This window comes from Oryctolagus cuniculus, chromosome X (genome assembly GCF_964237555.1).
Source record: "Oryctolagus cuniculus chromosome X, mOryCun1.1, whole genome shotgun sequence".
In the NCBI taxonomy this organism is placed as follows: Eukaryota; Metazoa; Chordata; class Mammalia; order Lagomorpha; family Leporidae; genus Oryctolagus; species Oryctolagus cuniculus.
The window spans coordinates 132,576,923-132,684,943 of record NC_091453.1 but is presented as its reverse complement, the minus strand read 5'-3'; the positions used below and the strand labels follow the sequence as shown (position 1 = coordinate 132,684,943).

At 60.0% G+C, this 108,021-nt stretch overlaps 10 protein-coding genes, 1 non-coding gene and 1 pseudogene across 21 annotated transcripts in view; 2 read left to right on the top strand and 10 right to left on the bottom strand.

Annotated features, from left to right (window-relative positions):
- Positions 1–598, bottom strand: part of PLXNA3 (plexin A3) — a 15,195-nt gene extending 14,597 nt beyond the window's left edge. The window contains exon 1 of the mRNA XM_008250284.4: positions 440–598. The gene's annotated coding sequence lies outside the window, so the exon portion shown is untranslated. The remainder of the gene's footprint in view (positions 1–439) is intronic.
- A 4,126-nt stretch (positions 599–4,724) lies between these two features.
- On the bottom strand, positions 4,725–9,846 carry FAM50A (family with sequence similarity 50 member A). The gene is made up of 13 exons (XM_008250296.4): positions 9,550–9,846; positions 8,411–8,495; positions 8,215–8,314; positions 7,922–8,067; positions 6,431–6,507; positions 6,270–6,336; positions 6,050–6,111; positions 5,796–5,872; positions 5,523–5,577; positions 5,380–5,428; positions 5,220–5,290; positions 5,020–5,130; positions 4,725–4,909 (listed from the first exon to the last, which is right to left on the bottom strand). The coding sequence occupies exons 1-13, from the start codon at positions 9,658–9,660 to the stop codon at positions 4,901–4,903; spliced, it is 1,020 nt and encodes a 339-aa protein (XP_008248518.1). The 5' UTR covers positions 9,661–9,846; the 3' UTR covers positions 4,725–4,900.
- A 1,390-nt stretch (positions 9,847–11,236) lies between these two features.
- On the bottom strand, positions 11,237–16,802 carry GDI1 (GDP dissociation inhibitor 1). Its single transcript, NM_001171378.1, has 11 exons — positions 16,758–16,802; positions 15,439–15,546; positions 15,205–15,304; positions 14,924–15,058; positions 14,252–14,450; positions 13,884–14,015; positions 12,991–13,090; positions 12,079–12,250; positions 11,616–11,760; positions 11,479–11,533; positions 11,237–11,389 (listed from the first exon to the last, which is right to left on the bottom strand). Exons 1-11 carry the CDS (start codon positions 16,800–16,802, stop codon positions 11,237–11,239), a joined length of 1,344 nt encoding a protein of 447 aa, NP_001164849.1.
- Positions 16,803–18,131: 1,329 nt separating this feature from the next.
- On the bottom strand, positions 18,132–24,498 carry ATP6AP1 (ATPase H+ transporting accessory protein 1). Its single transcript, NM_001171377.1, is given in 10 exon segments — positions 18,132–18,341; positions 18,560–18,791; positions 18,883–18,930; positions 19,428–19,666; positions 19,815–19,900; positions 20,562–20,602; positions 21,151–21,344; positions 21,562–21,636; positions 23,965–24,091; positions 24,338–24,498. Coding segments are annotated over 10 exon segments (1,413 nt in total).
- A 7,026-nt stretch (positions 24,499–31,524) lies between these two features.
- On the bottom strand, positions 31,525–38,867 carry TAFAZZIN (tafazzin, phospholipid-lysophospholipid transacylase). Of its 5 annotated transcripts, none has more exons than XM_017338561.3 (10): positions 38,408–38,867; positions 38,113–38,241; positions 37,199–37,244; positions 36,888–36,973; positions 33,552–33,632; positions 33,422–33,463; positions 33,122–33,184; positions 32,932–32,984; positions 32,458–32,535; positions 31,525–32,388 (listed from the first exon to the last, which is right to left on the bottom strand). In XM_017338561.3, exons 1-10 carry the CDS (start codon positions 38,469–38,471, stop codon positions 32,053–32,055), a joined length of 978 nt encoding a protein of 325 aa, XP_017194050.1. In that variant the 5' UTR covers positions 38,472–38,867; the 3' UTR covers positions 31,525–32,052.
- Positions 38,868–41,072: 2,205 nt separating this feature from the next.
- DNASE1L1 (deoxyribonuclease 1 like 1) lies at positions 41,073–48,474 on the top strand. Of its 2 annotated transcripts, XM_070066862.1 has the most exons (9): positions 41,073–41,463; positions 41,734–41,810; positions 44,637–44,863; positions 45,207–45,295; positions 45,377–45,463; positions 46,733–46,833; positions 46,973–47,085; positions 47,165–47,413; positions 47,510–48,474. In XM_070066862.1, exons 3-9 carry the CDS (start codon positions 44,729–44,731, stop codon positions 47,648–47,650), a joined length of 915 nt encoding a protein of 304 aa, XP_069922963.1. In that variant the 5' UTR covers positions 41,073–41,463; positions 41,734–41,810; positions 44,637–44,728; the 3' UTR covers positions 47,651–48,474. The 2 variants fall into 2 exon arrangements, with proteins under 2 accessions (XP_069922963.1, XP_069922962.1); XM_070066861.1 differs by lacking the exon at positions 41,073–41,463 and having other exon boundaries at positions 41,569–41,810.
- Positions 48,475–49,436: 962 nt separating this feature from the next.
- Positions 49,437–52,786, bottom strand: RPL10 (ribosomal protein L10). 3 transcript variants are annotated; one of them, XM_070066344.1, is made up of 7 exons: positions 52,003–52,786; positions 51,850–51,895; positions 50,921–50,979; positions 50,739–50,846; positions 50,471–50,609; positions 49,724–49,886; positions 49,437–49,642 (listed from the first exon to the last, which is right to left on the bottom strand). In XM_070066344.1, the coding sequence occupies exons 2-7, from the start codon at positions 51,870–51,872 to the stop codon at positions 49,490–49,492; spliced, it is 645 nt and encodes a 214-aa protein (XP_069922445.1). In that variant the 5' UTR covers positions 51,873–51,895; positions 52,003–52,786; the 3' UTR covers positions 49,437–49,489.
- On the bottom strand, positions 49,936–50,070 carry LOC138847752 (small nucleolar RNA SNORA70). The gene has a single exon (XR_011385712.1). It is a non-coding gene; the product is annotated as a small nucleolar RNA SNORA70 (small nucleolar RNA).
- A 4,198-nt stretch (positions 52,787–56,984) lies between the features above and the next one.
- LOC138847569 (mediator of RNA polymerase II transcription subunit 28 pseudogene) lies at positions 56,985–57,600 on the bottom strand (annotated as a pseudogene).
- A 10,491-nt stretch (positions 57,601–68,091) lies between these two features.
- On the bottom strand, positions 68,092–74,544 carry RA_M006_JSM7BED4F (FLNA protein). 2 transcript variants are annotated; one of them, XM_070066342.1, is made up of 18 exons: positions 74,458–74,544; positions 74,250–74,345; positions 73,988–74,090; positions 73,728–73,868; positions 73,493–73,621; positions 73,124–73,297; positions 72,873–73,034; positions 72,568–72,771; positions 72,334–72,486; positions 72,116–72,238; positions 71,763–72,029; positions 71,478–71,615; positions 71,134–71,249; positions 70,461–70,593; positions 69,507–69,683; positions 69,116–69,334; positions 68,829–69,032; positions 68,092–68,622 (listed from the first exon to the last, which is right to left on the bottom strand). In XM_070066342.1, the coding sequence occupies exons 1-18, from the start codon at positions 74,527–74,529 to the stop codon at positions 68,435–68,437; spliced, it is 2,799 nt and encodes a 932-aa protein (XP_069922443.1). In that variant the 5' UTR covers positions 74,530–74,544; the 3' UTR covers positions 68,092–68,434.
- Positions 74,545–77,166: 2,622 nt separating this feature from the next.
- On the bottom strand, positions 77,167–79,440 carry EMD (emerin). Its single transcript, NM_001171372.1, has 6 exons — positions 79,359–79,440; positions 79,097–79,204; positions 78,876–78,953; positions 78,530–78,663; positions 77,568–77,614; positions 77,167–77,488 (listed from the first exon to the last, which is right to left on the bottom strand). The coding sequence occupies exons 1-6, from the start codon at positions 79,438–79,440 to the stop codon at positions 77,167–77,169; spliced, it is 771 nt and encodes a 256-aa protein (NP_001164843.1).
- A 3,503-nt stretch (positions 79,441–82,943) lies between these two features.
- On the top strand, positions 82,944–107,371 carry FLNA (filamin A). Of its 3 annotated transcripts, XM_070066340.1 has the most exons (48): positions 82,944–83,085; positions 86,072–86,556; positions 89,176–89,424; positions 89,516–89,613; positions 89,706–89,853; positions 90,277–90,395; positions 90,474–90,551; positions 90,643–90,805; positions 90,897–91,097; positions 91,626–91,763; positions 91,847–91,970; positions 92,107–92,243; positions 92,344–92,537; positions 92,640–92,753; positions 92,844–92,987; positions 93,565–93,688; positions 93,774–93,934; positions 94,020–94,110; positions 94,201–94,370; positions 94,568–94,685; positions 94,815–95,077; positions 95,289–95,886; positions 95,986–96,159; positions 96,236–96,398; positions 96,479–96,639; positions 96,727–96,897; positions 97,259–97,382; positions 97,470–97,626; positions 98,219–98,408; positions 98,567–98,590; positions 100,776–101,023; positions 101,136–101,231; positions 101,391–101,493; positions 101,597–101,737; positions 101,844–101,972; positions 102,168–102,341; positions 102,429–102,590; positions 102,692–102,895; positions 102,977–103,129; positions 103,225–103,347; positions 103,434–103,700; positions 103,848–103,985; positions 104,214–104,329; positions 104,870–105,002; positions 105,780–105,956; positions 106,129–106,347; positions 106,431–106,634; positions 106,841–107,371. In XM_070066340.1, the coding sequence occupies exons 2-48, from the start codon at positions 86,187–86,189 to the stop codon at positions 107,026–107,028; spliced, it is 7,941 nt and encodes a 2,646-aa protein (XP_069922441.1). In that variant the 5' UTR covers positions 82,944–83,085; positions 86,072–86,186; the 3' UTR covers positions 107,029–107,371.
- The last annotated feature ends 650 nt before the right edge of the window (positions 107,372–108,021 follow it).

The following is a 108,021-nucleotide window of genomic DNA, read 5'->3' as shown; positions in this document are numbered from 1 at the left end:
ACAACCCCCTGCAACCCCACCCCCCAACCTAGTTAAGTGCTAACCTCGGGCATCACAGGCACACCCAGCCCCTCTGCTACGGGCCCTGCCAGTGGTGAGCTCCAGATGAGGCCAGCCCCTGCACAGCGATGCTCACAGAGAGATGCTGCCGGCCAAGCACCCAAAGCTCCCCACCGTGCTCCCGGCCAGGGTTAACCCTCAGCAGACCGTGGGGACCTCAATGGATTGGGGTGCCACAAAGGGTCCTGTTAGACCAAGAGTGGGCTCTTGCTGGCCATCCCTACCTGCGCAGGACGGCAGAGGGTCAAACAGACCCGCGCCAGAGGGACAAGAACAGGGTCTAACCCCGGCAAGCCCGACCTGAATCCCCGGACTGCCCAAGCCCTGAGACCCCCAGCGGGTTCCCCCCGTACGGGCAGGGGGCACGGAGGCCACTTACCTGTCCCTCCGCCGCCGCTGGCTTCGGGTGGCCGCCCGCTGGCCACGTGGACGCGCCCCTGAGCCCCACACTGGCCCCGCTGGCGCGCCCCCGCTACCTCGCCTCGCGCCCAGCGCCTGGCGCCCTGCGCGCGCCGCCGCCACCGCCCACACACTGGGCCGGCCCGCGCCAGCCGGGGCCTTTTAAGTCCGGACCGTACCACCGCGCTGGGCGGGGGCGCCCGAGTGGCAGCAGGCATGGGCGTTCCTTCCCGGGGCTAAGGGGCCCGGCACGCAGCGCCGGCCCCCAAAAGGCCGCGGGGGATCCCTACCCAAGGACCCGATTCCCTTCGCTTAATTGCCGTGTCCTCGTTACGAGCCTCTCAAGCCCCCCAGCTCCCCGCCCTCTGCCTTGGGCGACCCTGGAACCCGCGCGCGCCCGCGCCACACCCCCCTCGGGCCTGGGGCGCGCGGCCGCCCCGCCCCGTCCAGGCGATCGGAGGTGTGCCTGGGGCCACCTGCTGCCCCTGCGTGGCCTCCTTGTCCTGACCGCCCAGGTGCGTGGCAGCGGAAGCCTCCCTTTCGGTTCCAAGCTCATCCCTTCCCCCAGTTGGCCACCACGACCCGGTATCGCGGGCTTTCATTGCCTTGGTTTCTTTCTCCTCTTCTTTTTAAACAATCTTATGGAGATACAGCTTGGCTATCACATGTCACCCATTGTAAATGTACAATTCAATAGGAGTCATGGGCAACTATGGCCAGTATCTAATACCAGAACATTTCTGTCATCCCCCAAAGAAACCCGGTACCTGTTAACCTCCACTCGCATTGCCCCTTAACCCAGCTCCTGGCAACCACCCATGTACTTTCTGGCTATGTGCTTCTCAGTTCTGGCCATCTGAAATAAATGCAATCATGCAATGTGTTTGTGTCTTCTTTCACTTAGTATAGGTTCACCCATGTTGTACCCATGTTCACCCATGGATCAAGACTTCATTTCTGGAGCCAGTGCTGTAGCACAGCGAGTTAAAGCCCTGGCCTGCAGCGCCAGCATCCTATATGGGCACCGGCTTTGGATCCAGCTCTCTGCTGTGGTCTGGGAAAGCAGTAGAAGATGGCCCAAGTACTTGGGCCCCTGCACTCACGTGGGAGACCCGGAAGAAGCTCCTGGCTCCTGGCTTCAGATCGGCTCAGCTCTGGCCATTGCAGCCATTTGGGGAGTGAACTAGTGGATGGAATTCTCTCTCTCTCTCTCTCTCTCTCTGCCTCTGCCTCTCTGTAGCTCTGCCTTTCAAAAATAAATAAATAAATAAAAATGTTAAAAAAGACTTCATTTCTTTGTTATGCATGGGTTTGGCATGGTGGCACAGTGGGTTAAGCCACCACTTGTGGTGCTTGCGATGCCTGCAATCCACATTGGACCACCGTTTCCAGTCCCAGCTCTCTGCTACCGATTCAACATTCCTGCTAATTCATCTGGATAGGCAGCAAATGACGGCCCAAGTCCCTGGGACCCTGCCACCCACATGTGAGACCCCAGTGGAGTTCCTGGCTCCTGGCTTTGGCTTGGCCCAGCCCTGGCCATTACAACCATCTGTGGAGTGAACCAGTACATGGAAAATCTCTTTGTGTGCCTTTTGAATAATTAAATAATGTCTTTACCAAAAAATTCCATGCATGCATAGACCACATTTTATTTATCCAATGGGCATATATTCTGGTAGTTTACACCTTGTGCCCACCAGTAGTGTATGAGGGTTCTAGTTTCTCCACATACTCTCTAATACTCTTTCAAATAAATAAAAAAGTATTTATTTATTTGAAAGACAGAGTTACAGAGAGAGAGGTCTTCCATCCACTGATTCACTCCCCAGATGGCTGCAATGGCCGGAGCTGTGCCGATCCAAAGCCAGGAGCCAGGAGCCAGGAGCTTCTTCTGGGTCTCCCATGTGGGTGCAGGGGTCCAGGGACTTGGGCCATCTTCTACTGCTTTCCCAGGACATAGCAGAGAGTTGAAGTAGAGCAGCCGGGTCTTGAACCGGTACCCATATGGGATGTAGGCACTGCAGGCGGCAGCTTTACCCACTACATCACAGCACCGACCCCCCCCCCATACTTCTTAATGTTTAGTATTTTTATTATTATTACAATGTTCATACCCCTGGGACAAGGGTTACCTCATTACCTCATTGCAGTTCTGCTTCCCATTTCTTTGTTGACTAATGATGTTGACCACCTTTTCATAGCATTAGCGGCCATTTCTATGTCCTCTTTAGAGAAATGTCTAACTCCTTCGCCTATTTTTCACTGGAATTTTCTGTTGTTGAAATAGAGAAGTCTTACATATTCTGAGTATTCATCCTTTGTTAGGTATGATGTACTTTACTATATATATGATTTTCTCTCATTTTGTGAATTCCCTTTTCACTTTTTTTTAAAGATTTATTTATTTATTTGAAAGTCAGTTACACAGAGGAGAGGCCGAGAGAGGTCCTCCATCCGCTGGTTCACTCCCCAGATGACTGCAATGGCTGGGTCTGAGCCAGGCTGAAGCCAGGAGCCCAGAACTCCATCCAGGTCTCCCACGTGGGTGCAGGGGCCCAAGTACTTGGACCATCCTCCACTGCTTTCCCAGGTGCATTATCAAGGAGCTGGATCAGAAGTGGAGCAGGCGAGACTTGACCCAGCGCTCTAAAAGATGCTGGCAAATCAGGTGGCAGCTTAACCCACTGCACCACGTCCACAATCCCACCTACTTGTGCTTTTGTTGTCTGATAAATCATTGCTTAATCCCAGAGCACAACAATGTACACATGTCTACACCTAAACTCTTTATGGTATTAAGCCTTAAACGTAGGTCTCTGATCCATTTGGACCTATTTTCTACATATGTGAGGCTGTGGTCCAAGCTTATTCTTTTGCATGTGGATCTCTAGTTGTCCTAGAGAGACTGTTGGTTCTCAGTTAAGCGGTCTGGGCTTTCTCCTGGAAAACCATTGACTTCAGACGTCTGCGTTTGTTTCGGAGTTCTCACTTCTGTCCCAGTGATCCTTACACCACACCACACGGTCTTGATCACTGTAGCTTTACCTCAAGTGTTGAAACTAGGAAGTATGAAGCCAGAAGCTTCTTCTGGGTCTCCCACATGGGTCCAAGTATTTGGGCCATCTTTCACTGCCTTCCCAGGCCATAAGCAGGTGGCTGGAATGGAAGTGGAGCAGCCGGGACTCGAACTGCCACTTCACATGAGATGCCACTGTCACACACAGCACCTTAACCCCCTGCACATCAGTCCCAGCTCATTTGCTATGCAAACTTTTGTGGATGAAACATTAAAACTCTACATTAAAGGTTAGTGCCAGAGATACCATGTGCGCCGCCTCAGCTCAGCACCCGTCCCTGGGATTCCAAGCCTGGGCGGGGACTCAGTAGGGAGGCCGGATGCAGCCTGGTCATCAGGGGCTTGTTTCCAGAAGCAGCAGGGCTGACGCTGGCTCCTTCAGAGACCACCCGCCAATGCGCAGGCCGCTGTCGGTGGCTTCTCAAAGGCAGGAAGGCGTTGGCATGAAGGAACGGGGACCCCTACGAGGCTCCTGGGACCCGCTAAAGGCCTGGCCTCCCCTACCTCTTCTCTCTTCCAAGTAACCCCAGACGGCCCCACCTCCAGCACAGGGCCAGGAACCTGAGACAGGGCCCAGCTGCCAGCCAGGCCTCCCCGGCCACGGCTGAATGGGACTCGGGGCTTCTGCCCAAGCAATGTCCACTGCCCACCCCTGCAATTCTGCACACTGGCTAGGGACGTGGGTCCAGACCGAGAGCTGAGGGCTTCCCCGCGGCTCACAGGCTGCCCCTCCTCTCTGCCTGACCACAGATGAGGGGAGGACGGCTTGCAGCAGCGAGCTGTCAGCTCACCTTCCTCAGCCCCCTCAGCCACGCCTCCCTGCCTCAGCTTACTCAAAACTTGGCAGAGGGAGGGGCCACAGCTTCTGGCCCTGGGGTCACAGAACACACCCCTCAAGCTGCTTCCTGCCCCTGGGCCGCACCTGCTCTGGACAGTGTGAGCAGGGCAGGCAGGCACGGCATCCAAGCAGCGGAGACCACCACTCCCCCTCCCGCCCTGCCAAGCACACGGTTTCTCCCTGGACGTGTACAAGCCATCCACCCCGAGAGACCGGAAGCAGGCCAGGGTGGCCGAGGCCCGGGGGAGCGGGGTGGGGGGGAGGTGACACTGCACGGTGCCCGGTGACGAAGTGCTGGGCTTACAGGTAGGTTTCACCGCGGGAGAGGAAGATGCCGCACAAACACACTTTCCCGCAGTGCACCTGCTCCAACTCTGACAAGTGCATTCTTTTTATTGTAAAAGAGAAAGGCAGGGGATGGCGCTGCCAGGGTTGGGGCAGCCAGACGTCCGGAGCCACGACGACACAGCGGCGCGCCCGGGGAGGCCGGAGGGGAGGCGAGACCACGCCGCCTCCCAGGATGCTCAGCGGATCTGGTGTGAGGATGAGGAGGGCACAGGGGCAGAGAAAGAGACGAGATGAGCCGGGCTGCCTGGCAGCTGCCCGCCTGGCAGCAGGGGGCCGTCCCCGCCTCCTCACTCACCGTGTACTTGTCCCACTTCTTCTCGGGGTCGTAGGGTTCCCAGCGGCTGGCGGGGAAGATATGCTTGTTTTTTTCATACCAGCTCCTCAGCACCACCTTGCCAGCATGGGACTGCGGAAGGAGACGGCCCTGCAGCTCTGCCCGGAGCCACGTGACCCGACACCTCCCGCCCTGCCCTCGGCTGCAGGCACCCAGCGCACCTCATCCTTCTCCACGGTGGCGTCACTGAGCAGCCGCACATCATCGTGAACGTCGAAGTTGAAGAGTGGCCCTGCAGGGGGACGACACAGCCCAACATCGCGCTGCCGCCCCGCCACGGCTGGGGCAAGACGCCGGCGGAGGCTGGGCGGGGGCACTCACCACTCTTTCCCCGGGCCTTGGTGACGATGAAGTCATAGAAGCTGTGATGCTAGGAGCCAAGCACAAGGAAGGAAGTGCTGACGGCTGCCTGGCTCAGCCGCACCCACCCCTGTCACAGGCAGGCCGGGGCCGGGGGCACTCACGTGGGGGATGATCAAGTCCTCCTTGATGTACATGAGCTGCTCCACGCCTGCCGACCTGAGGACGAGAGGCAGGAGGGGCTGGGCGCACAGACGGGGAGGGCGGAAGCAGCCAGCGAGGAGAGCTGAGCCCTCCCACCAAGCTCTCTCCGAGGGCAGGAAGGACGGCGGAGCCCGACCCTCGTCTTTGGGGCGCACAGTGCCCTCTGTGCCGCCTTCCTACGCAGGGAGCACTCGTGCGGGGCCTGCTGCCATGGGCATGCGCGCACTCCTCACCTGAGCTCACTGAAGTCTTTGCGAAGGATCTCGAGCGCCTTCTGTAGGAACTGCTGCATCGTGTTGCCCTTCTTCATCTGTGTGAGACGCCAGCAGTGAAACCAACACAGATGCCTACAGAGGGCTCTTGCCGGGGCAGAGGGGCAGAGGCCCAGGGCCCTCATTCCCCACCCCCACCGCTGCCCTCTGAATCCACAGGGGGCCTCCCAAAGCCTTCCCCCAAACCCGAGGGCCGCTGGGCCCACACTGCTCACCTTGACTGTCCGCCGGTGCCCGGAGCCATCCCAGTAACTGAAGGTGATCTCGATCTCCTCGCCTGCAAAGCACAGCTGCCCTTGGCCTCCACATCCGGGTGTCCCCGTGCGCCCGCCCCCGGGCTTCCTCGGGGCTCAGCCTGTGCTCCTGCTCCACCTCTCCGGATCCCAGGGCCCCCCGCCCGCCGGGCTGCACACCTCCAAGTCCGCGAGTGCTTACTTTTGATCTTCTCTTGCTTGGCTTCCCACTCTTGCCGCAACTCCTCCCGAAGCCGGTTCTCTTCCTCCTGAGGGAGCAAACCAGCAGAGCAGTGAGGGCCAGCGCTGGGGTCAGGGTCAGGGCCTGGGCCAACGGCAGAGCCAGGGCTCCGTGGCCTTTACCTCACGGTCTCGGTCAGGCAAGAAGCTTGTGTCAACATCTGGATTCTTCCCTAACTTCCTCTTCTTCGTGGTGACCTCTGGAGCAGAGAATGTCGGCATTGTTATATGAAAACACTGTGAGCTTGGGAGGACTTCCAACTTACAAACCAACAACGGACACTGCCCTCCCATCCCTGGGCCCCTTAAAATGAAACCCCCAGAGGGAGACAGGAGCCCATGAAGCAGTTTCCTAAAAGCTCTGTACAAGTACACGGTGAGGAGGCGGGCACGGTGGGCCTTCCCCTCCCAAGCTGCAGCTCCTGCCACACATGGGGCTGAGCCCCCGGCACCCAGCCAGCGCCGCCTGTTACCATGGCAGCATCTGCAATCCAGCCAGTTAAATACAACTTCTTACTGAAATTACACCTGGTTCTTGTTCTGTTTCATCATGCCTGCTAAAACATGCAAAATCAAAGCCGCAGGTGGCTGGCATGTTCTCCCTCCTGAAAGCCATGCAGTGCCACCCCCTGCCTTGGTTTCCTCTTGCCCCCTTCCCAGGCCTGGGAAGCGTGATCTTTGCCCCCTCTCCGCAATGAGATTTCCCGCATCCTTCAGGCCCACCTCCATCGTTCCCTCATGGGACACTCTGCCTGACCTGTGACTGCCACTAAGACAGGGACAGGGCCTGCAGGGCCCTTGGCCAGGCACCGAGCAGGTGTACAGTACACAGGGCTGCCTCCCTCCCCAGCCTTCCCAATTTGTACCTGATGGCCCCTAATTCTGGGGCCAAACCAGTAGCCACTGAATTTCAGCAGATATGTAAGATCAGGTGGAAACTATTCAACACTGAATTAACTACTAGGGGCCTCAGTCACATGGCAAGCGCTTGGGCCACCCGTGCCAAGCGGCTACCATCTCGGGCCATGCGAACACTTCCAACGTTGCAAGGTTGGACCAGCCAGCCTGGGCTTGAGACCATCCTGCGCAGCACTAGTGAAGAGCAGCTTCTGGAACATTCGGACTGGGTACCAGTCTGCTTCTGACACTGAGCCCACACTGAGCTGTAACAAAAGGTGCGGGGGGGCCAGCATGGTAGAGTAGCAGGTCAAGCCACTGGCCTGAAGTGCCGGCATCCCATATAGGTGCCAGTTCTAGTCCCAGCTGCTCCACTTCCGATCCAGCTCTCTGCTGTGGCCTGGGAAAGCAGTGGAAGATGGCCCAAGGCCTTGGGCCCCTGCAGCGACGTGGGAGACCCGGAAGACGCTCCTGGCTTCCACCTAGCCCAGCCCTGATCATTGAGGCCATCTGGGGAGTGAACTAGCAGATGGGAGACCTCTGTCCTTCCCTCTTTCAACATATATAAATGAATAAAATCTTCTACAAAAATTTTTAAAAATTAAAACCCAGTGCAGCCTGGGACCCGTGCGTTCCTCTCCTATGCCAAGAAGCCAGGAACCCAAGCCACCACTGTGGAAGGACGAGCCCACCCGCCTGCCCCGAGCCCACGCTCACCTTCCCTTTCCAGCTCCTCCTCGTACATGGCTGCCTCCTCTTCCTCCTCAGCCCCCTCCTCCTCTTCTTCCAGGGTGAAAGACAGGCTAGAGATCTTCCGCTTGGCCTCCTTCTTGCGCTCCTTCTCTCGCAGTTTCTCCAGCTTCCTATCAAGGGCACGCAGGCGTCACGTCCCATGTCCTCCCTTCCCTGACCCAGAGCCCCCTGTGCGAGACTGCGAGACGGGACCTCCCCAGCAGCCCAGGGGCCCACGGGCACGAGCTCCATAGCCAGGAGGTGCCGCGAGCACCCACAGCTGCAGCTCCTTCGACTGCTCCTTCTTGGCCAGCTGCTTCTCCCGCTCCTTCACCAGGGCCTCCTGCTTGGCCTTCATGTCATTCAGGGTCACCAGACCTGTGAGGCAAGGGGACATGGGGCGGGTCAGCCACTCGGGCCAGCAAACCAGTGGCCCCTGGGCTCCGGCGACGACGGCACATGCGCCCTGCTCACCCACGGTGCTGGACTTGAGCTCAGCCTCCACCGCATCATAGTGCGCAGAGAACTTCTTGTCGATATTGGATTTCATTATGTTCTCCTGTCCGGGAGTGAGAGTGGCGATGAGCACCCGCGCCCGCGCCCCTGCCCCCGCCCCCCGCCGGCTACTCCAGCTGGAAACAGCACGCTTTCAGGAACTGGGTGCTGGTCCTAGATCTGCCCCTCGAGTCACTACAATGTGACCCTGGAAAAGACATGTCCCCTTTCCTTTGTTGATGGAAGGGTCCATGAGGCTGGGGGTAATGTTCCCTGGGTAGCCTGGGACCACCTCACCTTTGGCTGTTTCTGTCTGTAGCCTTTAAGCTAAAGCTCCTGCAGCCCAGAAGAATGGTCAAGGAAGCCAGCCCCTTTGGGAGCGAGTTTTCTCCCTCCAGATTCCCGATGTTGCCAACAGCTTTACCACAAGGCCTCTTCCGTGCAGCCTCAGCCACTTGGTGCCACTGAGCCACCTCTGGGGTCTCCAAAAGATGTGGCCAGCAGAGAAATCTACTTTTAGCTTGCCAGACTGTCCCTGGGCACGCAGGCCTCTGCGACACTGGTTCCCCTGCTGACAGCCCACTCTCACTGGACACTTGCTGAAGTGTTGCTTGGACCACTAGCACCCGAAGGTTCGCCTTTGGTGAGCGAACAGGGCGCACAGAGGATCTGCAATGTGCCTCAATGGCCGGCGGAGAAGCCAAGCTTTGCGGGGCGCCCCCTGCAGCTCTACTGGGGAGAGGGTCTGCCCTTCCCAGTACCCATTGGGTCAGGGCAGGAACCTCGCCCCGAGAGCGGAGGGAATCGAGCCACAATGCGCTGTGCTTGGGAAGGGCCGTGGAGGCGCCCATCAACACAAACACAGAGGGTGACATCTCTCTGCTAGACTCTAGCTACAATCCAGCTAGCTCAAATCCTGGGCCCATTTTACAGATGAGACCCGCTGGCTCGCTTCCGGCTCCTGCTGGAGGTCGACAAGCAAGGGCCCCGCCCCGGCGCAGGGCCAGCCCTCCAAGAACTCGCAGCACGCCGCCCGGGGTTTCCCAGGGCCCCAGCGTCGCACGCGGCCGCCAGGGGGCCCCGGCGGCGCGCATGCTCCGAGGCGCCCCGGCCCGCACCTCTGCAATCCGCTGCTTCATCTGCTCCATCTGCTCGCGCTGCTTTTCTCGTTTCTTCATAAGGTGCATGGCGCGGCCCGCCTCGCTTGCGGCGCCCTTGTATTGAGCCATGGCGATGGCGGCGGCGACACTGACAACGGCCCGGCTGAGTCTCGGCGGTGGCAGTGGCGGTGGCGGTGGCGGTGGCGGTGGCGGTGGCGGCGGCGGCGGCGGAGGCGGAGGCAGAGGCAGCGGCGGCGCAGTCAGCTGACGCGTGACGTCAGTCACCAGGGACTGCGCGGGCGCCCTGCCCTGCCCCGCCCCGCGCCGCGCCGGCCCTCCAGGCACGTGACCGCCGCCCGCCCCGCCCCGCCCCGCCCCGCCCCGCCCGCTTTCCGGGGCTAGGCCGGTTCCCAGCCTTGACTCCCATGCCTCATTGGCCTGGAGGTTGGGGGCCCCGGCTTCCTGCGCTTGCTTATTAACCCTGACTCCACGTTGGAACCCCCTGGTCACCCTATTTCCTCCACCTGCTTGCTGTGGACCTCTACCCAAGGACATAACCCCTAGTCCTCCTGCCTCCTCCCTGCCTGACGTCAGGCCTTGGTTGTCCACGCTCCCCCTCACCTAATTGGCCATTGATCTGGAGACTGGCATCCCTGCTACCCTACCTGGGACTTTTGATTCCCATCCAAAGCGGGGCCCGAGTTCTCTCCCTCACCAGGCCTGAAGGTGGCAGTCCTGGTGCCAGCACTAACTCCCTGGAGGGCCCTGGGCAGATCAGTTGCATGTCAGCCTCCTCTGAAACGCCCTGATGAAGAATGTCAGCTTCCAGAGTCAGACCCCAACGCAGGGAGCCAAGGCCCTGCCAAGAACTACAGACGCAGGCACAGGTTTCAACACGGTTTTATTGGGAGGCTTTGTTTTCCGTGAAATACACTAGAGGTTGGGGAAGGGGACACATTCACTTCGCAAGGTAAGTAAGGGTTTCCCACCACTAAAGGAAAGGGGTGGGGCAGGGCACATGGGGTCGGGATCCATTTTCCCACCTCCTTCTGCTTTGCTCTCATTTCTTCTCTCTCTCAAGTACCAGAGAATGCAAACACAGACAAGAAACCAAAACAGAAGATCAAACTCCACCAGGGCCACACCTAAGCCTTCCCGGCTGCCCAGGCTAGGCCAGGACTGGGAGGGGCTGGGAGAGTTCACTGGACAGCCCCCAGGTTGCTCTAGGAGGATGCAGGCTCAGGTGGGGTGGGCTGCAGTTAATAAATTAGAATAAATTACGGGGAAAAGGAATGCAATTTTGTGCTGGGAGGGCCCCTTCTTTCCAACACACGAGAGTTGGTGGGGGGAGGCAGGGGGCATCTCCAAAGGCCACTACAGTAGGAGTAAGAGCGGTGGGGGCAGAAGCCAGCTTTTCCTCCATGTTCTTCCCAGACAGAGCAGAAGAATTAGGGGCGAGGGGAAGAGACACGCACGAAGAAAGGAACCGTCTTTTCCTAGGATAAGGAAGGGCCAAGGAAGAGATGCTATCCAACCCCCCATCTCCCAAACCATCGCTAAGGTTAAGGATTTGGTCAGTGAATCAATGAGGTGGGTAGTAGGAATGTGGTGGGGGAAGCAGAGATGCTGGAAACAGGGGTGCTGCCGCACATCTCCCTGGCCCTGCAGGACGCAGGAGGGGCGGCGGGGGCAGCAGGGGCAGCAGTCACTGGTCAGCTTCTCCAAAGACGTCGTTCTGTTTGCGCTTCATGTTCTCAAAGTCAAAGGCTGAGCCAGCCATGCGCTTGTAGATGTCCTTGATGTCATTGCAGGTTGTCTCAAAGTGTGTGGTGGCATCGTAGGAGCAGGAACAGAAAACCTGGCAACAGCCAGAGCCCAGGGCCTCAGGTGAGTTGGGCAGGGCGGCCGGGTGGGCGGCCGGGACTTGGGGCTGGGACAGGCACTTACCTGGCTCTCAGAACCATCATCAATGGGCTCGTACAAGTCACTGATAGCCACAAACCTGAGAGGCAGAGACAAGCCTCGCAACAGGCCCCGCCCTTCCTGGTCCTCCCCACCCCCTCGGGCTCCGTGCAACCCCTTACTTCTGGTCAATAGGCTCCAGCAGCTCCAGAGCTGGCTCAACCTCCTTTTCCGGCTCCGCAGTCTCCACTGTGGTGCTGGCAATGGCGATGTACTTGCCCTGCGCAGCCACGTTGTGTGCATAGGAGATCATGCACACGTAGATGTCTGGCCACGGGAAGTGCTCAGTTAGCACGGGCCAGAGTGAACACCATGCAAAGAGAAGGCGCCTAGGGGCTGCATGGGATCCTGGCCCACCTGATCCAATCACCCCGCCCCACACAATGGGCAGCATCCTGGCTGTCACCCTCCCAAGGAGAAAGAGTCCAAGCCACCCAATCCCTGGGGCCCCAAGTCGTGGGGACTGTCACGCGGCTCTCATTTCTGCTGTGGAGGGATCAGGTGGGGAGCCCCAAGGCTGACAGGGAGAGACGGAGCAAGCCCACAGAGAACACCCAGGAGGACGTCACGTGTGCCCCGGCCTACCTGACTTCCTGTTGACCTGGTTCTGGGGGATGATGATTTGGCAGGAATTGGCATCGTTGGTGTTCTTGATGGGGTGGCTGAGGATACAGATGATGCGGATAACCTGGCCAGCCTTCCGGACGCGGTCTGGGATGTAGCTGGGATCACAGATCAGCTGCTTGCAGCGGGCCACCTGTGAAGGCATCGGAGGGCTTTACCTCTGTCCGATCCCTGCCCTAAAACCTCGTGGGGCTGAGCCCACGCACGAGGCCAGGCAGCAGGCAGAGGCTCCACTCTCCTGGAACGCACAGCCACAGCCGGCAGGGCAGGCAGGTGAGTCCAGAAATGGGGTGAGCCCCGGCTGCAGGCACACTGTGATCAACAGTGCTTTCTGCACTACACACAGCTCGTGATCTTTGTGGCTTTTGTTTTTTTGGTTTTTCTTTTAAAGATTTGTTTATTTGAAAGACATAGTGACAGAAGGAAACACACACACACACACACACACACATCTTCCATCTCCTGGTTCCCTCCCCAAATGACAACAGCCAGGGCTGGGCCAGATCTAAACTAGGAGCCTGCAACTCCATGTAGCTCTCCCACGTGGGAGCAGGAGCCCAAGCACTTGGACCATCTTCCACTGCTTTCCCAAGCTATTAGTATGGAGGTGGCTCGGAAGTGGAGCAGCTGGGACTGGAACCAGTGCTCATAGGGGATGCCGACGTTGCAGCCAGTGGTTTAACCTGCTGCGCCACAGCACTGGCCCCAGTACACCACCTCTGAAGGGGACCTCCCGCCAACAGGAATGGCTTCTGGACCCCCAGTTCTCAGCTCTAAAGCCCTGGGGCTGAGGTGTGCAGCAGACCTGGCAGCAGAGGAGGTAGGCGAGCCCCGCCCTAACCACGATGGCCCCATGGCCTGGGGAAGGCTTACCTCTCCCTCAGACTTCACACCCACAACCTTGCCATTCTCCATGATGATGTCGTCCACAGGTTTGTTCAGCATGTATGTGCCCCCGTAGATGGCGCTCAATCTGTGGGAAGGGGAGAGAAGCTCAAGTGCCCCTCCCAGGAGAAATGGGGACCAAGTCTCCTGCACCGTGCCCTGCCACCACTGAGGTATAGAGGAGGCTTCCCCAGGCAGGCGGTGTCAGGACCCTCGGCAGTTTATCCCGGCCAGCACTGTGGGGTAGCGGGTAAAGCCACCACCTGTGACACCAGCACCCCATATGGGTGCCAGTTCAAGTCCTGGCTGCTCCACCTCTGATCCCTGCTAATGGCCTGAGAAAGCAGCAGGAGATGGCTCAAGTGCTTGGGCCCTTGAACCTTCATGGGAGACCTGGAACAAAGTCCTGGCTACTGGCTTTGGCCTGGCCCAGCCTTGGGCATGTGACCATCTGGGGAGTGAACCAGAGGATGGAAGATATCTATCTATCTCTCTCTCTCTCTCTCTCTCTCTCTATATATATATATATATATATATATATGCCTTTGGAATAAATAAATCTTTTAAAAACGTCACATCCCATCTTACTGTGGTCTTTGGAACTCCATGCCTAGAATATCCTGCAAAGGGCTAGTGTGAGGGTGGCCTGAAGGACCAGCGCCACACAGAAAGAGGAGCCTGAGGGACCAGAACAAAGTCCAGCTCCCCACTAAGCGCAGACTCAAGGTTCCTGAGTCTGCCTCCCAGGGCTTTGTGCTGGGGCTGTGTCCCCATCTCAGATGTCAGAGTAGGAAATGCTGTGGAAATCCCCAAGGGAGGCATTGCTATTGTTGCTCTCAGTCCCACTTAGTCATCCCAACTACACAAAGCCACGTTCTCACCTTGCAAAGCCCTGGGGCAGCTCGCCCAGGCCGTAGAGTGGGTATAAGTATGGGCTCTTGCCATACCGGGCCAGGGACTCACTGTACAACTTGATACGGTTAATGGTCTCCAGACAGGGCTGGTCCAGGTAGCTGGGGGGACAGAGGTCAGGGAAGATGCTCCAACAGGCTCCCTGGCTCACCCCACCACCCCGAATGGCCCAGGGGAGCCGGGGGGTCAAGTGCAGGGGAGGGGCGGACAGGCAACAGGGGAGCCTATGGCTGAGTACGAGAAATGTGCAGGGTAGGCAGAGGGAGCAGTGGGCAGGTGTTGGGGAGGCAGGGTAAAGGCCAGGCAAGGGGACCGCGCCACACCAGCTTCCCCTCACTCATCAGTGCGGTAGAGTGCCAGCGCGTGGCCAGTGAAATCAATGACATCCTGGCCCAGGTCAAACTTCCGGTATACGTCACGCATGCTGGTAGTCTGGGGATCGACGCCCTCAAAGGTCTTGGGGTCATTCTCATCAAAGTTTGCCACAAACACCAGGAACTTGCGGAAGCGCCGTTTCTCAAACATGCCCATCAGATCTGAAGAAGGCGGCAAGGGGGGACCCTTTGCACTAGAATACAAAATTCTCCTTCCCGCCCCCCCCCAACCCCACCCCCGTGGGCTGGCCGAGAAAGCTGGCATCCCGGCTCCCAGTGAGGTCTGTCACATGACCTTAGCGTAATCTACCTGTCTCGGCCTCGGTTTCCCCACCCATGTGAAGAGGGGGTTGGGCCGGGCACACTCTGAAGGCCCTCTTGGCTCCGACACTTAGAGATGTTCCAGGGCTCAAGCGGAGCCCCTGTCACAGGCTTCCGAAAAGGAGCACCCTCCACTCCTCTCTGCACGCGGATCGCCCTGCTAGCAAGCCGCTGTGAGGTGAGGCACATGGCAGCAGCAGGAACAGAGCAAGGGCCATCTGCTACCTCACAGGGGATGCAGCCTCGGGCGTACAGTGGCCGGCTCCCGGTGTCTACCTTGCCACCCGCCCTGAGGTCGGGAGACCCACACTCACTGGAAGCCAAGGCCTCGGTCTCAGTGGATGGCACTTTGTAGATCTTGCCGCCTTTGTAGACAAAGCTGCCCTCCACCACCTTGAAGTCCAGGTAGCGAGTCACCTCCGTATACAGGAGCATCTTTACCAGCTGCCCTGTGGTGGGGACAACATCAGCACAGCTCCCTGCAGGAGCTCTGGCCAGCCTGGCGGGCCCTTGTCTGGAGCCCAACCCCCTCCGGTCCTTCCCAGTCACCACCGCGCCCCTAGGAAAACCGCAGCAGCTCCTCCATCTCCCTCACCATTGGCCATGAGGAATTTGGGGATCAGGTCAACGTTCCAGTCTCGGCCCCGGCCCATCGACTCAGGGGGCCCCTCCAGCAGCTGAAAACGCTTATATAACTGTAAGCAGGAGGGGGAGAGAGAGAGACACCTCAAGGACTGGCCCTCCCTCTCCCTGCCACCCGCTGCTGCTACACTATGGCTCCAGTGAGAGGTTTCCAAGGGCCCGGCCTGGGCCAGGCTGGCAGCCTTACCTCTTCCAGGGGAGTGATGGAGGAGCTCTCGCCCCCATAGTAGGGGTTCCGGTCCATGTGCAGCACCTTCTTCCCGTTCACAGACATGATACCAGACAGGATGCACTCCTAGGGGTGTGAGGACAGCCGGTGCGCTCCCACCTGCCCACTTCGCACCAGCAGCCCTGATCTGTTCTCCTCCCCAAGCCTGCCACAATGGACAGCTCCTTCCACGCCCCCAGCCTCCGCCGCCGCCGCCTTGCCTAACACTGGTGGCGATGGCTACATCCGCCCGTCTCCTTTTTTACCCTGCTAAGCAGAGGTGAACCAGAGAGAAATAATGAAGGAGTCGGGGGAGACAGAGTGTCCAGCAGACACAAGGACAGTCTCATGGCACCGACTGCCAAGAAAGTCCTCTATCAGTGCAGAGCCGCACAATCCGGCAGATAAGACACAATGAGGCACACAGCGGACCTGGCCAGGCCGCAGAGGGCGCCCAAAAGGGAAGTGAAGAAAGGCACTTGGACTCTCAGGCCCCACCCTCGGCTGCTCCGTCGTCAAAGGCCAGGAGCCCCTGACCCTAAGCCTTCCCCACCTGGGCTCAGGAGGGGCATCTGGGCCTGGCCTGAGGGAAATGTGTCTCTCAGGGGAGCGGGTGAACACGCTGTGGGGGAAGGGGGACGATGAACATTCTCCCTAGTCACTGTCACCAGCCCAAGGACAAAGGCTGCAGATATTGCTCAGCCTCAGGTCTCCATGGGAAACCAGGGTGGGGGAGCGGGAATGTGGTCACTGCCCTCGCTGTTAGTTATTCTGGAACATTCCCTGGCTCTTCTGATCCCAGAAGCAGCCAGGAACACAGGACGAGGCCCCAACCTGGCAAGGCCCCCTAACCCCAGGTCCTCGTACTTCACCCCTACTAAGATTAGTATAAGTTGGGGGGGCACAATACTAGGAAGGTGATGGGTGGGGGCGATGGGTGGGGACTGGATGGGAGGGACTGGGGGGCATCAGGCCGAGTGGGGGATACGTTTTCCGGCCCAGCAGGGCAGGGTAGGGAAGATGGGAGAGGCCGGGAGTCGGCACCAGGGAGTCAAGGGAGCAGCCAGGAGACCCCGCTTCGAGGTCATGGCAGCGAGCAGAGAAGACGTCGCGAGGCCAAGGGGGCTGGGGAGTGGGGAAAGAGAAGGCAGTGGGGTGGGTACGGGGCTGGCGTTTCGGGGACCCAAGGGCAGAGGATAGGAATGATGGGAGGATGGGTTTGGCGGCCAGCGGCTGCATCATCGCAGGGATTCGGGAAGGCACGAAGCGGAGGCGCAGGCGCCCGAGGCCACACTTACGGTGAGGCCGGTCCCCAGCACGATCACATCGTATTCCTCGTCCATGGTCAGGCCTTGGTACCAGCGCCCGCTCGGCTCCTCCTCCCGTTTCACCACAGCAGCAGCCGCCGCCGCCGCCGCCGCCGCACTGGACCAAAGATGGCGGCACTTCGAACGCCGCCTGACCCCTCCGCCGCGTCAAAAAGTCCCAACACTTCCCCAGGCCCCACCACGCCTAGCAGTGATCACCGCTTCCCTGGCTTGCCTCCTAAGAGGGTTGCCGGTACTCGGGCCCTAGCACCAGTGCGGCTCTGCCGGCGTCGCCGTTTGCCAAGGACCCAGAGGAAGCTAGGCGGGGCGGTCCGATGACCGGTACTGCGGTCCGAGAGGGATCCGTGCGCGGGAGCCGCGCGCGCCCCGCCCCGCCCCGCCCCCCGGGAGGCTCCGCGCGGCCCCGCGGGCCGGGCACGCGCTGCTGCAGCAGCCGGGGGCGGCCCCCTCACGACGCTGAAGCTGCCATTGTCGCGGCGACCGCTGTCCCGACCACTCCTTCCCTACCTTAACCGGTTAGGGGCCCAGTTTGCTAAAAGAGTCCCTGGCGGGCCCTGGCTCCTGGATTTTGGCCTGGCTGGGATACATCTAGGGCCACCTCCCCCCCTCCCCGCACCCGCCCGCCCTCCTGCCCTCCTCCCATCCCTCAGTCCAACGCTTTCCTCATTTCTAGTCCAGAAACGAATGACAAGAGGCCCAACGTGTGGCGACCCATCTTTATTTTATTAGGAAGGAGACAATGGAGCATGCCAGGCTCCTGCCAGGCGCTCCTGAAACACAGTGGTCACGCCCAGCCCACCTGTCATGGAGGTTCCTTCCTCCTGAAGTCACAGAAATAAACCCCAGCACAGTGTTGATTGTTAACACAACATCACCAGGATACAACAACGACAGCCAAGCGGGACACAGAAGTGGTCACTTCCACATTCTGCCAACCTCGGGCAACCTGAAGCTCTTGGCTGCTGTAGGGAGCCCCATAAAGCTGGGGGAGGGAGAACTTGCTACACAAAAGCGCTATGTACAGCCAGAGCTTATGGTAGATAGAGAAGAATAAATAAGGGGAGGAGAAAGGGGACCCTAGAACTAATGCCCCTGTGCTTTCCCATGGCTGACCCGGGAGACAGGCCTAAAATCTATGCAGAATATCTACACCTTGTCAGGAGGGCTGGGAGAAGCCTCGGGGAAGCCCCTCCGCAGGCTGATGAGGGAGTGAGACAGGCTGAGGGGAGCTGGGGGTTCATGCTATGGTAGCAAGAGGGGGTCCTTGGGTGCCATGTACCATAAGGTGGGAAAATGACAACCTGGACACCATCACAACCACAACCCCTCCCCCCTGGCACGGGGTCACACGATCTGGGTCAGAGAGATGGCAGGGCCCTTGTGGTCATCAAAGCGATCCATGGTCTTGAGGCTGAGGATCATGTGCAGGCCGTAGGTGAAGATGAAGAGCATGAAAAGGGAGGTGAGCAGCCCCATCCAGATGCCCGGAGAGAAGAAGCCGGCACAGTCGCTGGCGTAGGAGAACTGCTCACCGCTCACGTTGAAAGCCTGAATCTGGAGGACACACAGACACAGGTCATCAGGGATGAGGTGGCTACACACGGATGGGGGACTCAACAAGAGCTGGGCTCCGGGACACAGCAGACAGCCCATATCCCACGGCCAGGGCGGCGCAGGAAACGGAACCCCAACCACGTGCCCGAGCCCCAGTGAAGCTAAGGCTTTCTGTAGGCCCCCCAGGCCGGCAGCCTGGGCCCCTCCCTGCTGCAAACCTGGAAGTCGTGCAGAGTCATCTGCCACAGGGAGGGCTGCGTGCGGGCCACCAGGAGGCTGCCGTCCTGGGCCAGACTGCTGACATACTCGCAGTGGAAGGAGTAGATGCTGGGCCCCGTGACCTGGGAGGCGTTGAAGTAGACGACGGAGCCGTTGCCGTGGATTTCCAGGCGCTCCATGGTAAACCAGTGCCGGGCAGACACTGGGTAGAAGCGGTTAGCCAGAACGAACCTGGCAGAGGCGGCAGCGGTGTGAGGCGAGCAGGGAGGCCTGCGTGCACAACAGCCCCCCACCCCGTACCTCAGCTGTCCCCAGGACTCACTTGAATGTCACCGTGGTCCCAAAGAGATGGTCGTAGGTCAATGAGAGCCTGTGGGGCCAGAGTCAGAGAGGTAGGCTCCTCAGGTCTGCCCCAGGGCCTCACAAGGCTACCTCCCCACCCGACAGCTGAGGAAACGGAGACTCCAGTCCTATTCCGAGTCAGGAAGCCCCCCACCTCCTTCCTCTGGCTCCCCTGAGCCTACCAGCCTTCCTTTCAGCCCCCTCTTAGGGTCACTGAGGTGCTTGGGTTGGGCTGTGGGCACGACAGGAAATGGGAGGATCTGGGAGCCCACTTGCAGTCCTAGGGGTGGTGCCAAGGGGCGCAGCCAGGATCGACTGTGAGGTGTTAACAACTGGGGCCCAACCAAGGAGCATGGGGAGGCAGAACCCTGAGGCACCCCCCTCCTGGGCAACCCCTCACGAGACCAGCTGCAGCTGCACGGTGCCCACACCCACCAAGACCCCGCCTCCCCACCCTCATCTTCTGACCCTCAGTAGCAGGAAGCACATCTGGTGGCATGGTCCTCCCCAGCCCGGTGCCCTTACCAGGCAATGGAGTCACTCCAGAAGGAACCAGTCAGGTTGAGCTCCTGTACCCCGAAGGTGAGGGGTGTCAGGTCTTCCCACTGGTCCTTGTAGGCCACAGAGAAGTTCTGAGCCCAGAACAGGATCCGGGGGACAGTGGTATTGTAACTTACAGGGGGGTGGATCACAGTGGACACTGGCTGTTTTTGTAGCAGCTGGCGACCTAGTCCCCCAGCCACCATGGCTACATCACGGGCCACCTGCAGAAACACCCAACAAGCTCCTCAACGGCCCAGGACAAGCCCCAACCCACCATCACATCCTCCCTCCTCTCCCCACCCGGCATCCCTGTGCACCGTGGGCAAGTCCCAGGGCTCAGAGGCGGCCTCCTGCCAGAGGGCCACGTACCCTGGAAGGGCGGACAGCCGTGAGGGCTGCCGTATACGGGACATCCTCAGACTGGAGGGTGCTTAGCACCTGCCCGATGACCTCATCTGAAGGGTGACGGGAAAGCAGAAAACAGGGTCACATTTAGAGATACAGCCCCACTGTCTGCTTTGCAAACCTCCTAGACCGCTTGGAAGCATGGCTTCCATCTCTACTGAGGATCCCGAAGATCAGCCATTTCTCATCCCACCCCTCTCCCCGGCTCCCCCAGAACAACAGTGGCCTCTGTCCTCAACTCCCTAATGCCAAGCCCTACCTGAGTGAAAGGAGAAAATACAGACATACACAAAAGTCCTCCTCAGTCCCTGCAACCCATGTGGGAGACCCACCTCGAATTCTGGACTCCTGGCTTCAGCCTGGCCCAGCCCCTGCTGTTTTGGGCATTTGAAGAGTGAGCTGGTGGATGGGAGACCTCTCTCTCTGTCTACCTCTGTCTCACCCTGTGTCTCTCTTCCTTTCAAACACAAGTAGACATTCTTTCACAACAGGAGAAGCTGGCTTTCTGGGCTCTAGCACGGGGGGTCCCTAAGCATTCTGCCAGCTCTGCCAGGTCTGGGAGCCAGTGTGTCCCTGCTCAGTTGTCAGCTGCTCCAGGAAGCAGGTGGGCCACTCCGGGCATCAGCAGGGGCCAAGGAGCCGCGACTCAGCGCTTTGCCGTGCTGGCCCAAGGGCGGGATGAGGCTGTGCATCCTCCCTGCCCCCACTCACCATTGCCTGTGAGGACTTCCCTGGGTGCCATCAGACCAGAGCTATGGGAGGGAGAGAGAGAGGGGGAGAGGGAGAGAGAGAGAGAGAGAGAGAGAGAGAGAGTCAGAGCCCTGCAGGGGGCCTCCCTCAAGTCCTACCTGCGGCCCTCCCACTTCCCCTCCAGCTTCTCCCTGCAGCTGGCCCTGCTCATAGCCTGCGCACTGCAGCAGGGGCCCTGGAACCCATGCCGTGGACTGGCGCAGTTCCACACCTTTGCTTTACCTCAGCTCCCCTACCTGGGATCCAGTCCCCCTTCTTCCCATGTCTCACAGTCACGTTCAAGCTCCTGCCACCTGCTCTGAAAACAGGCCTTGGCTAGGCCAGGAGGGGCTCCTCAAGTAGGGCCCATGTCTGTCTCATCTCCAGAGGCCCCACGGGCTTAGCTCAGGGCCTCGTGTGTCACAGCCTGGCAGGAGGCACTTGCCACCACTGCTTGTTACACAGGGCACCTTCTGGGAGGGTTTGGTTGACCTGTGCCACCAGACCCAGAGCCCAGGGTCTCATCCCTCTCTGGGCCCCAAGGCTGGGGGCTGGGCCTCCCAGGCCATACCTGGTCGTGTAGGGTAGGCGGATGAGCAGCAGGGCGGGGAGGCTGGCATTGAGCTTCAGCTCCCGCAGGGTGGCCAGGTCCACGTGCAGGGGGCTGGCCCCAAGCTTCTCCTGAAGGTAGGTGGTCAGAGTGCTGACTGCGTACCAGTCCACGGCGGGGAGCACCAGTGAGGAAGGGGCCAGGTCCAGGGCATTCTGGAGGCAGGGGAGAGGCCGAAGTCTGAGGCGTCAGGGGGCTGGGGGCCAAGCCACGCTCTCTGGTTCCAGGTCAGAAAGCTTCTGCACACCCTGTGCCCTTGATGCTCAGCCCCCAGGCCTTCTGCCCCTGAAGTCAATCTGAATCTCGGTTTCCATGTGCTGGGGCGGGGGCGCAGGAGAGCCCCAAGGCCGGGGGCTGGGAAGAGGAGCTCACCTCCAGGTTAGAGAAGGCGCTGTCCTGCTTGTTTCCAAACACACCGCCATGTGCCGTGAAGTCCTCGACGCTCAGCTGACAGGGAAGCAGGAGGCACGTGTCAGGGCTGTGCGACAAGGGCTCGGGGCTGTGCACTCTCAGGGCCGGCCGAGTCTCCCAGGCACAACTGCACCTGCGGCCTATGGCACTGGGTGGGGGCGGGGGTGGGGCCGAAGGCTTGCTCTCGTCCCTCCAGCACCCTTGGCCAGGCGAGAAGATGCGGAAGGCAGTCACAGGGCTGGGAGGTCAGCGGTCAGGTGACTTGTGCTAACCTCGGGAGTAGCAGTCAGCCACCTCGACTGCAGACAAGAGGAACTGGGGAGGGGAAGGGGAAGCTGGGGGCAGGGAGGCGCAGCCAAGCACACTCATCACATGCCTCCCCCAAGATGGAAGCCAGGGGAAAGGAGAGCGGTTTTAGCTCGGAGTCAAGGATCCTGGAACCTGCTGGACGAAGCACCGAAGCCTCAAGTGCATCTGTCCTTCCAGCCCTGCCCTCCAGTCCAGTCCCCAGCTCCCCCTGGCTGTTTGCAGTCAGGCCCAGGGCTGGTGATCGTAATCAGTCTCACTGTTTAGTATACACACTGCCCAGCCTCCAGTCTACAAGGACCTTCCCCGAGCTAGCCACCTAGAACCCTGGCTGCGGCCAGTGCGCTTTCTCCAATCCAGAGATCGGACCGCTACCTATTCTACATGGCCCACTGCTTTGTGCCCCATTTACAACGGTGGGCACCGCCCCTCCCCATGCAATACACCGTGCCACCTCACAGCCTGGCTACACTCTGGCACCTACAGTTTCCCTGTCAGGAATATCTTTCCCCCGCAGACACATGGCTTCCTCCTTCCTTCCACTGAGGACTCTACTCAGATATCACCTACTCTTTGAGGCCATGCCTGATCATGGATTTTGAAAACATGCCCCCAGGGGCCAGCGTTGTGGTGTAGTGGGTAAAGCCACCGCCTGTGACACCAGCATCCCATGGGCACCAGTTCAAGTCCCAGTTGCTCTATTTCTGATCCAGCTCCCTGTTAATGTGCCTGGGAAAAGCAGCAGAGGATGACCCAAGTCCTTGGGTCCCTGCACCCACGTGGGAGACCTGGACGAAAGCTCTTGACTCCTGGCTTCAGCCTGGCCCAGCTCCAGTCATTGCAGTCATTTAGGGAGTGAACCAAAATATGGAAGACTTCTCTCTCGAAATAAGTCTTTTTTAAAATTTTGCCTTCAAAATTAACTACTATAGTAGCCATCTGGGGATTGAACCAGTGGATGGAAGACCTGTGTGTGTGTGTGTGTGTGTGTGTCCTTCTCACTCTGTAACTCTGTCTTTGAAATAAATAAGCTAATTGGAAAAAAGGACTGTAGCCGTGACATATTATATACCAACTTGGGACTTACTAGTTGCCCCGACGAGGATGTCAGCTTCATGAGGGGAGGGACTTGGATTAGTCTGCCTACTGCAACACCCCCAACACCTGACGATACTTGGCACACAGCAAGACATTCCGCATTTGGCAACTGAGTGAGTGGACAAATGCCCCACGGCTCCGCAGATGTAGAACTCTCATTTACAAAGATCATTTCATGTGTCCAAAGGCTGGCGAGTGGTAAAACTAGGACTGCATTTTAGTCTGACTACGTTATTTACCACCTCCTGGCAGGCACACAGGCCAGCATGACCACCACCACTCGCCCACACAGCAATGGGGTGAGGCTGCAAGGTGAATGAGCCATACAGGGCCCCGACAAGGAAGGGACAAGTTGAGGCTTGACAGTTGTCCAAATGCCACTGCTGTGCTGCCCTAAAATCTTCTCCTGCTTGGAAAAGAGGCAAACCAGCTGCTTACGTTCGGAAACTGGGGAGAAGTCTAACAGCCTCACGCTGGGACCAGTGTGTTCTCTGTAAAGCAGGGAGCTTCAGCAAATCACTGAACCTCGACAAACCTTAGTTTCCTTGGCTTAGCACGGTGCCTATGAAACACTAAATGAGTGATGGCTTTCCTGTTACTTTATCACCATCATTACAGTTAGAATGAGGAACCTACCCTCCCTTAGCCATGTGACCTTGGGCTTCTCGCAGCACCAGTGCTCTCATCCATTACCAGGGATGGTAATCCCCACCACCTAGAGCATGGCAGATAACATCTAAAGTGCTTGCTACTTGGTAAGTATCTGGCCTCTGACCCCTTGCTGCCTCCATTCAAGTCGGTGCTGTTTCTCTGGCTCCAGCCATTCCCATACAAGCCTCTCCTACAGGCCTTCCGAGGAGACCAGCCACGCCTCCCTCCAGTTGGGACAAGGTCACCCAAGCGTTCCTTTGGGAAATGGGCATCATTGTCTTGGGGCAGAGCAGACTGCAGCCAGCACACCTTGTCCTGCAGGAACAACAGCACATTCCGGGGGCCCAGTTCCAGGGCGGGGTCTAAGTAGGTAGACAGCTGCATGTCGCTGGTGATGTGGCCCTCGTGAGTGTCGGCCGCGGGAGCCCACAAGTCCCTGGTAGGGGACACAAAAGGTGCTGTCATGCGGGGGCGCATGGCTTGAGATTACCAAGCCCACGGGCGCCCTGTTTGATGCGCAGGGCGCAGACTGTGTCGCCGAACGACATGCTGCGAGCCCTTGAGCGAAGGACAGTCCCCCTCTGGACCTCGCCGCCCCTCGCAGATGACAGCCCCGAATTCAGCCGAGGGCGCCTCAACCGCCGCGGCGCGCAGCGAAGCCCACCCGGCCCGGCCTGCTCACCGGTCACTCGACCACAGCACCAGCGGCACCTGCTGCTCTGCCGCCGTCACCACCGCCACCAGCAACAGTAACAGCGGCAGCCATGGCACCCGCCACGGCGCCGGGACTCGCAGCGTCTCCGTCCGCATTCGGGCCGCCGCCGTAGCCGCTGCCGCCATCATAGCCTCAGCCTCCAGTGCCTGGAAGACTGCGGCCACCGCGGATCAGGTGACTGGTGCTCCCGCCGGAGCTCCGCCCCGTGCCGCCATTGGCCTGGGCCTACGCCTTCTCGCCACAGCCGCACGTGATTGGGCCAAGCACATGCCACTCGCAGCCACTCCTTTTCACTGGTTGGCTGTACGTGTCTCCAGGCGCGTAAGCCCTGAGTGGGAAAGGAGGCGGGACAAGCTCGACCCGCTCTGGCCCGGGCGGGGCAGAATGGCTGTAAAGACTCTCACTTGTACAGGTTTACCCATCCCTATCTTAATCTTTGCCTTAAAAATTGCAAGAGTGCTTTCTGTTTAATTATAGGTGTGCCCTGCGTGATCCAGGTGGGAGGAGAATGCGATCCCTTAGACTGAAGAAAGAAGAGGGCACAGGATAGTACCCGGAGGAGGAACACCAGCACCTACAGTAGGCAGGGAGATAGAAATGGATAGAGGGTCCAGAAAAGAGATCACAAAAAATGAAGAGGAGGGGAAAGTCCACGGAGAAGCGAAGTGGCAAAGACATCTTGACGAACATTGTCAGTGTCGGCTGCCACTGAAAATCAGGCAAGATGAACGCTGGTGACTTTGCCAAGAGCTAGCCCCGTGTGGCTTTAGTGGAGACACGTTATGACCCTGCCCTTTCTCCAAGTTTGCCTTAAAGGAAGGAGGCATAATGTCACACTCAGAAAACGGGAGATACCACCTCTAAGGAATGGAGACACGTTTATCTTTTTCTGTGCCGTTGTTCGATTTCTTGGACTGGTGACCATTACAAACCAACTAAAGGATAACTGTAACCAGATCTTGAACTCTCCTGAAGAATATGTACGCTGATTAATTCAGAAAGACGTGAGCTGGTGTCTGCCACTTACCTTGAAACATGCCTAAAATAAAAAAGATGGAGGAGGCGAATGGCCTAATGCTTAAAAAGCCACTTGTGGGGCAGGGCATCCAAGTGCCTGGGTTGGAGTCCTGGCCACTCCATTTGCAATGCAACTTTCTGCTAGTGCACTCTTTGAGGCAGCAGATGGTGGTTCACGTACATGTGTCCTGGCCACCCACGGGAGAGCCTTAGGTGTAATTCCAGGCTCTTGGCTTTGGCCTGGCCCAGTCCCAGCCATTGCAGCCCTTTGGGAGTGAGCCAGCAGATGGAAAATCTCTCTGTCTCTTCCTCCCTCTCTGTCACTCTTTCAAATAAATATAATAGAAATTTAGAAACATTTTTTTAAAACAAAAATAAAATGGAAAGTGGGTACAGAGATAGATGTATGGATACTAAAATGTTAATGGCAGAATCACAAGCCTTTTTTTCTTTTCTTTCTTTTCTTTTCTTTTTTTTTTTTTTCTGGACAGGCAGAGAAACAGAAACACACAGAGTTCCCATCTGCTGGTTCACTCCACAAATGCCCACAACAGCCAGGGCTGGGCTACGCCAAAGCCAGAAGCCAGGGGCTTAGCACTGTGGCATAGCAGGTTAAAGCCCTGGCCTGAAGCGCCAGCATCCCATATGGGCGCTGGTTCTAGTCCTGGCTGCTCCACTTCCGATCCAGCTCTCTGCCATGGCCTGGGAAAGCAGTGGAAGATGGCCCAAGTCCTTGGGCCCCTGCACCCGCATGGGAGACCCAGAAGAAGCTCCTGGCTCCTGGCTTCGGATTGGCGCAGCTCTGGCCATTGCAGCCATCTGGGGAGTGAGCCAGGGGATGGAAGACCTCTCTCTCTGTCTCTACCTCTCTATGTAACTCTGTCTTTCCAATAAATAAAACAAATCTTTAAAAAAAAAAAAGCCAGAAGCCACAAAGGAGCCAGAAGTTCCATCCAGGTTTCCCATGTGGGTGTCAGGAAGCCAGTTACTGCGCCTGCCGTCATCTGCTACCTCACCGGAAAGCAGAGCAGCCACGACTTGAATTGGCACTCTAATATGGGACACAGGCATACCCAGCAGAAGTGCCACAATGCCAGCCCCTCTCTGTATGTTTTTCTCTCTTTCTATCTCTTTGATTCACTGTCTTTGTCTCTCTGTCTTGCAAATAAATAAATAAATAAGAATTTAAAGAAATCTCTTTTGAGGGAAGAGGAAAATATCTATTGTAAAAACATGGGAAATAATGGCAGTGAAATTGCAGACAACAAACCTTGGTCCTCAATGACAATAAGGCTTGGGCAGCACTGTGCTAAGCCTCCACCTGCGGTGCTGGCATCCATATAGGCGCCAGTTCCTGTCCTGGGTGCTCCACTTCTCATCCAGCTTTCTGCTTATGGCCTGAGAAGCCAGCATAAGGTGGCCCAAGTGCTTGGGCCCCTGAATCCACGTGGGAGACCCGGAAGAAGCTCCTGGCTCCTGGTTTCGGATCAGCCCAGCTCCAGCCATTGCGGCCATTTGGGGAGTGAGCCAGCAGATGGAAGACCTCTCTCTCTCTCTGCCTCTCCTCTCTCTGTGTAACTCTGACTTTCAAACAAATAAATAAATCTTTAAAAAAAAAAAAGACACCACTTGGGGGACCAGTGCCTTGGCACAGTAGGTTAATCCTGCGCTGGCATCCCTTATGAGCACCAATTTGAGTCCCGGCTGCTCCACTTCTTTTTTTTTTTTTTTTTTTTTTTTTTTTTTTTTTTTTTTTACAGGCAGAGTGGACAGTGAGAGAGAGAGACAGAGAGAGAAAGGTCTTCCTTTTGCCGTTGGTTCACCCTCCAATGGCCGCCGCTGCACCGGCTGCTCCACTTCTGTTTCAGCTCTCTGCTATGGCCTGGGAAAGCAGTGGAAGATGGCCCAAGTCCTTGGGCCCCTGCACCTGCGTGGGAGACTAGGAAGAAGCTCCTGGTTCCTGGCATTGGATCGGCACAGCTCTATCCATTGTTACCATGTGGGGAGTGAACCTACAGACAGAAGACCTCTCTCTCTGTCTCTCCCTCTCACTGTCTGTAACTCTACCTCTCAAATAAATAAATAAAATATTTTAAACAAAGACACCCACATCCCGTATCTGAGTGCCTGCTTCAAGTCCGGCTATTCCTCTTCCAATGCAGCTTCCTGCTAATGCGTACCTTGGGTCCAATCCCTGCTACCCATGCGGGAGACCGCGATGGAGCTGCAAGCTCTGGCTTTAGCCTGTCCTAGCCCCGGCCATTTTGGGCATTTGAGGAGTGAAGCAGCAGATGGAGAATCTCTGTTTCTCCGCTTTTCAAATAAAAAAATTCACATTAATGTTTATAATAGGGACAGACTGTGAATGGCTGTCAGTTTGGCCTTTACACTTTTTTAAAATCTATTTTATTTGAAAGACAGAGAAACAGACAGGGAGAGATCTCCCCTCTCCTGGTTCACTTCCCAAATGCCTGCAACAGCTGGAACTGGGCCTCACCGAAGCCAGGAGCTGGGAAATCCTTCAGGCTTCCCAGGTGAGTAGCAGATACGCAGCTCCTTGAGCCATCACCTGCGGCCTCCCAGGGTGCACATTAGCAGGAAGTTGCAATCAGGAAACCTGGAACTCAAACCTAGGCACTCCCATATGAGATGCAGGCATCCCAAGCAGCATCAACCAGTGTGCCAAACACCCACCGCAGCTTGAACTTTTTAAGGTCTATGGAATCCTATGGTCTTTTTTTTTTTTTTTAATTTTTTGACAGGCAGAGTGGATAGTGAGAGAGAGAGACAGAAAGGTCTTCCTTTGCCGTTGGATCACCCTCCAATGGCTGCCGCGGCTGGCGCGCTGCGGCCGGCGCATCGCGCTGATCCGAAGCCAGGAGCCAAGTGCTTCTCCTGGTCTCCCATGGGGTGCAGGGCCCAAGCACTTGGGCCATCCTCCACTGCACTCCCTGGCCACAGCAGAGAGCTGGCCTGGAAGAGGGGCAACCAGGACAGAATCCGGCACCCCGACCGGGACTAGAACCCGGTGTGCTGGTGCTGCAGGCGGAGGATTAGCATAGTGAGCCATGGCGCCAGCCCCTATGGTCTTAAATTATATTTAGAATCAAATATTTTTACATAATCACCAAAGCAATTTAAAAACAATACCACCTTCAACTTTTCCTGACCTTCTGTAGTCTAGGGCAGGGAACTTGTTTTCTGCCAAAGGCCATTTGGATAGAACTTCCTTCGTGGGCCATATAAAATGATCAACTTATAAATTAGCCTGCTAGAGACTTAGTGAATTTTTTTAACTGGAAGAAAACATAGGGATAGATCTTCCTGACTTTAGTATTAGACAATGGATTCTTTTTTTAATACTTGTTTATTTATTTGAAAGGTAGAGTTACACAGAGAGGAGAGGCAGAGAGAGAGAGAGAAAGGTCTTCCATCTGTTGTTTCACTCCCCAATTAGCCACAACAGCCGGAGCTGCACCAATCCGATGCCAGGAGCCAGGAGCTTCTTCCGGGTCTCCCATGTGGGTGCAGGGGCCCAAGCACTTGGGCCATTTTCTACTGCTTTCCCAGGCCATAGCAGAGAGCTGGATTGGAAGTGGAGCAGCCAGAACTCGAGCTGGCGCCCATATAGGACGCCGGCACTACAGCCAGTGGCTTTACCCTTTACACCACAGCGCCGGCCCCGGGACTTAGTGAATTTCAACTCCTGCCTGTGGTTGCCTTGGCAGGGCCAGACCCAGTGATTTCACAGGCCTTACACGGCCCATGATGTTCCCCACCCCTGCCTCCCTCCCTCCCTTCCTGCTTAATTTTTCTTCATGGTCTATATTGAAATGTAAACTGCGCAATATTTTATGCACTTACTTTATTGTTTATATCTTGTCCTTCAGCCCCTACTAGACTGTGAGCGCCAGTGAGGGCAGGTAGTTTGTTTACTGCTGTGTCTCTAGTGTCTGGCACATTGTCAACAAATATTTGTTAAATGACGGAGGGACTTGTTGGAAAGTAGTTTCAATTTTTTGCCATTGTAAATTATGTGTATGTACCCTTGAAGAGTTTTGTTTGTATCTCTAGTCATTTTCTTTGGATTAATGTCTTACAAATCGCCATTAATAAATCAAAAGTTTCATTTAAAAAAAACCATCAAATTGTGGAATCACCTATACAATACTTATCTAAAGTTTAAAAACCTGCAAAACAATATTTATACAATATTTCTGGGTAGTCAGGCATTTGGGGCAACACTTACGTTCCCGCTCAGGACACCTACATCCCATATGGGAGTGCCAGGGTCCATCCTGCGAATGTGCACTCTGGGAGGCAACAAGTGGGGGCTCAACTACTTGGGTCCCTGCCACCCATGTGGGATATCTGGATTGAGTTCCTGGCTCCGGGCTTTGGCCCTGGCTGTTACGGGCATTTGGAGTAGGTACCAGTGGATGAGAGACCTCTCTCCTTATTGTTCCGCATTTCAAATACATAAAAATCCTAAAAATATTTATGGACACTAGTAAGAAAAGTACAAGAACATGAAAGAATGGAACAGAGTGTAAAATTAAAACTTCATGAAACATAGTCGATGTTTGTTCATGTTCATAGATACACGATGGGTTGATACACTTGGACTTACAGTGTATTACATAGAGTGTGTTTTTTTCCCCAAGTGATTTTTTTCTGTTTTGGTCATTTTTATAAAACCTTTATTTTGAAGTGGATGGACCTGCAGTCCTGGCTGACTATTCCATTGTTGCTGGCTCATTTCCACGATCCCACCTCTTATTTCTTCCCAAGTTTCTGCTACAGTATTAATAATGTGTGTGACCCTGTCAGTGTTGGAGGTACCCATGCTGTCCTTGTTTCTGCTGACAGAAATACAGTGATTCACTTTTCTGTATGTTTAATGATCTCATGAGTTCTTTTTGGTCGATCTGAACCTATGGACAAACTGAGGATCTGATCCAAGCATGCTTTTCTCTAGAAAGGGTTCCCTTTCACTTCTGGAATTCCAAGACATGGCCACCTGTTGCGGTGGATTCATTCTGAGAGGAGGAGTGCAGTGGGGGCAAGAGGCACGGAGTCACCACACAGACACTGGGAGTCGGGTGAAAGCAGGCCAGAGGCGAGCAGCCCGCAGTCGCTACAGCAGCTTAAATAGCCAAGGCAGCCAATCTGGTCAAGGGGTGGTCTATGCCATAACCAATCACAGCCTGTAGCCCAGCACTTTCCAAAGCCATCCAATCACAGCCTGTTGCCAGTCAGGCTCCGTTGTCATGTGGTTTCCAAAGCCATCCAATCACAACCTGTTGCCACGCGGTTTCTGTTGCCAGCAGCCATCTTGGCATGGCCTTCTCATTCCACCTCAGCTACCCTGGATCCATCTGCTCCCATCCGGGGTCCCCAGCTCAACCTGCGTGTCCCCTTGCCACCTCCTAATCACAGCTCATGGCCAGCAGTTCCCTGGACCTTTCAGGAGGTCCCACCCTGTGAACCAGCACAGGATTGAATTGATTCATCACACTGAGGGCTCTCTGGACTATGGCCCCAACCTATCTGGTTAGCTTTGCTTGTTTTTGTTTTAATTCTTTGGAAAGCGAGGGAGGGTGGGCAGGGCAGGAGCGGGGGCTGGGGGGAGGAGACTGACTGTTTCCCATCTGCTGATTCACTCCCCAAATACCCACAACAGCCAGGGCTGAGCCAGGAGCTGGGAACTCCATCCAGGTGTTCCACATGGAGGATGGAGACCCAAGTACTTGAGTCATCACCACTGCCTCACAGGGTGCACATCAGCCAAAGCCACATCAGAATCCAGGGCCAGAACTCAAGCCCAGGCCCTGTACCATGGCATGTGGGCAGCCCAAGCAGCGTGCTGACCACTCTGTCACACACCTACCCCTAACTATCTTTGGGTTTTGAAGCAAGTTTCTTACCCTTGCTTGTCCCCTTCTCGAAATGAGATTAATGCCTACTTAGGGAAGGTTGTGATGGGGACTACAGACAACAAGTGACACTGTAAGAAACCAGCACACCGTGAGAGTTCAATGGCCATCTGCTCAAGAGCTCTCGCCATGTCCAGGGCGCTAAGGCCTAGCTGGTCACCTCCCTCCCCTGTCCCTTACAGAGAGGCTATAGGCACAACAGCACAATACAGTTGCTTTATTGTCTTACAAATGTGGAAACCCAGGCCCCAGGACACAAGTGATGCCAGGGGGCAGAAAGGATGGAGAAGCCATGGGTCCTGGCATGGAGACGAGCGGACAGATGTCAGGCCCTCGCTGCAGGCTCCCTTTGGCAAAGGGTTGTTCTTTCTGCCTGCAGCCCACCTGAGGCCGGGCCCTGTCCAGGGCCAGGCCCTGCAGGTGGGGGGAAGCCTGGGCAGGAAGAAGACATGTCTGACAACCATCCCTGAAGAGGTAGTGAGCAGCTCCCAGATCAGTTCAGGGCGGGCGGACAGGAGCTAGGCCGAGGGGCCTTATGGGCCACCCACTCCCCACACAACTGCTTGTCCACTGGCATGCTGCGCTCCCTCCTGATGCAAGCACCGGAAGAGAGCATCTGAACGCGAGAAGGAAGGAGGCCTCTTCCTCCCTTCTCAGCCACGTGGGAGGAGCAGCTGAGGCCCTTCCTTTAACCAGAGGGGCACCCGGTAGGGTTACAAACCAATCTGCCTAAAAGCCACATTGAGCTAAAAGCATCAACCCATTCATCCGCTCCAGCCGCGGGGGGAAAATCCAAAAGGCAGCACTGAGAGCCAAGTGGACTGGGGCAGGGGTCCCCCTACTGCCTCTTCCCGAGACGTGGGAGACCCAGCTGCTCCTCAGGCCTGAGAGGAATCCAGGACCAGGGCCCGGACAGGCAGGGCCTATCTTCCAGGCTGGAGGTGGTTGTGGAGCTGCTCCGCCTGGGTCTTCAGGCGCTGGAATTCCTCCTGAATGAAGTCGGTGAGGGCTTTGCGCATCTCCACCTGATGACAAGGACACGGTCGGCCCGCACCCCTGAGGGAGCTTGGCCAAGGCGCCGTGTGAGACCAAGGGGCTTGGGAGGGCTGAGGACAGCTACGGGAGGAAACTCACTGCTGACTTGTTCTCTGCCCTGAGCCGCTCAAGCACAGGCAGTGCGCTGAAGGGCTTCCCAATCAGCACGGTGATTTTCTGTGGATGACAAGGAGCAGGCCGAGTGTCTGCAGCCCCAGCCCAAACGATCTGGGGACCCAGAAGCAAGACCTGGCCTCGACATGCTGCATCTCCTTCGCAGCCACACTTCCTCTTTCCAGGGCGCTGCTGGGCTCAATGGCATCCAGGCCAGCCTACTCCGGGGATCCATCCTGCAGTTAACCTCTCCTATCTGGGCCCCAGAGCCCACACCTGCCCCAGCCTCATTTCCTCTGCCCTCTGCCAGGAAGTCCCTGTCTATGGCCCACTCGGTAACCTTGCTGAAGCCTAAGTTCAGCTCCTCCCGACGCGAGCTGTGTGGTGCTGAGTGGGGGCCCAGGGCAGATGGCGGATAGGCAGACAAAGACACACAGAAGGTCAGCAGTCCCTACTTACCTGTCCGAAGCGGGGGAAGTAGGGTGGGCTGTTAGGGAGGACGTCGTTCATTCCTGCAGCACAGTGGATAGAGGCCAGACATGGGGTGCAGCAGGGTGCCCTGGGACCAGAGGGAGCCCTCCCCGCCATACACTGGCACCCTCCCAAACACCGCTGAGGGCAGTCCCTCTCCTGCCCGCTCCCGGCTCACCAACATGCCACAGCGGCAGGATGATGGGGTTCAGATGACACTCGGCAATCAGCCGCCCGATTCCTGACCGGGGGAGGGGCAGACACATTAGCATGAGTGGGGACAAGCTTCCACGGCAGTCTCCAGCCACTGCCATCCTGCTGGCCCCCAGTTAAAACCACTTCCCGTGGGCTGGTCCTTGTCTTGGCACCTGTCCCCTTCTTGCTGGCCCCAACACATCCAGCCAGAGGCTAGGAACCAGGAGCCTCAAGGCCATCTCGGGCCAGAAGGATGGCCACGGCCAGGGCCCACAGCCCTTACCCCACTTGAAACGCAGGAACTCGGAGCTCATGTTCACTTTCCCTGGTGAGAGAGTGCAGAGACAAGTCCTGGTGGCTGGTCCTGCCCACACTGAGGAGGGGCGGGCCTCAACCCAGCCAGCCCTGCTGACCTTCCGGGAAGATGTGCACCCAGTCCCCGTGGTTGAGCTTCTCCAAAATAAAGTCCATCCCCTTCTGGTAGACGCCATCTCCTGCGGAGAAGAGGCCTGTCACCATCAGTCCCATTCTCGGCCCCCTCACTGTGCCGTGCACGTCGGCGTCTGCCAGTGGCTGCCTCCAGGGCTGGCTCTGTGTCCCACCCACTGTGACCCTTGACGTCCTTGGCTCAACAACATGCTCTGAACCTCCAAGTGAGGGCGGGCGTTTGGCCTAGCAGCTAACACACAGGCTAAGTCGCCGTGTCCCGTATCAGACTGCCTCGCTGTGAGACTGACAGAGTCTGGCCCCTCACTCTAGCTTCCTGCCACTGCAGATTCTGGGGGGCAGCAGCGACGACTCAAGTGACTGAGTTCCTGGACTGAGTCCCCAGCTCCCAGCTCCACCCTGGCTGGGCCACCGCAGGCATGTGGGGAGTGAACCAGCAAATGGGAGCTCTCTGTCTCTCTGCTTCTCAAATGCCTTTTTTTTTTAATTTGAAAAACCTTGAAGTACCCGTCACACACAAGGTACCGTCATCTCTAACCATCTCCTACTGAAGTTCTTCTCCCTGCGTCTGACTGTCTCACCGGCTCACCCACATACACCCACGTATCATCCATCCTGTCACATACCCCCAGATTCCCAGGTCCTCTCTCCCCAGCCAGGCCCACAGTTGCCACTCTACTGCTCTCAGAGTCCTCCTTCCTCTCGGATGCACCACCCCGAGGGTGACCCTCCTGTGCATGATCCCTGCCCTTGACAGCACTGCTAGATCAAACCAAGTGCATTCACTCAGGCCCCAGAACCTAGGCAGCAACCCTTGCCTGGGGTCTCGGCCACTTCCCCAAGCCACTCTTCACAGGCACCCCTGAAAACCAGATCCTCCTCTGGGGAGGTCTCTTGGGAAAGGGAGGACAGACAGCGAAACACATGGCATCATCAAGAGCTTGGGAAAAACCGAAACTGGCTAGACTGAAGAAAGGGGAGTTGAGCTGCCCTTGGAGCCAGCAACCTCCCACCCTGGGGAACCCTGTGACCATGGCACTGGCCCCAAGAGAAGGAAATGCCTCACACGCGGCGTTCGCTCACAGTAAGTGCACAATCATGACCTCACAGATGGAAAGGTACCCACACATGGACAGAAACAGAAGAGAGGCCGAGGGAGAGGCTGAAGAAACGGGGCAGAGTAGGTATCCTCATAAGGTGACAAGTGAAGAAGCCCCGTCTCACACAGACATTGCAACTAATGCACTAAGAAAGGGACTTTTAACCTGTTCTCTGCCATGCTGATTCTTTGTAAAGTCCTAGTTAGGGATCCAGGAGTCCCAAGCCAACCCAAACAGGGACCTGATCTGACAACTCACTCAGGGAAAATGGTGGGGAGCCAGAGCCTTCTCGGGACACGGTAAGAGCAGCGGCTTCCTCATTTGGGATCACAGCATATAGTAGGTGTGGCCCTCATAGGTATTGATCCTTCTCTGCGAAACCCACTTGAAATGAGGGTTTAAAAGAATTGGAGATATGGGGGCTAATACTGTGGCGTGATAAGTTAAGCCTCCGCCTGTGGAGTCTGCATCTCATATAGGTGCCAGTTCTAGTCCTGGCTGCTCCTCTTCTGATCCAGCTCTCTGTTGTGGCCTGGGAAAGCAGAGGATGATGGCCCAAGTCCTTGGGCCCCTGCACCCACGTGGGAGATTTGCAGGAGGCTCCTGGCTCCTGGCTTCACATAGGCCCAGATTCAGCCATCCCGGCCATGTGAGGAATGAACCAGTGGATGGAAGATAGATCTGTCTCGCCTCTCTCTCTGAATCTCTGCCTCTGAAATAGATAAATAATCCTTAAAAACTTGGAGACATACTTCATAATTTCTACGTTTTGTGAATGTTCTTCCTTCCTTTCTTTCTATTTGTTTGAAAGGCAGAGTTAGAGAATGAGGGAGAGATAGAAAGATCTTCCAGTCATTGCTTCACTCCCTAGATGGCTGCAACGGCCAGGGCTAGGCCACACCGAAACCAGAAGCCTGGAACTCCATCCCGGTCTCCCACGTGGGTGGCACAGTCCCAAGTACTGGAGCCATCATCCACTGCCTTCCCAGACACACTAGCAAGGAGCTGGATCAGAAGCAGAGCAACCAAGACTTGAACCGGCACTCATGTGGGATGCCAGTGCTGCAGGCAGTGGCTTAACCCATGGCTTAAAGTGCTGTGCCACAATACAGGGCCCTTGCGAATGCTATTCTTCTCTCTTGTGTAAAATCACTAATACTTAACAATCACATAATGTCTATGCTTGGGGAGAAAGGGAAATTGGGGGGGGGGGAGGGACACAGAAGCCAAGTGTGCCACACACTGCCTTTGCTTGAAACCTGTGTAACCAGATCTTCGCTACACAGCAAATGAGTCAGAAATAACTGCTCCCTGCCCCTTCTCTGACTGCAGGTGCTGGAATGAAGAGCCCACTTCTGTCTTTAATTAGACAATAAAGCCTAGATACAGAGCAAAGAGAAAAACAAGATACAAACAGAAGTAGCCAGGGGAGGTCTGTGAGGGTGCTGCCCGGAGGAAGGGAGACTTAGGGATGGGGGGGGTGGTCAATGTCCAAGTCCCCCCTCTCAGAGCAGGACAGGGCAAACGGGCCACAGCCTTCCACACGGTGGCAGGAAGAGAAACCGTGTCTGCGAGGAGAGGCCGCCCTGCCCTCCAAGGCGACGACAGCTCACTCTTGCGACTCTCACCGCATGGGAAGGCTCCTGGGGGCTCAGCAGCAGCTTCCGTGCTGCCACACATCCGAGTTTGCTCCTTTCCTCTGCGACAACTGCCTCCTGCCAACTCGGTGGCGTCCCCCTCCCACGGTGCCTGGAAATGCCACCGTGGACTCCTCCCTCCCTCCCTCCCTCTCTCTCGGAGCGGTCAGTCTCAGACCCACTCACTCCACAAGCCTGTCTGTTTCCCCAGAAAGCCAACTCTGTGACACATGCTACCACTGTCACTGATGACAACTGGGCACCACAAGTCTCTCAGCTACTTTCCTGGGAGAAGGGCTGTGCCTAAGGCTTCCTGGAATTCCCGTGCCAGAGCTCTGGGTCCGGACCACCCTTGAACTGGGGCAGAGAACCGAGGGCTCACCAGGAAGCCATCTGTCTGCCAGCAGCCTGCACTACCTCTGGCGGTCACCCAGTGGTTCTCCTGCCTCCCAGGCCGCCTCTCACATACGGGGCTCTCTACAACAAAGGCCTGGGCCTCTGGCCTCCCTGCCCCCAGGGAGGCCTGGACAGCTCGGCAGAAGCGCCTCCAGGAGGGGCAGCTCACCTCGGCACACAGGCACACACTTGCCCAGGCTGAAGAAGCGGGAGTGCAGCTCCTTAGTGAAGCAGATGTCTGCAGCCGCAGGGGTCCTGCAGCGGGGACAGATGCAGTCACCCCTGCCTCCCAGCACCTGCCCACCCCACCAGCCCCAGCACATGGGCATGCTGAACAAAGACCCCGGAGGAGAGCCTGCAGGGCCCCACCCCAGGCCCCGCCTGACTGCTCACGCTGCCTCCTGGGCAGAGCAAGAGGGCAGCCGTGGGCAGACGAGTGGGGCCTGCTGGGCTCGGCGCAAGGGGCCCCTTCCTCCTCACCAACGCATCAGCTTCAGGTTCCAGATGTGCTGGAGTTTCAGGATCCCTGGAGAAGGAGAGGAAAGCCTTCGCACTCGCACGTCCCTTTTCCCCAGGGAGTGCCTATCTGTGTCAGGTCATTGCAGGGAGAGAGGACAAATGCCGCAGCACGACCACTTCCCTACAGCCCAAAGTGACGCTCTCCAATCCTTGGGTTGGACCCCCAAAGGCCCCCCAGCTCCTTCCTCTTCGGCCACTCCGCACATCTCACTAATGCTTGTGTCTAGTCTGCATTCGGACAATACCCACTCTGCGCCTCCCGCTTCACCACCACAGCCACCAGCCCAGCCCAGGCTGCAGGGCAGCAGCAAGGCCTCCTCCGGGGCCGCCTATGATCCCCCTGTGGCATCCCACACGCCATTCTCCACCTGGAGGCCGGAGTGAGCTCTAACCCGACCAGGGGGCTCCACATGGACTCCACTTCAGCCATGCAGGTCCTGGGCAACCTCGCCCTCCCTCCCCCGCCACCCCACTTCTGGAGATGAGCAACCTCCCGTGAAGTCAGCAAAGCAGGTGCTTCTAGGTGCGGCAAGTGGAATCCCAAATGGGGGCTGGCTGAAGGGTACAAACTCAGCCAGGGGCAACCTGGAACCAGGACAAAGGGCCTACAGCCCCTAGGCTGCAGCTTCCCTGACAGGATTCCCTGAGGTGAGTACTCCCAAGAACCTGCCGGACTTTCACCAGCAGAGAGAACAGACGGCTCCAAAGGCCATGACGTCAGAGTAAAGAAACCGCTGGACCTTGCTCTGTGGCTGTTTCCTCATTCCTTCGAAATCTCTGAAGCCCTCGCTAAATCATGCTCCCTGGGAGGTCCTGACGGGACCATGGTGCCAGTCAGTCCCAGCCTCTCCACGCCCAGCCCACTGGTCGGGTACCCCAGAGATGAGGGTCATCCATGCAGGACTGGTGATTGGAGACGGTGATGAGGGGCGTGGCAGGCCCTCTGTTCTCGATGAGCTCGTACAGCACCTCCTTGTTGTGCACGGTGAGGTGGTTCATGTACTCTGGGGGGACAGGACGATGTCAGCCCCCCTCTTCCCACTAGGCCCAAGGCTAGCACCCTGCCAGCGCCCCCACACCCCCAACTCTGGCCGGGCATGGGAACCCGAGACAGACCCGGCCGCAGCCTCGGGCCCACTCACTAGTCCAGAAGCAGCTGTAGGTGCCCACCAGGCCCATGACGACACTGCTGGCCAGGGTCCAGGTGAGCCGCGGCACTGCTGGGAACGGCCATTTCACGTGCAAGGGCATCTCCCTCGGCCGGCCCGCCCCCGCCGCCCCCAGCGGCCCGACGCTCCCCCGGCCACGGTGCAAGCCCGTGGGGCCGCTCTGGGGGGGAGGGGGTCTGGGTCCTCAATTGCTTCAGAGAAGGGGCTCTGATTGGCTCGCGCACAGGTGGTTCGACCAAGGTCACTTCGTGGTCAGGCCAGTGCAGCGCCCGCCCCCGCTCTCTCGCTAAGGAGGAGACGCAAGCGAGCTCCGAAGCCGGGGCCGCAGTGAGGGGCAGGGCAGGGGTCGCCGACCGCCTGCAGCGGCAGCGCGCGGCCCGCGCACCCGCCGGAAAGCGGGCCCGCTACAACACCCGGCTCCCTGCCGACTGTCGCAAAACGCGCCGGAGCCGCTTGACGGCAGCGGGGGCGGGCCCACAGCCCCTGACCCCGCCCCCGTCCCGCCCCTCCTTCCCGGAGTACTGGTTCGAGACCGCCAGCGGCCGAACTTCCGTTTTCTCTTCAATTCCTCATGAGCTGTGCAGCACGAGTGTTTGAAGTCACTCAAAGCCTAGGCTGTCGGAGCACTTTTACCTTATTTGAGCTTCTCCCCTTTATTTTTATTGCGTTAAATTCTCATGATATAGACTCTCATGGCTGTTGCAGGCTTTTGGGGAATGAACCAGCAGATGGAAGATTGCTCTCTCTGTCTCTGTCGCTCTGTCTGTCCCTCTCTCTTTCACTTTGACTTTCAAATAAGTAAATCTTTTAAAAAAGAAGTAACCATTTTATAGTATTTTATATCATATTAATGTAATTTGTATTTTAAAAAAATGTATTTATTTGAAAGGCAGAGTTACAGATAGAGAGAGAGGTCTTCCATCCACTGGTTCATTCCCCAGTTGGCCACAACAGCTGGAGCTGCGCCGATCCAAAGCCAGGAGCCGGGAGCTTCTTCCGGGTCTCCCACGTGGGTGCTGGAGCCCAAGGACTTGGGTCATCTTCCACTGCTTTCCCAGGCCACAGCAGAGAGCTGGATCGGGAGTGGAGCAGCCAGGTCTCGAACCTGCACCCAAATGGGATGCCGGCACTGCAAGCAGCGACTTTACCCACTATGCCGTGTTACGTCACCTCCTTAATGTAATTTTTAAAAAAGATCTATTTATTTGGAAGGCAGAGTGACACACAGAGAGATTTTTTTTTTTTTTTTTTGACAGGCAGAGTGGACAGTGAGAGAGAGAGACAGAGAGAAAGGTCTTCCTTTGCCGTTGGTTCACCCTCCAATGGCCGCCGCGGCCGGCGCGTTGCGACCGGCGCACCGCGCTGATCCGATGGCAGGAGCCAGGAGCCAGGTGCTTTTCCTGGTCTCCCATGGGGTGCAGGGCCCAAGCACCTGGGCCATCCTCCACTGCACTCCCTGGCCACAGCAGAGGGCTGGCCTGGAAGAGGGGCAACCGGGACAGAATCCGGCGCCCCGACCGGGACTAGAACCCGGTGTGCCGGCGCCGCTAGGCGGAGGATTAGCCTAGTGAGCCGCGGCGCCGGCCCGAGAGATTTTTTTAAAGATGTATTTATTTTTATTTGAAAGAGTTACACAGAGAGAGGAAAGGCAGAGAGAGAAAGGTTCTTCCATCCGCTGGTTTACTCCTGAATTGCCCACAACAGCCGGAGCTGCACCGATCCGAAGCCAGGAGCCAGGAGCTTCTTCCGGGTCTCCCACTTGGGTGCAGGGGCCCAAGTACTTGGGCCATCCTCCACTGCTATCCCAGGCCATAGCAGAGAGCTGGATCAGAAATGGAGCAGCTGGGACTAGAACTGGCACCCATATGGGATGCTGGTGCTTCAGGCCAGGGTGTTAACCTGCTGCGCCACAGCGCTGGCCCCAAGAGAGAGATATTTTCCATTTGCTGGCGCACTCCCCAAATGGCTACAACAGCTAGGTCTGCACCAGTCTGAAGCTAGGAACTCCGTCCAGGTCTCCCATGTGGGTGCAGAGGCCCAAAGACCTGGGCCATCCCCCACTGCCTTCACATGCGCATTAGCATGGAGCTGGATTGGAAGTGGAGCAGCTGCTACTTGAACCGACACCTATATGGGATGTTGGTGTTGCAGGTGGGGCTCACAAAAGCAGCTGTTATTTTTTTCATTTTTAAAGCATTATTTTATTGATTTAAAAACAAATTTCCAATCCAAGCATTTGGTACAATGGTTTAAGCTGCCTCTTGAGATACCTGCTTCCCATATGCCTGATTGAGTTCCAGCTTCCAATTCCAGCTCCCTGCTAATACGCCTGTGAAGGCAGTAGGTGATGGCTCACGTACGTGGGACCCTGCCACCTGTGTGGGAGACCTGGATGAAGCTCCTGGTTTGTGGCTTCAGCCTGGCCTTGACCCGGCTGTTGCAACCTCTTGGGGAATGAACCAGTGGATGAAAGATCTCTGTCTCTCCTCTTGCTCTCACTCTGCCTTTCAAGTAAATACAATAAATATTTTAAAAAATAAGAAAATACACTGCACATTTTTAAAACAGTAAGTAAATAAATACACTGCACATTTTTTTAAAATAATAAGTAAGTAAATACCTGGCAAATTTCCAACTTCCTGCCCATCGCCACACCCATAGGTCCTAGGAACAGGGCATTGAGGGTGCCGCCTGCCTGGAGGCCCCCTGTGAGTTCCAACAGTGTGACAGCCTGTGCACTCAACCGGCAGCTCTCTCGTTCTCTTGTTGCTAGGACAGTCCCTGCACAGACTCTTCCTGATTTCATGTTTCTAGAGCACTCGTATCAACACGCCTAACTCAAGTGTGGGCAGCCACTCGCAGGCTCAGGACCCGAGCCTGGGGAGACAAGGCTGCTGTCCTCTGGGGCACCCGCTCACGCTGTGGGCACCTCTATCAAGCACAAGTTCCGCCGGCTCCTGTGCTTTCCCTAGCTGCTGTCTGGAGGCCTCCAGGGAGAGCAGAGCTCAGGGTTATGCTGAGCCACCCGCTCCTGCTTGTCCTTGGCCCTCGGCACAGGTAAGTGTTCATTGACTGTGAGTGCTGGTGCTGGGTGGGCGCAGCTGCTCGGTCACAGCAGCGGCTGTCCTGCCAAGTTCTACAGGGCTGCTCTCCCATTGGCCCGGGGAAGGCTGGGATCTGGCAGTGCCGGGGCTGAGCGCCTGCCCTTCCCGCCTGTGGGAGTGCAGAGCCAGCAAGGGTGGGGCAAGAGCGGGCCGGCTAGTAGCTGCGGCTGCGTGAGTCACAGAACAGGCTTCTTCCTCTTTTTCCTCTCGGATCCCCACCCAGCCAGATGCTGTGCTTCCGCTGGCTGTCTCGCTCCGATTGAGGCTGAGGCAGGCCCCATGACAAGCTGGTGTGTGCAGGTACGAGAGCCCCTGGGCTGAGGAAGAAGGGGATGAAGTTACCCTCTGTGTGCGGTGGGAGCTGGGAGCAGAAGGGAACCCCAGGGCTGGGCTTTGAGGGCAGGGTGCAAACAGTGGCTCTCTGGTTCTTCCTGCCCGTGGCGCTTGTAGGGGGTCTCTGTGCCAAGAGCCTGCGGGCGTGCCCCTGCCAGCCCAGGGCCACCCAATATGCACATGGATCCCAAAATAGGGACAGGGCAGGAGACCCAAAGCAGCCTGACTGACAGAACAGGTGTTCAGAGAGCAAAGGCGAGAGTGGCCAGGGAGACACTGTGACACAGGGACATGGGAGAACACAGGACGGGAGTGGGGGTGGGGCAGGGGGAAGGAAGTGAGCCGAAGGGGAAGGCGAGAGGGAGACAGAAGCAAAGGGGTCCTGCCTGGGACTGAGCCGCAGACAGGGCAACATTCGGGTGACGCTGAGACAAAGACAAGCTGAGAGAGAGAGAGAGAGAGAGAGGTTCAGACAGCAGGGTCTCCCGCATAGAGCTGGGCTCAGCAGAGGTGGCAGGGCACGAGAAAGAGAACCCATCACACACTGCAAGTTGGTGGGTGGCCCATGTCGTAGCTGGGACTTTGGCTCACTCCCAGTGAGGGGAGTGAGCCTATGAAGATACTCCTAATTGCTAATGGGGAAAAGGTGGAGGCACTGGGGCCTCCCTGACTCGGGGGTGAGGAGGCCTGGGCGGTGTGGGGGTGATAGCAGCACTTTCAAAGAATGAGGTTGGGGCCGGCATTTGGCACCTCAGGTAAAGCTGCTGCCTGTGACACCGGCATCCCACATGAGCACTGGTTCAAGTCCCAGCTGCTCCACTTCTGACCCAGCTCCCTGTTAATGTACCTGGGAAAAGCAAAGGAGGTTGGCCTGGGTGTTTAGGTTCCTACTATCCACATGGGAGACCCAGATGGAGCTCTAGGCTCCTAGCTTACGCCTGGCCCAGCCCTGGCCATTGCTGCCACTTTGGGAGTGAACTAGTGGATGGAAGATTCTCTCTCTCCCTCCCTTTCTCTCTCTCTGTCTCTCACTCTCTCTCTCTCTCTCTCTAACTCTGTCTTCCAAATAAATGTATATATTTTTTAAAAAAGTGAAACAATGAGGTTGAATTTAGCCTAATGTTTGTTTAACATACGCACATCCCATATTGACGGCCTGCGTTGGATCCCCTGGAAGCAACCAATTACTAAGACCTCAATCCTGACTTCAGCCTGGCCCAGCCCCAGGAACTCAACCCAGGTCTCCCATGTGGGTGGCAGGGACCCAACCACTTGGGCCATCACTGCTGCCTCCCAGAGTGTGCATTAGCAAGAGCTGGAGTCAGGGGCAGTGCCTGGACTCAACCCAGGCACCCCAGTACAGGATCTGAGCGTCCCAAGCAGGGTCCTCACTGCTGTGCCAAATGCTTGCCTCAGTCAAATTTTTAAAATGTTTTAAAAATGTTGCATTTATTTATTTGAAAGTTGGAGTTACAGAGAGACAGAGGGAGAGACCAAGTGACAGGGGTCTTCCATCTGCTGGGTCACTCCCCAAATGCCACAACGGTCAGGGGTGGGTCAGGCCAAAACCAGGGGTCAGGAGCTTCTTCCAGGTCTCCTACACGGTGTAGGGGCCCAAGCACTTGAGCCATCTTCTGCTGCTTTCCCAGGCATATTAGCAGGGAGCTGGATCAGAAGTAGAGAAGTTAGGACTTGAACCGGTGTCCCTGTGAGATGCCGCTGTCTCAGGCAGCATCGTAACCCACTGTGCCACAATGCCAGCTCTTAGTTTTTAAAGGATAGGAACTCAGGGCCGGCGCTGTGGCATAGTAGGTAAAGCTGCCGCCTGCGGTGCCAGCATCTCTATGGGTTCCAGTTCGAGTCCCAGTTACTCCACTTCCGATCCAGCTCTCTGCTATGCCCTGGGAAAGCTGCAGAAGATGGTCCAAGTGCTTGGGCCCCTGCACCCACGTGGGAGACCCAGAAGAAGCTCCTGGCTCCTGGCTTCAGATCGGCCCATCTGCCGGCTCATTCCCCACATACCTGCAACAGCTGGGACTGAGCCAGGCTGAGGCTGGGAAGCAGAAACTTAATCTGGGTGTCCTACACGTACATGAGTGTCAGGCACCCAAGCCCATGAGCCACTCCAGGGTCTACATTAATGCAGGAGCAGATCTGGGGTTGAAACCCAGGCACTCTGACATGGGACATGGTGCTTCACTGCTGAGCCACAAGCCTGCCTCAGTGCGCCCACGCTCGTAGCAGCACTACTCACAATAGCCAAAAGGTGGCTGCAACCCAGTGTGCATCGGCAGAGGAACAGATCAGTCAAACATGGGCTGTCCACACTCTGGCAATGGGATAGTAGGGAGGAAACTCTGACACTTCCATGACATGGATGCATCGATGGGCCCGCACTGTGTGATTCCAGTTATTTGAGGTCCCTGGAGCAGCCCACCTCCTGGAGACAGACCGCAGCACGGTGGCGGCCAGGGGGTGGGGTTGAGGGAGTAGCGGAGAGCTGGTGTTTCCCAGGGACGGCATTCCCGCTCCGGCCCACAGGCGAGTTCTGGAGAAGCATGGAGACAGGACAGCAGGGTGACCGTGCTCAGTGCCATGGACTGTATGTGCACCTGGGAGACAGTAACATTGTATGCAATTTGTATCTGATCACAGTTTAACAAAGGAAAAGCGTGAGGTTGGGTTGGGCCCAGTGTACAGGCGGCAGCGCAGCGTGGGACCCCAGAGCAAGAGGCAGGCAAGGTGCAGGGCAGCTGCAGGGTGAGTGCAGCTCTCTTCGTGCTGTGTTCCCAGGTCTCCGGAGGAAGAGAAGCGCCCGCGTCTGGGCGCACACCCTGGGCGAGCTACCTGTGTTCCCCGAGAGGGGCCTGCAGCTGCCTGCGGCCATGACCTGCCTAGCTGTGCTGCTCTTGGTCCTCCTGGCAAGTGGGGCCGAAGCCTTTCGAATCTGCGCCTTCAACACTCAGCGGCTGACATTGGCCAAGGTGGCCAAGGAGGAAGTAATGGATACTTTAGTTCGAGTACGTTCACTGCTACAGGGAAGCTGGGCCCCTGAGGACCATGACCCGAAGCCAGCAGCCCTGCGTGACCAGGGGCATATCCCAGAGAAGGGGGGACACAAGAGATATGGGTGCAGAGTCGCAGATCACATTCCTTACCTGTCATTGGCCTCAGTCTCCTCCTCTGTGAAATGGGTGGGATGGGAGCAGGGATGGGACTCAATCTATCCCTAGGTCCTTTCTAGTCCCACTGCTCTCTGGGGGCTGCAGCCAGTGAGCCAGGCCAGTCTTGGCCACAGCACTGCCAGGTTCGCCCCACCCCGCCCCGCAGCAACTGGCACCGAGTCGGGTTGGTGTTTTGCAGATTGTGGCCCGCTGTGACATCATGGTGCTGCAGGAGGTGGTCGATTCTTCTGATGCTGCCATCTCCCTCCTGCTGCGAGAACTCAACCGGTGAGGAGGGCTCTGAGGGTCTCAGCTGGGCCTACGCAGAGTCTCAGAGGCCCTGATCCTGGCTTCCTCTTTTCCTGGCAGATTTGATGGCTCGGGGCCGTATAGGTCCCTGAAGAGTGACATGCTGGGGCGCAGCACATACATGGAGAAGTATGTGTACATCTACAGGTAAGCAGAGGCCTGGCCGTCCTGTGAGATGGCTCACGAGTTCCCTGGGGCAGCCTCCCCTCCTCACTGTGCTTGTCCTCCTCAATGCTTTCCTTCGGGGATCGTTCCTCCCTCCATCCCAGCCAGTGTGCTCACGTAGCAGAAAGTTTCTCCATGCACAAACATGGGGCCCCTCTTCCTGTCTCCTGACCACTCCAAGGGAGCGACGGGCACTGGGTTCTAGGGAGAGACTCAGTGGGAGCCACTCATGGGCCTTGGCTGCACCTGACTTCCAGAAACAGCTCTAAGGCCCTGGGAAGACAGGCTGTGTGAGGGGGCAGAGGGCTCTGGAGTCAGGATTGAGATGGGGCAGGACTGTCAGGGAAGGGGACCTGCTTTTCCTAGCTCGGTGAAATTATATGAAGCTGGAATTTGCTCCAAAATGAGTGGAGAACTCCTAGGTATCTGCAGGAGGAGAAATGGAGACGGCCCCACGGTGAAAATGTCCAGCTGTGTTCAGTGGGTGAACGGGGTCTGACACGCGGTCTACCCATATGCTGTGATTTATTTAGCAATGAGAGGGAGTGAAGAACGGCCACATGCTGTAGCATGGGTGGACTCAGAGAGAGAGAGAATCTTCCATCTACTGGCTCACTCTCCAAATGGCCATGATGACTGGGCTGGGCCAGGCCAAACAGAAGCCAGGAGCTTCCTCTGGGTGTCCGACATGGGTACAGGGGCCCAGGTACTTGGGCCATCTTCTGCTGCACCTCCCACATTAGCAGGGAGCTGGATCAGAAGAGGAGCATCCAGAACTTGAACTGACGCCCAAATGGGATACTGGCACTGCAGACAGCGGCTTAACTCACTGTGCCATAGCGCCAGCCCCGCCGCATAGCATTCCATTCATATGAGAACTTCAGAATGGGCAAGTCCACAAGGCATAAAAGAGACCAGCAGTTGGGAGGGGCTGCGGAGAGGAGGGAATAGAGTTAACTGCTAATGGCTACAGTGTGAGGTTTCTTTCTGGGGGGAGTAGGTCCTAAAATTGACTGTGGTGATAGTAGCACGCCCTTGTGACTGGACTACAAACCCACGTACACTTTAAACTAGCAAAACTTGTTGGCATATTAACAAACATCTAAACAAAAAGTTCTAGAAAAGACTGTGCCCTCATGCAACTGGGCCGCCGGTAAGAGGTCCCTCCCTGAGCACCAGCTCAGCTGTTGGCACTTGCAAAGCCAAATCGGTGACTTGGGGTCACTGCGTCCCATCCTTTGCTCCTGCCAGGTCCCACAAGACACAGGTCCTGGACTCCTACGTGTACGAAGACCAGGATGACCTCTTCGCACGGGAGCCCTTCGTGGCCCACTTCACCTTGCCCAGCAAGGGTAGGAAGGGAAAGAGGGTGGCCTGGTACGCGGGGGCAGGACAGGGAGTGCAGTTGGCCCCTCCGGGGGGCTTGCTCGCCTAGAGGAGGCTGTAGGGGAAAGGGAGCAGGTGGCAGCCCTGGCCCCCTGGACTTTGCAGTCCTTCCCAGCCTGGTGCTGGTCCCACTGCACACCACTCCTAAGGACGTGGAGAAAGAGCTGAACGCCCTCTACGATGTGTTTCTGGACGTCTCGCAGCACTGGCAGAACCAGGTAAGGCTGGGGCGTTGGTGCGGAAGGCATGGGGAGCGGGTGGCCCAGCGGCCAGGCCCGTCACTGCTGCCGTCTCCAGGACGTGATCCTGCTCGGAGACTTCAACGCTGACTGTGCGTCCCTGACCAAGAAGCGCCTCAGTGAGCTGCTCCTGCGGACAGACGCAGGCTTCCGCTGGGCGATCGCCGACGGGGACGACACCACGGTGCGGGCCAGCACACACTGCGCCTACGACCGCATCGTCCTGCACGGGGAGCGCTGCCAGAGCCTGCTGCAGGCTGCTGCTGCCTTCGACTTCCCCAGGAGCTTCCAGCTCACCGAGGAGGAGGTGGAGGATTGGGCCACGCTAGGAGGGGAGATGGGAACAGGGCCCCAGGGCAGCCCCTTACCCTGGGCACTCATGCTTCTCACCTGCCATCCCCAGGCCCTGAAAATCAGCGACCACTACCCTGTGGAAGTGGAGCTGAGCCGGGCGGTGCACAATGCGCAGCCCCTCCACCTGGCTGCTCTGCTGCTGCTGTCACTGCTGTCACTGCTGCCTCCTGAGCTGGGCCCACAGATGTGACGACACCACCCGCAGGACGCAAACCCTGGCCTTCCCGCCCAGCCCACCCGAGGCTGGAGGCACCGCAGCCCACCTGCCCACCTGCTTTTAGTTTGGCTATACCTGGTATGAGGAGAGGAAGCCAGGGACCCTGAGGCCACCCCATGCTACCAGGTAGTGTCTGGAGTGAAGACAAAGCAGGGCTGCGGGGGTGGGGTGTGTTTGTGTGTGTGTGTGCGGCTCAGCAGGCGTCCCAACAGATCCAAAGATTTTATTATGACAAAAAGGAAACCTCTACACCGGAAAAAAAGCCAGTTGTGGAATATTGCACACGTGTAGCAGATGCCAATGGCTTTGAATACAGAGTGCATATAAATCAACAGGGAAGCATTAAGACCCCAGGTGGTACCAGGATGGAACCAGGCAGTTACAGCAAAAACAATAGTTTCTGTGAACAACGGGAAACGTTCCTGCTCCTTGTAATCCAGGGAGTGAATGGCCGAGAAACAGCCCAAGGTTTGCTGTCAGACTTGCCCTTAACCTACAAGCAGCCTGGCTCCCACCCTCCATGGTGCTGTCAGTCCACACTGTACAGAGAGCAAGCCAGCCAAGGCTGGTTACCAAGGCAACAGACCCACACCAAAAATACAGTAGCCCCTTCTCATGACATCAGAACAGCTACTACATGAATACACAGTTGCCCAAGGACCGGACACACAGCAGAGGAGTATCCTACCTAGGAACCTACTGATCCTATCCAGGGTGTCAGTGTCCTGGGACACCCTCCCTCCCCACCCTCCATTTTCCAAAGAAAGTAACAATAAAAAACACTTACTGGAACTGTATCAGACTTGCCTTTTTAAACGTTTATTTGAAAGACAGATCTCCCACCTGCTGGTTCACTTGCCAAATGGCTGCATCAGCAAGGGCTGGGCTAGGCCAAGCTGAGGGCCTGAACTCCATCCAGGTCTCCCACAGTAACAGGGGCACAAGTGGAGCAGCCAGGACAGGAACCCATACTGATAATGGATGCCAGCTGTGCAGTGTCATAACCCACAACACAACTGTCCCAGAGTTGTGTCTACAACTATGTTTATGGTTTAGAACTATTTCCACAGGTTAAAAGTTAACTTTTACATGGCAAGAAATGAAGATTACAGGGGGCCAGTGCTGTGGCTTAATGTGTAGAGGTGCGCCTGCAGTGCTGGCATCCACATGGGCGACAGTTCCAGTCCCAGCCACTCCACTTCCCACCCAGCTCTGCTATCCAGGAGGGCAGTGGAAGATGGCCCCTGCACCCACATGGGAGACCTGCATGAAACCCTGACCCTTGTGTCCATCTAGGGAGTGAATCTGGAAAACCTTTGAAATGCATAAGTATCAAAACACAAAGCAGCAGAGATGAATAGGAAGGGCCCTTGGCTTAGACCAAGGAGGTGTGGGGCCCCAAATGACTCAAGCAGTGCCTGAAAGACTAGTTGAACCAGGTGGCTGGGCCCCACCCAGCTGACTTACTCCTATGCATTTCCCGTGTGATGTTGCTGACACAAGACACTGGGAGAAATACTCCATTTGGGCAGTATATGGACCCACGCAACCTGGGCTTGTTTAGTACTTTTCTACCTTCTGCCTGGATGTGGGAGGCCCAAACCAAGCTGCTGGTGGGCAGCTAATGGTCCCAGGCACCCCTCCCCAGGGTTTGTTCCCAGTAGCTCTGCCTAGTGCCCTATCAGTAGGCTGATGGCCCACTGAACTAGGTGGAGATTTTGTGCCACAAGCCTGCTGAAGGAAGATGCGGACACATCTGTGATAGGAACCAGGCTTTATTATCAATGATTACAGAGCACAGGAGAGTGAGGCTCATGAGTGGAGGGCCCGCCACTTGTCCAGGGGGCCACGATTGGGGATGTACTTGACCCCGCAGCCGTCCGGGATGAGCCGCTTCTCCGCCACCATGTCTTCAAATTCATCCGCGTTAAACTTGGTAAAGCCCCACTTCTTTGAGATGTGGATCTGAGAACATGGACAGAACAGAGTTGAGTCTTGAGGCCAGGGGTTAGAATAGGGGAACAGAGAGGCTGCAGCAGTGCTTACCTTCTGGCGGCCAGGGAACTTGAACTTGGCCCTGCGTAGGGCCTCAACCACATGTTCCTTATTCTGCAGCTTGGTGCGGATGGACATGATGACTTGGCCAATGTGAACTCTGGCTACTGTGCCTTGGGGCTTTCCAAAAGCACCCCGCATACCTGTCTGCAGCCTAGATTAAGAACAGCATGAGGTCAGAGGCACGAATGTCCACTGCGCAGGGCTGTCTCCAAGGTCCCTTAGGGCAACCCATACAAACAATAGGTTGCATACACTACCAAGGAGGCTGCTGTTTGCAGCCATTGCACACCAGGCCCCCATGAAGAAAGGGAGCTGGTCGGCTTAATTAGCTGCAGGGCATACAGGGTCCCAAAGAACTAGTGTCAAACTCTGCAAAGAACCATGGGCCCACCTGATGGCTCCCCAGCTACCTCCCTGACAGCAGAGGTCATTTCCAAGAGGATGGAGAAGGAGCTATGGCCATCAGAAGTGGCTCCCAGCACATGCAGCCCAGACACAAAGACTAAAGTCATAACATGGCTTTGTGGCTGGCTTGACCAACTGTAGGCCCAGCTACAACCCCAGGGAGGGAATGTCCCTGGGGGCCCATTTGCCAGCCCTGTGCGGACTTCTCCCACAGCCACTTCAGTGCCTAAATGTACATGGACTCCCCTTTATGCCCTGATGACAGACCAAGCCCCAAACAGAAGTCCTAAACTAGGGCAAGATGCCGGGAAACGCAGAGCCCCAGCTCACCTGTCAGCACCAGCACAGGACAACATCTTGTTGATTCGGATGACATGGAAGGGGTGGAGCCGCACTCGGATATGAAAGCCATCTTTGCCACAGCTTTTTACCATGTATTTGTTGGCACAAATACGGGCAGCCTCCAGGGCTATAAAGGGGAAGGAACCAATAGGCTGAGGTAAGATTACCATCCCCACCTCAAGGGTTGGGGGTTAGTGTCTTGGCAAACAAAGGAGCCTTCTATGTAATCAACTGTTAACACTGAACCATGCCTCACCTTCAGAAGAGAGCTGCTCATATTCGTCTGACACCATGTGGCCACACAGTGGAAACTCATCCACTTTTGCCTTCTTCCGGCCCAGATCAAAGATACGGATCTTGGCATCTGAAAAAGGCTCATGGGTAAGTGTGTGGGCAACTGAGCACTGCCAACCTAGGCAGAAAGAGTCTACTACTTACCAGGGACACCTCGGCAGAAGCGAGACTTAGGGTACGGCTTGTTCTTACAATACCGGTAACTGCAGGAGGAAAAAGAACCCCAGATTTGGTGGGCTTCGTGCGTGAGCTCACCAGGCACTCTTCAGTGCTGCCTCAAGGCCAAAGAACGACAGAGGAGTTTGTGGCAAATACATGGCAACCTCTGAACTGTGTCCACTGGAACAAGCTGACGCGAAACACATGGCCACAGCACCAGACGTGCGGTCAGGCCCAAAGCCCAAGCACCTTCTTTCCTGCAGTGTTCAACTTCCCATAAAGCCAATGTAAGAAACTCCCCCAAGGCTTAGAGAAGTAACTCCCCACGAATGCACTGTGTGCTAGACACTGGTCACACACAACCCTCCCCCAAGGACACTCGGCTAAAGTCCCTCTGGCACGTGGCAGTTAATCCGCCTTCAGGCCACGTTAAGGGCACTCGGCGCCCCCTGTAGGGGGACAAGCGGCTACTGCGCCGCTTTTACCGGGCGGTCCCTGGTGTCCAATAAGACCCACCGCTCGTCCGGAAAAAACACGGGGATCGCACACAAAGGCACTGACAGGGCATGGAGCCCCAAAACGCGGCAAAATTGCAGGACAGATGGTGGGAGGCAAGACCGACGTCGTTCCCAGTACGACAGTGGAGCAGTCCTGGGTCAATCCCCAAACAAGAAAGCGAGGGACGGGCCTTAAAAGTAGCACGAACACTCGAGTTCAAAAAAAAAAAAAAAAAGAGAGAGAGAGAGAACAGAGTATAAACAAAAGCTAAAAGCATCCCGAAAAACTGTAGGGAAGACATGGGATGAGCTCCCAGGATCGCCACACGTCTGAGACTCCACCCAATGGTTAAAACCGCCAAAAGTAATTCGCCCTCCCTTTTCCCAGAAGTGAAATTACATAGATTCGGAACTCACCACCGGGCGGGGCGGCGGCCCATGGCGACACCAGGGTCTTCGGTGGCTGCAACGAAACAGGTAAAGTCGGAAAATAAATCTAGGATAGGCCCCTACCCAGACAAGAGAAAAAAAGCAAGGGCACCTTATGAGAACACACTCGCGCACACTCACCGTGCCGAAGGAAAAAGAGGCGCTCCCACGCCTGCGCAGGCTTTTTATAGTCGGCCTATCTTTACGCGAAGGGACCATAGAGTCTAGACTGAGGCCGGTGGACGCTCTATCAGACGTTCCGACCATAGACGCAATAGCGTTTTGCGCCTGCGTAGGGGAGCGAACAGGCGCATGCGCAGAGTGGAGAAGCAGCTGGCCTTCAGAATCCCCGGCGGCCAGCTGGCGAATGGGGCTTGGCCACATCGGCAGCGTTAGACGCTCGCTTCCGGTTGGCCATTTTGGGGATGGAATTCTCGCCCTAGGCTTCACCGTAGCGGTGACAGAAGTATATTCCGAGCGTTGAAAGAAGGAAAGTATTCTCGGATGGGATTTACGGCGGCCCAGCAGGCAGTTCCTGAGATGGAGGGGCCCTGGTCAGACGCTCTGAGCCTCCCTCTGGGAGCCTTCCCAGCAGGAACCGCCATGCTGGGGCCCTTGGGCTGCGTGCCTTTGTACAGAGCAGGAGACTGTGCCCGAACCCCTCAGTAACCAAACAGTCTGAAACAGGCCTTGCTACGACTGGAGTGCCGTGTACCCTTTTCCTAGAGACGCAGTGGTCTTCGTTATTCCCGCGGGGAAGAAGCCAAAGAGACGCCTTCGCGTAGATCCACGTACTGGGGGAGCCCGTGGACAGTGTAGGGTCAGCCCCGCCCACTGTAACCTGAATAGGACGCGGTGTCCCCAACCCTGGGTGACGGGAAGGCAGAAGGCGCCCGCCGCGGGCCGCCGTGGCGCTGGCGAGTCTGTCAGCCCCCGGCCCTGGCGCGGCCCGGTCCTCCCCGCCTCCTCCCGGGGGCTTGGCCACCTCCCAGCGCCCCCTCCCTCCCGGGCAGTGAGTGCACACAGTAGGGCTGGGCGTGGCCCGCGGCCGATTCTCAGGGAGGCCCGCAGCCCACCCCCCACCCCACCCCTGCTGCCAGGCGGATTCCAGGGACGTGGGTGGTGGGCGCACAGCTGGCACCAAGCCCGGGGGACCCCGGGGACCTGGGGTCTGTCAGGGGGTCTGGCTGCTTCCGGAGGCGGGGACGTGGAAGTAACCGAGGCTTCCCCGCGTCCCTTGACAGGTGTGGCCCTCCGGGAGGAAATTGTGTTAGCATGCACTTATTCTCCAGGATCAGCTATCATTTTAGTAACCGGCTGCAGATTCAAGAAAGCTTGGCAGGGGATGAGGGTAGGGGTGGGATTTGTGTGTGCATTTGCAGCAATAATGCAGGGAAACACAGTTGTGGGGTAAGGTGTGCAGGTCACATGTAATGAATCCACGCGAAACTTGCTGTTTCCCTAAGAGCGTACCTTTCTCCCTATACCTCATAACAAGGTGTCCGAAACTATACACTGCAAGCCACCACTGAATTCAAGGTTCATGCAATTAAGAGAATGACCTGGCAGTTACCACGACCTGCGCACTGCAACACAGTCAATCTCGATTGTCTACTAATTATATCCCTATCAATGAATCCAGCTCTAGCTAGTTATGTTTCATCCTCCTTACTCTGATGATCTGAGGATCCACTCCCCATGGTGTTCCTCAAGGTTCTGCAGGTACATAACACTCGTTCTTTTAAAATTTTATTGAAGTGGGTAAAGCCACCGCCTGCAGTGCCAGCATCCCACATGGGCACCGGTTCTAGTCCTGGCTGCTCCACTTCTGATCGAGCTCTCTGCTATGGCCTGGGAAAGCACTGGAAAATGGGCCAAGTGCTAGCGCCCCTGCACCCACGTGGGAGACCTGGAAGACAATCCTGGCTTTGGGTTGGCGTACCTCCGGCCTTCAAGGCCATCTGGGGAGTGAACCAGCACATGGAAGACTCTCTCTCTCTCTCTCTCTCTCTCTGCCTCTGCCTCTCTGTAACTCTACTTTCAAATAAATAAATGAATCTTTAAAAAATAAAAAAAATCTTTTTTAGATTTTTATTTATTTATTTGAGAGGTAAAGTTACAGACAGTGAGAGGGAGAGACGGAAAGGTCTTCTGTCTGTTGGTTCACTCCTCAATTGGCCGCAAGGGCTGGAGCTGAACCAATCTGAAGCCAGGAGCCAGGTGCATCTTCCGAGTCTCCCATGCGGATGCAGGAGCCCAAGGACTTGGGCCATCTTCCAGTGCTTTCCAAGGCCATAGCAGAGAGCTGGATCAGAAGTGGAGCAGCCAGGACTAGAACCGGTGCCCATATGGGATGCCGGTGCCACAGGCAGAGGATTAGCCTAATGTGCCATGGCGCTGCCCCCACCCCCAATTAAAACTTATGGAGATGTCAGCTCTGCCACCTGGGACACACCTTCTGTCTGTCCTCCAAGAACATATGACTGCACACAAGCTATGGGTGTCAGGTGACAGGAGGTAGTTGCAGAGGGTGTCGCAGATGGCAAGCATCTCCCTGCAAGGTGCTACCCAGGACAGCCCAGGACAGACATTGCACAAAGGAACCCCGGTCCCCCGGCCACAGGAGGTCAGGCCATTCCACTAGCAGGGGAGGCTCTCAAGGACTGCAGGACAGTGGCCCCCATCATGGACAAATCAGTAGGTGGCTCAGAGAGCAGGACAGGCCCCGTCAACGCTCCCGACCTCGGGAATGTGAGCATGGGGCACCCCAGACTCGGCTGCTACTGAGACTAACCAGAGGCCCCAATTCCAGGTTGAAGGGGGCCACCCCTCCCCAACCACTGCCTATGTTTTCCATGACACACCTGGCAAGGCTGGGAATCCCACACGTTGGGGATTCCCTTTTTTTTTTTTTTTTTTTTTTTTTTAGTTTCCACTTGCTGTATATTTCACTTCTCTCCTAAATGAGAGTTTTGCATCATAGAAACTTCCGTGTGTCCTTTTAAAAAAGATTTTATTTATTTACTTGTGAGGTAGAGATACAGAGAGGAAGGTCTTCCATCCAGTGCTTCACTCCCCAAATGGCAGCAACGGCCAAAGGGGGAGGGCCAATCCAAAGCCAGGAGCCAGGAGCCTCTTCCTGGTCTCCCATGTGGGTGCAGGGGCCCAAGCACTTGGGCCATCTTCCACCGCGCTCCCAGGCTATAGCAGAGAGCTTGATCTGAAGTGGAGCAGCCGGGACTAGGACCAGCGCCTATATGGGATGCCGGCATCACAGGCGGAGGCTCAGCTCACTACGCCACAGTGCCCACCCCACACTGGGGACTCTGTAACCTCTACCAATAAACTTTTTAAAAAAGATTTATTTATTTATTTGAAAGTCAGAGTTACACAGAGAGAGGAGAGGCAGAGAGAGAGAGAGGGGGGGGGGGTATTCCATTGGCTGGTTCACTCCCCAGTTGGCTGCAACGGCTGGATCTGTGCCAATCCGAAGCCAGGAGCCAGGACATTCTTCTTGGTCTCCCACTCAGGTGCAGGGGCCCAAGGACATGGGCATTCTTTTTTTTTTTTACACTGAAAAATTGCTATTTATTTAATAGAAAACTTTTCAATATAATACAGAAATGGCAATAACTGATACATACATTAATTCAAAATATTTTCACTAAGCACCAACTAGCATCATTCTCATTCTTTTCATCAGGAGCCCCTTTATAATTAAAGGACTAATACTTTAAGTTTTTAATCAAGAAATTTAAAGCTGCCAATCAGAGTTCCTAATTACCTTGAGATGACCAGGTTAACCCTCTTAGAGTGTAAGCAAAAATGACTTGTAAAAACGTTGTTTAACTCTAACTGAAGGGATTCACTGGCTTCTGCTGGGTATCAGGACCAGACGCTAAACATCGCACCAGAAAAATAAGTAGTAGTATCCTGTGTCAGTGATAAATGATACACAGTCTCTGCCTACCCAAGGGACTAATACCTAACTCCCACAGGTCTTCAAGGATCGACCCAGAGACTGACTGATTGAAGTCCCTAACCTTCCAGGGTGAACCAGGCAAGGGCAAGGGAAGAGGTCAAAGTCCTGCGGCCTGGGATGAGAAGAGGGTGCCGAGGCCAGGTGGGAAACATTAATGAGGGTTCAATGCCAGGGAGAACAAAACAGCCAAGACTCGGGGCCACACCAGTACCGACTGCCCAGAAGACAATGCAGTACATGTTTTGGGGGGCGGGACACAGCCACTGAGAGATTGTAGATATCAGGGAAAGGAAAAGCCCATTCAACAAGAGAGGAAAATGTCTCCCCTAGCACAGAGGCTCCGCAGCTCTTTGGGGAGGCTCGAAGGCCGAGGATCACCCTGGGGCCCAGCCCCTTACAATTCAATTCACAAGCCAAAAGCTTTCTTGAAGCTGTCTCTGCTCCAAAAAAGCAAAAACACAAACACCGCAAACAAACTCAAACTCAAAGACTGTGAGAGTAAGCTTTAACCCCTGCCACCTCCCCTGCAAGAGCAGGATCCGCCCTGTCACTTCCAGAGTGACTTCTGCAGAGCTTGTCAAAACCCAGCATCTCACTGCTCCTCTCCTGCTACGTCCTCTCCCGATGAAGTAAACACCACACAGAACACAAACACACCCCGAATAAAAGCCACACTGAACGTAAGGACCCCTGGAATATTACAACCCTAACCTAGGGTACTTAATCCTCTTCTGACCTATTTACAGAACACCAACTTCTGTAACCTGGAAGCACTGCAGACTTGGCTGCGTTAGATTCCTCTTCTTGAGGTAGTTCAAAGTCTGAACACCATTTAGACATCTTTCTAAATTGCCCGAGGGGAAATTACCCTAAAAGCCCTAAGCAAAATCCCTTTCCCCGGATGCTCAGAATGCGGTCATTCTTTTTCTCAGATCACATAAACTAACCTAACAGTTGTAAAGACAATGAAGTCACACAGAAAACTCATCGTAAGAGTCTGCCAGTGTCATCACACTGTCTCAACTTTGCAGAAAAGTGCTTTGCTAAGCAAAGCTGTAGCCTTTTTATAAAGTATGCAAGAAATTAACAATTTATAAAAATAGGGGGAAGCCTTAACTGGGAGCATAAGACTAGAATCAGCTCATCCTCCAGCAAAGAGTGCTTCCCAATGCCAGGTCCAGAGGCGGACTGTGCGGCAGAACTGCCGGCCCAAGGCTGCCTCAGGTCTGCTTCGAGGGGCAGGGATAGCAGACACCTGCTCCAGGGAGGCCAACGAGCCCTGGGGGTTCTCGGCTGGCTTTCTGTGCTGCACACGGATGTCCTCCAGCACCTGCTGCCCATGCGTCAGCGTGGTCCAGCGCTTCTGCACCAGTGCGTCCTCCCGCTGCAGTTCACTCCTCAGCTCTGAGACCTCCTCTCGGATAACTCACTCTGGCTTCCGAGCAGACAACTGCAATCTTTTCTGCAGGAAAAAAACCATTCTGTCTCTCAATATCTAGAAATTCCTACATTCCTACATACACTGATCAACACCACTTCAAATTTCTTCCCGGTGGGTGCCATTGAAAAAGTCCAGACTCACCAGAGAAGCAAAGCAAGCCACGAATGATGATTCCAGCTCAACCACCAAGGTACTGTCAGCACTTCTCAGAGCTCCTGCCAATGCCTAAAGAAGCAAAGCCTAGACCGGGAGTCCAGACCCTGGTGGCAGGGGCCCCGGTTGCTGCCCGGAGATGTCCGCCCAATGGAGTCCCCATGTCGGGAATGGCAAGGAAAAGCCCCATGGGCCATCTTCCGTTGCTTTCCCAAGCTATAGCAGAGAGCTTGATCTGAAGTGGAGCAGCCGGGACTTGTACCGGCACCCAATGGGATGCCAGCACTGAAGGTGGCGGCTTAGGCTGCTATGCCACAGCGCCCACCCCACACTGGGGATTCTGTAACCTGCACCAGTAAACTTTGTGTCTAAGGGTCAGAACAGTCAGTCCTGTGCGTACAAGCGGAAGGATTGTGGAGAGTCCTGGGAGCCCTCTGGGCCGCTCACCGTGCCAGAGCGGAGAGCCCAGGACTCTGAGCTCCTCATTCCTCCCCCAGACGAGGCTGGAGCGCTCAGCCCACACCGCGATCCTCGTGGCCATCATGACCACCGTGGCTGCATGGCGCAGCACGGACCTGAGCCGCCCGGGCCCGCGCTCAGATGGCCATCCTAGCAGCCAGCAGAGGTGGTAGCTAGGTGAACAGTGAGGCAGCGCAGGTCACGCAGTCTCGCACCCCAGTTCCCCGCTGGCAACATGCTCAGACCTCCCTGCCTGCAGCCCGCAGGCCCAGCCACCTCGGGGCCCCCAGGGCCAGGTCACAGGCCTGTGTTCCGGGCCTCCCCCTCCCCCAGGGCCGATTCTGTATGAGTCTGGGACCGGCCAGGAGCCCAGAGAAAACCCGCAGAGTAGCTCTGGAGAGGGAATTGAATAACAGCAGGCGGCACTCGGGGTTGGCTCCAGGACTGAAGGGTCAGAGAGGGACAGGGCAGTGTGAGAGCTGACACAGGAAGGGGCGACTGCCCCCAGAGCGGTGGGGGTGGGCACAGACAGAGCTGGGGTTGCCAGAGCCCACAGGCCAGCATGAGGGGCGCTGCAGACGGACCTAGGGCTCAGATCTCCGAGGAGGGGCTAGAGGTCGCAGGGAAGGAGGAGGCAGCGGAGTCGGCAGCTCACGGGGAGGACAGGGCAGGGGGAGGTGTCCCGGGCGTCATCTCCCAGTGCCCGGCTCCCTGCAGCCGCATCGAGGTGGTGTTTCCTCCATCGGCCAAGAGGCTTACTCCGGGGACTCTGCTGCTGCACTTCTCGAAGTTCTGTCTGCTTCTTGTTCAGGGCTTGCGAAAGCTGCTGCAGTTTCTGAATTCCTTCCTTCCTATCTCGAGTCTCAGAGACTGGAAGGAGAGAGGAGGCGGAGCACCTGCACAGCAGTGCCGGGGTGGGAGAAAGGATGCCCAGGAACGGCTCTCTGGCCTCGTGGGAATGGGAAGGGGACGGAAGTTCTCCCTGATGAGCACGCAGGAGACCGCTGGATCTCTGTTCACCCCGCTCCCCTTCTGCGAGGGCCTGGGGCTAGAGACTCTCCAGCCACAACTGATCTTTAGCATTCTAGGGCTGGGAGCCCCCTACTGATGACCTATGACCCAGGTGAGAATGTTGGCCCATCATGCCCCGCCCCTCTGGGAGTCCCCAGGGACAGAGTGTCATCTCCCAAGGGGGCGCAGCTTGTACCAGGACCCCAGCAGTGCAGCCTCGGCAGAAAGGCGACTTGCTCCCTCACCAAGGGGTGCACAGAGACCTCCGCGTGCGGCCGAGGAAGGAGCCCCTGCGCGCAGGAGCAGCAATGACCCAGGTCGGGACGACCCTGCCTCCCCTATGTCCCTGCCACCCCGACCCTGCTTTTGTCCCCAGAGAGCCCTGCAAGAGCTCCCGATATAGGGAGGGATCTCACGCACACCCACTCACTGCTGAGGTCACAAGGCCGCGAGAGCCAGGAGCCCTGACTCTCAGGCACCGCGCCCTGCTGTGCCAGCCCCGGCCTCAGGCCTGCTGGCCCCGCTGGCTCTGCAGCTGCCCTGGGCTCGCCTAGAGCGAGCGTGCCCGGGGATGACGAGTGTGCACCAACATGATGCAGGACAGGCCCGTGCTTGCTTCTTTTCCAAGGAAAGCCCCTGCACTGCACCCAGATACAGGCGCTGGGGGTCTGAGAGCTGCCACCCTGAATCCCTGCCCCCACAGCCCTGGCTCACGCAGCCCTGGCTGCAGCTGACTGAGCTGGCGGGGTCACCCGGGAATTGGCAACAGCACTCAGCAGTTCTGCCGGGAGCCCTGGCACTGTCCACTGGGTGTTGATCTGAACTCTCTGTAGCCACTTGGGACACAGGGAGGTGGTGCGGGCTGCCCGCCACAAAACCATGCCTTCCCGGGAGGGTTGGGGCTGAAATCCCTCCTGTGTGCCTGCCTCCAGCCTCGCACTGCCCAGAGGCCACAGGGAAGGGGCCCAGAGGCCACAGGGAAGGAGAGGCAGAACGAGACTACAGCAGTAGGACCTCCACAGTGGGCCAATGCACGTGCATCGACAAGAACCACCCCCCCACGGCAATTCCAAGCAACGTGCCCCCTTGACCCAGGGACCTAGGGACTGAAGGCCAAAGCCAGCAGCACCAAGGCAGGCACCAGTGCCTTTGGGCAGATACAGGCGACGTGCTCCCAGCCCACTTCCAGACGCATAGCAAGCTGTCAGCCCTGGGTGTTGGTGACACGTAGCAAACTGTCGGCCCTGGTCCTGGGGAGGCTGTGGGGACGGAGGATGGAAAGTGGCAGGGTCTTTGGGGACGCAGGCTCTCTGAGGGAACTAGAAAGGCCTGTGAACTTCCCCCTGCAGTTCCACTCAGACGTAATTATCCCGGAGCAGACACGCGTTCAAGGCTGTTAGCTGCACCAGTCGTGCGACAGCTGCTAATGACAAAAACAACAAAGTGTGAACGTACAGCAGTGGGGGCTCGAGATGGCACCCATGGTGCAGGTATGCTCTGCAAACCCCACAGAGAAAAGGGGGCTGCACGTTGGTGCAGGCACACGGGGGACGCTGGAATGTAGCATGTGACAAAGGAAGCCACAACAAAGATGGATGCCAGAGTCCCCTGACCACTGAGTGACCACGTTGGTGATTGCTCAGAAAGTTAGCAGGCAGCAACGAAATGCACAGCATTGCTGCGGATCACCTTGTCTTGAAAATGCCTCGCTGAGGGGCCGGTGCTGTGGCACACCGGGTTAACACCCTGGCCTCAAGTGCCGGCATCCCATATGGGCACCGCTCTGACACCCGGCTGATCCACTTCCGGTCCAGTTCTCTGCCATGGCCTGGGAAAGCAGTGGAAAATGCCCCAGGTCCTTGGGCCCCTGCACCCACGTGGGAGACCCAGAAGAAGCTCCTGGCTCCTGGCTTCGGACTGGTGCAGCTCTGGCCGTTGAGGTCATATGCGGAGTGAACCAGCGGATGGAAGACCTCTCTCTCTCTCTCTCAACCTCTCCCTGTGTAACTCTATCTTTCAAATAAATAAAATAAGTCTTTTTAAAAAAAAGGTAGAGTGGAGAAAGAGAATGCTTCCATCTGCTGGCTCACTTCCCAAAAGTCACAAGAGCCAGGGCTGGGCCAGGCTGAAGCCCAGATCCCAGAACTCCAGCCGCTATCTCACACGGGTCGCAGGGACCCAAGCCGCTGGGCCACCATTTGCTGCCTTTCCAAGGGCGTTAACAGGAGGCTGGGTCACAAGCAGACAGGCATTCTGTGTTGGGATCAGGGGGAGCCAACTGAGTGATTGGGTCCAACTTCCAGCCTCAACTCCTGCCAGTGACCTGCTTCAGAACTATGGAAGTCCACACAGCACTCAGAATGACAAGTGCTTTAAGTAGCACTCTCACCTCAGAATCAGTCCTTAAGGCATCCTGGTCTGGCTGGAAAGCTCACGGGAGCATTTCAGGCACGGAAAGCCAAGACAATGTAGTAAAACATGTTGTACATGAAGGATCTCTGTGAATGAGACCCAGTGGAAAGAAGGCGCCATCTAAGAAGGAGGTACCTTTCTCTGAAGGGAGGAGACAACTTGCACTTTGCTTATGGCCTTGTCCAAATACTGACAGTTTGTGGATTCAAAAGGCTTTTTAAGATTTTATTTATTGATTAGACAAGTAGTTACAGACAGTGAGAGAGAGAAACGTCTTCCTTCCATTGGTTCACTCCCCAAATGGCCGCAAAGGGACCACAGAACACATTCAGCTCCTCTTAGTAAAAAACAAAAACGAAAAACCACCCGAGGGGGGGGGGCCGTGTTGGCGGGCTCAGTTACTCTGCAAGGTGGCTGGGCGGCTGGCCTTCCAACTAGGCAGCCACTTCCCTTTGACCCTCCTGCTCGCCTGGGCATTTACGCCAGCAATGGACACTTGACCACGGCAGCCCGCAGGGCACAGCTGCAGCCGGTGTATTGTAAGGCGGAAAACTAGGAGCCACCACGTCCCCTCTGACAGCTGGGTTCTCCCGAGCCTGGTCCGTGAAGCAGGGGCAGCAGCAGCCGGGCAGAGCCCTGGTCCAGGAGGCGGGCGTGTGTGTGTGTGTGTGTGTGTGTGTGTGTGTCACCAGGGCGTGAGGCTGCGCGGACCGACGCCCCCGCAGCGGGGTGGGCGGCCAGGTTCCATGCTCTGCGACGCGTCCTGACGACAGAATCACAGGCACGGACACGCGCGCAGGCAGCTGCCTCGGGCCGGGCGCGCGCAGCAGCGGGGAGGCCGCGTCTCCTGAGGTCAGCGGCGGCGGCTCCTGTGACGCAGGAGGGCTGCCCCGGTAGCTGTGGGGAGGCGCTGCGGTGCGGGCGTCTGGGAGCCGCGCTCCAGAGTCCGCCCGACGGCGGCACCCGCAGCGCAGGTCGATGGCACCGCGGCCGCGCCGGCCTCGAGGGTCTCGCAGTCACTGGGCCAGACCCCGCCGCCAGAGACGCAGCCTCCTGAACCCGCTCGCCGACTCCCTGCGACTCTCGGGCGGGACCAACGACCAGGCCACGCCCGACACACCGCGCAGCGCTCAGCGCGGACCCCGCAACCTCTCGCGCGACCGTGGCGGCGGGCCCGCTCTCTCCCCTGGCACCTTCTGACGAGCACGCGACCGAGAAAGCTTCATTGGGTAACAGAAGCGTCCGTCAGGAGGGACGAGCGGAACTCCGCCCTCTCCCACCCCATTTCCTCCGGCAGAGCGTCATCATTGGCCAGGATCGCCGGAAGGGGTGGGCGCGAGGGCGGGACTTGGTTTCCGGCGGGCGCGCTGAGGCGACGGGAGGCGGTGGCCGCTGAGGCTGAGGCGGGGTCGAGGGGCTGCGCCGGCCCCTCGGCCCCGCCCAGCCGGAGAAGCGTCGGGTCCCCCTTCCCCAACACTCTGTGCTCCCCTGGGTCAGAGGCCGCGTGGAAGCCTCCGGGGAAGTCGGGGCGCGGATCCGGGCCGCGTGGGACCCGCCCCGCCGCGGGCGTCCCTTTCTCTCCCCTCCCGTGCTCAGGCCTGTCCAGGCTGGATTTGCGGCAGAGACGCGGTGTCCTCATCCCTGGGTGTCGGGAAGGCAGAAGGCGCCCGCCGCGGGCCGCCGTGGCGCTGGCGAGTCTGTCAGCCCCCGGCCCTGGCGCGGCCCGGTCCTCCCCGCCTCCTCCCGGGGGCTTGGCCACCTCCCAGCGCCCCCTCCCTCCCGGGCAGTGAGTGCACACAGTAGGGCTGGGCGTGGCCCGCGGCCGATTCTCAGGGAGGCCCGCAGCCCACCCCCCACCCCACCCCTGCTGCCAGGCGGATTCCAGGGACGTGGGTGGTGGGCGCACAGCTGGCACCAAGCGCGGGGGACCCCGGGGACCTGGGGTCTGTCAGGGGGTCTGGCTGCTTCCGGAGGCGGGGACGTGGAAGTAACCGAGGCTTCCCCGCGTCCCTTGACAGGTGTGGCCCTGCACCCACTGGCATCCGGTTCTCCAGGAGGACGGGAGCGGGGCCTCGGCGGGGGCTTTCGGGTCGGGCCGAGCTGTCTCCTCCTCGGGGAGGTAGGTCTTGGCGAGCCCGCTGCCCCCGCAGCCTGACCGCAGGTGGCGTCCCTGGACGTGGATGCCGCTGGACGTTGGCACGCTGCAAGGTGCGTCTCGGCACGTGCCAGGCTGCTTCACCCGCATGGGTGCTCTGGGCCCCGCCCAGACGATCTGGGGAAGCTGCAGGCCTGCCTGTCCGCCCGGGAGGGCCTCCCAGGCCCTGGAGGCTGCCGCACGGGGGCAGAGCCGGGGAGGGGCTGCGTGGGGCCAGTGTTTGTCCCCTGGGTCTCTGCTGGGCCCCAGGGTGGCCTGTTCCAGCTGGGGCCGCAGCCTGGGCACCCAGCGTCCTTCCCAGAGGGTGGGGACGCCTCCCAACAGTGCCGTCCGCCCGCGGCTCCAGGTGCGCAAGGCTTGGCCTTGGGTTTCCCTGGCTCCCCTGGGCCCCTGGTGCTGCCCTCCGCCCTCCGCCCCGGCCTTCTCCTTGGAGGTTTGTCCCTGCCCCCTGTGAGTTAAGGCGCTGAGCCCTGAGTCACATCCTGCTGCTAATTTCTCCCCACGGTGTCACTTGCCTCTCAGAGTTGCGGTTTGGGGCTTGTGTTTGGTCAGGCAGAAGGTCTGCTTTTCGTGTCATCGCAACTTCCAGACGTTTCCCGAGGCTTTCTGCAGTCTCTGGGGATTGGTTTGCTCCGGGCTTGTGTAGAGTGACCTTCCCCGTCCACAGGGGTGCCCTGGCGCCCAAGGCAGCATCACAGGTCCCGCCCAGCGGCCCCCTTTCACGCAAGCTCCGCTCTGTGTCTGCCGACTTGCCCAGCCTTGGCTCCCGAGGGGTTCTCTGGGCAGCGGGCGTCCTGCTCGGGGTCCTCCTCTCTCTTCCCGCCTAGGTCAAGGCCACAGCCCTGTGATCGGACACAGGTGGTGCTGCTCGCTTCCAAGCTGGGCTCCGGGGCTGTTGGCAGGAGTGCCAGCTCCTCTCCACGGGGCGCTCAGGAGACGGGGCTTCGCCAGCGCCCATGGAAGCCTGGGAGCAGGAGGGAGCCCCAGGGCCAAGCTCGTCTCCCTGTGTCCTCATCTCCCAGGGCTCGCGCCGTCCGCCGCGTGACCCACCTTGGTCTCTGGGGTCAGCCCTGAAGAGTGCAGGGGAGGATGAGGCGCAGACCTCTGGGAGAGGGGTGGGGGTGGGGTGCCACCCATCGGAAGAAGGCCAGAGGGGTTCCTCTGCCCGCTGCCTACGTGTCCACTCCTGGTCCTGAGCAGCAGGCCTTAGGAATGGGCCCGGGGTGCAAGCGAGGCTGCCCGGCCGGGTACTCTGGGACCCTGGTGGCCCGGCCTGGGCGGCGGAGTGGCTTTCCGACCTCGGGGTGTTGCACGGTGAAATGCAGAGAACGCACACACAGAAAGGAGAGCGGGCCCAGAGACACCATGTGGACGTGGGGCCGGCCTGGCGTGCTCTCCGGCATTTGACGGAAGCTGGGCCGTGCCCGGGGAGTCCTGCTCAGAACAGGGCCCTGGGCCCTCCTCTCCGGGCAGCCTGTGCAGCCTGCCCACCTCTGGGGCCCCCACCCCGTGGCTCACACCTTCCCCACAGCCCGGCCCCTGGGTGCGGGCGCCCCTCTGCACCCACGGGAGCTCCCCCACCCCACGCAGTCGGGAGGGGCAGGGCGGGGCTGGGAGAGGTGGGGGCCTCGTGCTCAGGGTGCAGCTGACAGGCCCCTGTTCTACGGGGACCCTGCGAGGTGAGCAGGGCCTGGGCTCGGGCGGTGGGGGGCACCCCAGGGAGGAGGCGGTGGGGTGGGGAAGGAGCTTCTCACTTCCTGCAGGGGAGCACATTGGATGTCCTCTCTGGGACATGTGCCTCAGCCTTCCTGGGCGGGTCCCGCAGCTCCCTTCCCAGCGAGGATCTTGCCCTCTCTTCTACGTCGGCCTCAAGCTGCTGTGGTGGCAAGCGCAGTTGCTCTTGGCTCTGGACACCGGGGAATGCCAGGGGCCTTGGGGGTAGCTGCCGGCCCCTCCAAGGCCGTCTCCCAGCTCTGGAGCCGCAGGAGAGCAGGTGGCTGGGCCTCCCCTCCAGCAGTGTGTTGGCACCTAGGGGTGGATGGCCAGCACCCGTGTGTCTGACCCAGGGGCCCTAGGAATCCTGTGCCTTCGCTCAGGCCTGGTGGACTCGCTGTGCATTCTCTGCCTCTCCCTCTGAGCACAGCTCAGATCCAGTGGGGGAGCGGGGGAGCCCAAGAAGGGCAGGGTAGCCCTGTCCCTGAGGGCCCAGGCCAGGCCTCCACAGCCCTGTGCTGCTTTGCCCCCAGGGCCTCCCCAGCTGTGCCCAGTCGGGGCCTCCACTCTAAGGATGCTGGCCCTGCCCTCGGGAATACCTGGTGACCTGAGGGCTCGGTGCCCCACGGACTCTCTTCAGCTTTGACAGTGCTGCCTGGGGGCCTGCGCACACCTCTGGCTGCAGTCACCTAGGGCTGGGGGCCCTGGCTGGTGAGCGCTCTGCCCTGGGTGTAAGTGGGTGGCAGGCCGTGTCTGGGGAGCAGGTACCCTGAGCCCCATGTCTCCTGTGCTGGGCGCCCGGTACCACTGATTGCAGTGGCTGAGGCTCCTACCCTGCAGGATGTGTGGGACCTCTCTCTAGGGGCCTCTGGCCCCTCTCCTCACCTGGGTCTCCTTCCAGCACCGTGGGGTCAGGGGAACGGGGCTATGGGGAGGTTGGGGTGTAGGCAGTAGGGTGGCAGTGCAGAGGGAGGGCAGTGGGGCCCTACTGCCTGCCCATGGTCCCGGGACTCGGTGCAGGCTGAATTTCCAGTTTGGGAGCAGTGCTCCCCACTGGGACGACCGGCCCATCCTCTCCCTGGTCTCAGTGGGCGAGGTGTGGCCAGACCAGGGAGGTGGGGTGCGGGGACCTCCCTTTGGTCTGGCCACCTGGTGGTCCTTGAGGGGCCAGGTGGGACTGAGCCCGCACCCCGCAGCTCTGGGTGGGAGACACTGCAGTGCTCCTCGCCTGGGTCCCAGCCTCGCCTGCAGGCCCCTGGCCAGGGCGAGGTCCCAGTGTCACCCCGTCCTGGCCCACTCCCTGGTAGCCTCCAGCTCCTCACTTGGTCTGTCCTGCAGCCTCTGCCAGGGTACCCCTTGGGCCTGGCTCCTACCACCCCCTCACTCCCACCACGTTGGCATCCTCTTCCCTCAAAGCCCCATGGTCTCCTGGGTACCTGGGTGTTATGGGCAGGGAGGGGACGGGGGCAGGTGCTTGGCTGGACTCAGCTCTGAGGCTGTTCCCCCCTCCCCGGGGCAGTGTGAGGTGAGGGGTCCTGCCAGGGAAGATGTGGGGCAGGATGTCCCCTTTAGGTGAGGGCAGGGGGCTCAGGTGAGACAGGACAGGACATGGGTGCCCCAGGGTGCAGAGTCCTGGGTGCATCATGAGGAGAGGGCAAAGCCTCAGGAGCCCTCAGGACCTGGCCCTGCGCCCCCACCCTGTACCAGCTGGGAAGCTTCAGGGGCTTCCGGAATGTGCCCCCCTTCTCGGCAGCCTAGCAACGGCTGGGTGCCTGGTGAGGCGGAGGGAGCCTGGATCCAGCTGTGTCTGCCTGCAGCTCGGGCTGGGACCAACCGGGTCTTCCTGGGACAGGCCGGCCCAGCCTAAGGCAACAGTTCAGCCCAGGACGGACAGATGGACAGGTGAGGGCAGGCTGTGTGGCTCCTCCCTGGCAACACGGGGACAGCGAGGTGAGGTGGGAGCCCTCGCTGAGGCCCGGGGTTGGCCCGTGTGTCCAGAGCCTGGTCCTCTCTGTCCCCTGCTCTGTGCAGCTCCTGACCACCCAAGGCTGCAAGGGGCATGACGAGGGGGCCGGCTGCGGGGGAGGAGGAGGAGGAGCTGACCCCAGAGCCGACCTTGGAGCCCGGAACCCTGATTCCTGGCTCCTGCCTGCAGGAGGACTTGGCCATTGTGCATCTGGGGTGCATTCTCAGGGCAGGAGGTGGCCTGAGCGGGAGTGGGAGCCCGTGGCAGGGCAAGCAGAGGCGGCTGTTGAGCCAGGGGCTGAGGGCCCCCGTGCACTGAAGGCAAGAGGGGGTTGGGCCGAGGGCCTCCTGCTGTGTGCGTGTGCGTGCGTGTGTGTGTGTGTGTGCGTGTGTGTGTCTGTGAGAGAGAGACAGAGAGAGAGAGAGAGAGTGTGTGGAGGGGGAGGGATGAGGCTGCTTCCCCAGAGTGGGTCCTTTGTCACTGGTTCACTGGGGCCATGAGCCCCACAGCCAGCCCCTTGGGGCAGGGGCCTCACGACTGCCCCTTCTGAGCGTCTGGGACAGGCCCACAGCCTGCTATGAGTCCAGGGACTGCTCAGGGGGCCCCACAGGTCTTCAACTCCAGCAGGGAGCCTTCCCCGTCCCCACCCTGCCCAGCACCCAGCCCCCGGCCCCCAGCAGCCTGTTCTCTCCCTAGGCCTCTCTCTGGGGGTGCTCCAGCTCTGCCCTCTACCTGGGTCTCCATGCAGGCAGACAGGGCTTCCTGGAGTCAGGGGCTGTGCAGGAGCAGGAGGTCCTGGGCACCAGGAGGGGCCACACAGAGACCCAGCAGCCTGGGCCGGGCCACACGCCTGCCCTGCTGGCGCGCTCGGCAGGTTGGCCTTGGCCCAAGCCCCTTCCCAGCCGCCGGCTCCAAGAAAGCCACAGCCACGCATGGGAGAATGGAAGCAAAACTTTATTCCTCTTGGCTGGGGAAGAAGACTAGTGGGCGGTCGTGGCCAGGACCCCTACGCCCTCCCCTCCCGGAACCCAAGAAGACAGGCGGCGCCACCGATCGGCTCCCTCTGCCCAAGTGAAAGCCAAGAGGCCAGCCGGGGAGGCAGGTGAGCGCAGCGCGGGGCAGGGGCCACTGCAGTGACAGGGTGGCCGGGGCAGGCCGGAGGGCTGGGCGGGGGGACGGGGAGAGCCTGGGGGAGGGGCCGGGGGGCTGCTCGGGCAGGAGAGCAGGCGTGGGTGGGGGCACTTCTCGTCCTGGCGGCGCTGGCCGGCGGGGGCACCGGGCTCAGGGCACCAGGACGCGGTAGGGGCTGCCCGGGATGTGCTCGTCGCCCCACTTGACCACCAGCGTGTACTCCCCCTTGTCCTTGAGCAGGTAGGAGACGCTGTAGAGCCGGCTGCCCACGTGCTTCACCAGGATCTCCTCGCAGGGCGTCCTCGGGCCGTGAACCCCGACCAGCAGCATGTTGTTGCCTGAGGTAGGGACGGGCCTCGGTCACGGGCCCCGCTGCTGACCGCGCCCAGCCCTCCTCCCCGTCTCCCTCCCTGCCTGAGTGGCAGGGGCCGCTCCAGCCGCTGCTCCCGGCCAGCCCTTTCCTCTCCTGAGGGTAGAGAAGGCGGGGGCCCGGGGCTGGCCGTCCCGTGTCCTCGGGGAGGCCGGGGCGGCCCCAGCTGCCCACCTGCTTTGCTGCAGTCCACCGTGAAGCTGCTCTTCTGGCCTGCGTAGGCCTTGCTCAGCCCCAGGCCCTTGGCCACCACTTTGCTGGCATCGGCAAGGCCTGGGCCCGCGGCGGCGTGCTGGGGGGCGCCCGTGGCCTTGGTCAGGGAGTCCACAAACACTGAGGACGTCTCGTGGAGGCTGTGGTTGCTGACGAGACGGGGGCCTGCAGGGCACAGCGGGTGGGGCTGAGAGGGGGTGCGAGCGCCTGGCGTCGGGTGGCCACCAGCAGCCTGGCCGTAGGCTCACCTGTGACTTTGGCCTTGAAGGGGCTGCCCCCAATGTGGTAGGGCCCGCCGTACTTGATGGAGATGAGGTAGCTGCCGGGCGCCATGGGAGTGTAGGTGACGCGGTAGCCCTCGGGGCACTCCTGGCAATCCATCTTCACCTTGGAGGGCCCGTCGATGGTCACCGAGAGGGCACCGGCTCCCGCGTTGGTCGTGTTCACAATAAACTCAGCCGGGCTCCCTGTGAGCACGGGAGGTCAGGCAGAGCCGGCCCGGCCTGGTGACCCCGTCCTGTCCCGCCCCCAGCTGCCGGGCCTGTGCTGTCCCCCCACCCCGGCCGTCCACCCCAGACGTCGCCGGGAGCTCGGCCCTGGCAGCCTCAGCCACGCCCAGAGCTGCAGCCGAGGACCCACCTGTGACGCCGCCTTCCAGGCCCGCTCCGTAGGCGGACACCATGCCTGGGTCCCCTCCGTGCCCAGGCTCCCCCACTCGGATCTTGAAGGGGCTTCCAGGGATGTGGGTGCCGTTGAACTTGACGTCAATCAGGTAGATCCCATTCTCCCGTGGGATGAAGCGCACGGCATACTTATCTGAGGAGCAGAAGGGCACGCTGCGGGCCTGGGGGTTCTGTCACCAGCATGTAGCCTCCGAGAGGACAGCCTCGGTCCTGGCCTGCCCCGTCCTCCCCCCACACCCTTAGCCCGCGTCCCCTCCGCTTCCTCTGGGGCCCTGCTGGGCGCCCACACCCGGCAGCACACACCTGCAGAAGGCTGAGGGCGGAGGCTCTAGACACCCAAGCAGCCTGCCATCGAGGCTCAGAGGCACGGAAATCGTCCACCGGCCAAACAGCCGCCTCATCTCACGGCCGGCCTCCCCTGAACGGCTACCGTGAGTGCCACACTCCCCGCCCGTGAACCGGGGCTCATGGACGGGCCGGAACTTGCTTCGGGTCAGGCAGCCGGCAAGGGGCAGGACTGCGCGGTGACACTGGTGTGCTTGAGCCTACTGCAGGTGCCATGCGCCTGGCGAAGGGCCCGGCAGCCCTGTGGCTACACTGGGGGCCGTCCCTCTGCAGACACACCGCGTCGCGCTGCCCCACGAAAGGCCTTCTTCCCAGTGGCCGTGGCTGGCGAGCTCATGGCCGAGGCCTTGGGCCACCGGTCGGGGAGGGCTCCCCTGTCCCCTGATCGAGGGGGCCCTGCAGCCGTCGGGGGGCCCCGTGCTGGGCGCCAACAGAAAGTCTGTACCTTCCTCACGTACTCTCAGCCTGCTTCCAGCCGGCTGGCCGGGCTTTGGGGAGGCCCGCTGCCCCCGCTGGGGCCCGTGCAGGTAGGTGGCCGGGTGGCCGGACAGGGACAGGGCCTCACCTTGGTCAATCTCTGTGACATAGCACTCCTCCAGGGCTCCCGAGGGGCTGTGCACCTTGGCATCAATCGCCCCCTTGGCCCCGTTCAGGCTGACTGCAAAAGAGGCTGGCTGGTTGACCTTTAGCCCTGACTCCTGGAAGCACAGCAGACGAGGTTAGATGGGGTGGCGGGGACCGGGCACGGGGCCGGTACATGGCCCCAGAGTTGGGAGGCCCCAGGGCTCACACTTACCCATCTGGCGTCCAACTTGGTTTAAAGAGGGAGAGCCACTGATATGCTAGGGGCAGCAAGCTTCAGACATAGGTTCCCCCACCACGCTACCCCACCCCTCCCCCACCGCCCAGACCCCTGAAGTCACAGGGCCCCCACAGCTGGAAGGACAGTGGCCCCACCCTGGCAGGCTTTCCCTCTTTAAACCTCAGCCCTGGTGCTCAAGGGGCACAGGCTCCTGTTCAAAGCCTTTAGACCTGAGACACGAGAAAAACTCCACGCGGTGGGCAGGGTGCTTCCTGCCAACCCCAAGTGCGGGTTGGACCCGGCCAGAGCAGGGGCCCGAGGCCCAGAGCTGGGCCGGCTGGGTTACTGGGCACAGAACCCTGGCCTGTGCTTCGCGGTGCCTCTGGTCTGGCCGGGCCCAGGAGCCCCAGGTGGCCAGTTTCTCTCAGTGCCTCACCTGAAGACTAGAAACAGTAAGGCGGCGGGCATCGCCGGACGGAGAAGCCACAGGCACCACGAAAGGACTGTCAGGGATGTGCTCCTCGTTGAACTTGACCGACACCTCGTAGTCACCTGGCAGGGAGAGGACACGAGGCTATCCTGGGCCAGCCCAGGCCAGGCACGATGGGAGGTCTGGCTCCTCGGAGGCTGGGCCTCCTGCCTGCCCCACCAACAGCCCGGGGCGGGGCGTTCTGAGGCTTCGAGGCAGGTGGTGGGTGGTGGGGGCCCCAGGGTGGTGGGGAAGACAACCCCGGCTCCCTCCCTGAGGACCTGCTCCAGCCCCGGCCAGGCCCCCGGTACCTGGCTCCTGGACCACGTAGGCCACACCACATGAGCCGTCCTTGCGGTCCTCAAAGGAGATCTCGGCCTTGCTGGGGCCCTCGACGGCGATGGCCAGGCCCCCGGCGCCAGCTTCCCTGGTCCAGATGCTGAATTCGGCTGTGGAGAGCGGTATTTCCTCCTGGAGGGTTGCGCCTCTGCCCTCAGCCCCTCGCCATGGCCCCGATGGCGTGGCTGCCGGCAGCCTCCCCCCCACTGCCCCCGGGCACCCAGAAGAGCAAGAGCTGGGTGGGCAAGCGGGCCTACCTGGCACTCCGGCTTCAGCCCTCTCCAGGCCAGGGCCCCCAGCACGAACCTTGTGGGCTCCTCCTTCCCCCAGGGGCCCCACGGTGAACTGGAAGGGGCTTCCAGGCACGTGCTGGCCCTTGTACTTGACACTGACTGTGTGCGTGCCCATCTCAGCAGGCACAAAGCGGATACAGTAGGTGTGGTTCTCGCCTTCCACGATCTCGGCCTCGTGGCTCTTGCCCGAGGGGCTGGTCACCTGTGCGGTCATGTCCTGGATGCTGATTTCTGCAGGGAGGAGGTGGCCCGGTGGGTAGGAGGTCTGTGCCCCCACCTGCTCCCAGCAGCCCTCCCTGGCTCCCCACAGCCCCTACCAGGGATCTTGAGGCTGAGGTCGCAGTGACTGCCAACGTTGGCCACCGAGGGGGCCCGCCGCCTGCGTGTGATGCTCTCTTTCACCCGGCCCTCGCCTGTCACTTTCACGGAGAAGGGGCTGCCTGCAGGGAGAGAGTGCGGCCCATGCCCCGCGCGGGTTACACCCGGGTGCGGTAGGGCTGGGGGGAGGGCGGGGCTGCACTGTCACCACACCTACCAGGCACATGCTGGTCAGCGAACTTGATGTTGATGATGTAATTGCCGGGTTCCGTGGGGCAGTAGGTGACCCTACACGTGCCGTCTTCCAGGTCTTCCGTGTTGATGTCCACCTTGCTGGGACCCTCGATGGACAGGCTGAGCCCCCCGTAGCCTGGGCGATGGACAGCCCTGAGCCAGGCTGCCCAGCGCCACCCACGTCCCCCGCCCCCGCGGGCCCGCCTCCGCCACCTACCTGCGTCTCGAGTGTCGATGATAAACTCCGCGGGCTCAAAGGTGCGGCCCTCGTGGAGGCCCTGGCCGGACACGCGCACGCGGCTGGCATCCCCGATCTCCGACTGGCTGATCACCACCGGGATGGGGCTGCTTGCCACGTGCTGCCCGTTCTTCTTCACGTGCACCAGGTGCTCCCCTGTCTCCTTGGGCACGAATGAGATCCCTGGGCACGGGGCGGGGCTGTCAGCGGGGGCGGGCGCGGACACCCCCACCCACGCCCGCCCACACAGCCGCTCTTCCTCCGCAGTCCCCTCAGCCTCTCACCCACGTGGCCGTTCCGCAGCCGCTTCAGCAGGCAGGGCTCCTCCCTGCCCGAGGGCGGCACCACGGTGGCCGTCAACAGGCTGAGGTCCGTCTCCGAGATGTTGATGGGGATGTCGGCCGCAGAGCCCACCTTCAGGTGGGACATCCGCATGGAGTCGTCACCTGCGGGGGCGGCGGGGGGCGGCCATCCGTCACCGCGCGTCGGGCCGCAAGGGGAGAGCACGCCCACCCCCGCTCCCAGTGCCACCCACCTGTGACCCTGGCGGTGAAGGGGCTGCCTGGGATGTGCTGCTCGTTGTACTTGACCAGGATGCTGTAGTCGCCGGGCAGCACGGGCAGGTAGGAGACGCTGCACGTCCCGTCCTGGTTGTCCGTACAGCTGATTTCCGCTTTGGAAGGCCCCTCGATGGCCAGCGACAAGCCCCCTGGCCAGAGGTGCGGGTGAGGGTGGGCACCGTGCCCGGGGACACGCCGCCACGCCTGCTGAGGAGGAGCCCCGCTGGTGGGGCGGGGCGGGGCGGGGGCCGGCAGGCGGGGCTACCCCGTTAGGGACCCCGCCCACGTTCAGCCCTCAGCCGCCCCAGTGGGGAGGTCCCGGATGCCCAGCACGCGCCGCTCACCTTCTCCCGCGTCTTTGGTGTTGACGGTGAACGTGGCGGGCTTGTTGACCACTCCGTGACTGAGGCCGGGCCCGTAGGCAGTGACGTGGCCGCAGTTGACGTAATCCACGTAGAACTGCAGGGGGCTCCCTGAGGCGGGAAGGGGGCCGTGTCAAACGGCAGCCTCATGTGCCTCCACCCCCACCTCTCTGCGAGATGGCGGTGGCAGCGGCCGGCCAGAGGCAGGGTGGCCCACCTGGGATGTGCATGTTGTCGTAGCGGATGTCCATCTCGTGCAGGCCAGCCTCGCTGGGCGCATAGCGCACGGTCACGGTGCCGTCCTTGTTGTCAGTGATGGAGGGCTGTGCCACCTTGCCTGAGGGCATGCGGACCTCCCCTGCGGGGCAGCGGGGCAGCGGGGCAGCGGGGCAGCGGGGCAGCGGAGCTGGGTCAGGGCCGCCCAGTGGCTCGCCCCGGCCGCCCGGGCTCCCGCGCTCCTTCCCGCCTCACGCTCACCGGTGATCTCGCCCTTCTTGATGGTGAAGGGGATGACGAGGTCAAAGGGCCTCAGGCTGGTCACGTCCAGCCCGTTGACACCCACCAGGGGCCTCTCTGGGGCCTGCATGGAGACACGGGGCCCAGGTAAGTGGCTGTGGGGGCACGTGGGGGTCCCTCCTCGCAGGTGGCAGAGCGGCCGGGGCCCATGGGACTCCCTGCCCACCAGCCCTGAGCATCTCCTTGGGCCGGGCGATCCGCGAGGTGGTGAGCCCTGCCGTACCCAGGTCTGCTGGCCACCCTGGGCATAGGTGTACTGTGGGGCCAGCTGCTGAGGCCGTAACGGGGGCTGTGCCGCGGGCTGTTCCCCAGCCAGAGCCTGTGGAGCAGAGCAGGAGCTGGAGAGTCTGTTGTCGCAGCGGGGCCCTGGGGGACGGGCCAGGCTGGACCTGTCAAGAGCCCCCTGCATCCTGCCCCCGGGCCCTCCTTACCGTCACTTGGAAGGGGCTGTTACATGTGGGTACACCATTCCAAGATCCAGTCAGTTGAGGTTTTGGGCTCATCTCGTGATTTAGGACCTTCCTCCCTCAGGTGTCACCTGATGTCCTGCCTCTGCTGTCTGATTTCCTCCCCATCTTGGGGGTGCTGTAGTGCATGTGGCCAGTGGTGTGGTGGCTCCTGGGTGCCAGCCGTGGAGGGAGAGAACTGGTACTGGAGACAGTGCCTGAAGCGGCTGCTGCCCCTCTGCACCCCCCTGCAACACTGGAGCCCTGTAGAATGTGGGTAGGGTTGTAGCTGCGCCCTTGGGAGCGGGGGTCCTGGAGGCTTCAGCAGCTGAAAGAGGCGAGCCCCGAGTCCTTTGGAGCGTTGAGAGGTCACTGTAGCTCTTTAGAGCCTCAGAGAACATTTACCTGGAGGCCTGGAGACCTTGATTTCCCCATGAGAACCACAGAGCTTCCCTCAGCCTTATGCTTGGGGTACCCAGAGTGCTTGGGTGATTTCTCAGTCAGGTGTCTCTGTGTGGCCCAGAGCCTTGAGGATTGGGTAGAGCACAGGGTCGAGGATTGCAGAGCCCTTAGGGACATAGATAGGGCAGAAGTGCCCCAAGGCTCATAGAGCCCTGGACAGTGGCAGCCAAGCCCAAGTGGCAGGTCTCAGGAGGGTAAGGGGTGCTCACAGGATGTCTGGAGTGGAGCCCTAGGGAGCCAGAACCAGGAATTTTATCTTGTCCTAGGCTATGAATGGGGAGACCTGGGGGCACTTGCAAAATGAAGGAAAAGAGCAGACTCTCACATGCCTGGCAGCTCTTTCCTTCCTTCCCTCATGCCAGACAGCATAGTGATTGCCAGGCACACCCAACAAGTTGCGGCCATCCTCCGCACTTTCACTGGGGCCTAGATGGCTGTTTTGTCCCAAACGTTCTTCCGTCTCCTTCCTCTCATGCTGTCTCTTGTCTCTTCCACACCATATGCTACTCAGAACTTTCTGGTATCGTGCTCGCCAGCACAAGCCCCATGTGCTTTCCTGCTAGGCTCTGCTTACCTCTCTGCCCCAGGCCCTGGCAGGCTCCCACGCAGTGCATGCTGACTGGTGGAACAAGCCCTCTCGTGTGACTTCCGACTGGCTGTTCAGGCAGGAGCTTGCTACTGCATCCTTCTCAAGTCCTGGTGTGGGCCTGTTTGTTCTGCTACCCCATGATGAGGCTTACTGATATCATTAGGTGCCTACTGTCCACCTACCCAAGCCCACCACCCACGGTGGACCATCTGTCTGGGTTTCTGCCCTCCTGCAGAGCCTGAGGAGTCCATACAACAAGGGGCTGGGGGGTGAGGGACAAGCCAGATGCTGGGGACTTGGGAGTCAGACCAGGGAGGCTGAGGCTGTGTGGTTAAGAAAATTAGAAGTGACTCATTCTTTTCTGCCTATCTTCAGTGTAGAAAAACCATGTGTTACTTTTTAGGATCACCAACCATGTGGGGAGAAGCTGAGTTGCAGCACAGAAATGGTCAGGAGCGTGTGGGAGGTGTCCAAAGCCCAGCCACGCCACACAGTCACAATGTGGCCATAGCCAAGCAAGAGTCCCTGGGGCTCGGGAGCCCAAGGTGCATGTACGGGCACCACACAGGCACTGCACAAAATGAGACCAGGTTGAGTCCCACAGCCTGCAGTGGGGGGTAGATGGGACGCAAAAGGGACCAATGCCAAGGCCCTAGCCCTTACTGGGCCTCTGCCTCCTACCTGGGGTAGGATGCCCGCCCTGCCCTGTGCTTTTCCACCCTTTGCAGGCAGCAGAAAGCCAGGTGTGCCAGGTATTGCCAGTCATTCTATCCTGAGTCTCTTTAGCACCCCCTTTTAAAAAATACATGTAAAGATTATGAAATATATAACAAGAGCTGAAAGGTTGGAAGGTGAGCTGAGGAACGACCTTCCAGACCCACCACCAAGATGGCTTGTTTACGTTCTATCCTAATGCCCTTGGAAGCTGAAGTTCGTTTCAACCTTTCCTGATGGGAGCGCTTGCAAACCACACTGTGCCTGCAGCCTCACCTGCATTTCCAGGTGGGTTCTCCAGACCCCTTGCTGTTATCACAGTTCTTTTCTTAAGTAGTTACCAGTGCTTTGGGGAGTCAGGGAATAAACCCCCAAACAACACATGAACCTAGTCAGCGGTAGCATTTGATTCCTATGCCAAGACCAAAGCAAAACCACAGAATCAATAAAGCCAGGTGACAATCCTTAAAAAACCTTAAGACCCAGAGACCCCAAAGCATGGCAGCCAGCCTCTCCCCCAGCAGGAAGAGCCAACACATTAAAAATAAACGGTCTTTATTGCGTCCACGAAAACAAAGTCGAGGTGGCCCTTGGTTAACCTCAAAAAGGTGACAACGAACAGGAGGCATGCATGAGCACATGACAACATCTCTGAAGGAGTGAAGTCTTGCCCTCCCAGGCCCTAAGGGTCAGAGGCAAGCAGGGCCAGGAGGCTCCAGAGGAAGGCACGCCCAGGCCTACCAGAACGTGAAGGGCCCGAGTCTGCTGCCTCCCTGGTGGGAGCAGGCAGGGGGAGCAAGCACTGCTCAGGGCTAGGCCCAGCCCCCAAAGCTAGAACACACAGAAAAGCCCCCACCCCCACCCCCAGCACACACTGCACTAAGGCAGACAGCCAGGACTTCAAAGAGCTGGCTCTGAAATCAAGACCCTCAGGGATCCATCCAGAAGGGGTTGCCTTCCTCTGCCTGCAAGGAATAGTAAACAAAGAGCAGGAAGGCAGCAAAGACCAGGAAAAGCAGCAGCTGGCCCCAGAGTGGGACCTGGCGGTCCTGACCCAGACCAGCTGCAGGGGCCTGCTTTTCTGGTCGGATGGCACGGCGGGCGAGCCATGATGGAGAAGGCGAAGAGGCCACAGAAGAGGAGGATGCAGGGTAATAGGACAGGCCCAAGGAACTCCTGGAGACGTTGGAAACAGGGCGGTAGTGTGCGATGCTCTGGTAGGCACTGTCACGGCCATATGTGGAGCGTTCCCTAATGCAAAAGAGGGGAGCAGGTGAGCCAGGAGAGCTAGGCCCAGAATCACTGCTCCCAGGGCCTTCCCACTACTCACCTGTCCTTGTCCTCCTCTTCAGAAGAGAAAAGATGGTCACTGCGCACCTGCAGACCAGAATCGAGGTGACGGGACTGGCCAGCAGGGTCAGCACAGCCTGTCGTATTACTCAGCCCACTCTAACCATTGCTTAAAGGCCAGACAGGGCAGGCATTGTGGCGTGGCAGGTTTGGTTGCCAGTTAGGGTGCCCATATCCCATACGGAGTGCCAGTTCAAGTTTTGGCTGGTTTGCTTCTGGTCCCCTGCTACCCCTGTGGAAAACCTAGATGGAGTTCTGGGCTCCTGGCTTTGCCATGGCCCCCATCCTGGGCATTTAGGACATTAACCAGGGGATGGAAGACCTCACTTTCTCTTTTTGTCTTCCTGTTGCTCTGGTTTCAAGCAGATGAAAATAAACATTTTTTTTTTTAAGATTCTACTTATTTATTTGAAAGGCAGAGTTAGAGAGGGAGAGATCTTCCACCTGTTGGTTAACTCCCCAAATGGCCACAATGGCCAGGGCTGAGCCAGGCTGAAGCCAGGAGCCTGGAATTCCATCCAGGTCTCCCATGGGAGTGGCAGGAGCCCAAGTACTCACACCATCCCCCACTGCTTTCCCAGGCACAGTAGCAGGGAGCTGGATCAGAAGTGGAGCAGCCAGGACTCCAACCTGGATGCACATGGGATGCTGGCACTGCAGGCGGTAGCTTAACCTGCTGTGCCACAGCACTGACCCCAGAACCCTCTTTTCTCCCCCTGGATTCTGAGTTGGAACTTCAGATCCTGACCAGGGTGCAGGCCACATCCTGTGTGCTCTAGTCAAATACTCTTGACACGCCCCGTAGCAAAGTCCTAACTCATCCTAACTCTCTCTGGAAACCTAGGAGCTAGCATTTGTACCCAGTGATGCTGGGATTTACCCAAACCCAGCTGTCATCCCTTCAAGCTGCCCCCGGATATGAGGTGCCCGACGGCAGCTCACCTGGTGGTGGGAGGTGTCAGCATCAGAAAGCGAAGTCCCGGGTTGCCGGAAGCCTTTGGATGTGCCCACAGACTCGGGCTCCCCGTAAGTCCTGGTGCTCAAGTAACTCTCCTCGTAGTAGTCATCATTATAGCCTTGAAAAAGGGAGCACTGGTAGCAGAGGGCAGACCCGTGTTCCCCAGCTGCTCCAGGGACCCTTATTTAAACAGCGTTTTTGGGGCCCCTCTCAGGTCGCTGAGGCTGGTGGGGAGTCGAGGCCTCAGGTTTTCCCTACGCCCACGGTCCGGGACAGGGTGGGTGAAGGTGTTGGGGTGATGGTGTTAAGGGTGTCAATTCCTTGCCTTACCCTTGCTCTGGTAAAGTAAGGCGTCCTCTTTCTTGGGCAGGTCGTACTTATCCGAGTCCACAGATGCCGAATCCAAGTCTGAATTGAGGGGGGGGACGAGACCATTTTCCCCCAGGCTTCCCTCCCTTCTTCGCAGTGCCTCTCTCGGCTAGCAACCCACCCCCCACGCCACACCCTCGAAATCCCACCCTCCCTGTCACCACCGGCAGCCAGCTGCTCACCCGAGAACCGATAGGAGAACGAGGAAGCAGACGAGTTGGGTGGGGAGAGCCTCCGCCTCTGGGTCTCGTACTCGAAGATTTTCTTTTCGTAGAGCTTGCGAGTGGAGCCTGACCAGACAGCGGGCGCGGGGCGGTCAGGGTCGTGGGCTGCGAGCCCAGGGAGGGAATCTGGGTAGGGGACGCAGGCGGGGGGTACCGGGGGGCTGCGAGACGGCGCGCGGGAGAGCGAGTCCCGGGAGGCGTCCCGCCCGCTCCCGCGTACCCACGACTGGCCCGTGCGGAATGTTGTACTGGCGCAGCACGGCGGCCAGCTCGGTGTCCGACAGGACCGCGTAGTCGTCCATCGCGGGCGCGGCCGGCAGGTGGCGAAGGGCTGGGGGCAGCCCGGGCCTGGCGACACAGGCCAAGCAACACCACTGCCTCGCAGGGCTCGGGAGCGGCCGCGCTTGCGTCACGTCTGCGTCACGCTCCCGTCATGGCCGCGGGCTCCGCAGGCTGCGCGCGCTGCGCGGGGCGGAGCCAAACCACAAGGAGGAGCCGGCACGGACCGGTCTAGCTGTGGGAGCGGGCGGGGCGGGCCTGGCGAGCTCGTATTTCAAAAACGTGCGAGATTGGTTTGTGGCGGAAGAGGGGCGGGGCCTGTGTGGGAGCCAAAGTGGCTCAGACTACTCAGGCCGTGGGAGTGGGCGGGGCTGCACGCTCGAGAAAAGGGGCTGGACGGGCACGCCAAGACGTCACACGCAGGCGCTTCTGAGCTAGACTCGCGGGAGGGGCGGAGCCTATGCGACCCGAACCGGTAGAAACCGGCCAGAACGTGGGAGCTAGGGAGCCGGCGGCGTGGGTGTCTTTGCGGTGGTTCGGGCCGGTTGACTCTTGCCACATCCCTGCGCCTGCACTCGTCGTCCCCCTTTTCCCGGGATCCCAGGCCGAGGGTTCTCCCGCAGCAGCGGGAAGGAGCCACCCTTTGCACAGCGCCGCTCTCGGGCCAGCCACTGCTGTCTACGCTTTGGGTGCGCTACGCGGACCCCCTGGCCCAGGCCGGCCTCGCTGACCTGCACCGGCCCTCGCCTGCGCACCTGCGCCCATCGGTTCCCATCGCCTCCCTCCCTCCTTCCCTTGCTCCTCCCGCCCTCCACCCGGGAGGAAATGGGGCACTGGGCCAGGAGGACGCGGGCACTCCTGGAGCAAACAGCCTTCGAAGGGGCCCGGCGGGCCGTTCCAGCGGGCACGGGCAGAGCGCGCTTCGGAGAGGGAGTGTGCCCTCCCAGCCCACCCTACTGTCAACCCGGGGTACTGGGTGGAAGGGAAGGGGGCTCCAGTCGGAATGGCCCTGAGCCCAGTGACCAGGAGGGGGCCGGGCAGGGGCAGAGGAGCCTGGTGAGCCGTGAGAGACTGCCAAGGCTTGCTCAGGTTCCTGTACTGTGGCTGGGTTGGCAAGGGTCTTAATCAGAAGAGGGCTGTCCCCTTGGGGAGTCGAAAGGAAGTGACAGAAGTGGGTGCATGAAGAGATGAGGTGCCGTCCTGGCCTCACAGATGTTAGCTGGTGACAAGAAAGTGCGAGGGCTCTGATCAGCTCCAGGCTGAAGGGCCCAAACTGGTGATGGTCACAGGCCAGTTCTCTGAGGAAGATTGCTCACACAGAATGGGGACAGACAGACCAGGGAAGAATGTGGAAGAGACGAGGCCCTTTGACCGTAGACAAAAACCCTAAGGAAGAGGGGTTTCCGTTTGCCAGATTCTAGAATAAAGACCTGGCCCAGTCTGTTCCTAGCAATGTGGGAGAAGTTGTGTGCATTCCCAAAGACAGTGTGCATGGCAGGAAAAGGCAGGAGAGATGACAGTTTGAACTATTTGCAGCTATGAAGCTGCCTCCTGGAGTTTTTAGTTTTGGCCAAGGCCCGCTTGCCCAGCACCTCTCCAAGCCTTCTTCTGCAGTGCTGGCCCCTCTCCCGGAGGCCTGTGTGTACAGAGTGCTTGCTCAGTTCCCCCCCTTCCGCCACCACCCCTCCCCATTGGGATCCCAGCTCTTTCCTTATGAGGTCAAGGAATTCTAGGTTTGCCTTCTCCCTAAGTAACACCCCCCCTCCCCAGGGCACCTGCCTTATTGCCCCACTCGGAGGCCTCGCCACAAGTAGCACCAGGAAGCTGAACGTGGTGGTCCCCTGTACCCACCCCATGTGTACCTAAAGCCTCATCCAGTGCCATGGTAGCGCAGCTCTGTCCCAGGCCACTAGAAGTTAGGTAAACCATTACCCAACAGTGTGGAGAGGCTCGGCACCAGCCACCTGGTCCTTGAGTTGATGACCTGGACGGCCATGACCCAGCTTCAGAGTTCCCAGAGGGACTGGGAAGCGCATATACAGGGGTCCCTAAGGGCAGGCGAGGAGACAGTAGGGTGTAGCCAGTGTGGAAGGAGCTTGGAAGTGGCTGATTCTAAATCAAGACTAAGAAAGCGTCAAGCACAGGGAATGGCTTCTAAGCAGAATTGAAAGCTATAAGGCAAACACTGTCAGCATGAAAACATTTCCTCAACAGGAGAAAAAATACCTTGAATTTACTATGATCTTCACCAGGAAGCAGCTGGTACGATACACACCTTCATTCCCCCGGATTGGAAGAAGCAGGGCCCAGAACTTGTGTTTGCAGTGTGTGTGTGTGCTGCGGGGTGGGTCGGGGCTAGTGGTCGTAGTGCAGAGAGGGATCAAATGCAATGGACATCCTGAGACGCGGCCAAGCTGCTGCCCCATCTTTCAGGCTCCCTCCACCTTTGGACCCCTTGCTCAGGTTGTGCTGCCTTTTCCCTCCAATCACTTGAGCCACCACCACCTCCTGGGGTCTGCACCAAGCACTCCAGTATAGCACAGAGGTGCCCACTCAGAGTCCCAACCAGTAGGTCAGACGCCCACGCCTCCGCTTTTCTGATGGAGTCAATAGAGAGAATTAGAATACTCCCCAATGTGTAGTCAGGGAAAGTCTCACTGCGGGAAACCTTTCTTTCAGCTACTTGGGTCTGGGAAGTCTGTGTTTACTGCCTCAGGGTGTAAAGTGTGGTCATTGGGAGTTGTGATCAAAATATTAACATGACACTACTTTATGCGGCCTCCCTCTAGGAAGTGACATTTCAACTAAATCTGAAGCTACCAGGAAATGGACATGCAGAAGAGGAAGACCGAGTCTGGCAGCGCCAGGGTGTGGCTGTGCCCACTAGGCTCGCAGACACTTGGCTGTTTGGCTGCACCCCAGTGCACACCCCCAGGCTTTGGGACTGTGCCTATGTGTGCTCCTGGACTGCACTACCTCCCTGCTGCCCGTCACGCCTGGCCTCTGCTACGGGCCAAAGCAGTGGCAGCCAGGATGCTTGGTCACCACAGGACTCAGGTGTTGGCAGTGCAGCCCATGTAGGGCTATTGGTGCCTTAGGGTTGGCCTGTAGCCCCTCACCGCCAGACTGGGGACTGTGATTTGGTGGCACCCTGGTAGAAGGTGGCCTTGGAGCTGGGCCTTTGCAGCTGGGGGAGCACCTGGCTCCCCTAAACTCGGCCATCCTGGGTGGTTGTGCTTGAGCCTAGACGTGGGTGCAGCAGACCCCCTGTCCCCAGCCCTGGCCCCGCCCGGCTCTGGCGGCCCTGACTCGGCGGTGAGCTCATCGGGGGTGGGGGTGGGGGTGGGGGTGGGGATGGGGGCGGCGTCGCCAAGCTGCCGGGGAGATCGTGCTCGTGGCGCGCCCCCGCACACTTCCCCCTCCCCTCCGCCCCCTGGCTCCTGGGCGATTTTACCAATTAAGGCTTTCTCGGCCGGGCCGGGCCGGGCCGGGCGCGGGGCGGGCGCGGGGCGGGGGTGAGGCCAACAAGAAGGCGGGCAGCGACGGCCCATTCGCGTGGAGGCGCGCGGCGCACAGCGGACGCCAGCTGAGCCCAGAGGCACCCGGCGTGGGCGCGAAGGTGAGCCGGGCGCCACCCGGCGGTCGCCGCCCGCCCGCAGAGAGAGCAGGTGAGGACTTCGCGGACCGGCTTCGCGCGCGAGAAGGTCACTGCTCTGCTCGCGGGCTGGGGGCCCGGGTGGTCAAGGCAGGCGGAGAAGCTCGAGAACGCTGGCGCCGGCGCGCACCCAGATCCGGGCCAAGTAGAGCTGGGGCGCGTGAGCGCGGTAGCGGCGCCCCTGGTGTCTGGGAGTGGGTGTCCTGTCCTGTGGTTGCCTTTCCTAGATTACCCATGAGCCTGCGTTTGTGCCCGAGAAATCTGGGAGTTCAAGGCCATGGGAGTCTCTAAGAGCGAGAGCGTTAGAGAGCGAGAGCGAGCTTTTGTCAGGAGCTGGGTTCACACACAAGTACCCATGAGCCTACCACTGCACGCCTGTCTGGGAAAGAAGAGCCAGAGACCAGGAACTTGTGTGGGCTGCGGGTGACTGGCCAGTAGGAAGGGCGCTTGGAAGCCAGTGTGCGTGTGTGCTGGGATGGAGATGGTGCAAGTCCACAGCGCACCAGCTGCTTTGGGCACAAAGGGAGCTGGCTCCCCACCCCTTTCTTGTACTGCTTGGGGGTGGGGGCATTGGGTGTGGCCAGAGCAGGCTCCCTCCCAGGTTGACTGTGAGTGGGAGGTTCAGCGCCGCCTCGTCCCCAGGTCCCCGGGAAGAGTAGGTGAGAGCGGCTGGCAGGCCGGTTTCTGCGTGCTCCAGGACGCAGTCGGGGTGCGAGCTCAGGATGCAGCCAGGGTGGGAGCTCAGGAAGCGAGCGCATCAACCTAGCGCCTGCGCTCGGCCTGCCAGCACAGGTCTCTTCTCACCTCACCGGTCTGCAGGTTCCTTCCCTCCTAGCGCCCCCTGGCTTCGCAGGCCTACAGAGGGCTCGTTAAGGATCCCAGCGGAACAGCCCCCGGGCTTTGGGCTTTAGCTCCTTGTGGGAGGGCCTGGCCTGGGGTCTGAGGGCTGGGGGTGGGGTGGTGGGCGGAGTATGACTAACATCCAAGAATCGACTCCAAATAAGGGAAAATATGAAAGAGCTGGATTTTGGCTTCCTGAAACGGACTGATCAGGGGGCTTTGGGATGGGGCGACATCTGGTGGTGATACTGTGTGCCCTCCTAGGGACAAGAACCCTTTGCACTCATTCCTTATTTGCCTGAAATGGGGAGAACGCAAGGCTAGAAGCTGGGACACCTAACTTCTGTCTTCCTTTCTACTGGAGCTGACTACTGGTTACTTACTCTGACTCAGTTTCCCTGATCTTTAGATTAAAGAATGAACCTAGATGGCCCGGCCCAATGGCACTCGGTGGAGAGAGACTCGATTCTGGATGTATTTCCACCCCTGGGTACTTGGTTTCTAGGGGCACCGGGACAACTCTAAGCATGAGTTGAGTGGGGCCTGGCAGGGCAGGATCTGTGAGTTCTCCTTCACAGCTCTGCCTCCCACCTCCTCCCCGGCTTCCAGGCACCCTGGTTCTGTACTGGTGTGTCTGAAAGCAGCCAGGAGAGGAGTGGGCCTCGGCACTGGGAAAATAGTGCCATTTGGCCCCTACCACCCCACTGGAGGGGAAAGCTAGTGGGGTTACAAGCAGCTCAATGCGAGTGTGCTGGGGGCAACCCCACTGCTGGCAGTGTACACAGCCAAAGGCCACAGGAGAGTCAGCCATATTTGGGCATGACATGCTGGCCAACCCAGGGCCTCCTTTTCCCACTGGTCTTTAGCAGATACATGAATCCTTGCTAGAATTGAACAGCAGGGACAGAGACCTCCCGTTCTGGAAAAAGACATCAGGCAACATTCTGGAGAGAAGTACACATGACTGAGGGCAGGAGTCCGTTCTGGGGAAGAAACCGTCAGTGCAGAAGGTGACAGTGCACCGTCTCCAGCAAATTCATTATGAGTGAATTCCTACCCACTGCTCTGGGACTCAGCCCAGGCTCCTAAGCAACCCTTGAAGCCTTTTGTGTTTCACCCCCTTCAGTCCTGTAGTCCCCATGTCCTGGGGTCCACTCTACACCTGCCGTTGCACCTGAAGCCCGCCAAGACCCGGGTGCTCACAGCCTGCCAAGGCTTAAGGAAACTCCTGAGTAGGCCCCTCTAGATCTGAAAGGCGACTTCCCTCTGCCCCCTGCCTGGTCACTGGGCTCAGGGCCATTCCGACTGGAGCCCCCTTCCCTTCCACCCAGTACCCCGGGTTGACAGTAGGGTGGGCTGGGAGGGCACACTCCCTCTCCGAAGCGCGCTCTGCCCGTGCCCGCTGGAACGGCCCGCCGGGCCCCTTCGAAGGCTGTTTGCTCCAGGAGTGCCCGCGTCCTCCTGGCCCAGTGCCCCATTTCCTCCCGGGTGGAGGGCGGGAGGAGCAAGGGAAGGAGGGAGGGAGGCGATGGGAACCGATGGGCGCAGGTGCGCAGGCGAGGGCCGGTGCAGGTCAGCGAGGCCGGCCTGGGCCAGGGGGTCCGCGTAGCGCACCCAAAGCGTAGACAGCAGTGGCTGGCCCGAGAGCGGCGCTGTGCAAAGGGTGGCTCCTTCCCGCTGCTGCGGGAGAACCCTCGGCCTGGGATCCCGGGAAAAGGGGGACGACGAGTGCAGGCGCAGGGATGGGGCGGGACCCCACTGACTTAGGGAGTCGAGCCGCCTCACCCCACCCCCCTCCCCCCGTGGGAGCTTCGGAGGAAGGAAAGTCCCTCGTAAAGGCGTGCCTGCTAGAGGCGAAGCGGTCCTAGACCAGATACGGCTTAGCCTATCCTCCCTCTGGGGCGCGTTTTCTGCAGCGTTGGCGAGAGGCTGCGGGCCCCGGGTCCATCCTTGCCCCCTTAGGGGCCCAAAGACCTTTCCTAGAGCCCAGGGGTCGGGTTGCCGCAGCGGGAGCTGGGGGCCCAGTCGGGGCATTCCAACGGGCGGGGCGGGGCGGAGCGGGCGCTACCCAAGGCTCCACCCCACGGCCCCGCCCCACAGGAGCCCCGCCCCGTGGCTCCACCCTCCGCCCGCATTTAAAGGGCTCGCTCTCTCCACAGCGCAACCTCTGCTCTCTGCCTCCCCTCGCACGCGTCGAGGTGCCTGCAACTTTAATTAAAGGGCCGTCCCCTCGCCGAGGCTGCAGCACCGCCCCTCGGCTCCTCGCGCCTCAAAATGAGTAGCTCCCACTCCCGGTCCGGCCAGAGCGCGGCGGGCGCGGCTCCGGGCGGCGCCGACACGCGGGACGCTGAGATGCCGGCCACCGAGAAGGACCTGGCGGAGGACGCGCCGTGGAAGAAGATCCAACAGAACACATTCACGCGCTGGTGCAACGAGCACCTCAAGTGCGTGAGCAAGCGCATCGCCAACCTGCAGACGGACCTGAGCGACGGGCTGCGGCTCATCGCGCTGCTGGAGGTACTTAGCCAGAAAAAGATGCACCGCAAGCACAACCAGCGGCCCACCTTCCGCCAGATGCAGCTGGAAAACGTGTCGGTGGCGCTCGAGTTCTTGGACCGCGAGAGCATCAAGCTCGTGTCCATCGGTGAGGGCGCGGGTCGCCCCCGGGAGCCGCGCGGGCAGGGGCGGGGGTTCCGTACGTCTTCCCATTCCCCCCCCCCGGAGAACCCCTCCCAGTCCCCCCTCCCAGGCTCCGCGCAGCCCCCCGGGCCTCCCAGCTCCCGCGCGGGCCTCGAGAACAAAGGCGCGCGGGCTGGCCGGCGGGGCGTGCGAACCGCTACGCGCCCCCGCCCGCTGCGTCCCGGCTGGCCCGCGCCCAGGCTGAGCTCACATCCTCCGCAGGCCGCGCCCCCACCGCTGCGCCCACGGTGCGAGAGAGCCCGGCGGCGGGGGGCGGGGGGAGGGCCGGCACTGGCCTAGCTCCGAGGAGGGGGAGGCCCGGCCCTCTCCCCCACAGCGGTTTATAGATAGGGCCCTCTGTGTTCCAAAATGGGAGTCCCATTGTCTAGGACTCTCTGCTACTTCTGTCCCTGCAAGACTGACTCTCCCCCGCCATGGGAGATGGCCCCAGCCCCCGGGTTAGGTCTTCCCTGGAATTGGGGGCCCAGAGAGCAGCACAGCTAGCGGAGCCGTTGCTGAAGTGAGCCAGGCACGGCTGAGTGAAGGACCTGGCTTGTACAAGTGCGCACACCCGCTGTGCTGTTCCTCTCGGGCCAGCTTCTCACTTCCACTTAGGCCTTGGTTTTCTGCACTGGGCTCACTGCCAGCCTACTAGCAGTGTCACTGGACTAGCGAAGCTGCCGCTGCCCAGGCCTGCCGCAGCATCCCAGCCTTTCTGAAATGGGCAGCCTGGGGGCGCGCACCAGAACTGGTGGCTTGGGTGGGATGGGGACCAAGAAGAGCAGAAAGGGGATGGCCCTGGAATTGGTCCTTGCTGAGCCCAAGAAAGTGAGGGACCAAGACCACTGAGAGGCAACTCAGCGCGCAGGCCCTAGAGCGCCGCTTCCCTCTGGAATGCCAGTCAAGGCGGAGGGCCCCACCCCCCCACCCCCCAGCCTCAGTCTAGCCAAGCTGAGTCATTTCTGAGTCCTGGGTGGGGGGCAACCGGATGTGGGGAGGCGGGCCACACCCCAGCTCTTTGGGGGGGATCTCCTCCCTCCTCCAGTCTCCCCTCCTTCTTGTGAGCTGGCTGGAGCAGGCCTAGTTCCCAGAGCTTTGCCATATAAGGCAAAAAAATGTTGGAAAGCAGCAGTGATTAGGGGAGGGAGGGGGCCAGCTGGCCCTGGGGCTAGGGAAAGGGGGTGGGATGGGGCGGGACCATCTAACCAGGCAGTCTCCCAGCCCTGGGCCCTGGTCCTTCCCTCCCTCTTTTGGGAGGGGGTTGGGGCCGGCACAGGCTGGCCTAATATGGACCAGGGGGAGGGCCTGGCCCCACCTACCGGGGCTGGTGGGTCCAGCCTGGCTCTGGTCCCGGAAAGCCCTCGTGCCTGGTGGGAAGCCGTGGCTGGCCTTGCTCCTTGGTCCTCACTGATTCGCCCTCCACGCCCTCCCAGCATTTGGGGACGGTGAAAGGTGGTAGCTTGCGGTGCCGGGGTGGGAGGGCCACTGTGCTCTGAGGGGCTCAGCTGGTCTTCCAGGCACTGCTGGCAGGAGTAGGAGACCACCTGCCACGGACGGCCCTGTCGATGTGTCCTCTCCTCACCCACAGCCCCCTCTGTTGACTCATCAGACAAGCATTTTCTCTGATTACAGGGGAGGCTTGCATGGTTTCCAAAGATGAGCTCTTAGAAAGCCTGCCCCACCCTAAGCCACCCACCCTTGAAGCTGACACCTGGAGGTGGCCTTGGGTGGGGCCCAGAAGCTATAGGGGTTGCCATGGTGATGGGGGGTACAGGGTACCTCCCCTAACCACTTCCTTTGTGGTGAGCATGGTGGTTGCCCAAGGCCTAGGGGGCCCGTTAGGTGACGAGTTGGGTGGCTGGTGAGTGGCCCAGTGAGAGGCCCCACCCAAGGCTTCAGCTACCTGAACTGAACTCCCAAGCAGGTCCCAGGTTGCCCTCCCAGGCTCACTCAACAGCTTCCTCTGTCTGGGCAAGGGGTCCTCTCACAATGTCTCCTGCCCGTCACCCCGGCAGTCTCTGATGGTCTGAGTGAGTCAGGGCCGTGGAGCCCAACCGCTGGATTCCCTGGGCTCTCAGCTCCTCCCCTGAGCCGGGCCTGAGTCCTGGTGGGCAAGAAAGTGAGGAGGGTGGGGCTCGCACCCCGCCGCCCAGAGTCCTTGCCCAATGCCTCCACTTCCCCTGCCTCATGCTCCACCCACCCCTCCTTGGAGCAGCAGTTGGATTTCCCAATCTTCTGTGCCAACCTGGCCTTCCTCTTGCTCAGCCCTGACCCACACAGGGCTGGGCCGGGCTGCTCTTCCCGGGTCCTGGAAGCCCCTGGAGATGGCCCCGTCGCAGCGGTTGTGAGGCATCCGGGGCTGCCATTCTCCAGGCTCCCCCAGGCCCTGTGTGCAGGCTGGGTCTGTCTGCTGCTCTTCTGGCCCCCTGGGCTTCTGGCGCGGTGCTGCCATCCATCCTGTGCCCGTGGGTGTCTCCCCTTCCCCCAGCCAGTCTCCTCCAGCTCAGCACTCCCTCCTGCCCCCCACCCGTGCTGCTGACTGGGGCCCCTGCCTGCCCAGTGCCACCGTGGCTTTGCCTTACAGACAGCAAGGCCATCGTGGATGGGAACCTGAAGCTGATCTTGGGTCTCATCTGGACCCTCATCCTGCACTATTCCATCTCCATGCCCATGTGGGACGAGGAGGAGGACGAGGAGGCCAAGAAGCAGACCCCCAAGCAGAGGCTGCTGGGCTGGATCCAGAACAAGCTGCCCCAGCTGCCCATCACCAACTTCAGTCGGGACTGGCAGAGCGGCCGGGCCCTGGGCGCCCTTGTAGACAGCTGTGCCCCAGGTGACGGGGGTGGCAGTGGGGGGGGGGGGGGCTTGGGCCAGGGCTGTCTGTGCGTGCAGCTCCCAGCCTCACCGTCTTCCTCGTGCCACAGGCCTGTGTCCTGACTGGGACTCGTGGGATGCCAGCAAGCCTGTGAACAATGCGCGCGAGGCCATGCAGCAGGCCGACGACTGGCTGGGCATCCCGCAGGTACGCCCCCGCCAGGCCCGACGCTGCTGGGACCACGTTCCTGGTGGCGAGAGGCTCGGAAGGCCGATGGCTCCTGTGTTCTGCCGCGACAGGTGATCACCCCGGAGGAGATCGTGGACCCCAATGTGGATGAGCACTCTGTCATGACCTACCTGTCCCAGTTCCCCAAGGCCAAGCTGAAGCCAGGGGCTCCTCTGCGGCCCAAACTGAACCCCAAGAAAGCCCGAGCCTATGGACCAGGTGAGGGAGCCGACGTCCTCCCCATGGGACAGTGTGCTCTTGGGACCTGGAGGCCCCAGGGCACTTGGGGTCACACCATAGCTGGGTGATTGAATGCCACCCAAGCCTCAGACGGGAGTGGGTCAGGGCCGCTCAGCTCCGGTCACTTGATGAGAGCGCACAAGCCTGCAGGGGGGGAGGGCTCGGCACCAGCTGTCCTGTAACTGGAGACAAAGCAGGGACCTGAAAGCCAGCACACATGAGCGCGCCACCCTGCGCAGTCTCGCCAACAGGCACAGGCCTGTCCCAGTGCAGGCACACAGTGGGCTGGGTCTCCAGCAGGCGGGGGCGCATCCTGAGGGGCCGGGGGCTGGGCCACCTGCCTTCGAGTCCAGGGCTGGGCCCTTATAGCTAGACTGCGACTTGCTTACGTTCCCCGGGCAGGCATCGAGCCCACAGGCAATATGGTCAAGAAGCGTGCCGAGTTCACTGTGGAGACCAGAAGTGCTGGCCAGGGCGAGGTGTTGGTGTACGTCGAGGACCCAGCTGGACACCAGGAGGAGGTGGGGAAGTGGCTGGCAGAGGAGGGCTCTGTGGGACGCCGCTCTTAGCAAAGGCTTACGGGCTCCTTCCTGCCGCAGGCCAAGGTGACTGCGAACAATGACAAGAACCGTACCTTTTCTGTCTGGTATGTCCCCGAGGTGACGGGGACTCATAAGGTGAGCCCTTGGCTGCCGGGGAGGCTGGTGGCATGGGCAGCAGCTGCAGGGACCGGACCCCGACCTCATGGCCAACTCCTCCTGGGAACAGGTCACTGTGCTCTTTGCGGGCCAGCATATCGCCAAGAGCCCCTTTGAGGTGTATGTGGACAAATCGCAGGGTGATGCCAGCAAAGTGACTGCCCAGGGCCCTGGCCTGGAGCCCACGGGCAACATTGCCAACAAGACCACCTACTTTGAGATCTTCACGGCAGGTGAGGGCAGCTGCGGGAGGCCTGGCCCGTCTAGGGCAGGAGGGGAGGGCTGTGCTGGAGCCCAGGAGCTGAACCTGTGCCTTTGTGGCAGGCGCTGGCACGGGGGAGGTAGAGGTGGTGATCCAGGACCCTGCAGGACACAAGGGCACGGTGGAGCCGCAGCTGGAGGCCCGGGGCGACAGCACATACCGCTGCAGCTACCAACCCACGATGGAGGGCGTGCACACAGTGCACGTCACTTTTGCTGGGGTGCCCATCCCTCGCAGCCCTTACACTGTCACAGTTGGCCAAGGTAGGCCTGCGCCTGACTGCCCCCGCGCTTGCTGTTGCAGCCTGGGCCCACGTGGGAGGAGAGGGAGCCGCCTGGGGCTGGCGCCACGCCCAGCTCCTGCCCAGACACTCTGGTCTCTGAGCTTCCGCTGTCTGGGACGCGCTGTCTTTCCTCATCCGCTGGGGCCTTCTTCCTCCTCCTCCTCTTCTCGCCTCTCTCCTCTCCATGCTCTCACCTTCGGAAGAGCTCGCTCCAGCTGTCTAGAAACCTGCTGCTCTCTGCTCTGCCCACAGGGTCAACGGTACTTGCATCCCTCTTCCTCTTGGAGGGGAGGGCCGGGTGGGCTGTGGGCTGGTGAAGCAGGTTTGGGGGGAGGCCACTGCCTGGCCTTGGTCACGGGCCCTGGGGTCCTGGTCCATCCTAGTTCTTTCTTGCATGTCCCTTGCCAGCATATCGGGCCTCCAGTCTCGATGGCCTGGCCCTGTGGGAGGAAGGGAGGGGGCACCCAGCCCCAGCTCACAGCAGCTCAGCCAGCTCCTCTGCCCTCAGCCTGTAACCCAGGAGCCTGCCGGGCCGTTGGCCGAGGCCTTCAGCCCAAGGGTGTGCGGGTGAAGGAGACTGCTGACTTCAAGGTCTACACGAAGGGTGCTGGCAGTGGGGAGCTGAAAGTCACCGTGAAGGGCCCCAGTAAGTTGCCTTGGGGCTGCTGTGGGTGGTGGCAGCCCCTGGGGTTGCCACCGGGCAGGCCTCAGGCCCTTCTGTCTCGGCAGAGGGTGAGGAGCGGGTGAAGCAGAAGGACCTGGGCGACGGTGTGTACGGCTTCGAGTACTACCCCACTGTCCCCGGCACATACACGGTCACCATCACATGGGGCGGCCAGAACATCGGGCGCAGGTGAGGCTCCGGGCATGTCCTTCTCTCTCTGTTTGCACCCTCCCTCTCCTGTCTTCCCAGTTCATGAGAGGGGCCGACGTGTCCCTCTGTAGGCCAGCTGCCCTCAGCACTGCCCTGTGTGCTTTCCTATTCGCAGTCCCTTCGAGGTGAAGGTGGGCACCGAGTGTGGCAATCAGAAGGTGCGGGCCTGGGGCCCCGGGCTGGAGGGCGGTGTCGTTGGCAAGTCCGCAGACTTCGTGGTGGAGGCCATTGGGGACGATGTGGGCACCCTGGGTAAGTTGGAAGCTGTGGTACAGGCCCCTGGGGGCAGAGGGTGGCAAGGCAGCCCACCGCAAGGTGCCAAGGTGCTGATGGGACTGGTGGCTGTTGTCAGGCTTCTCGGTGGAAGGTCCATCGCAGGCCAAGATCGAATGTGATGACAAGGGCGACGGCTCCTGTGACGTGCGCTACTGGCCGCAGGAGGCCGGCGAGTACGCTGTTCACGTGCTGTGCAACAGTGAGGACATCCGCCTCAGCCCCTTCATGGCTGACATCCGCGACGCGCCCCAGGACTTCCACCCAGACAGGGTAAAGGGCACGCCTGTGGCCTGACTCATGGCCTCCTTCCGCTTTGGCTTGGGGATCGAGTGAGGGTGACTTGGTCCCCTGAGATCTGGGCTGTCTCACCAGGTGAAGGCACGTGGGCCTGGACTAGAGAAGACGGGAGTGGCTGTCAACAAGCCAGCAGAGTTCACGGTGGATGCCAAGCTCGGTGGGAAGGCCCCGCTCCGGGTCCAAGTGCAGGTGGGGTGCCCCCTCTGTTGGGGACAGGGCAAACAGGCCCCCAGATCTGGGCGCTGACCAGCAGGCTGCCTGCCTCTGCCTGCCTTGCAGGACAACGAGGGCTGCCCTGTGGAAGCAACAGTCAAGGACAATGGCAACGGCACTTACAGCTGCTCCTACACACCCAGGAAGCCGGTGAAGCACACGGCCATGGTGTCCTGGGGAGGTGTCAGCATCCCCAACAGCCCCTTCCGGGTGAGCTGGCCCTCCGTGGGCCCTTTGCCCATTTCCCCAGAGCCCTCACCTTGCTTCTCTGACAACAGTAGTGACAGAAAGTTCAGACAGCATAGTTGAGCCACTTGAAGTGGCCTTCACCACACTCAGAGTGTACACCATTGCTGCAACCCAAGGCGAGGATCCTTGCACCATCCCTGGAAGAAACTCTCCACCCTGCTGACTCCCCTCTCGCTCAGCCCCTCACAGCTGCTACCCTGTGTGTCATGTTGATGCATATTGGTTGTAGCTGGATAAGTGTTTCATCCCTTCCTATGGCTGGCCAGTAGGGTGGCACTGTATTTTGTTTGCCCATTGATCTGCTGATAAACTTCCGAGGTGTTTTTTGCCTTTGGGCTCAGTAGTGTGTGTGGAGCGAGTGTTTAGTGGGCCTGGGTCTTGGTTCTCTTGGGTAGTTGCTTAAGGAGGGTGGGGTCACAGGGCCAGGCTCCAGGCAAGACAGCCGCACCACTCTGTCTGCCAGCAGTGGCTGAGGAAGCTAGCCTCTGTTTCTTCTGCAAGCCGCTCAGGCCCTTGTACTCGCCCCTGTGCCCTGCAGGTGAATGTGGGAGCTGGCAGCCACCCAAACAAGGTCAAGGTGTATGGCCCAGGAGTGGCCAAGACAGGGCTCAAGGCCCACGAGCCCACCTACTTTACTGTGGACTGCACAGAGGCAGGCCAGGGTAAGGCCTGGCTGGCCCTGGGTGGCAGGGCAGGTGGGTGGGTTGCTCCCACAAGGTACCAGTCTCTGTTGTGCACCTGTCACAGGAGATGTCAGCATTGGCATCAAGTGTGCCCCTGGAGTGGTGGGCCCTGCAGAGGCCGACATTGACTTTGACATCATCCGCAATGACAATGACACCTTCACAGTCAAGTACACGCCCCGTGGGGCTGGCAGTTACACCATCATGGTCCTTTTTGCTGACCAGGTGGGTACTGTTGTTCCTAGCCCCAAGACTCCTGGGTGTTGGGGTGCTGCTCTCTTCTCAGCCCTTCTCTTCCTGCCATCTGCAGGCCACACCCACCAGCCCCATCCGAGTCAAAGTGGAACCCTCCCACGATGCCAGCAAGGTGAAGGCTGAGGGCCCTGGCCTTAGTCGCACCGGTGAGGATAAGTACCCTGTGGGAGGTCAGGAGGCATCAAGTTGGGGAGCTCGGAGCAGGGTTCCCTTACATGATCACTGCGTCTCCTCAGGTATTGAGCTTGGCAAGCCCACTCATTTCACGGTCAATGCCAAAGCTGCTGGCAAAGGCAAACTAGATGTGCAGTTCTCAGGGCTGGCCAAGGGGGATGCAGTGCGAGATGTGGACATCATCGACCATCACGACAACACCTACACAGTCAAGTACACGCCTGTGCAGCAGGTAGCCACCTTGACCCCCTGCGGCCATAGCTCTGCACTACACTCATGCGTCTGTGGGCCTCCTTGCACAGTGGGCTAAGCAGGCTGCTCCAGGGGAGGCTTCCTGCCTGCTCTCGTTTCTCCCCTGAGAGTGGGCAAGAGGCCTGGGGTGGGCGGTGGGAGTGGTGAGCAAAATCTGCATCTCTGCCTCCCTCCCAGGGCCCAGTCGGTGTCAATGTCACTTATGGAGGGGATCCCATCCCAAAGAGCCCCTTTTCGGTGGGAGTGTCTCCAAGCCTGGACCTCAGCAAGATCAAGGTGTCTGGCCTGGGAGAGAGTAAGTGCCTGGGACCCTTGTGGAAGTCACCCAAGATCCCTTTCCCCCACCCCACCTGGGGCTCATCCACAGGGCTGCTGGAGCTGGGTATCAGAGCTCTCTCCTTCCCTCCTTTCATCATTTTGCCAGAGGTGGACGTGGGCAAAGACCAGGAGTTCACAGTCAAGTCGAAGGGGGCCGGTGGCCAAGGCAAGGTGGCATCCAAGATCGTGGGCCCCTCGGGCACTGCAGTGCCCTGCAAGGTGGAGCCAGGCCTGGGGGCGGACAACAGCGTGGTGCGCTTTGTTCCCCGTGAGGAGGGGCCCTACGAAGTGGAGGTGACCTATGACGGTGTGCCTGTGCCTGGCAGCCCCTTTCCTCTGGAAGCCGTGGCCCCTACCAAACCCAGCAAGGTAAATAGGGTGTGACGGGTGCTAAGGGTAGAGCTGCTGTGCTCTCTGAGGGCCCAGGAGGGCGTCCTGCTGCTCCAGATTTGTCTTCACCCCTTCTCCTTTTTGTACTCATGACTGATGCGTGGGCTGGCTAATGGGGGCAAAAGGAGGGAGATGGAGGGGTCAGGCTGGAGGTAGCATGGCCTCAGCTCCTGACCCCCTCTTTCCTCAGGTGAAGGCTTTTGGGCCAGGGCTACAGGGGGGCAGTGCTGGCTCCCCAGCCCGCTTCACCATCGATACCAAGGGTGCCGGCACAGGGGGCCTGGGCCTGACGGTGGAGGGCCCCTGCGAGGCACAGCTCGAGTGCCTGGACAATGGGGACGGCACATGCTCCGTGTCCTATGTGCCCACCGAGCCTGGTGACTACAACATCAACATCCTCTTCGCCGACACCCACATCCCTGGCTCCCCATTCAAGGCCCATGTGGTTCCCTGCTTCGATGCATCCAAGGTCAAGTGCTCGGGCCCTGGGCTGGAGCGAGCCACTGCTGGTGAGGTGGGACAGTTCCACGTGGACTGTTCGAGTGCAGGCAGTGCGGAGCTGACCATTGAGATCTGCTCTGAGGCAGGGCTGCCGGCCGAGGTATACATCCAAGACCACGGCGACGGCACGCACACCATCACCTACATTCCTCTCTGCCCGGGGGCCTACACTGTCACCATCAAGTACGGCGGCCAGCCTGTGCCCAACTTTCCCAGCAAGCTGCAGGTGGAGCCTGCAGTGGACACCTCAGGTGTCCAGTGCTATGGGCCTGGCATTGAGGGCCAAGGTGAGGACCCTGCCCTGTGACACACGGTGGGGGTAGAGGGTAGGGGCCAGGGGTCAGGGCCCCTAAAGCCCCATGTCTCCTGCCTGTGTGCCACTGTAGGTGTCTTCCGGGAGGCCACCACCGAGTTCAGTGTGGATGCCCGGGCTCTGACCCAGACTGGAGGGCCACACGTCAAGGCCCGTGTGGCCAACCCCTCAGGCAACCTGACGGAGACCTACGTGCAGGACTGTGGAGACGGCACATACAAAGTGGAGTACACACCTTATGAGGAGGGTACGCACAGGCTGCCTCGGATGGGTGTGGGGGGAGCCAGCGCAGGCTCCTCCTGACCTGGCCTGCCCTCCCCCAGGACTGCACTCTGTAGATGTGACCTATGCTGGCAGCCCTGTGCCCAGCAGCCCCTTCCAGGTGCCTGTGACCGAGGGCTGTGACCCGTCCCGGGTGCGTGTCCACGGGCCGGGCATCCAAAGTGGAACCACCAACAAGCCCAACAAGTTCACCGTGGAAACCAGGTAAGCCAACCACCAGGGACGCAGAGGAGAGCCATGGGCTCAAGACCCTCAGAGAGTGACGGGCTGTCTGTTGGGACCAGGGGAGCTGGCACAGGTGGCCTGGGCCTGGCTGTCGAAGGGCCCTCTGAGGCCAAGATGTCCTGCATGGACAACAAGGACGGCAGCTGCTCAGTGGAGTACATCCCCTATGAGGCCGGCACCTACAGCCTTAATGTCACCTATGGTGGCCACCAAGTGCCAGGTGAGAAGGCAGTGGTCAAGATGGCGGGGACTGCCCGATTTCCCCACGCTGTCTTACGCAGCTGCTGTCCCTTTGCCCAACCCCCAGGAAGTCCCTTCAAGGTCCCTGTGCATGACGTGACAGATGCATCCAAGGTGAAGTGCTCTGGGCCTGGCCTGAGCCCAGGCATGGTCCGTGCCAACCTTCCTCAGTCCTTCCAGGTGGACACAAGCAAGGCTGGGGTGGCGCCACTGCAGGTCAAAGTGCAGGGGCCCAAAGGTGAGTGCTCACCTACCCGGCAGCCAGGGACTCAGCAGGGGGAAGGAACATGGAGGCCCAGCATATGCAGAGTGGAGTCAGGTGTGTGGGCAGGTGGAGTGGGAGACCCTCGGGTTGACAGAGGAGAGCTGGTGGGGAGAGCAGGAGGAGGCAGGACAGATGGGGTAGGAGGGAGGGACAGCAAGGGTCCAAAGTGGCAACCAGAGTGGTGTCTCATGCCACAGGGGTTTGGGGCCGTCCTTGTGGATGGGCAGCGACAAGAGGAGGTCTAGGCCTGGTGCCCTGACCGGGTCAGTGTGGTGGGGGTGGGGGTAGGGGCCCAGGGGGCTGGCTGAGGTTGTGTCCCTTGGACTGGGGTCAGGCCTGGTGGAGCCAGTGGATGTGGTGGACAACGCCGATGGCACCCAGACTGTCAACTACGTGCCCAGCCGAGAAGGGCCCTACAGCATCTCAGTGCTGTATGGGGAAGAGGAGGTGCCCCGGAGGTGAGTCAGGGCCCACCACCCATGGGGAGGGGTCCAGGCTGGATGTCCAGAGCCTGTCTGACCTCTCGCAACACCCTGGCTCCACAGCCCCTTCAAGGTCAAGGTGCTGCCTACACATGATGCCAGCAAGGTGAAGGCCAGTGGCCCTGGACTCAACACCACTGGTGTACCCGCCAGCCTACCTGTGGAGTTCACCATTGATGCAAAGGATGCTGGGGAGGGCCTGCTGGCTGTCCAGATCACGGTGAGCTCACTGGCCTCACAAGCTGGACTGTAGCATGGTGCAGGCAGAGGAGAGGCCAGGCTGGGTCTCCCTAGGGAGTCATCCCAGGGAAGGCAGGGCCGGCCAGCTTCTGCTTTGCCACCATCATGACTACCTGAGGCTGATGCTGGCGGGCACAGGCCTCGTGGAGCACACACCCTCTGCTAACACTGAGGACCTTCCCAAGGCCTCTGGTGCTGCACTTCCCCTCCTGTGCCATTCTCACTGGGAAGATACGAGGAGATCTCCCAGCTGAGCTCCCCTGAGTGCTGGGGCAGACCCTGGTCTCAGGGTGGGAGCCCACAGGGGTCGTGGCAGGGGATTTGGGTAAGGGAGCATGGGCCCAGGGGCCCTGGCCCTGTCTGTCGGCACATGGAGCAGTGTTGAATACTTCTGCAGTTCCATCTAGACTGCCCATGGGGAAGTAAGGATGATGCTGGGTGCAAACAGCCTTTTGGGGCCATAGCTGCTGAGAGGCCTGGAGGCTGTCCCTGTAGCAGTGGTACTTGGCATCCATTCAGGAGGGTGGCTTACCTGGGCCCGGGCCAACACTTCCACGTGCTCTGCCGTGCAGGACCCTGAAGGCAAGCCCAAGAAGACACACATCCAAGACAACCACGATGGAACGTACACAGTGGCCTATGTGCCAGATGTGACGGGCCGCTACACCATCCTCATCAAGTATGGTGGTGATGAGATCCCCTTCTCCCCATACCGTGTCCGGGCCGTGCCCACCGGGGATGCCAGCAAGTGCACGGTCACAGGTGAGCCAGCCCGCCAGCGGCCGCTGTGGCGCTCGGCACGGGGCTTGGGTGTGCCTGTGTGCAAGGGCTCGCTGCTTGGGGCGGCGTGTGGGAGTGGGGGCCGCCCCCTTGAGTGACTCACCTGACCTTTCTCCTTGCTCTCTGCCCTCTCACCTCAGTGTCAATCGGAGGTCACGGGCTAGGTAAGCTGCTTGCTGGGGCCACTCCCAACGCCCCTCCTGCCCAGAGGGCAGCTTCCTTTCCTCTTCCGGTGCTGATTCCCAGGAGAGTTCCAGCTGCAGCTCCAAGCAGGGACAGAGTGGGTGGGGGGGCTGTGCAAGACAAGGCCATGGGCTGGAGGGTTAGGGCCCAGGGAGGCTTCCGGAGCTAAGCATGAACACTCCGGCCCTTCCCCTCTCTGGGCCTCCGTTTCCCCACTGGAGAACTCGGGTTGCAGCTGAGAGCTTTGGGGTGAGGTGCATCCTGAGAGGCACCCCACTTGGGGACTTTGGGGTCTGGGGATCTTGGCACTCTGGGCAAGTACCCAGGGATAGGCAGTGGGCCCTTCCTTCTCACAAGGGCTCCTGCTTGGATTAAGGGGACAAGGGGAGTCCCTAGCTCCGGCCAGATCCGCAGACTCCCATCCCTACCTCCCAGGGGCCTGAGTCCCGGGCCGGGGGAGGTGCATGAGCGGGTGGGGCTGGCTGGTAGTGCAGTAGCACCAGCGTCGACTGCTTGGGTGGCCAGCATGGCGGGGCCCAGCCCAGCCTAGAGCCCCAAAGTGCACTGTGTTGCCCGTCTCCCTCCTTCCCTTCCTCTCCTGTCCCCCTAGCAGTGACGTTATTCAGGCCATCCCCTGGCAGGCACAGAAGTTTGCCTGCCCCAGCCAGGGGCACCTCTAAGAGGGGAGAATGACTTGAGGGCCTCTAGAGGCTGTAGGCCGGCCACTCAGGCAGGGTGGCCAGGGAGCAGGTTAGAGGGAGGCTAGGGTTTTGGAGCGGGGCTAGACAGCCTTGTAGAGTAGACTTTGGGATCGGGGGAGACCTGGTGCATGTGCAGGACTCAGACTAGGGGGTAGGGGAGAGGTTTGCATTAGCCTTAGTTTACGTGGCCCATGTGTGCAGTGTGGAGGCAGGGAGCCCAGCTCAGGGGCTGAAGTCACTTTTGGGTAAGCTGGACGGGTGGCTTGGGCCAGGCCAGTGGCCATGGGATTTCAGGTGGGAGCCCAGCCAGGACAGGGTACTTGGAGAATAGAGTAGCTAAGACCTGCTGATGGGCTGGGAAAGGTGGGAATCGGGGGTAGTTGTGAGGCTGGAGCCCTAGCCATGAGCTGGGTGGTGTGGGGTGCAGGTGAGTGAGGCCTCCCAGGGCAGCAGATAGCCAGCTGTAGAGCCCAGGAGACCCACCTGGGCTGTGGTCAGTCAGCATAGTGCCTAAGCAGGGGGAAGAACCCTTGGCCAGTAGGGGGACTTGGTGGCAGACTGGCCAGGGGTGCCCCCTGAACTTGACCCTCAAGCAAGTTTGGTGCTCCTGGCTGCTTCCTTGGCAGGAGGCCAGGCTACAGGGGTGCTCTCGCTGCCAGGCCTCACAGCCCACAGCTCCCCAAGCCTCCACAGCTGAGCCCCAGATCATAACGTCACTGTACCTCCCCTTTCCTCGGGCACTCTGGGGCCCTAGAGGCTATTCAGCTTCTCTGCCCTTGCAACCCAGTGGTGGTGGCTGTGGCTTGGGCCTCCTGTCCCTGTCCCCCTGGGTGCTGCCACTGCTCTGCCAAACCTGCTGTGCTGCACTGCCTGGGTGCTAACCTGGCTGCCTCCCGCCTCCCTGCTCCCGCCTGCGCCGGGCTGCCTCTCACAGTGAGCCGCTGGTTGAGCGAGCATTCTCAGTTGTCAGGAGACTCCAGTTTCACCTCCAGGCCTGGAGGGGGGTAGGAAGGCAAGTGTCACGTCCCCCCACGCTGCAGCAGGACTCTGCCTCACCGCGTCCACACAGCACTGGGGGCCAGGGCTGGGCCACAGGGGGTCCAGGCAGCCGTGGGCCTGGCTAGAGCGCTGCTGTTTGTCAGCACGGGCCACGATGCCAGTGAGGCCAAGTGGGGCAAGGGAGGGAGGTGGCGGTAGATGCTCATGCCGAGATGGGCCCTTCCTTCTCTTCCTGGGCACCCGAGTGCCCCCGGTCAGGCCTCTCAGGTGTCAGGGCTTGAGGTGGTCAGGAGAAGCCTTCCTGTCTTCTGAGAAAGCACTCGCCATCCCAGCTGAGGGTGGGGCGGGAGGCCTGGCTGTGCTTGGTGGTGGCGTTGAGGCCTGGGGGGCAGCCGGAAGACAGGAGCAGCCCAAGCGCAGAGCTCACGTGCTGGCCTCCCTTCGGGGACCTGCCCTGCCCTATCAGGTGCTGGCATCGGCCCCACCATCCAGATCGGGGAGGAGACGGTGATCACCGTGGACACAAAAGCGGCAGGCAAAGGCAAAGTGACCTGCACGGTGTGCACCCCTGATGGCTCAGAGGTGGACGTGGATGTGGTTGAGAACGAGGACGGCACCTTTGACATCTTCTACACAGCCCCGCAGCCAGGCAAATATGTAATCTGTGTGCGCTTTGGTGGCGAACATGTGCCCAACAGCCCCTTCCAAGTGACGGTAAGGAGGGCCCGGGGGCAGGATGCAGGGGGCTCTTGACAGGTCCAGCCTGGCCCGTCCCCCAGGGCCCCGCTGCGACAACAGACTCTCCAGCTCCCGCTCTGCTCCACAGGCTCTGGCTGGGGAACAGCCCGCGGCACAGCCCCCGTTACGGCCTCAGCAGCTGGCCCCACAGTACACCTATGCCCAGGGTGGCCAGCAGACCTGGGTACGGCAGGGCTCACCACCTCGCGGATCGCCCGGCCCAAAGAGATGTTCAGGGCTGGTGGGCAGGGAGTCCCATGGGCCCCGGCCGCTCTGCCACCTGCGAGGAGGGACCCCCACGTGCCCCCACAGCCACTTACCTGGGCCCCGTGTCTCCATGCAGGCCCCAGAGAGGCCCCTGGTGGGTGTCAACGGGCTGGACGTGACCAGCCTGAGGCCCTTTGACCTCGTCATCCCCTTCACCATCAAGAAGGGCGAGATCACCGGTGAGCATGAGGCGGGAAGGAGCGCGGGAGCCCGGGCGGCCGGGGCGAGCCACTGGGCGGCCCTGACCCAGCTCCGCTGCCCCACTGCCCTGCTGCCCCGCAGGGGAGGTCCGCATGCCCTCAGGCAAGGTGGCACAGCCCTCCATCACTGACAACAAGGACGGCACCGTGACCGTGCGCTATGCGCCCAGCGAGGCTGGCCTGCACGAGATGGACATCCGCTACGACAACATGCACATCCCAGGTGGGCCACCCTGCCTCTGGCCGGCCGCTGCCACCGCCATCTCGCAGAGAGGTGGGGGTGGAGGCACATGAGGCTGCCGTTTGACACGGCCCCCTTCCCGCCTCAGGGAGCCCCCTGCAGTTCTACGTGGATTACGTCAACTGCGGCCACGTCACTGCCTACGGGCCCGGCCTCAGTCACGGAGTGGTCAACAAGCCCGCCACGTTCACCGTCAACACCAAAGACGCGGGAGAAGGTGAGCGGCGCGTGCTGGGCATCCGGGACCTCCCCACTGGGGCGGCTGAGGGCTGAACGTGGGCGGGGTCCCTAACGGGGTAGCCCCGCCTGCCGGCCCCCGCCCCGCCCCGCCCCACCAGCGGGGCTCCTCCTCAGCAGGCGTGGCGGCGTGTCCCCGGGCACGGTGCCCACCCTCACCCGCACCTCTGGCCAGGGGGCTTGTCGCTGGCCATCGAGGGGCCTTCCAAAGCGGAAATCAGCTGTACGGACAACCAGGACGGGACGTGCAGCGTCTCCTACCTGCCCGTGCTGCCCGGCGACTACAGCATCCTGGTCAAGTACAACGAGCAGCACATCCCAGGCAGCCCCTTCACCGCCAGGGTCACAGGTGGGTGGCACTGGGAGCGGGGGTGGGCGTGCTCTCCCCTTGCAGCCCGACGCAGTGACGGATGGCCGCCCCCCGCCGCCCCCGCAGGTGACGACTCCATGCGGATGTCCCACCTGAAGGTGGGCTCTGCGGCCGACATCCCCATCAACATCTCGGAGACGGACCTCAGCCTGTTGACGGCCACCGTGGTGCCGCCCTCGGGCAGGGAGGAGCCCTGCCTGCTGAAGCGGCTGCGGAACGGCCACGTGGGTGAGAGGCTGAGGGGACTGCGGAGGAAGAGCGGCTGTGTGGGCGGGCGTGGGTGGGGGTGTCCGCGCCCGCCCCCGCTGACAGCCCCGCCCCGTGCCCAGGGATCTCATTCGTGCCCAAGGAGACAGGGGAGCACCTGGTGCACGTGAAGAAGAACGGGCAGCACGTGGCAAGCAGCCCCATCCCGGTGGTGATCAGCCAGTCGGAGATCGGGGATGCCAGCCGCGTGCGCGTGTCCGGCCAGGGCCTCCACGAGGGCCGCACCTTTGAGCCCGCGGAGTTTATCATCGACACTCGAGACGCAGGTAGGTGGCGGAGGCGGGCCCGCGGGGGCGGGGGACGTGGGTGGCGCTGGGCAGCCTGGCTCAGGGCTGTCCATCGCCCAGGCTACGGGGGGCTCAGCCTGTCCATCGAGGGTCCCAGCAAGGTGGACATCAACACGGAAGACCTGGAAGACGGCACGTGTAGGGTCACCTACTGCCCCACGGAACCCGGCAATTACATCATCAACATCAAGTTCGCTGACCAGCATGTGCCTGGTAGGTGTGGTGACAGTGCAGCCCCGCCCTCCCCCCAGCCCTACCGCACCCGGGTGTAACCCGCGCGGGGCATGGGCCGCACTCTCTCCCTGCAGGCAGCCCCTTCTCCGTGAAAGTGACAGGCGAGGGCCGGGTGAAAGAGAGCATCACACGCAGGCGGCGGGCCCCCTCGGTGGCCAACGTTGGCAGTCACTGCGACCTCAGCCTCAAGATCCCTGGTAGGGGCTGTGGGGAGCCAGGGAGGGCTGCTGGGAGCAGGTGGGGGCACAGACCTCCTACCCACCGGGCCACCTCCTCCCTGCAGAAATCAGCATCCAGGACATGACCGCACAGGTGACCAGCCCCTCGGGCAAGAGCCACGAGGCCGAGATCGTGGAAGGCGAGAACCACACCTACTGTATCCGCTTTGTGCCTGCTGAGATGGGCACGCACACAGTCAGTGTCAAGTACAAGGGCCAGCACGTGCCTGGAAGCCCCTTCCAGTTCACCGTGGGGCCCCTGGGGGAAGGAGGAGCCCACAAGGTTCGTGCTGGGGGCCCTGGCCTGGAGAGGGCTGAAGCCGGAGTGCCAGGTAGGCCCGCTTGCCCACCCAGCTCTTGCTCTTCTGGGTGCCCGGGGGCAGTGGGGGGGAGGCTGCCGGCAGCCACGCCATCGGGGCCATGGCGAGGGGCTGAGGGCAGAGGCGCAACCCTCCAGGAGGAAATACCGCTCTCCACAGCCGAATTCAGCATCTGGACCAGGGAAGCTGGCGCCGGGGGCCTGGCCATCGCCGTCGAGGGCCCCAGCAAGGCCGAGATCTCCTTTGAGGACCGCAAGGACGGCTCATGTGGTGTGGCCTACGTGGTCCAGGAGCCAGGTACCGGGGGCCTGGCCGGGGCTGGAGCAGGTCCTCAGGGAGGGAGCCGGGGTTGTCTTCCCCACCACCCTGGGGCCCCCACCACCCTCCACCTGCCTCGAAGCCTCAGAACGCCCCGCCCCGGGCTGTTGGTGGGGCAGGCAGGAGGCCCAGCCTCCGAGGAGCCAGACCTCCCATCGTGCCTGGCCTGGGCTGGCCCAGGATAGCCTCGTGTCCTCTCCCTGCCAGGTGACTACGAGGTGTCGGTCAAGTTCAACGAGGAGCACATCCCTGACAGTCCTTTCGTGGTGCCTGTGGCTTCTCCGTCCGGCGATGCCCGCCGCCTTACTGTTTCTAGTCTTCAGGTGAGGCACTGAGAGAAACTGGCCACCTGGGGCTCCTGGGCCCGGCCAGACCAGAGGCACCGCGAAGCACAGGCCAGGGTTCTGTGCCCAGTAACCCAGCCGGCCCAGCTCTGGGCCCCGGGCCCCTGCTCTGGCCGGGTCCAACCCGCACTTGGGGTTGGCAGGAAGCACCCTGCCCACCGCGTGGAGTTTTTCTCGTGTCTCAGGTCTAAAGGCTTTGAACAGGAGCCTGTGCCCCTTGAGCACCAGGGCTGAGGTTTAAAGAGGGAAAGCCTGCCAGGGTGGGGCCACTGTCCTTCCAGCTGTGGGGGCCCTGTGACTTCAGGGGTCTGGGCGGTGGGGGAGGGGTGGGGTAGTGTGGTGGGGGAACCTATGTCTGAAGCTTGCTGCCCCTAGCATATCAGTGGCTCTCCCTCTTTAAACCAAGTTGGACGCCAGATGGGTAAGTGTGAGCCCTGGGGCCTCCCAACTCTGGGGCCATGTACCGGCCCCGTGCCCGGTCCCCGCCACCCCATCTAACCTCGTCTGCTGTGCTTCCAGGAGTCAGGGCTAAAGGTCAACCAGCCAGCCTCTTTTGCAGTCAGCCTGAACGGGGCCAAGGGGGCGATTGATGCCAAGGTGCACAGCCCCTCGGGAGCCCTGGAGGAGTGCTATGTCACAGAGATTGACCAAGGTGAGGCCCTGTCCCTGTCCGGCCACCCGGCCACCTACCTGCACGGGCCCCAGCGGGGGCAGCGGGCCTCCCCAAAGCCCGGCCAGCCGGCTGGAAGCAGGCTGAGAGTACGTGAGGAAGGTACAGACTTTCTGTTGGCGCCCAGCACGGGGCCCCCCGACGGCTGCAGGGCCCCCTCGATCAGGGGACAGGGGAGCCCTCCCCGACCGGTGGCCCAAGGCCTCGGCCATGAGCTCGCCAGCCACGGCCACTGGGAAGAAGGCCTTTCGTGGGGCAGCGCGACGCGGTGTGTCTGCAGAGGGACGGCCCCCAGTGTAGCCACAGGGCTGCCGGGCCCTTCGCCAGGCGCATGGCACCTGCAGTAGGCTCAAGCACACCAGTGTCACCGCGCAGTCCTGCCCCTTGCCGGCTGCCTGACCCGAAGCAAGTTCCGGCCCGTCCATGAGCCCCGGTTCACGGGCGGGGAGTGTGGCACTCACGGTAGCCGTTCAGGGGAGGCCGGCCGTGAGATGAGGCGGCTGTTTGGCCGGTGGACGATTTCCGTGCCTCTGAGCCTCGATGGCAGGCTGCTTGGGTGTCTAGAGCCTCCGCCCTCAGCCTTCTGCAGGTGTGTGCTGCCGGGTGTGGGCGCCCAGCAGGGCCCCAGAGGAAGCGGAGGGGACGCGGGCTAAGGGTGTGGGGGGAGGACGGGGCAGGCCAGGACCGAGGCTGTCCTCTCGGAGGCTACATGCTGGTGACAGAACCCCCAGGCCCGCAGCGTGCCCTTCTGCTCCTCAGATAAGTATGCCGTGCGCTTCATCCCACGGGAGAATGGGATCTACCTGATTGACGTCAAGTTCAACGGCACCCACATCCCTGGAAGCCCCTTCAAGATCCGAGTGGGGGAGCCTGGGCACGGAGGGGACCCAGGCATGGTGTCCGCCTACGGAGCGGGCCTGGAAGGCGGCGTCACAGGTGGGTCCTCGGCTGCAGCTCTGGGCGTGGCTGAGGCTGCCAGGGCCGAGCTCCCGGCGACGTCTGGGGTGGACGGCCGGGGTGGGGGGACAGCACAGGCCCGGCAGCTGGGGGCGGGACAGGACGGGGTCACCAGGCCGGGCCGGCTCTGCCTGACCTCCCGTGCTCACAGGGAGCCCGGCTGAGTTTATTGTGAACACGACCAACGCGGGAGCCGGTGCCCTCTCGGTGACCATCGACGGGCCCTCCAAGGTGAAGATGGATTGCCAGGAGTGCCCCGAGGGCTACCGCGTCACCTACACTCCCATGGCGCCCGGCAGCTACCTCATCTCCATCAAGTACGGCGGGCCCTACCACATTGGGGGCAGCCCCTTCAAGGCCAAAGTCACAGGTGAGCCTACGGCCAGGCTGCTGGTGGCCACCCGACGCCAGGCGCTCGCACCCCCTCTCAGCCCCACCCGCTGTGCCCTGCAGGCCCCCGTCTCGTCAGCAACCACAGCCTCCACGAGACGTCCTCAGTGTTTGTGGACTCCCTGACCAAGGCCACGGGCGCCCCCCAGCACGCCGCCGCGGGCCCAGGCCTTGCCGATGCCAGCAAAGTGGTGGCCAAGGGCCTGGGGCTGAGCAAGGCCTACGCAGGCCAGAAGAGCAGCTTCACGGTGGACTGCAGCAAAGCAGGTGGGCAGCTGGGGCCGCCCCGGCCTCCCCGAGGACACGGGACGGCCAGCCCCGGGCCCCCGCCTTCTCTACCCTCAGGAGAGGAAAGGGCTGGCCGGGAGCAGCGGCTGGAGCGGCCCCTGCCACTCAGGCAGGGAGGGAGACGGGGAGGAGGGCTGGGCGCGGTCAGCAGCGGGGCCCGTGACCGAGGCCCATCCCTACCTCAGGCAACAACATGCTGCTGGTCGGGGTTCACGGCCCGAGGACGCCCTGCGAGGAGATCCTGGTGAAGCACGTGGGCAGCCGGCTCTACAGCGTCTCCTACCTGCTCAAGGACAAGGGGGAGTACACGCTGGTGGTCAAGTGGGGCGACGAGCACATCCCGGGCAGCCCCTACCGCGTCCTGGTGCCCTGAGCCCGGTGCCCCCGCCGGCCAGCGCCGCCAGGACGAGAAGTGCCCCCACCCACGCCTGCTCTCCTGCCCGAGCAGCCCCCCGGCCCCTCCCCCAGGCTCTCCCCGTCCCCCCGCCCAGCCCTCCGGCCTGCCCCGGCCACCCTGTCACTGCAGTGGCCCCTGCCCCGCGCTGCGCTCACCTGCCTCCCCGGCTGGCCTCTTGGCTTTCACTTGGGCAGAGGGAGCCGATCGGTGGCGCCGCCTGTCTTCTTGGGTTCCGGGAGGGGAGGGCGTAGGGGTCCTGGCCACGACCGCCCACTAGTCTTCTTCCCCAGCCAAGAGGAATAAAGTTTTGCTTCCATTCTCCCATGCGTGGCTGTGGCTTTCTTGGAGCCGGCGGCTGGGAAGGGGCTTGGGCCAAGGCCAACCTGCCGAGCGCGCCAGCAGGGCAGGCGTGTGGCCCGGCCCAGGCTGCTGGGTCTCTGTGTGGCCCCTCCTGGTGCCCAGGACCTCCTGCTCCTGCACAGCCCCTGACTCCAGGAAGCCCTGTCTGCCTGCATGGAGACCCAGGTAGAGGGCAGAGCTGGAGCACCCCCAGAGAGAGGCCTAGGGAGAGAACAGGCTGCTGGGGGCCGGGGGCTGGGTGCTGGGCAGGGTGGGGACGGGGAAGGCTCCCTGCTGGAGTTGAAGACCTGTGGGGCCCCCTGAGCAGTCCCTGGACTCATAGCAGGCTGTGGGCCTGTCCCAGACGCTCAGAAGGGGCAGTCGTGAGGCCCCTGCCCCAAGGGGCTGGCTGTGGGGCTCATGGCCCCAGTGAACCAGTGACAAAGGACCCACTCTGGGGAAGCAGCCTCATCCCTCCCCCTCCACACACTCTCTCTCTCTCTCTCTGTCTCTCTCTCACAGACACACACACGCACACACACACACACACGCACGCACACGCACACAGCAGGAGGCCCTCGGCCCAACCCCCTCTTGCCTTCAGTGCACGGGGGCCCTCAGCCCCTGGCT

Coding starts and splice junctions, on each gene's coding strand:
- FAM50A (XM_008250296.4), bottom strand. CDS start 9,660: ATGGCTCAATACAAGGGCGCCGCAAGCGAGGCGGGCCGCGCCATGCAC. Junction 6,337..6,430: donor TGCCTGACCGAGACCGTGAG/GTAAAGGCCACG, acceptor TTGCTCCCTCAG/GAGGAAGAGAACCGGCTTCG. Junction 6,112..6,269: donor CAAGCAAGAGAAGATCAAAA/GTAAGCACTCGC, acceptor TGTGCTTTGCAG/GCGAGGAGATCGAGATCACC.
- GDI1 (NM_001171378.1), bottom strand. CDS start 16,802: ATGGACGAGGAATACGATGTGATCGTGCTGGGGACCGGCCTCACC. Junction 14,016..14,251: donor GCACTCTACCGCACTGATGA/GTGAGGGGAAGC, acceptor CTGTCCCCCCAG/CTACCTGGACCAGCCCTGTC. Junction 11,761..12,078: donor CCAGGTCAACAGGAAGTCAG/GTAGGCCGGGGC, acceptor TCCCGTGGCCAG/ACATCTACGTGTGCATGATC.
- TAFAZZIN (XM_017338558.3), bottom strand. CDS start 38,488: ATGCCCTTGCACGTGAAATGGCCGTTCCCAGCAGTGCCGCGGCTCACC. Junction 37,245..38,112: donor GGATGACCCTCATCTCTGGG/GTACCCGACCAG, acceptor CTCCTTCTCCAG/GGATCCTGAAACTCCAGCAC. Junction 32,536..32,931: donor ACTTCCCCCGCTTCGGACAG/GTAAGTAGGGAC, acceptor TGTCATCCACAG/AAAATCACCGTGCTGATTGG.
- DNASE1L1 (XM_070066862.1), top strand. CDS start 44,729: ATGACCTGCCTAGCTGTGCTGCTCTTGGTCCTCCTGGCAAGTGGGGCC. Junction 44,864..45,206: donor TAATGGATACTTTAGTTCGA/GTACGTTCACTG, acceptor GGTGTTTTGCAG/ATTGTGGCCCGCTGTGACAT. Junction 46,834..46,972: donor CTTCACCTTGCCCAGCAAGG/GTAGGAAGGGAA, acceptor TGGACTTTGCAG/TCCTTCCCAGCCTGGTGCTG.
- RPL10 (XM_070066343.1), bottom strand. CDS start 52,128: ATGGTCGGAACGTCTGATAGAGCGTCCACCGGCCTCAGTCTAGACTCT. Junction 50,847..51,849: donor GGCCGCCGCCCCGCCCGGTG/GTGAGTTCCGAA, acceptor AGCCTTTTTCAG/ATGCCAAGATCCGTATCTTT. Junction 49,643..49,723: donor AGTTCCCTGGCCGCCAGAAG/GTAAGCACTGCT, acceptor CCATGTTCTCAG/ATCCACATCTCAAAGAAGTG.
- RA_M006_JSM7BED4F (XM_070066342.1), bottom strand. CDS start 74,529: ATGAGCCCAAAACCTCAACTGACTGGATCTTGGAATGGTGTACCCACA. Junction 73,622..73,727: donor CGACAACATGCACATCCCAG/GTGGGCCACCCT, acceptor TTCCCGCCTCAG/GGAGCCCCCTGCAGTTCTAC. Junction 69,033..69,115: donor CTTCAAGGCCAAAGTCACAG/GTGAGCCTACGG, acceptor TGTGCCCTGCAG/GCCCCCGTCTCGTCAGCAAC.
- EMD (NM_001171372.1), bottom strand. CDS start 79,440: ATGGACGACTACGCGGTCCTGTCGGACACCGAGCTGGCCGCCGTGCTG. Junction 78,954..79,096: donor GTTCTCCTATCGGTTCTCGG/GTGAGCAGCTGG, acceptor CCCTCAATTCAG/ACTTGGATTCGGCATCTGTG. Junction 77,489..77,567: donor GAAGAGGAGGACAAGGACAG/GTGAGTAGTGGG, acceptor CTTTTGCATTAG/GGAACGCTCCACATATGGCC.
- FLNA (XM_070066340.1), top strand. CDS start 86,187: ATGAGTAGCTCCCACTCCCGGTCCGGCCAGAGCGCGGCGGGCGCGGCT. Junction 94,111..94,200: donor CCCTGGCCTTAGTCGCACCG/GTGAGGATAAGT, acceptor GCGTCTCCTCAG/GTATTGAGCTTGGCAAGCCC. Junction 95,887..95,985: donor GCCTGGCATTGAGGGCCAAG/GTGAGGACCCTG, acceptor GTGCCACTGTAG/GTGTCTTCCGGGAGGCCACC.